This window comes from Dermochelys coriacea, chromosome 23 (genome assembly GCF_009764565.3).
Source record: "Dermochelys coriacea isolate rDerCor1 chromosome 23, rDerCor1.pri.v4, whole genome shotgun sequence".
Taxonomy (NCBI): Eukaryota; Metazoa; Chordata; order Testudines; family Dermochelyidae; genus Dermochelys; species Dermochelys coriacea.
The window spans coordinates 1,578,736-1,715,093 of NC_050090.1; the positions used below are offsets into that span (position 1 = coordinate 1,578,736).

The window sequence follows — 136,358 nt, forward strand, 5'->3', positions numbered from 1 at the left end:
CCAGCTGTAAAGGGTTTAACTCTCCCATTACGGGTGGGTCCCCACCTCCTGTTTCAAGGGCACAGTTGTTTACACTGCTCTGGGATCTGCTCACTAGTCCCAGAAAACTTCAACAAGCCACAGAGCTTCAAACCTGGTAAATTCTTGGATGAGAAAACAGCTATAAGAAGGACGATGTCTTTTGCAATTTTCCTCAGGTACGAGAACCCGTACCTGTGTGGATCAGAAAGCCTCAGGTCCAGTATTGACCCCTTCAGGGCTCAGTGGACAGAGCATCAGCGTTGCTGCATTTAAGAACATAAGAACGGCTGTACTGGGTCAGACCAAAGGTCCATCAAGCCCAGTATCCTGTCTTCTGACAGTGGCCAATGGCAGGTGCCCCAAAGGGAATGAACAGAGAGGTTATCATCAAGTGATCCATGCCCTGTCACCCAATCCCAGCTTCTGGCAAACAGAGGCTAGGGAAACTATTCCTGCCCATCCTGGCTAATAGCCATTGATGGACCTATCCTCCATCAATCTATCTAGCTCCCTTTTGAACCCCATTATAGAACTGGCCTTCACAACACCCTCTGGCAAGGAGTTCCAGAGGTTGACAGTGCATTGCATGAAAAAATACTTTCTTTTGTTTGTTTTAAACCTGCTACTTATTAATTTCATTTGGTGACCCCTTGTTCTTGTATTATGAGTAGGAGTAAATAATACTTCCTCTTTACTTTCTCCACACTGCTCATGATTTTATAGACCTCGATCCTCTCCCCCCTTAGTCGCCTCTTTTCCAAGCTGAAAAGTCCCAGTCTTATTAATCTCTCCTCATACGGAAGCCGTTCCAGACCCCTCATCGTTTTTGTTGACCTTTTCTGAACCTTTTCCAATTCCAATCTATATTTTTTGAGATGGGGCGACCACATCCACACTCAGTATTCAAGCTGTGGGCGTACCATGGATTGATATAGAGGCAACATGATATTTTCTGTCTTATTATCTGTCCCTTTCTTGATGATTCCCAACATTCTGTTCGCTTTTATGACTGCCGCTGTACACTGAGTGGATGATTTCAGACAATTAGCCACAATAACTCCAAGAACAAGGAGTACTTGTGGCACCTTAGAAACTAACAAATATCAACAATCTATCCTGAAAGACAATCCCTCACTTTCACAGCTCTTGGGAGACAGGCCAGTCCTCGCTTACAGACAGCCCCCCAATCTGAAGCAAATACTCACCAGCCACCACACATCACAAACACTAACTCAGGAAGCTATCCTTGCAACAAAGCCCGTTGCCAACTCTGTCCACATATCTATTCCAGGGACACCATCATAGGACCTACGCACATCAGCCACACTATCAGAGGCTCATTCACCTGCACATCTACCAATGTGATATATGCCATCATGTGCCAGCAATGCCCCTCTGCCATGTACATTGGTCAAACTGGACAGTCTCTACACAAAAGATTAAATAGACACAAATCAGACATCAAGAATTATAACATTCAAAAACCAGTCGGAGAACACTTCAGCCTCCCTGGACACTCGATTACGGACCTAAATGTTACAATTATTCAACAAAAAAACTTCAGAAACAGATTCCAACAAGAAACAGCAGAACTGGAATTAATCTGCAAACTGGACACCATTAAATTAGGCTTGAATAAAGACTGGGAGTGGATGAATCATTACACTAACTAAAAACTATTTCTCCATGCTTATTTTTCCCCCTACTGTTACTCACATCTTTTTGTCAACTGTTTGAAATGGGCCATCCTGATTATGACTACAAAAGTTTTTTTTTCCTCCTGCTGATGATAGCCCACCTTAATTGATTGGTCTCGTTAAGAGTCGGTATGGCAACCCCCATTTTTTCATGTTCTCTGTATATATCTTCTGACTGTATTTTCCACTGCATGCATCTGATGAAGTGGGCTTTAGCCCACAAAAGCTTATGCTCAAATACATTTGTTAGTCTCACAAGGTGCCACAAGTACTTCTCATTCTTTCTGCTGATACAGACTAACACGGCTACCACTCTGAAATAACTCCAAGATCTCTTTCTGGAGTGGTAGCAGCTAATTTAGACCCCATCATTTTATATGTATAGTTGGGATTATGTTTTCCAATGTGCATTACTTTGCATTTATCAACATTACATTTCATCTGCCATTTTGTTGCCCAGTCACCCAGTTTTGTGGAATCCCTTTGTAGCTCTTCGCAGTCTGCCTGGGACTTAACTATCTTGAGTAGTTTTGTATCATCTGCAAATGTTGCCACCTCACTGTTTACCCCTTTTTCCAGATTGTTTATGAATGTGTTAAATAAGACTGGGCAGTACAGATCCCTGGGGAACACCAATATTTACCTCTCTCCATTCTGAAAACTGACTATTTATTCCTACCCTTTGTTTCCTATCTTTCAACCAGTTACTAACCCATGAGAGCACCTTCCCTCTTATCCCATGACTGCTTATTTTGCTTAAGAGCCTTTGGTGAGGGACCTTGTCAAAGGCGTTCTGAAAATCTAAATACACTATATCTGATGAAGTGAGCTGTAGCTCACGAAAGCTTATGCTCATATACATATGTTAGTCTCTAAGGTGCCACAAATCCTCCTTTTCTTTTTATATCCACTGGATCTCCTTTGTCTGTATACTTGTTATATCCACTGGATCTCCTTTGTCCGCATGCTTGTCTGCTGCTCAAATTTATCATATTACTAACAGTTTATCTGGGTTTTCACCCACCCTGAGGTCCTTGTCTGCTCCTCTGAAATCCAGATCCTCACCTATAATACCAGACCGAGTGGATCAGAGCAGGCAGTCATCTATCCCGGTAGCTCATCTCCAACAGTGGCCAGTGGTAGATGTTTCAGAGGAAAGTACAAGAGATCCCTTAAGGGACAGTTATGGAATAACCTGCCCATAGGGTAGTTTCTTCCTAACCCCCCCCCCCCGACATTGGTTTATGTCTTCAAGTCGGAGAGGTGTCTAGCCCTTCCAGTTCTTGAGGTGCTTTTTTCCCCCCATCCTTGCCCAGGTAAGTCAGGATGTGGGCTTGTAGTTAGAAGAGGTGGCCTTAGGAGCAAGGATTCCTGGGTTCTAGTCCCATTCTGGGAGTGGAGTGGGATCTACTGGTTAAAGCAGGTTGTGCTAGGATTCCTGGTTTATTTTAATTAACCATATCATGGTTCTTTAGATCTCAGTTGGCTTGGTTAAAGTTCAGACTTGAGACTCTTTTAAATTCATCAGTTTTATTAACTGAGATCTTGTGGTCATTTTAGAAGCTACCGAATGGAAAATAAAAGCTGTCAAGTAACAATGTTTATCGCTTTTCAAAGACAGAACATAAAATCCGACAAAACTTTATCAAGGATCAATAAATTAACATCCTATCACAGTACAATTTGTTACATGCTGGTAATTTATTCTAACCTATTCTAGAAAGTTAAGTTTAATATTAATGAAAACTATGGATATTTAATTCAGATTGTTTATTAACTAAAGTTGTCAGTCAAGCTTGATATGCTAGCAACAAGCTATGGCACTTGGTTTTGAATCTATCAGATAATGTCTGCTTGGAATTGGGTCGTACTGGTTAGAAAATGGAATTTCTGTCCCTTGTGAAATTCTGATATTTTGATATTTGTTTTTGTCCTGAAATGTGATGACATAATGAAATACTGAAAATATTTGCAGAATGAAAAATGTTTCAAAATTGATTTTGAAGCGTTGAAAAAAAAAAACTTTTGCTTTGAAATATCTATTTGAAATGAAAATTTGCATTTGGTTTGACATTTCCCATTTCATTTCTAAGTGAAAATCTTCATTCTGAATCAACACTTGGAAAGGAAAAGTTGGGTTTTGATTTTTCCAAAATTGACATTTTCCCATGGAAAATTTATATTTTGACAAAACTACATTTTCCCTTGTGAAAACTTTTTGGACAAATAATTGCAACCAGCTGTAGGAGTTAGACAGTCACTTCCTGAAAACACCAGCTTAAGTCAAAACTGCTGGGTAATTCAGATTCATAGGCAAGGTTTCTGCTCACACATTAAACCCCAAATATGCAGATAATGACCCCAAACTATCTTTGCTATAAATAAGCAGAGATTCACGTACTTTCTTGGGAGTCTCATTCCCAATATTAATAGTTGTATTTGAATAGCACCATGTTATATAGCAGTGTTGTGACCAATGCTGAAATACTGTGTCCAGTTCTGGTCACACACTACAAAAAGGATGTTGAAAAATTGAAAAGTGTTCAGAGAAAGCTGAAGAAATGATTAGTGGTGGGAAAAACCTGCCTTTAAAGGAGCTCTGGGTAAAATATTCAAATCAAAATTTAAAAATCCTCAGGTCAGACTAGATATTTTCTGACCTTTTAACCTCTGAATCTGTCAGGAGTCTAAGTGACTTTAGGACCTACGTCCCATTGACTTTCAAATCACTTTTAAAAATCTGGGCCTTAAGCACCCTTAAAAATGTTACCCTCAGATGATTTAGTTTATCATGGAGAAGGTTACAAGATGACTTGATCACGGTCTCTGATTACCTACACAAAGAGAAGATAAGCTAATACTAGAGGGTTCTTTAATCTACCAGACCAAGCCAGAACAAGAGACAAAGGCTGGAAGTTGAAGTTGGCCAAGTTTCAGATTGGAAATAAGGTAAAAAAATTTAACGGTGAAGGTAATTAACCATTGAAACCACTTACCAAGGAATGTGTTGGATTCTCGGTCTCTTGGCATCTTGCTATTGAGACTGGACGTCTCTTCTTAGAAGATACCCTCTAGCTCAGTGTTTCTCAACCTTCTTGATACTAGGAACCGGCTTGCTGCCTTCCTAAACTGTATCAGGGAGATCTCAGTGCTGGTCCACGGACCAGTCATTGAGAAACACTAGCTCACCCATAAACGATTGTACTCAATGAAAGAATCCCTGGGTGAAGTTCTCTGGCCAGGGTTAAACAGGAGTCAGACTAGGTGATCTAATGCTCCCTTCTGAACCTCAGCGTCTATCCACCGCTTGTATCATTGGCAGACAGCTTTCAGAAAATAGAATCAAAGGGCATTCTGGGATGAGGTCAGTGTCTCTTGGGTCCACCAGTCGCTGTCCAAAGTAAGGAGAAAGAACAAATTAGCTTTGCTGGCACAGCAGAGAGATGGCAGCTGTAACAATATCTAGCTTCGTGCATCAGGAGCTTTACAAAGGATGGTGTGACGAAACGGGACTGTTCTTAGTGTTTCCTCTGAATATTGTGGGGGTGCCTCAGTTTCCCCTATGCAGTTCTCAGGTATCTAAGTGGTGAGATAAGGGTGTTTGATCACTGCAGAGCCCTAGAGGGCAGGTGTGGGCAGGGGTCTGGACACAGAGAATGGCCGACACCCTGTTTCCTGGCAACTGATGGCCAGGCCCCTTCCCCCCTGCAAGGTGAGAGCTAAAGGGTTGGAGAACAAAGGAATCCCGTGCCCTCCTGGCCCGGGGAAAGGGACAAAGCCCAGAGGAGGAGGGGCTGGAGACAGTTTCAGTTTGGGGCTGGCTGGGGGCCTGGAGTGAAGTGCAGACGTGGTTGTCTGGCTCACTGCCCCCACAAAATGGACCCAGCTGAGGGGTCCTGTTCTCTGCACCTACTAGCTCTGGTTTAGACCATGTTCCTGTCACCTAATAAACCTTCTGTGTTACTGGTTGGCTGAGAGTCACGTCTGACTGCGGAGTTGGGGTGCAGGACCCTCTGGCTTCCCCAGGAGCCCGCCTGGGCGGACTCGCTGTGGGAAGCACATGGAGGGGCAGAGGATGCTGAATGCTCCGAGGTCAGACCCAGGAAGGTGGAAGCCGGGTGAGCTGTGTGTCCTGAAGACAGTCTGCTCACAGAAAGGAGACTTCCCCAGAGTCCTGACTGGCTTTGTAGGGAGCAGTTCCAGAGCATTGCCCGGGGACTCTGTGACAACTGGTGGCAGAGGTGGGATGTACTACACCCCGCGGATGGTGCTTCCTGCAGTAAGTGACAGGGAAGCAGTAAAACGAAGGGGGATTGACGAGGACCAGGTATGCTGAAGGCTCAGAGAGGAGCGGTTTCGGGGGGTGGTTAACCCCTGGGAGTGTGTGACCAGCGAGAAGGACTGTGCAGTAATGGGGTCCCCCTGGGGACTGCGGAGACTTGGTGAGCAGTCTCGGGCGGAGGAGCCTGCGGCTTGGTCCTTGGAGAGAGAAGGACTTTTGCAGTAACGGGGTTCCCCTGGGGATTGCAGCGAGCGGTCCCAGGGGCAGAGGAGTCTGCAGCTCGACCCTGGCAAAGAGGTGGTGACCTCGAGAAGGGTGGCACACTAGAGGTTCTCCCTGGAAACCGTGGGGGGCTGAGAGCACACAGGCCTGTGAGTCCACCACAACTTGGGAAGAGTGGAGAGAGGGCCTGTCACCGTCTCCGTAAGAAGGACTTGTAACCCTGTGCAGAAAGAGAGGGTTGCGCATTGGAAAGTTCCCCAAAGCACAGTTAATCCTGCAGCTGGAGGAGGATGACCACTCTAAGGAGCAGATTCCTGACCCCAAATGGGGCTATAGCAGGATCTGGGAGCAGCTGGAGTGGTAGCCAGGCACCCCCAAGACTCCTGTCCCTGACCAGATGAGGGTCTTCACAATCGGGACAGAGAGAACTGTTGTCAGGCCCTGAGTGGTGCAGCCTCAGATGCTGAGGGGCTGTGTGAGGGTCCCAGGGATGAAGCCCCTCGTCCTACCTATGGCCCAGATCCCTGTGCAGACCCAGGAGGGGTGGGGCTGGCTGGTCGTTGGGGTTCTCCAGGATATCGGCTGCGAGACCCTCTTGGGGAGTGACTGTGTGTCTTTGGGACAGGATCCAGGCCCTGCTCCTGTAACGGCCAAGGGTTTGAATTTGAATCCAGGGAACCAATCGGTGGAGAGGGAAATGGTCAGTGAAAATGCAGATGACCTGGCTGGCAGTGGGAAGGAGCTGCTAGGCTCAGGATACCTGCCTGCCTGTAACCTGCCCCTGGGGCTGGGTGGGACAGAGAGATGCTCCCTGCCCTCCTGCACACCGGAGAGGGGGCTCAGGATGGCTCTGATGCAGTGAGGAAAGCAGCGAGCTCACTGCCTACCCCCACTGGGACAGCAAGGGCAGCGCTGAGCACAGTGGGAGCTGAGACCCCAGCTGAGTGGGGGGAGACACAGGCAGGGCAGGGGATCTGTTGGGAGTGGCAAGGTGCTTGGTAAGGAAAGTCTGGATGAGCCTAGGCAGCCTTGTGAGCTGTGGCTTTGTCTAGTCAGCAGGGTGGGAAGGCGAGGAGAGCGGAAGACGAGTGTCCCTGCACCTTACCTGTTAGCTGGGTGGAGAAGTGTGACAGGGAAGGAAACGTGTCTATGTCTGTCAGGGGTATTGACTTGCCTATGGAGGGAGTTACCCTGATCTCCAAGCAGTTGTCTGTGAACAGCCCTGTGTGCTGGGACAAGGGGAATGATCCCAAGCTGGGTGTCTGGGAAAGAGAAAGTGTCTCCGGCTCTTCTTTGTCTGTGGAGCAGACAGAAGGGGCCTTTCAGCCTGGGATGGTGAGAATAGTGCAGTTGTCTCAGAGTTGGTTCTGGATTCAGCTAAAGCCCAGGAAGGGAATGGCCCTAAGTTTGTGTCTGCGACGGAGAATGGCCCTGTAACTAGGTTGCATCCAGTTAGTGTCTATGTAAAATCCCAGAGCCCAGATAATTCTGGTGCTTGAATTTTGCCTGTTGCTAGTGTGTGGCTGGGAAAGGGTGTAGCAACTCTGTCTAATCAGGGTGAGATCCTAGCCAGGGCACAAGGAGAGCAGAAAGGTGATTTGATTGTGTTATCTACTGAGGGTGTGGAAACCTGTAGCAAGAACGAAAAGATTCCTGAACTTGTGTGGCAAAGGGAAGGAGAAGGCTTCTAACCTTTTCTCTAGGACGTCTGAGTTTGCCTGAAAGGGGATTGTGTAGGAATCCACCTGATGGGCCAGAGGTGATTCTGGATGCAAGCGAGACCCAGAAAGAGTCTGTTGTTGCTCAGGAAAGTGTTCCTCTAGAGCAAGCCCTAGGTGAAGAGGGTAAGGGCAGAATTTCTGTGAAGGGTGAATTGTTGCATAGAAAAGCCCCTCGGGAAAGGAATCCTCATGGCGTCTTTGCAAGCAGTTTACTGCAACTGAAGGGTGTGAAAGTGATTTAATCAAGAAAGTTTCAGTTCCTAACAGCCAGATTTCTGTTGTGAATGAAGCCACTGACTTTCCTGTTGGAAGATCTCAGATGAAGTGAAAGCTGTTAAGAAAGCTGAACAGTCCTATAACCAAGTGGCTGTGTTTGGCCAGCTTGTTGGGGAGACATGGTTGTTGAGAAAGGGATGTCTCCATGCTGGTTCTGTAAGTGAACAGTTTGTGGCCCAGATCAAGATGGGGGCTCTTAACCAAGAAAGCCCGAATTGCAGCCTTCCAGACTGGAGCACTGGGAGAAGACCCGATCCCAGTTTGACCCCCGGAGGTTTTGGGGTGGCAAAAGGGCACGGGCTGCATAAACCTTCCCACATGCAGCATGCAAGTGCTATTGACCACCCCCGACCTAAGTGAGGGCGTGAAACTGGAAGGGCCTGGTGTAACTCCCACCAGGGAACGGGAGAGATGCTGGGGCATCCATGGGACCGTTGGTGGCTTCGAACTTCCCCAAGTCACCGGCTAAAATGACCCCGCTCAGTTCAGTCTCGAAGGGGGGAGAGATGTGACGAAGTGGGAATGTTCTTAATGTTCCCTCTAAATATTGTGGGGGTGCCTCAGTTTCCCCTAGGCAGTTCTTAAGTATCTAGGGGATGGGATAAGGGTGTATGATCATTGCAGAGCCCTAGAGGGCAGGTGTGTGCAGGGGTCTGGACACAGAGAATGGCCAACACTCTGCTTCCTGGCCACTGATGGCCTGGCCCTTCCCCCCTGCAAGGTGAGAGCTAAAGGGCTGGAGAACAAAGGAATCTGGTGCCCTCCTGGCCCGGGAAAGGGACAAAGCCCAGAGGAGGAGGGGCTGGAGAGAGTCAGTTTGGGGCTGGCTGGGGATGAGGAGTGAAGTGCAGATGTAGTTGTCTGGCTCACTGCCCCCAAAAATGAACAGCTGAGGGGTCCTGTTCTCTGCACCTACAAGCTCTGTTTCAGACCATGTTACTGTCATCTAATAAACCTTCTGTTTTACTGGCTGGCTGAGAGTCACGTCTGACTGCGAAGTTGGGGGGCAGGACCCTCTGGCCCCACCAGGACCCCACCTGGGCGGACTGGCTGTGGGAAGCACAGGGGGGGCAGAGGATGCTGGATGCTCCGAGGTCAGACCCAGGAAGGGGGGAGCCGGGTGAGCTGTGTGTCCTGCAGACAGGCTGCTCCCAGAGAGGAGACTTCCCCAGAGTCCTGCCTGGCTTTGTAGGGAGCAGTTCCAGAGCATTGCCCGGGGACTCCGTGACAACTGATGGTAACAAAGATTGTTATTCTCAGGGACACAGTGGGAACTTGCAGGTCAGGTGAGCCATAAGAGATAGACTCCAGGAATCCTGACACCTAGTCCCCTCCCTGAGCCAAGAACAGTAGCCAGGAGTCCTGACTCCCACCCCATGCTGTAGCATTATCCAGATTATCTGGCACTAGCCTGGCAACCTCAGTAATAATAAAACCTAGCTCTTATACAGCATTTTTCCTTGGTAGATCTCAAAGCACATCACAAACAAGATAAGTAGCATTATCCCCATTTTATAGATGGGGAAACTGAGGCGCAGGACAGCGCCATGAATTGCTCCAGGGTCACCCAGCTGACTAGCGGCAGAGAAGGTGTGACCTGAATAGTAATATCGCTCCAGAACTCTCCTTTCCCGCTTCACTCTCCTAGTCTCTCTCTTTACATTGTTGATCTCACTCCAGAAGAAGCGAGGGTGAAACACGCACGTTTTTTTACAACACGCCCTTGCTGCAGTATAATCCTGAGGGATTAGCCCAGGACTACTCACATTAGGGGATTAAAACCTGAAACTCAGTTGACAATGTATGTTCTGACCTAAAACCACCAGAGAATGTTCCCCTGCCTGGTGTCTGTTTAATCTGTCAGCTTTTGAACAAGGGAGCAAGTGATGCAGTGTCCCCTTCACACCAGAGAGAGCTCTGAACAACAAGAAAACCGCTTTATCTGCACACACCTAACCTTGGCAAGAGGCTGCATTCAAATCTGGCGACTCAGTTTGCAGCTCGGCGCTTGACGCTTAAGGCGGATGGGCACGGCCTGTTGGCCTGCACCATGGACATCTTCTGGGACCATGAAGGAATTGTAGGTTGTGAGGCAAGTGGCATTTTTGATAGGCAATGTAGAAGAACCGTAGAGTCGATTGATGGACGTGCACCCGACGACAGTAGGTGGCTTGATGTGCATACATACGGCAATCGAGGCATGCATACACGTACATGACACTAGATAGATGTAGGCACATATTTGGCAACAGACGGACGCATACACTCGTGGCAATAGATACACGTCCCTATGGTGACAGAAAGACAGGTTAGCTAACCATGGGCACAATCCAAACACCCCACTGCCTAGGGCTTTCAGCCTTCTCTGAGGCACTCTGCGTGTTCATATTCTTGGGTGAGCAATGGAGCTAAGCCAAAAGGCAGGGTTAAAGTCTCAGGCATTAGCACAGAGGAGGGTGGTGTCCTCGTTTCCTGGCTCGTCTGGCTCCCATACAAGTGTGATGTCAGCAGCAGCGTGGCTGGTTTGTAAACAGCTTCTTCCTCGGGGGCTACGCATGGTTCCAGACATGGTTCCAGAAAACAGGACACCGACAGCTTCTCACTAGGCCTGCTCCCTCCGGATTGAGATCCTGCCTCTAGCCACTTCTTGTCAGCAAGTTAAGGAAGTATGGGCTGGATGAATGCACTATAAGGTGGGTAGAAAGCTGGCTAGATTGTCGGGCTCAACGGGTAGTGATCAATGGCTCCATGTCTAGTTGGCAGCCGGTGTCAAGTGGAGTGCCCCAGGGGTCGGTCCTGGGGCCCGTTTTGTTCAATATCTTCATAAATGATCTGGAGGATGGTGTGGATTGCACTCTCAGCAAATTTGCGGATGATACTAAACTGGGAGGAGTGGTAGATACGCTGGAGGGGAGGGATAGGATACAGAAGGACCTAGACAAATTGGAGGATTGGGCCAAAAGAAATCTAATGAGGTTCAATAAGGATAAATGCAGGGTCCTGCACTTAGGATGGAAGAATCCAATGCACCGCTACAGACTAGGGACCGAATGGCTCGGCAGCAGTTCTGCGGAAAAGGACCTAGGGGTGACAGTGGACGAGAAGCTGGATATGAGTCAGCAGTGTGCCCTTGTTGCCAAGAAGGCCAATGGCATTTTGGGTTGTATAAGTAGGGGCATAGCGAGCAGATCGAGGGACGTGATCGTTCCCCTCTATTCGACACTGGTGAGGCCTCATCTGGAGTACTGTGTCCAGTTTTGGGCCCCACACTACAGGAAGGATGTGGATAAATTGGAAAGAGTACAACGAAGGGCAACAAAAATGATTAGGGGTCTAGAGCACATGACTTATGAGGAGAGGCTGAGGGAGCTGGGATTGTTTAGTCTGCAGAAGAGAAGAATGAGGGGGGATTTGATAGCTGCTTTCAACTACCTGAAAGGGGGTTTCAAAGAGGATGGCTCTAGACTGTTCTCAATGGTAGCAGATGACAGAACGAGGAGTAATGGTCTCAAGTTGCAATGGGGGAGGTTTAGATTGGATATTAGGAAAAACTTTTTCACTAAGAGGGTGGTGAAACACTGGAATGCGTTACCTAGGGAGGTGGTAGAATCTCCTTCCTTAGAGGTTTTTAAGGTCAGGCTTGACAAAGCCCTGGCTGGGATGATTTAACTGGGACTTGGTCCTGCTTTGAGCAGGGGGTTGGACTAGATGACCTTCTGGGGTCCCTTCCAACCCTGATATTCTATGATTCTATGATTCTATGTACAAGGTCTGGTGTTTCTGGGAGGAAGGCTCAGACAAATGTAACCAGCAAAACTGGTTCCTAAAGCCTAGTAGTCTACATGGGAGAACTTTTAAGGTGTAATGAAGTGGTGGAGTTAAACCGATATGGTTATTCGGTTATAAGAATGCCTGGTTTTGGTTTAGTTTATGTTGCTTGGGAAGGTGTTTAAGCCAACCCATAAAAAAAAGCTACTCTGATACTGGAATAAGAGTGTTCACACAGGCCCTTATACTGGTATAGCTAGACCTGGATAACTGCATTGGTATCTCAAGTAACACTTCCCTGTGTGACACTGTTTGGTCACCTAGTGTGTGCAGTCCCTACATATGAATGCAAGATTAGACAGATGGGTATGAATTTAAATGGCTTCATTAATGGGTATATAGTCTGGCTATATGGGGCAGGGAAGCAGGGATAGATTCTGTCCATCCATTCCTCCGTCCCCAGACACACCCATCTATCCATCCATCCATTCCTCCGTCCCCAGACACACCCATCTCTCGGTCCATCCATTCCTCCATCCCCAGACACACCCATCTATCCATTGTGACAAAGTTCCTCCTCTACCTTGGTGGGTCTTGCACTCATTGGCAGATTTGCTCACCTTGGAGCTTCACGGCAGCCCTCAGTTTGGCCATTTTCGTGAACCCACAGTCCAGGTCAACTCCTCCTGTGTCTGACCAGGAGTTGGGACATTTGGGGGGAACCCAGGCCCACCCTCTGCTCTGGGTTCCAGGCCAGGGCCCTGTGGAATGCAGCTGTCTACAGTGCCTCCTGGAACAGCTGTGCGACAGCTACAACTCCCTGGGCTACTTCCCCATGGCGTCCTCCCAACACCTTCTTTATCCTCACCACAGGACCTTCCTCCTGGTGTCCGATAATGCTTGTACTCCTCAGTCCTCCAACAGTCCACGTTCTTACTCTCAGCTCCTCACACACACACACCACAAACTGAAGTAAGCTCCTTTTTAAACCCAGGTGCCCAGATTAGCCTGCCTTAATTTATTCTAGCAGCTTCTTGATTGGCTGCAGGTGTTCTAATCAGCCTGTCTCTCTTAATTGTCTTCAGAAGGTTCCTGATTGTTCTGGAACCTTCCCTGTTACCTTATCCAGGGAAAGGGGACCTACTTAACCTGGGGCTAATATATCTGCCTTCTATTACTCTCCTGTAGCCATCCGGCCTGACCCTGTCACACCGTCCATCCATTCCTCCGTCCCCAGACGCACCCATCTATCTCTGTCTGAGTCCCCCTGGATTTGTACACATTTGAACAGTAGTGGTCTCTCTGAAAAACCATGTCTTGTCCTGTGCTAGAAGCAGGATCCCAATCCGGATGGAGCCATGTTCCGAACCACTATGGCAGGGCTGGTGAAAAGCGGCAGGTGTAGTGTTTGAAGCCAGCTAGTGCCGACCTGTCATGGATTTCTATTGGTTCATAGCCTGCACTTCACCCGGCTCACAGGAGCTGGGCCCCAGCAGGCTGTATGGGCTAGTTGTTAAGGCCCCGGACTGGCAGCCAGAAAACCTGGCTTCTAGTCCCAGTTCGGCTACTGACCTGCTGTGTGACCTGGTATGGGTCAATCCAGGTACAACTTTCCATGGTGACTTGGGAGTCTAAATAGCACTGAAAGTCAATGAGACCTCGGCTCCTAACTGCCTCTGGCCCATCTGAAATTGGGTCTACACTTGGGCTTACGGGTGAACATTGCACTGGTATAACTGTCTTTTAGGGAAGTGATTTTTACCCAGATACTTACACCAGTAAAAGCCCCAGTGTGGACAGTTATACCATAGAACGGTACCTTATACACCCCATATAGGAACAACTGTCCCTATACAGCCCTGTGATACTGATCCAGCAGCACACCCACTACTAAGGAGCTGTGCAGCTTTCATGACCCTTTCTATTGTGCCAGGGCCTTCGGCTGCTAAATCACTTGGGACTTTCCATGCCACAGTTTCCCTCTCTTTAAAATCAGGGCGTTGACCCACATTAGAGAGCTGAAGATTAATTATCACATGTTTGTAAAGAGCTTCCTCAGTAAGAAGGTTCTGTCAGGGCTGCTGTTTGCATCCCTCCCCCACAGACTGACCAGCCGAGCAGAGACCACGGGGAGACGGGAGGAGATTTCTACAGTTTAATGCAAAAAAATGGCAGAATGAACAGTCCAGGGGGCCTGATCCTGCCATGGGTTACCCCAAGTGGGGGGAGAGGACATAACCAAGGGCAGGAGTCATGCCCGAGTCACCACGGCAGCAGGGGCACACGGGAAACCTGAGTGTTGAGGACAGTCGGACACGGTGGAGGGAGAGATTAAAAAACAACAAATGGACGAACAAACAAACAAACCCCCATCTTGGGAGAAGAGAAAATACCCCTGTTAAAAACCAACCCCACCCCCCTTCCTGCCCTCCCCTGGGACACCAGTGTGAGGCTGTGTAATGCACTGCCACTCTGAGCTGGCAGCTCGGTGTGCGCGGGGACCTTGAGAACTAGCAGCACACCTACTGACAGCTTGAGCGCACCGCCAGCCTCTGCAGGGGGGCCAGGGAAAGACTTACGTCCTCTGTGAGTTGGGCATACACTGACCAGGGGGTTATGGGAGCCTTTCACCCTCACTTTGCTCTCCAAGGGCCTGGTTCTCACTTACCCCAGCTCTGCATTTGGGGTTAAAGAGGCTTTACACCCTCTTTGCACTCCTTGTATTATGAGCCTTGACTAGACCTTGGTGTCAGTTACAGCAGCCTCCGGGCTGCTCTACCTCATGCTCCAACCCCTTACAGGCCCTGGGACATGGAAAATAGCCACAGCACACTGCACTCCAGCCCCAGCCCTGATCTACCCGTCCCCCCAGGTGCAGATCCTTTTGCGTAGAGCCTTGCAAAGCCCGTTTCACACCACCCTCGCGTGGCTGCTCCACATAAAGGATAACAGCCTAAAACTGCTGCTGCTGCTGGCTGAAGGCACTGCCCCTTTAGCTTTGAAGGGTGTGATTCAAACCCTGACCCTTGGCTGGGTAGGGGACAGTGTGAGGAGCAAGGCTGGGGGGAGCCCTGGGAGGTGGCTGGTTTCTGAGGAAAAGAAGCCAGCAGCAAGATCCCCTCCCAGTCTCTGTTTAGCCCTTTAAATCTGGGGGCACGGGGGGAGGATTGTGTGTGTCTAGAAGGCAAACCCCCCGAAATCCAGCGCATCGAAGTCCTGGTCCAGCCCTTCGTAATCCAGCATCTCATACTGAGAGGGCTCAGAATCGCAGGCGGACGGGTGATAGCCCAGTTCTTTGAAGTCAGAGGGGTGCATCTCCCCAGGCCGGCTGGCCGTGGCCGAGGTCACCATGTAGCCCATGGTGGGGCCGGCTGCTGCTCCCCCCATCAGCAGGCAGGCGGCCTTCACCCCCGCGTGCATCTGGGAATCGTGACGCAGGCACCGGGGCGAGCAGTTCTCCTTACACAGGCTGCTCCTGGTGGCTGGGGCAGAAGTGGGGGGAGAAGGAGGGTCAGTTGCCCAGAGCCAAACCCTGGGCCCGGTTCTATGTCAGCTCTAATGCACTGAATGAGGATTCAGGAGACCCTGGGTCAATTCCCAGCTCTGCCAGTGACCCAGTCACTTCCACATCTCTGTGTGCCTCGGTTTCCCCATCTATGTACCCTGGGAAGAATGAGTCTTCCTTTGTCTGATGGGACTGTGAGCTCTTTGGGTGGAGGCTGTCTCTGTTCCTGCGCAGAAGTATTATTGTTAATACTAACAATAGTGCAACAACTCCTGATTTGCACTGGATTGTGTCTACACAGCAGTGAAATTACTCTGGTGCAAAAGGCTCTCACTTTGCACCTTTACTCTAGGCTTAATTTGGTTTACTTTGAATTGATTAGGAACAGGACTAAGCTAAACCAAAATCAGAGCATCTACACTGAGGTCTGAACCAGTTTAACTCAACCAGCACAAGTTTGTGTGTAGACAAGACCTGAGTGGGATCAGAACCAGGCCCCAAAGCTCATGAGGTGGCAAGAACCCACGTCCATTCCTGCTTTTAACTACCCTGGAGTTCAGAGCTTCCTAGATGTCAAGGCCAGAGGGGACCACTGTGATCACCTGGTCTGACCTCCTGCGTAATCCAGCCCAGAGAACCCCACCTTGGCCCGTTAATGAGGGCTAAACCCAGGAGGGAATTTGCCCAGGAAGTCTAGCTTGGCGACGAAGGAGGGAATGAGCACCATCGAGAGGCATTAGCGGGGTATGAACCCCAAGGAGGAGCCAGCAGGGTGAAGCTGAGTGTCAGGGAGCGCGGCCTGGCAGTGAGATCTGCAGGCTGTGGAACCACCACCCTGCGGTGAGGGTGGAAGCCCAGTTCGCTGGCGCATTCAAATGACTTTGGGCAGGCTCTGGGGGGACAGACTGTAGAGGACAGTCATGCATTGGGCCGTCTCTGATCGAGCGTCTCATCTCTTCTGGGCAGTGTCCTGGGGAATAGACTGTAGCAGGAGACCCTGCCTCCAGGACCTGGGGCAGGGTCCTGGTGGGAGTGCCCAAGGTCCAGTTACGGGGACTCTGGGAACAAGCCTATCACGGTAGGTCTCTGGCACCAAGACAAATAGCCAAGAAAGCCAGAGCCCCTCCTAACTGCATCCCAGTACCTTCTCTGCTCTGTGTGCCAGGAGAACCTCCTCCCCCTTCTTTCCAGCAGCATTTCCTAGACGGAGAGTCAATGTGGAGCTCGCATCTCGCTGGGGACCCTTGGGAGAAGCTCTGTGCAGAGGGAGGAAACACCATCACTGTGGGGACAACGGGATGGACCATCCGAAGTGGGGAGATCAACCCAAGGCAGAGGCGGGACCTGTGCGTGACATCCTGGCCCGGCTGATGTCAGGTGCAAAACTTCCATTGACTGCCAGGGTTTCACCCAAGGGCCTGATTACTCAAGAGGTGCTGAGCACCCATGACCCCCCCTGACCCTGGAAATCAGGCCCTGGGTATCTCAAGCTGGCAGCAAGAGCCAGTGGCCACTTGTGAAAATGCAGCTGCCCGAGGCCCTTAGGGCAAAAGGAAACAGTGGGCCCCATTTTCAGCTCCCCTATCCCTGCATGGGGTGGGAGGGGGAGTCACAGGGAACTGGTCCCACCCCAGAGCGGCACAGAAGGACCTGGCTGTGACTGAGAATCGGACCGAGAATAGCCCCAGGTCCAAACCGGAATTGCTCTCGGAGCAGAAGAGGTGGATGGGGCACTGGTGAACGGCAACGACTGAGCGGCTTCCTGGCCCTCCCGCCACTCCTCAGCCAGTTCACTAAGGCACCGAGAAGCTGCCAGGGCCCAAAAGCCCATTGGTGACTTTGCCTCCTTTCCCAACGGCCCCAGCGAGGGCGATGCTGATGCTTCGGGCAGCCTGGCTACGGTGACTGATGGCAGCCGGGGACCCGGCCCTGTATTTCGTACTTGGATTCCACTTACTTCTTTGACTTTGCGGAGGATGTTGAGCCACTGCCTGCAGCGCGGGGGAGGGAGAGAAGGAAAAAGCCTGATTAGCCCCGACAGCCTAACAAGCCGGTCACCCCTCGCCAGCTCCACATCTCCTGCTGTCTGGGGCCCAGGAGAGCAGGGCTCATTTCCCCTGTCTGCTGCCACCTCCTGAGACATGCCACTGCGTCCCTGGGCCATGGGCAGAGCTCTCTCCCAGCGAGCAAGCAGCAAGCTGGTCTAGCCAGGCAGGAGGCAAGCCGATCGGGGAGTCATCCAGCGCCCTCCCACTGGGGCGCCACTCCCAGCAGCTGTGCGGATTTCAGCTCTCCCCATGCCCAGCCCGTGCCCTGGCCCCCTGCACGCCCCCTCCCCTCCCCCCGGAGCAGCTCTGGCTTCACCTGCACTCCTGGCTGTCCGGGGCCAGCAGCAGAAGGAACTTCCCATCACTGAGACTGAGGCCTAAGCAGCTGTCCCGCTGGGCGCCCAGGGGCAGGCGGGGCAGGCCGCAGATCTCGCTGCCCTCCAGGATGGCCCGGCAGCTGGTGCTGAGCGAGATGCCCAGCTCAGCTGGGGACTGGGCATCACGGCAGATCAGGAGGCTCCCGTCCACGGAGAGGAAGAGGAACTTCTCCTTCCATTGCTTAAAGAGAAAGCCCCCTGCAAAGCAGAGAGGAGGGAGGGAGGGAGTCCAAGTCCCAACTGCTCATCATCCTGCCTGGCAGCTGCGAGGGAAGGATTAGCCCCATCTCACAGCTGGGGAAGAACCCAGGAGTTCTAATCCACCAGACCCCACTCCCCTCCCAGAGCCAGGAATAGAACCCAGGAGTCCTGGATATCAGCCCCCCCGCTCTAATCCACCAGACCCCACTCCCCTCCCAGAGCCAGGAATAGAACCCAGGAGTCCTGGATCTCAGCCCTCCCCCCCGCTCTAATCCACCAGACCCCACTCCTCTCCCAGAGCCAGGAATAGAACCCAGGAGTCCTGGATCTCAGCCCCCCCTGCTCTAATCCACCAGACCCCACTCCCCTCCCAGAGCCAGGAATAGAACCCAGGAGTCCTGGATCTCAGCCCCCCCTGCTCTAATCCACCAGACCCCACTCTCTTCCCACGGGGCAGAGATTCAGTGACTTGTCCAAGGTCACGTAGAGAGTCTGTGGCAGAGCCAGGAACCAACCTGTGTCCCCAGCTGGCACCCCACTACTAGACCCTCCACTGCTCTTCCTCTGGCTCCAGCATCTCGCTGCACAACAGTCTCCGGGGGGTGAACCTGGGCCCACCAGCTGCTCAGCCTGGGCGGGAGAACCAGCCCCACCCACAGGGAACTGGGAGAGACTCCCAGGGCCTGACTCTCAGTCATGCTCAGGCCCCTCTGTGCTGCTCCAGCCCCAGACAGTGTGCACGATTGTCCCCCTGAGAGCCCTCTCACCCCACACAGGAGCCTCCCTGGCCAGAGTGGAGCTGGCGTAAGGGCCTGGCACCCATCCTGCTCCCAACCCTGGGCATAGGGGGTGGATCGGGGGCGTGGCTGGGGCGCACTGCACTGCGGTTAGTCTCTGCCCCCCGGGCCCATAGGGGGCGGATCGGGGGCCTGGCTGTGGCTAGTCCCTGCCCCCCCCCGGGCCCATGGGGGGATAGAGCATGAGTTAGAGCAGCCCTGAGGCTGGGACAACATTTTTTAAAAGTCCTACAATAACAAACCAGTGTAAACATCCCCAGTGCTCAGACCAATGACGCATCAGTGTATATGCTCCATGGGGCTCATCAGCAACCCTACAATAACAAACCAGCAGGGGACCCTGCCGAGAGTGACCGTGCAAGCGCTGGTGTAATTAGTGCTGGTGAGCACATTGCTGGTGCATGCACTTCAGCAAGCTTGCTGGGAGATTGGACGGGGTTCAGAGCCGTGCGAGGCTGAGTCAAGGTCTGTGAAACACCCAGAAACCATCTGCTTGGCTTATGGACTCCGTCCCAGCCTGTGGGTACATACACAGGGACGGCGACGCCTACATAACCAGGCAAGAGCCGACGGCTGGGAAAACTCGCTGCAGGAAACGCGGGGGGATTTTGTAGCACGGCTGTTGGAGCAGAAGGGGACACTGAGACCGGCCTGCCCACAAACCACTGCCTAGCCAGCGTCCAGGCTTTTGGTGGAGGAGCAGCGTTTGAAGGAGGCTGATGGATCTTGACAGGAGTCTTTGATCCAGGCCTGGGTCCCACCCTACTAAAGAGCTGCCGTTCCACTGTCTGCTGAAGGGAGGGTTAGGGGTCACCAGGGGGAGACTTAGCGCTGCAGGTGGCATTAGGGGACCCTGCCACAAGTTCTGAAGGCTTTCTGAACACCGGGCCCTTGGTGCCACCTGCCCCCATGACTCTCCTGCGGTGTCTTAACCCACGGGAGCCTGGCGGGGATGGAGTCACAAGCAGCAGCTTCCCAGAGCCGGGCACTGGGCAGATTTAAACCCCTGATTAAATTTGGTTGGCCATTTTGGGATTAGAATTCAATCAAGGGTTGGCGGTTCTAATCCCAGCCCACGGGGGGGATGCACAGACAGGTAGCAAAGGGACAATGCTAAATCCCTGTGGTCAACTCGGCCAAGGGAAGCAGGGATTGCTGAGGCCATCAGAAGAAAATGTAACCCTTTGGGGGCAGGTGAGATTGGTAGAAAAAATGACTCCCCGGTTTGCCAATGGACAGAGCCAGTTGGGAGCGAATGCCTCCGTGTGCTGCTAAAGTATTCATTTGCCCACTCACTGGGCTCCTGATTTCATTAAGAACTGATTTTAATTTCCAAAGGCAAAAGCAATTTACCCTGCAAAGTTTGCCAGAACTGTGATCCCTGCCAGTTAGAGCTGGTCAAAATGTTTTTCATCAAAATATTTTTTGATCAAAAATGGCTTTCTCATGCAGAGGACAACGTGAATTGACATTTCAAAGAAAAATAAAAAATATTCAGTAAAAGTGCTTAGATTTGGGGGAAAAATAGATTTTTGTTTTAAAAAATAAGCTTTTGGTTAAAAAATAGTTTTCAGTTAAAAATTCAGGTTTCAGTTTGTTGCAAAAAAGTCAGTTTTGATATAAACGGTCGAGACTCTGTGAAAATGTTCGTTTTTCCAGTGCAGTTTTCAAGTTCAAAACGTTTAGGGGTTTGGATTTCACAAAGTCACCACTGAGAAAAAGAAAAAACATTTTCCAAGGTCCAGAGAACAAATCCTGAGGGTTCCCCAGCTGGCTCCGCTCCTGAAGGCTTTCGGGCCCGGTCCAAAGCCCCATTGGAACCCACAAGCTTTGGACCAGCGCCTTAGCCCAGCTGCCGGGGGTGTTTGAACGAAGGGAGGATTGGGCTAAAGCTGGGAGCTGAAATCCCTTCTGGGCTGCCTGGGATTAGAATCAGGGTGCAGCTGAGGGGAAGGGGGTAGAACCGGACCTGAAGGTACCTGGCCATTCAAACAAGGGGTGACATTTTGCCAGGATACCCGCTGGCACTAATGGGTTAGGTTGGAGATTCTCCTTCCTGGCAGCGAGATACCCCAGGCCCCCAAATGGTGCCTAATTAATGATTGCCACCAACAACTCCAGAGTCCCTGGGCTCGGACTGCAGAATTGGTGCTGCTCCTGGGGTGCTATTCACACAGCACAGCAACTGCCAGATCCTGATCTACTCCCCCAGGGTAAATCCGGAGTCACCCCCTGACTACAATGGGCTCAGGGCCATATTGTGAGCTCAGCTCCCCCCAGGGGTCTATCCAGAGTCACCCCCCAGAATCCCAGAGCAGTTTCACTGTGGTCTGGATGCTTCTTCTCATTCCAGGCTTTTGATACAGGAAGACAAATGGCAACAGGAATCAAGGCAGCTATCTGGAGTGGGGACAGACCGACCCCCTGGGCCGGCAGTGAGGTGGGTGCTGGAGGCGCGGAAGGGAGGGGGCGCTCACCGTATTTCCTTAGGTAACCCTGATGAATTCCGGAGGAGCTCATGCTGGACCAAACCACCCATCAGACCGGAGAGCCAGGAGAGAGCCCGGGGGGGCCAGCTGCCAAGAGCCTTGATCAGAAGCCAAATCTAATCCCTAAAGCAGCTGGGGGAACTCCAGGGATCTCATCCCTGCTGGCCAATCACAGCTCACGCAGACAGCCGCTCCCCCCTCCCCCCAGCTGGGGGAGTGGGGGCGTGTATCATGGACCAGATCCACAGGGGGTGTAAATAGGTCACAGCACCACTGGAGTCAGTGGGGAACTGGAGCAATGGTGGTTCACACCATCAGGGGATCTGGCCCCGGTGGGCGCATCCTTTTCACCTGGCTCTAGGGCCTTTAGCCCCCCGAGGCTGCAGCCAACCCCTGGGTTGTTAGCGCTGCTACAAACGCTATTTCCCCTGGGGGGAAAAGGGCCCCCAAACCAGCCCTGCCCTGGCTGGGCACCGCTCGCCATGACATCACCAATCAGAGATCCCTGACGGGCAGGCCTGTCAAGCGACGGGGTGTGAGGCCGCAGGGAGAGAAGCCGTCAGGTCCAGACAGACTGTGACCAGCACCGCCCAGAGAGGGACAGTGTCCCCGCCCCTGCACCCAGTGCCCTGGCGCTCCAGAGGGTCCTGCCTTCTGTGGGCTCAGCTCAGGGTGCTCAGTTTCTCTGTGAAAATTACATCACTGCTAAAATTGTTCTTTACTGGAAGGAAATTGCAAAATTCAAGGTGTTTGCTAAAAAAAAGCCAAAGATAAATATTGTTATTTACTGCACAACTGGTGGAGGGAATGCAAAACATCTCCCAGGATTCCCATGAAACCAGGCCATAGTTAACAAATTATAAATGAACCCTAGGAATGAGGGGATCCATCAGAAATCCATTCGCCTCAGGATCTCATCTCTGGCAATGCCCAGTACAGGTCACTTGAGAGGAAGGTGAAAAAACCCTGTAGCAGAGATGAAAAACCTCTGCTTTTTAGGAGCTGTTAATTTCATTGCAAACATATTAGTGCAACTGCAGTGAATCTCTCCGACATCCTCTTTCCCCAGTGCTGCAGCTTAGATAAACCTCCTGGTCTGTGCTTTTCACACCCACTTCCCCAGATCACCCAGTGCAACATGACACAAGTACAAAAAATTTTTTTTATTATTATAGCACTTGGAGGTCCAGACCGAGATTGGGGCCCTGTCGCGCGAGGTGCTGCACAGACCCCGGCCAAGATCAAGGCCCCGTCGCGCTGGGCACTGCACAGACCCCCACCGAGATCAGGGCCCCATGGCACCGGGCGCTGCACAGATGCCGACCAAAATCAGGGCCCTGTCGCGCCAGGTGCTGCCCAGACCCTGACCAAGATCAGGGCCCCGTCCAGCCAAGCACTGCACAGACCCCGACCGAGATCAGGGCCCCATCGCGCCAGGTGCTGCAGAGACACATAGCGAGAGACAATTCCTGCCCCCCAAATTTGATCGTTTAAACAGAGAAGGGAAGGGTTATTATCCGCAGCACAAGGCCTGATGTCATTTGCAGCCCTCAGCTGCTATTCTAATAAGGAGGGGCCAGAGCCACAGCTGCACTCAACTCCATTGACTTCCAGCTGATTGGGCGGCTCTGAACCTGACCTATAGGAGAGAGCAGAGATTCCCCCTCTCTGGCGGGAGGAATGAGTTTGCAGGGTCTCAGCCCAGTTCTTAGGATCCAGCCCACTCCATTGCAGAAACACCCGCATTAACTGGTAGCACCAGAGGCCGAAGACCAAATGAGCCAAACAATGATAAAGCCCCCCTCTGCCCCCCACCCCTTAGAGGGGTCCCTGCAGAGCATGCACACGCGAAAGAGCGAGCGCTCCTCCTGCAGCTGCCCCTCCTCTGGGGAGAGCACTCCTGAGCGCAGCTCCTAGCTGGTGCAAACGGGTGGAGCTGGGCTGATTGAAACGGCCAAGGGTCCGGCCCCAGGGAGGAGAGCCTGATGTATGCAGACATGGAGTGACTCACCCCAAGCCACTAAGGGCCCCTGGCCAGAGCCAGCAGCTGAACTCAGCTCTCTCCTGTCCCAGGGCACCACTGGAACGACCCAGTCATCCTCCTGAAAAACAAAACAACTTGGAAATCCACAGACTGGGGGAAGCAAATAGCGATCGTATTAATAGGACCAAAAAATAAATAACCGAAGTCAAGAGGCAGGAAATTCCTTCCTGCTAAGACAACAGCCTCACGGCTGGGGAATGCAACTGAGCCGTTGGTGGGTTTTTTTCCATCTGACACAAACCAGCAGGTCCGGCCAAGATTTCAGCCCTTCACAGACCCATAGCGAGGCAACAGGGGCTGAGTCTGTTCCGGCTGCACGGGGACGGCAGAGCACAACCACATTTGGGGTGGACAATTCATGAGGTTGGGAGGGGCTGGGGCTAGTGGGTCAGAAGCCAGAAGCCACCCTTGTGGGCAGTTAGGGGGTAATCCACCACTGGGGAGCCCCCAGCTCCTATCACTTAGATGGGAATTGTCACCCCAAAGCCAGTGGCCTCCAGCGCCTCAGGTCTCTCCTTGCAGTGCACACCCGGCCTGAGTCTGCTTAGCACGGAACTAGGGCCAGGAGACCAGCCCCGCTAAGGGGTGGGGAGCCCATCCCAGAGCTGGGGGGGGATGGACAGCAGCCATGGGGAATCATTCACCCTCTGCCTCGCCTGATGAACCTCTCAGGGGTCAGATCCCCGGCCGGTGTGACCTGGCACAGCTCCATCAACTGCACCCACGGGCCCCAGCTGGGAGCTTGGTCTCCCCACCCCATTCAGAGGCTGCCAGCAAGAGAGGTTTTGCAATGAAGAGGGCCATCCCACTAAGAACTGAGTCGAGACCCTGCAAACTCATTACACCCAGAAATGGGAGAAATCTCTGCTCATTGCCACCCGCTCGCTCTGATGGGTCACTTTCAGATCCCCAACTGGCATCTATCATTCCAGCCACCACTGAAATCGGTTCAGCTGTGTTCATCTAAACCAGCTTCATTATAATGGTACCAACTATAGGCTCCAGCTGGGATTGGGGACACACTGGGCAGGGCGCTGCCCAGACCCCAACCAAGATCAGGGCCCCGTTGTGCCAAGCACTGCACAGACCCCAACTGAGATCGGGCCCCCCGTCATGCAGGCACTGCCCAAACCCCAACTGAGATCAGGGCCCTGTCGCACCAGGCGCTGCCCAGACCCCAACCAAGATCAGGGTCCTGTCGTGCCAGGCGCTGCCCAGACCCCAACCAATATCAGGGCCCCCGTCAAGCCAGGCACTGGCCAGACCCGACTGAGATTGGAGCCCCATCGGGGCCGGGCGCTGCCCAGACCCCAACTGAAATCAGAGCCCCGTTGGGCCGGGTGCTGCACACAGAGTGGGAGAGAGTCCCTGCCCTGAAGAGCTTCCAGTCTAAACAGTCAAAGGGTGGGAAGGGAAACTGAGGTACAGATCAGGAAAGGAACTTGCCCAAGGTCAGTGCTGGGCTGAGAACAGAACCTAGGCGTTTTGAGTCCTTGTCTAGGGCCCTGGTCAATAGGCCACGGTACCACCCAGGGCACTTGTAAATGGTGGGTGCTATCGATCCAAAGCCATGAACTCCCCTGTGATCCAGAGCTGGCTGAAACCGGGTCAAAGCAGGAGAGATCCAGGACTGGGGGTAATCAGCAAAGTGCTGCTGCTGCAACCGTGATCCCCCACTGGGCGCGTCCCAGCTCCAGAGGGAATCCTGCCCTGCCTGGGCCCAGGCCCACAGCACCGCACGCAATCCCATCTGGGATGGGCGTCGGCGTGAGGAGCTGCCTGGGGGCTAAGGGTTTGGTGCAAATGCTGTCCAGAGAAACATCTGGTGCTGATGTCATCAGCTGTGCAGAGCCCCCAGGCAGCGGGAAGGCAGTGAGGGGCTTGTCCCTGTCTGGCTTAGCTGGCCCAGCCCCACGGAAGGGAAAAGGCCAAACCCTGGCTGGTGTCAATCAGCCCTAAATCCATTAGAGTCAATGGGGCCAGATCCCCAGCTGGTGTGAATCTGCTGCTGCTCCACTGTAATCTGTTTACACCAGTGGTAGCTCTGGCCCCCCAATGCACTGAGGTAACCCCCCCACCCGCCGATCCTGGCTGTGGGAGGGGGGAGGTTACAGCTCACCGGGGGAGTTTCACATCCCCAAACTGGCCTCATCATCTGCTCAGCTCTGCGCTGTGCTGACTTGAATATTTATGACAGTCAGCAAACGGGGCCAGACCACGGGGAGCCTTAGGTCCAGATCAGCCACTGGAGGAAAGCCAAGGAGCTGCATGGACACCAGTGCAACTGTGCTGATTTACACCTGCCGGGGATCTGGCCCCGCTGACTCCAGGAGCGTGACCCTCTTTACACTGCCGGGGATCTGGTCTTTTCCCTCAATCACTAGTTTACCTTTACCCGCCAGGTGGAGATCAGTGACAGGGAGGGAATTGCCCACAGGTGCCTCCAGGACCCCAGCCAGCGCTCCATCCTCAGTTACACCAAGGCTCTTCAATGCTGCTTCCACTGGGAATGGAACCCAGGCGTCCTGGCTCCCAGCCCCCCCTGCTCTAACCACTAGACCCCACTCCCCTCCCAGAGCTGGGTATAGAACTCAGGAGTCCTGACTCCCAGCCCCCTGCCACAATATTAAATTCCTTTAGCCCCGGGGGCTGGGAGTGGGTATCCTTTGCTTTGTGAAGCCCCCTTCTCCCAGGGCAGCTGAGCAATGTGATTAGCAAGGTTTTCAGTAGATAAGGAAGGGATGGATGGAAAAATCAGGGGAGGAGGCAGGTGTGTGGGGCAGACACCAGGGGGCGCCAGCAGGGGGGGCGTTATCTGTGCTGGCAGGGCTCATGTGGATCCCCACAATGCATCAGTCCAATGGTCCACCTACCCAGAGTCTGGTGGCCCGTCCCCGGGGAGAGACACGACGCCCCACAGTGGACAGTGCTGGGATAACCGGTGTTACGTGCCCAGCACATCGGGGCAGAGCCCAGACCCAGAGGAAATGCTCCTGCTGGCAGACAGCAGCATGAGGCTCCTTTCCCAACACACATTGATCCCAAACCAGGGAGAGACGAAACAGGCTGCTCCCTAGCACAGTGAGCACGGCTCCCCCCATCCTAGACTGGGCTGGCTGGAAACTGAGGAGCTCTCCACAGAGCCCCCTAGCCTGCAGGCAGGATCAGGAACGAGACAACCCCACACACACACACACAGCCCTTGATACCCCACAGCCTGCTCCATGGACAGTCAGACCCCCACCCCACCAGACTGAGTCTTTGCTACGCAGCGGTCCAGCTTCTCCTCCGGCAGCCTGGGGGAGGGAGCAGCCTTGGGCTGGGCTCTTTGAGATCCAGGGTTTGAATCGGCCAAAGAAACAGCCATAAATCAACTCCCTGAGCTCCGCCAAGGCAGCCGGGCCGGGACTGGGAGGGGCTGCAGGTCAGCTGGGATGTGCACAGCAGATTGCGGGGCCGGGATTCGGTGCTCCAGTTAGCATCACTCCAGATTGACCCCGGGGAGCTGAGATCAGGATCCGGCCCTGCCCCCATTGCAGTCAGGGGTGACTGCAGATTGACCCCAGGGGAGCTGAGATCAGGATCTGGCTCTGCCCCCATTGCAGTCAGGGGTGACTGCAGATTGACCCCAGGGGAGCTGAGATCAGGATCCAGCCCCGACCCCACTGCCGTCAGGGGTGACTCCGGATTGACTCCAGGGGGAGCAGAGGTCAGGATCTGTCCCACACCTCTATGAGGCAGCCAAGTTTGGTCCCCTGATGGGGAGAACACCCCACTTCTGGCAGGTCCTTGGGGGAACCCCCCCAAAGTCCCCAAATTGGCAGCCCCTGCATTAACCCTTTCCACACCCTGATCTCCACCTGGGGGCGGGCAGGAGCAAGCGGGGGGGGGATGCTCCTCCTTCCCACCCCCTCCTCCTGTCTATATTGACTCCCTTTGGGAAGCGAGTCTGGCACCTGGATCCTCTCAGCCCAGCCACTCAGCGGGGTCAGTGCCCACAAGGCTGCTTTCCTGCCCCCCTGCCTGGGAGAGGGGCCTGTGGGGCGGGGTTTGCTGGAGCAGCCCCTGCTTTGTGTCCTGCCCCAGGGTGTGGGGTGCAATGTCAGGCTGCCTTAGGGGTCCAGCTGAGCACCCCTCGGAGCTGTGCCAGCCTTCCCAGGCTGAGAGATTAGAGATATGAAAGAGACTGACCCTGGGGGCTGTGGGTCAGGAGTGAGGGGCACTGGCAGAGCTCAGGGGGGGAGCTCAGGGCTGGCACCAGCAGAGCTGGGGGGGCCGTCTCAGGTGCCTGTGTACTGGAGCTACATGGGACATAGCCCCCTCAAGCCCTGGCTGCCCTCAGCACCAGGCACCCCAGAGCCCAATGATCCCAGCTGGCATGGGGCACGGCGGGGGTGGGAGTGGATGGCTCAGGCTGCCTGGCCGGTGGCTTCTCTGTCCCAGCCTGAGGCATGACGCATCCGCCCAGCAGACCCCTGGGGACAAAGCCCCCAGCCTGGCGCTCCATGGCGTGGAAACCTGAGCCTGGCGAGCGCTGCCCTCCGGAGCCGTCTGCTCATCGCTGCTGCTTTAACCCCTGCAGACAGACAGAGCGGACGGATCTGGGACACCCTTGCGACCTGCAGCAGAGAGCAGGGGCTAATGGTTAGAGCAGGAGGGGCTGGGGGCCAGGACTCCTGGCTTCTCTCCCTGGCTCTGAGAGGGGAGTGGGGTCTAGTGGTTAGAGCAGTGGGGCTGGAAGGCAGGATTCCAAGGTCTATTTCTGGGTCACCTTGGGGTCCTTCCCATCTCCATGCCTCAGTTTCCCCATTTATAAAATGGGGACAGTGCCACTGACCCAGCTCTCAGATCTAGGGCCAAAGAGGGTGGAGTCTCCTGATTCATTTAGGGTCCCCCGACCAGCTCTCCTCCCCAGTCCCAGCTATGATCACAAGGGAAACCCACATGCCCCAAGGGTGGAAGTGGGGCGTCTCCCCTCTCCCTTCCAGTGGCAACTGTTCCTCCAGCTTGGCCTGGGGGGTGATCCTCCTGCTGGAAGCAGCCCCCCAGGAACACAGTCCCACCTGGCAGCTCTTCTGGGGGTTAATGTTTAAACCAAAAAGCCCCAGGCTTGTAATAGGCTCCCGACCCCCAGCACAAACATTGCAGCTTTTATTGGGCACTTAATCTGGGCAAATACAGCCCGGGCTTCACTGGAGAGGAGTCCTGGGCTGGGAGTCACCCACCTAGGAGACAGGACACCTGGGTTCCAGCCCCAGCTGCAGGAGGGGGCTGGGAGCCAGGTCTAGTCGTTAGAGCTGAGGGCTAGAGCCAGGACTCCTGGGCTCTATCCCCACTCTGCCAGTGACCTCAGGCAAGTCTTGTCCTCTCTCTATGCCTCAGTTTCCATATTTGTAAAATAGGGATAAGAATCCTCTTTGTGTCTATGGAGACTGAGCTGGTGGGGGCAGGGACTGTCTCTCACTCCGTGTCTGTGCAGCTGCAGCCACCCAGGGTCTCATCTCAGCTCCCGCTGTAGGTGGGACCCTCACACAAACACCAGATAAGATCCTCTGGCCTTTATCAGACGTATTGTCTTTCCCTAGAGTTCTTTTACTCATGGGGAACCCATGTTTGTTTATAGCAGGGTAGCTTGTCAGGACTGGGCCTGTGGATTTATTATTATTCAAATTACTGTGGCACTCAAAAGCCTTGACTGACATCAGGGCCCCCGTTGTGCCAGGCGCTGCCCAGACCCCAACCGAGATCAGGGCCCTCTTCTGCCAGGCGCTGCCCAGACCCCAACCGAGATCAGGGCCCTCTTCTGCCAGGCGCTGCACAGACCCCAACCGAGATCAGGGCCCTGTCGTGCCGGGCGCTGCACAGACCCCAACCGAGATCAGGGCCCTGTCGTGCCGGGCGCTGCACAGACCCCAACCGAGATCAGGGACCTTTTGTGCCAGGTGCTGCCCAGACCCCAACCAAGATCAGGGCCCTCTTCTGCCAGGCGCTGCCCAGACCCAACCGAGATCAGGGCCCTGTCGTGCCGGGTGCTGCCCAGACCCCAACCGAGATCAGGGCTGTTTGTGGTGTTTGTCTTCCATTGACATGAACGAGCCTTGCTTCTCTCTGACACCCCAGTCCCAGCACAGGGAGACACAGAGAAAACAGCCAGTCCTGCTCTAAGACAGGACAAAACCAGGAACTTGGTGGGGCAAAAATAAACCAACAGAAAGTCCCCACGGCAGTGGGTGTAAAGGGAAGCGTGCCGGTCACAGCTGGTGTAAATCAGGAATAGCTGCAGGGAAGGCAGTGGGGATAGCCTGGGGTAAAGCTGCCGTAAATGAGTGAGGAGCCGGCTCCCAATTGCCCCTTCCTGTTTCAATATTAGTTCTGTGCCAGCCACGGGCCAAGGCAGCATGATCTGGTGGTTGGGGGCTGGGCTGCAGTCAGGACACCTGGGTCTGCACAGTGCCCGGCCCGACGGGGCCCTGATCTCGGCTGGGGTCTGGGCAGCGCCCGACGCGACGGGGCCCTGATCTCCATTGCTCACTATTATCATGTTAATAAGAATAGAAAAGGTTGAATTTTTACTCGCCCCTGGTGTGCTCTGGACGTGGGCAGCAGCATCCCGCCCCCCCCTCAGCCCCCCAGCCCCACACCCGCCTGCCCCGGGCCTCGCCTGCTCCTTTCCCAGCGCCTGTAACTTTAACAGACAGAAAACTTTCTTTCAGGCTTTCTTCTGCTCTCCTCCCATTAACCCCTCGGCTGCCGGCTGGAATTTCCCAGCCATTCACCCCAGCGCTGGGGACAGCAGCTCCCTGCCCCCTTCTCCATTCGGGCCCAGCCAAGTTTCAGCCCAGGCAGTGTGGGTGGGTGGGGAGCCAGGCGGGGAGGGAAGCGTCAGCAGCACTGGCTCTGGCCCTGGCCCTGGCTCTGGCTCTGCAAGGAGAGAAGCCAGAGGGCTGGGAAGGGGCCAGACACTCGCTGGGGTTGGACTGTGTGTTTCAATCTTGCTTTGGGAACTTTTCTGACACCCAGGTGCCGGCGGCTGAGAGAAGCGGGGAGTCAGGTGCGGACACCACGAAGGGGACGCAGCTGGGAGTGAAACCCTCTGGTCGGCCGAGGAAGGAGAACTGGAGCCAGCTCTGTTTCGGGGGGCTTGCGCTGTTCTTGCCCTTCGCAGGAGGGACTCGGCCGGGAGGAATTTCTTTCCCCCAAGCCCCAGCAAACCAGCCTTCGAGGCACGGATCCGCCGTGTGGAGCCAGCGCTGCTTCGGGACCCGCCTGGACCAATTCCGGCTGTGGGACAGTTCCCAACCCCTGGGTGTTTCTTTCCGGGCAGGGCTCCTGGCTCTGGCCCCCCCACCACCCCAGCCCCCCAACTCAATTCCGGGAGCTGGCGATTTGGGGGGAAATCGGAGCCGACAGCTTGTTTTGGTTTGGAGAACATGGGCAAGGCCCGCAGCTCCCTCCTGTGCATGCTGGTGGCCTGCTGGATGGGCTCGGGCGCCCCGGCGGGTGAGTACGGCGAGGCTGCAGAGTGACCCACCCTGAGCCCCTCCGCAGAGGCCTGGTTCCCAGGCTGGGCCAGGCGCTGTGGAAATCCGGCCCTTTTAAGGCAGTCGGGCCCCCCAGGCAAGTCACACTGGCAAGTGTGACCCTCCCTCACAGGGCTGCTTGGCGGGAGCAGGGCCGGACTGATTGGTGGTGAAAGCCTTTGCAATCCTTCTGGAAGGGCCTGGGCTGGAGGTCAGGACACCTGGGTCCAACCCCTGGCTCTTCCACTGCCTCCCTGGGCCTCCCGCAGCAAGTAGGGCAGAGCCAATGCACAGGATCGGGGCCATCTTCTCCTGTGCCCCACTGCATGCAGAGGCAGCTGGGTCCTAGAGGGTAGGGCAAAGGACTGGGCCTATGGGAGACCTGGGTTCAAATCCTGCCTCTGCCACAGACTCCTCATGTGACCTTGGCCAAGTCCCTTTGCCCCCACTGTGCCTCAGTTTCCCCATTTGGGATCAGGAACTTGACCAATCTCGGGGGCGCGGGAAGGGTAAATCTCCGTTGGGTTTAGGGGTGGGCTGGGATAGAGGGAAGGTCAGACTCCCTGCGCTGTTGGGGAGGCGCCCAGAGCCCACAGTGAGGAGGGTTGTAGAGGTTCCTGAATAGGTGGATGCTAAAAATGGCTTCACCACAAAGTATGCTGCAGGCAAGGGGCCTGGTCAGAGCCCAGCGGGGCTGGTGGACTCAGGTCCCAGGGCTGGGCTAGCAGGGGGCTGCGAGTCGGGAGTGAAGGGCACCGGCAGAGCTGGGGGGCAGGGCTGGGACCCAGGGGCTGCGGATCAGGGCTGAGGGGCACCGGCAGAGCTGGGGGGGCAGGGCTGGGACCCAGGGGTCTGCGGGTTGGGGCTGAGGGGCACTGGCAGAGCTGGGGGGGCAGGGCTGGGACCCAGGGGGCTGCGGGTTGGGGCTGAGGGGCACTGGCAGAGCTGGGGGGGCAGGGCTGGGACCCAGGGGGCTGCAGGTCGGGGCTCCAGAAGAGCTGGGGGGCAGGGCTGTGCATGTTACACATGAGGCCTCCTGGCTGGGAGAGTTTTGCACCTGCAGCTCCCCTCAGCCAGCGGCTCGGGGACCAGCACGCCCAGGGCCGGGCTGGTGGGTCGCTGCTCAGACCAGCCCCCCCACCCCCGAAGGGATCCAGAGCAGCTGAGGAGCCCGCCCTACTGATCGGGGCCAGACATCTGGGACTGGTTACAGCAAGGCTGGCCTGTACAGCCCCTGCCCTGAAGCCAGGCGTCCAGGGGTCCTTCCAACTGGCCCGAGAGCCCCGTAGTGCCAGGCACAGCCCAGACCCCGACCCCAACCGAGATCAGGCCCCTCCGTGCTGGGTGCTGCCCAGACCCCGACCGAGATCAGGCCCCGTCGTGCCGGGTGCTGCCCAGACCCCAACCGAGATCAGGCCCCCCCATGCTGGGTGCTGCCCAGACCCCGACTGAGATCAGGCCCCGTCGTGCCGGGCGCTGCCCAGACGCGAGCAGAGATTAGGCCCTGTTGCGCTGGGCGCTGCCCAGGGACACAGGCCCTGCCCCAATGAGCTCCCAGTTGACCAGCCCAGAGGAGGACGATTCTCCTCATTTCCCAGAGCGATGCAGGGACTGACCCCAGGCCCCCAGGGCAGCAGTGGCAGAGCTGAGATTTGAATGCAGGTTTCCACAGCCCTTTCACCACTAACTCAGCCCTCCCTGGGAGCCTCTGCCCAGCCCCGCATCTCTGAGCCCAGCTGGGCTCTCGGGGTGAGTCCCAGGTCCTGAGATCTCTGCAGCGGGCCAGGACATGCTGGGAACAGCCGCCCGGGGGGCTCTGGCCCCAGCCCCTCCGCCGGAAGCTCGGAGGGGAGAAATGAAAGAGGAAATAAATAGTTTTGAACCACAACAGGAGGAGGGGGAAGGGGGGGTGTCATGCTCCAGGCTGGGTGCCTGTGGCTGATAACACAGCTGGGGGGGGTGTTGGGGTCAGGAGCTGTGCAGAGCTCTCAGGCTGCTGCTGTGACCCACAAGCTCCCAGAGTGAGAAGCGGGGCCCTTGCCAAGTTGCTTCTGCTTCCCACGCCGAAGAGTGGCAGGGGGATGGGGGGAATCTGGGAAGGTCCCTGCTCAAGGGGGCTGCAGAATAATCATCTGTCAGTTGGCCGCTGGGGAAACCGAGGCATGGAGGGGCGGTCAGGGACTGTCCAAGGTAATGCAGAGAGTCAGTGGCCAAGCCAGGGATGGAACCCAGGTGTCCTGATTCCCAGCCCTCTGCTATGCGCAGGCATTCAGGTGATTTGATACCAGCATGGGGGCGGCCGTGCCCACCCCAGGCACCGCTGGCTGCCAGCTCGCCTTGCACAAGGCAGGCCGCTCCCACGTAATGCCAGCTCATGCATTCCCTCGGCATTGTGCCAGCCGAGCGCCTCCCGGGGGGAGGGACAACAAGTGGCCTCTGTCCTGGGGGTCCCCCTGCCCCTCGCCCAGGCCGCAGGGCATCACTGTGCAGGGGGGTCTGTCAACTCGGGATGGGCTCCAAACTCTGCCCCACCTTACCCAACACACCAGAGAGCCGGGCCCTCGGGATGAGCCCCCCTGGGCCCGCTCCCAGCAAGTGCAGCAAGTCGCATGCTTCAGGCCCCGACCCTCAGGGGTCAGGAGGGACGTCTCCTCAAACCCCAGCCCATGGGCCGGCTCTGGGTGAAAACCAGCCTCTGTCTGTCTCTAGGACTGCGGGACTGAGGCTGTCCCAGGGGCTCATGATGGTTTATGTCCCTGGGATGTAGGCATACACAGGGATCCCTTGCCCAGCAGAGATGCGTCTGCTTCTGAGGCGGGGCGCGGGGGCTGTTTATCCAGGGATCCCACGCCCGGAGCTCAGATGCAGCCACCTCTGGGGTGGGGCGTGAGGGCTGTTTATTCAGGGATCCCGTGCCTGGCTCTGAGGTGCAGCTGCTTCCATACCCAGGGGATTCTGGGGGGCAGCCTCTGGTGCTGGACCCTTCATCTCGTGCCTCTCCCCACTGCAGACCTGCACTTCCTGGAGAGCCCCTCGAGCCAGACCTCGTCCCTGGGCAAGGACGTGCAGCTGCGCTGTGCTGTGCAGCTGAGCCAGGAGCTGCCCGAGATCAGCTGGCGGCGGGATGGGCAGGCGCTGGAGCTGGCCGACAGCAACCAGATGCAGATGCCCATAAACGACACGGTCTGGCTGGCCATCAGCGAGCTCAGGTGTGCGGGGGCCTGGGGGGAGAGGCCTGGGGGGCACAACAGCTCCTGGGGACCAGGCAGGGTCCCCCCTGCCGCCTCCCGGTGTTGGCACACGGGGCGACTGCATGGTCCGGTAGGGGAGGAGCCAGGATCCTGGGCCAGATGGACCCATTGGTCTCACCTGGGGTGGGAAGGATGGGGACACAGGGCTGGTGGCCCGTTGCTCTGATCTGGGTAGCCAGGGGGAACGAGGATGGTGGCCCGTTGCTCTGATCTGGCTGCTCGCGGAGGCATTGATGAGAGGCGGGGGGTCTGGGAGAGGGGCAGAGGAAGGGTTGAGGAGAGGTGGTATTGGGGGACCACCGTTGCCTTGGAGCCCATTATATCCCCTTATTAATAATGATTTGCCTTGGGTGGGCAGCCCCCAAATGACCCATCTCTCCCCCACCCCTGCCCATGGCCATGTCCCTGTCTGGGGGTGAGCGGTGAGACCTCGTTGTGCCGGGGGGTGCCCGCCCTGCTCACGCTCCCTCTCCACCCTGCAGCATCCCATCTGTGCAGCTCTCAGACGCAGGCAGCTACCAGTGCGTCATGTGGGTGAACGGGGAGGAGGTGCTGTCCGACACAGCCCACCTGGGGCTGGAAGGTGAGTGTCCCTGTGCCAGCTCAGGGCGGGGCATGCACAGCCCTGATCCTGCCATGGGCACCGTGCCAGGGGGCCTGGCATAGACGCTCATGGGGTCAGGGCGGTGTCTGAATAAAGGGAATTGCAGCGACACTGCCTGGGTCTGCTGAGAGCCTGCACCCGGCACGGGGGAGCTGCCCTGCTGTCTTGATGGGGTACTAACACCCAACCCCGCTGCTCTGGGGATGCTGTGTAGGGCAGTGTGGGGAGAGGGCAGCTAGATATGCCCCAGCTCCTGGGGGCCCTCCAGTGCCTGTCCAAGTGGGGGCAAAGCTATGCATGGGTGGAGCTCTGGAGGATGAACTAGCCTGAATGCAACTCTGCCCTCCCCCAGGTCTGCCCTTCTTCTCCGAGGAGCCCCAGGACCTGGAGGTGGCAGCTGACACCCCCTTCAACCTGAGCTGCAGTGCCCAGGGCCCCCCCGAGCCGGTGTGGGTCATCTGGCTGCAAGACGGGGCCCCCCTCAACTCCCTGGTGGACCCCATGGCACAGGCGCCCTCCATGCTGGCCGTGAGCGGTGAGTGCGGGGGAGGTGTCCCCTTGGGGGCCGGGGTTGGGGGGCCAGAGCCCCCCCATCTGTGGGCTCTGTAGAGCGGAGGAGTCCTTGGGAGTGGGGGGTGGGGAAAGAGGCAGAGGCAGGAGTGGGGGAAGCAGCCAGCAGAGGCGTGCACTGGTCTCCATCGCCATTCAGTGGGGGGCCCTCACTGCCCCCCGCACCAGCCCCGCTCTCAATAGGCCGCTTGTCTCCAGCCCGCGGCCCCTTTTGTCACCTGTCTGGAAGGTGGCATCGGTCACTGGCGGGGGCTGGTTCTCCGGGGCTGAGGCTGGGGCGGGGGGCCGCTCTCCGGCGTGGGAACGGCTTCTGCCTGCCCCCGGGGCAGGAGGCTCAGCCCGGGGCTCTGCAACCCCGCAGACGCTGCTCTGTTATTGTAGGGTTGCTGCTGGGCAGGGGGTTTATTGCAGTCGGTCGCTCATGCCTGCTGGGTCAGCAGGACTTGTCCCTCCCGCCTTAGCTCGCCCGGCGCTTGATACAGGGTGAAAACACCGCGGATCCTTAGAGACTAACACACTGATTCGGGCGTCAGCTTTCGCGGGCTAGATCCCACTTCATCAGCTGCATGGAGGGAAAATACAGAGGCAGGTAGAAATACACAGCGCCTGAAAAGGTGGGAGTTGCCTTACCAAGTGGGGGGCAGTGGGGGTCACTACAAAACCTACTCACACCTTCTTGTCAACTGTTTGAAATGGGCCACCTTGATTGCCATGGCCTCATTAGCACTACAAAAGTGATTTCCCCTCCTTTGGTATTCACCCCTTCTTGTCAACTGTTGAGAATAGCCCACATCCACCTTAACTGAATTGGCTCCTTAGCCCTGCCCCCACCTGGGGCAACTCCCATCTTTTCAGGCGCTGTGTATTTCCGCCTGCCTCTGTATTTTCCACTCCATGCATCTGATGAAGTGGGTTGTAGCCACGAAAGCTTAGGCCCAAATCAATGTGTTAGTCTCTAAGGTGCCACAAGGACTCCTCGTTGTTTTTGCTGATACAGACTAACACGGCTGCCCCTCTGAAATCTTTATACAGGGTGTTGCTCATTACAGGGGAAACTGAGGCACAGAGCACTCAAGCAGCATCCCCAATGGTCACATAGGGAGTCCATGATAGACCCAGGAGTCCTGCTTCCCAGTTCCCCCTCCCTCAGCCAGGGAGAGAACCCAGCAGTCCTGGCTCCCAGCCTCCCCCACCCTGCTCTAACCACTAGGCAGAGGTGGAACCCAGTCTAATTAGCTGAATGTTGAAACAAAAGGCATTTTGACCCGAAAACAGGAATTTTTCCTTGTGAACCATTTGGCTGGTTCTGGTGTCCATGGGATTGCGGGGAGCTTGGAGATGTCAGGGGTTGCCCCATCCGCGCTGGTCGATCTGTATGGGGCAGGTCTCATCTTGCCTGTGGGGGAGGATCCGTCCCCCCCGGATCAGGACCAGGGAGGGTGCCCCATTGGCCCTGTGCACCGTGTCCAGGGCCCCGAAGCCAGAAGGAGCAGGGCCCCTACCCATGTACCTGGCAGTCCCGGGCTGTGACAGCGCCCGACCTCCCTCCTCCCCGCCCCAGCCCCCGCGGAAGTGGCCAGCCCGGCTGTGCTGACTCAGGCTGGGGGGATGCACGGCAGATGCAGGAGGTGACCAGGGTGTGAGTCAAGCGCCCATCCCAGCCAGGCTGGGGGGAGGAGGGACTGGAGAAGGGCTGAGATGGGTGATGGGGGGCTCTGGAGCAGCAGCGTTGTGAGCTGGGAATGGAGAGGCAGCGGTGGGAGGGGCAGGGGAACAGGGGTGTGGGCAGGGGATGCAGGGCAAGGGGTGCTGGGGGCAGTGGGACTGTGGTGAACAGGGAAGGTGGGGGCAGGGGGTGCAGAGCAAGGGGTACATGCAGGACATGGGGGGCTATGGCACGGTTGGCACAGGGGGTGCAAATCCCTGGAAATTGCTTTGCCCCACTGCCCCTGGGCAGTGGTTCTGGGGCTGCTGCCCAGATCCCCACAGCCCCCCACCCCTCCACCCCTGCCAGCCCCAGCCCGGCCGCTAGTTCTGGGCTGGGATCCAGGCAGCAGCAGGAGTGCTGGGGTGGGGGGGGTCAGCACAGCCCCTCACCCAGGTGTCAGGCCTCATGGTGCTTGACCAACACCTCAGGCCTTCCATTGGCTGTGTCTCTCCTGATCTGTACCCCCTTATCAGCCAGGAGAGAACCCAGGAGTCCTGGCTCCCAGCCCCCCTGCTCTAACCAGTAGACTCCGCTCCCCTCCCAAAGCTGGGGGTGGAACCCAGGAGTCCTGGCTCCCGACGCTCCCAGTCCAGTCCCCAGCCCCGTTTGCGGTCTCTGCGCTGAGCAGCGAGACTGGCTGCAGCCGGGGAGCCAGCCCCGGAAATGCCGACCACACAGCGGGAGCTGGGGACTGGCCTGGCGGCTGGGAGGGAGCCTGGGCCCCAGATGTGCAGGGGGAGGGGGGCACTGCCAGGCTGGGGCCAGTGGGTCTGACTCCCCGGGCAGACGCCGGATGGGTTCATGGAGCACAGTGTGGACAAACACGCGCCTTGCTGCCCTGCCCCCCGCCCCGCCCAGGCCGGGGCATCCTGGCTGGGCCTGCCCTGCCTGGTGCCCTGGGCTGCGGGAGGCTGGGGACCCCCTCCCATCACTGCAGTCGGGGGTGCCCCAGGCTAGGCAGAGGGGCAGGGAGTGGGGAGGTGCCAGGGATTGTGGGGCACTGGGGGGGGGACTGGGAATTTGCACCACAGCCACTCCCTGCCAGTCACCCATCCCAGCCTCCTGAGCAATCTGGCCTTGGGCCGAAGAGCCAGCACCCCACCCCCCCGCGCCCAGTGCCCCTTCTCCCAGTCCCTGCGGGGGACGCCCCGATAAGCTGGAGGCGCCATGACCTTGGGGGACGGGAGGCTGCAGGAGCTGGTGCTGGGAATAGGGAGGGATGGGAACGCTTGGCACTGACGCCCTCTCGCCCGGACAGACCCGGCCAGGGAAGGGGCAGGGCCCAGGAAGCGGGGGGTGGGGTCAGCAGGGGGGCGCTGCTGGGCAGGAGTGAGGGGCACTGGGGGGGCAGGGCTGGGATGGCAGGGGGCTGTCAATCGGGAGTGAGGGGCACCGGGGGGGGGTAGGGCTAGCTGTGGGTTGGGAGTGAGGGGCACCGGGGGGGCAGCCTGGTCCCCTTGCCCCATGCTCTCATCCCCCCCCCCAACTTTACCCCTTCCAGGCCTGAACAGAAGCACCTCCTTCTCCTGTGAAGCCCACAATGCCAAGGGCGTGGCCACCTCCCGGACCGCGGCCGTGACAGGTGAGGGGGCCGGGCCCTGCCCCGCGCTGTGGATCGGGCCCCAGGAGCCCAGGCTCAGGCCCAGTGGCTGATTGGCAGCTGCTGGGCTCCCCACTGCACCGGGGCGGGGAGGAGGGCGTGCCCCAGGTTGCTTGCAGGGGGCAGGCCCCTGCCCCAACTCCCCCATGAGCCCACAGAGGGTCCCTCAGGATAGCACCTCCCTGCCCAGCCCCCCATGACCTGGAGCACAGATGTGGGGTGATGTGGGGCACAGGCTGGGGCAGCCCCTGAGCCCTCCCCCATTTGCCGCCGGCAGTGGTCCCCCAGCGGCCCAGGAGTCTGGTGCTGGTGACACGCAGCGAGAACGCCCTGGAGGTGGGCTGGGAGCCGGGGGCCAGCGGGGCATCGCCTCTCAGCGTCTGCACTGTCCAGGTACGCTCAGCCAGGGGCTGGTCCAGGGGGATCGGGGCCCTGGGGGTCTGAGCACACGGGGGGCTGGTCTGCGGGGATTGGAGCCCTGGGAGGCTGAGCACATGGGGGGGCTGGTCTGCGGGGATCAGGGCCCTGGGGGGGCTGAGTACATGGGACAGCTCCGGGGTTGGAGGGATGTTATGGGGGTGAACATCCCTGGTTGGGAGGGGGGTGGTCACACAGGGGGTTAAGCAGGTGGGGGGGAAGGTGACACGGGGGGGCAGCGGCCCCCCATTTCCTGTGACCCCCAGCTGAGAAAGGGGAAGTGCAAGTTGCTGAGCGCCCGGATTTGGGGTTTATGAAATAAGTCGGCCTCCCACTTCTGCTTTCCCCAGAGCCCGGACGTCCCGTTCCCCCCCCACCTCCCATGGCAGGCTGTGACCGCTGCCCCCCCAGCTGTGACCACTGCCCCCCCACACTGTGTCTGCTGCCCAGCCCGGCACCCTGGGAAAATGAAACTCAGGAGGGGAAGGGAGTTTCCATGGGGGGGACCGTTGCCCCAGCCTGCTGCCCTTCGGCCCACGTGCGATGGGGATGGAGCTGAGAAACCTTCCCCCCTCCCCCTGCCCTGGGGCTGGGGGGGTCAGGACTGGCCCAGCAGCGAATGCAGATAGGGGCCCAGTTCTGGAGGGGGTGGGGGGGCTCTTGGCCGCCCCACTGGTGCGAGAGTCTCCTCCTCTGCACCCTGGAGCTGCCAAGCTCTGCTGCCGCAAGAATGGGGGTCAGGGGCCGGGGGGCGCCCCGTAGCTTGCAAGGGGGATTGAAGAGGGATCCGGACTCCTGCAGGCAGGGGAGGGGGCACCCCAGACGGGGCCCCGCCCCCACTAATGCCCCTGCTGTCTCCCCCAGGCAGTGCGCACAGACCAGGACCTCAGCACCGTCCCCGCCGAGGCCATGTACAACCAGAACCTCAACGTGCCGCCCTTCCGCCACCTCATCCAGGGGCTGGCGCCCTTCGCCTCCTACCACATCCGCGTGGCCTGCCGCAGCAGGGCTGGCGCCTCCCGCTGGACCCACTGGGTGCCCATGGAGACCCTGGAAGGGGGTGAGGGGTGTCAACAGGCCCGGGTGGGGGGGCTGAGCGGGGAGGGGAGTGGGGTCTAGTGGGGTTAGAGCAGGGGGCTGGGAGCTGGGACTCCTGGGTTCTGTCCCCGGCTCTGGGAGGGGAGTGGGGTCTAGTGGTTAGTACATTTTGAACCACCCTGCCCAGTGCCCACTCCCTGGTGCCAGCTGGGCATTTGCTGACTCATTACATGGCATCACCATGACTAAGTGCCCGGTTTCATGGTGGCCTGGATTCCTGGGTTCCCGCTGGGGCAGGATGGAGCGGGGGGGCTCTCCTGGCCCCCCAAGGCCGCTCCACGTGTCGGGGCGGAGGCAGGCTGCGCTGAGGAATGTTTTGCTCCGATACGGGGCTTTGCGCGGTGCCAAGACAGACACGGGGGCAGGTCCGGGGGGGCTCTGTTCCCACGGGGGGGAGTGGAATCGGCATGTGCCCAGTGCTCCATGGGGGAGTTCTGCTCCAGGGCAGGGCCCTGCTCCCGCCAGGGGACAGGCCTGGAGAGGGGCAGCCCCTGAGTGACGAGTCTGTGCCCCCCGGCAGCGCCCCACACCCCACCGGAGAACGTCACGGCCTTCCAGAACGGCACCCGCGCCACAGTGCAGTGGCTGGAGCCCCGCGGGCCGCTGGGCGGGATCCTGCGTGGGTACAAGCTGGCCTATCAGAGCCCCGATTCACCCGAGGTGAGCTCGCCCCTGCTCCGGGACCCCAGCTGTGGGGCACAGGGGGCTTCCCCAGCCCTCGGCCTGCCTGCTGGGGCCACTCAGCACTGGAGAATCCACCAGCTTGCCACCGCCCCCTAAGCTAGGCCCCTACCACAATCCCAGCCCCCTCGCCACAGCCAGCACCCCACGCTGGGGCCAGATTGGGGCTGGAGCCCCCTAGAGCGGACAGGCCCCCTGCCCCATGCCCTGCCCTCCTTAGCCAGCCAGTCCCTGCCCTGGGGCCCGATTGGGGCTCGAGCCCCCTAGAGGGGACAGGCCCCTGCCTTGTCCCCTGAGTCAGCCAATCCCTGCCCTGGGGCCAAATTGGGGCTGGAGCCCCCTAGACGGGACAGGCCCCATGCCCTGTCCCCCTGAGCCAGCCAGTTCCTGCCCTGGGGCCAGATGGGAGCCGGCGCCTCCTAGAGGGGACAGGCCCCTGCCCCATTCCCTGCCTCCCTGAGTCGGCCGATCCCTGGGGAAAGCCCGGTGTCCCAGCCCTGACTAATCCCGCTCCCTGGCAGGTGGTGGTGGATGTGGGGCTGACCACCGAGAAGACCCTGGAGCTGGTCTCGGAGGTGCAGAACCTGACGGTGCGGGTGGCGTCATACACCAGCGCCGGGGATGGGCCCTGGAGCGACTCCGTCGTGGTCTCCCCGTCCTGTAAGTGCGGGGGGGCTGGGCCGGCCGGGGGACCGGCCCATGGGGTGGGGCTCTCCAACGGGGTAACCTGGGGGTGGTGCTGACACTTGGGAGCCCAGGGATGGCTCTGGTCCAGATCCTGCTCTCAGCCCATTTCCAGGGACAGCTCCAATCCGGGTTCTGTGGTTCTGAACTGGGTCCCCCGGCGCCGATCCGGGTCCCGTGGTTCTGAACTGGATCCCCTGGCGCCGATCCGGGTACTGTAATTCTGAACTCAGTCCCCAGGCACTGATCCAGGTCCCATGGTAATGAGCTGGGTCCCCCACGCCGATCTGGGGCCCGTGGTTCTGTGTTGGCGCAGTTTCTTGCTACCAGCAGTGGCTTTGATTTCTCGCAAACCCAGAACCAAGGCCAGTTCCGATCCAGGTCCCATTTCTGGCTCAAAAACCCCTGAACCTGCTGGTTGGACGACTTATTGCACCGGCCCCTAAACTTGTCCCCCCCAACCTGCCCCCCACGGCTAAGAGCGCCTCTCTTCTCTCTCCCCTCTGCAGATCTGCTCGCCCTACAGACCCAGCAAGGTGAGGAGCCCCCCATCCCTCTGCCCGCCCCCACCCCCTCACTCTGCCCTGCCCCTAAGCCCCCTCCCCTCTGCCCCTCTCCCCCCGCCCTGCCCCCTCTGCCCCCTTTACAGCACTGCCCCCCCAGTCCTGCAGGACATTGGGGTCAGATCTCACAGGGATCTGTGGGGATCCAGCGCTGGGGGAGGCACCTGACGGGCCAATTCTCCCCACCTGGGGTGCAGCCCCTCAAGTGACTTGGTGCCGCCCCCTGCAGGGAGGGGGTGTTTAGTCTGGTGGAGCTGGGGGGTGGGGAGCCCAGGGAGAGCCTGGTTCCCGGGCGGGTCTGTGGCCAGGGCTGGGAGGGGCTGAAGCAGATCCACAGAGCACCCTGCTGCCGCCCCCCACCCAGCTAACCCTCCCCCTTGGCCCTGCAGTGAGGGAGAACACGACCCCCGCCTTCTCGTGGCACTGGTGGGCCGTAATCCTGGCCGTGGGTCTGGCCGTGGCCTTCGCTGTCTTCTTTGTCCTTGTCCTGGCCCGGCTGCGCAAGAAGGAGACACGGTTCGGGTGAGCGGGGGACGGAACGGAGGCAGGGAGTGGGTGGGTGGGGAAGGGGGCAGGGGGCCTTTCCCCTCTATGAGGTTGTCACGGAGTCCCTGGGCGATGCTCTGGACCTGCTCCCCACGAAGCCAGGCAGGACTCTGGGGAAGTCTCCTCTCTGGGAGCAGCCTGTCTGCAGGACACACAGCTCACCCGGCTCCCCCCTTCCTGGGTCTGACCTCGGAGCATCCAGCATCCTCTGCCCCCCCTGCGCTTCCCACAGCAAGTCCATCCAGGCGGGTCCTGGGGCAGCCAGAGGGTCCTGCCCCCCAACTCCGCAGTCAGACGAAACTCTCAGCCAGCCAGTAAAACAGAAGGTTTATTAGACGACAGGAACATGGTCTAACACAGAGCTTGTAAGGGCAGAGAACAGGACCCTTCAGCTGGGTCCGTTTTGGGGGGCAGTGAGCCAGACAACCCCGTTTGCACTTCACTGCATGTCCCCAGCCAGCCCCAAACTAACTCCCCCTCCAGCCCCTCCTCCTCTGGGCTTTGTCCCTTTCCCGGGCCAGGAGGTCACCTGATTCCTTTGTTCTCCAGCCCGTTAGCTCTCACCTTGCAGGGGGGAAGGGCCAGGCCATCAGCGGCCAGGAAACAGGGTGTCGGCCATTCTCTGTGTCCAGACCCCTGCCCACACCTGCCCTCTGGGGCTCTGCAATGATCATACCCCCTTATCCCACCACCTAGAGACTTAAGAACTGCCTAGGGGAAACTGAGGCACCCCCACAATATTCAGAGGAAACATTAAGAACAGTCCCGCTTCATCACATCTCTCCCCGGTTTGAGACCGAACTGAGCGGGTGACATGGGGAAGTTCAAAGCCACCAGCGTTCCCATGGATGCCCCAGCATCTCTCCCATTCCTTGGTGGGAGTTACATCAGGCCCTTCCAGTTTCACACCCTCCCTTAGGTCGGGATGGTCGATAGCACTCGCATGCCACATGTGGGAAGGTTTATGCGACCCATGCCCTTTTGCCACCCCAAAACCCACGGGGGTCAAACTGGGATCGGGTCTTCTCCCAGCGCTCCAGTCTGGAGGGCTGCAATTCGGGCTTTCTTGGTTAAGAGCCCCCATCTTGACCTGGGCCACAGACTGTTCACTTACAGAACTAGCATGGAGACATCCCTTTCTCAACAACCTTGTCTCCCCAACAAGCTGGCCAAACACAGCCACTTGGTTAGAGGACTGTAACTTTCTTAACAGCTTTCACTCCATCTTCTCAAAGCTATCCACACTGGATCCTTCAACAGGAAAGTCAGTGGCTTCATTCACAACAGAAACTTTCTGGCTGTTAGGAACTGAAACTTTCTTGATTAAATCACTTTCACACCCTTCAGTTGCAGTAAACTGCTTGCAAAGACGCCATGAGGATTCCTTTCCCGAGGGGCTTTTCTATGCAACAATTCACCCTTCACAGAAATTCTGCCCTTACCCTCTTCACCTAGGGCTTGCTCTAGAGGAACACTTTCCTGAGCAACAACAGACTCTTTCTGGGTCTCACTTACATCCAGAATTACCTCTGGCCCATCAGGTGGATTCCTACACAATCCCCTTTCAGGCAAACTCAGACGTCCTAGAGAAAAGGTTAGAAGCCTTCTCCTTCCCTTTGCCACACACAAGTTCAGGAATCTTTTCCTTCTTGCTAGAGGTTTCCACATCCTCAGTAGGTAACACAATCAAATCACCTCTCTGCTCTCCTTGTGCCCTGGCTAGGATCTCACTCTGATTAGACAGAGTTGCTACACCCTTTCCCAGCCACACACTAGCAACAGGCAAAATTCAAGCACCAGAATTGTCTTGGCTCTGGGATTTTACATAGACACTAATTGGATGCAACCTAGTTACAGGGCCATTCTCCGTCGCAGACACAAACTTAGGACCATTCCCTTCCTGGGCTTTAGCTGAATCCAGAACCAACTCTGAGACAACTGCACTATTCTCACCATCCCAGGCTGAAAGGCCCCTTCTGTCTGCTCCACAGACAAAGAAGAGCCGGAGACACTTTCTCCTTTCCAGACACCCAGCTCGGGATCATTCCCCTTGTCCCAGCACACAGGGCTGTTCACAGACAACTGCTTGGAGATCAGGGTAACTCCCTCCATAGGCAAGTCAATACCCCTGACAGACACAGGCACGTTTCCTTCCCTATATAAATCTCCCCTCTGTTTTTTCCACCAAATGCATCCGATGAAGTGAGCTGTAGCTCACGAAAGCTTATGCTCTAATAAATTTGTTAGTCTCTAAGGTGCCACAAGTCCTCCTTTTCTTTTTGCGAATACAGACTAACACGGCTGCTACTCTGAAACGTTTCCTTCCCTGTCACATTTCTCCACCCAGCTAACAGGTAAGGTGCAGGGACACTCGTCTTCCGCTCTCCTCGCCTTCCCACCCTGCTGACTAGACAAAGCCACAGCTCACAAGGCTGCCTAGGCTCATCCAGACTTTCCTTACCAAGCACCTTGCCACTCCCCACAGATCCCCTGCCCTGCCTGTGTCTCCCCCCACTCAGCTGGGGTCTCAGCTCCCACTGTGCTCAGCGCTGCCCTTGCTGTCCCAGTGGGGGTAGGCAGCGAGCTCGCTGCTTTCCTCACTGCATCAGAGCCATCCTGAGCCCCCTCTCCGGTGTGCAGGAGGGCAGGGAGCATCTCTCTGTCCCACCCAGCCCCAGGGGCTGGTTACAGGCAGGCAGGTATCCTGAGGCTAGCAGCTCCTCCCTGCTGCCAGCCAGGTCAGCTGCATTTTCACTGACCATTTCCCTCTCCACCGATTGGTTCCCTGGATTCAAATTCAAACCCTTGGCCGTTACAGGAGCAGGGCCTGGATCCTGTCCCAAAGACACACAGTCACTCCCCAAGAGGGTCTCGCAGCCGATATCCTGGAGAACCCCAACGACCAGCCAGCCCCACCCCTCCTGGGTCTGCACAGGGATCTGGGCCATAGGCAGGACGAGGGGCTTCATCCCTGGGACCCAAACCCAGCTCACACAGCCCCTCAGCATCTGAGGCTGCACCACCCAGGGCCTGACAACAGCTCTCTCTGTCCCAGGGTTTCGCCACCCCAGGAATGTCTCCCCATTGACCATCACCTTCCGCTCCCACTGGGGGTCCGAGGGGCCTGACCCCAGGAGACTTCACACAGACACATAGGTTGGGGTCAGGAGTAGGAGCCTGTCCACCTCCCCACCCATCTGGCTGACGGAGTCCATGGCCTTAGGACCCAGCAAGGGAGCTAGACACCGGGGTTTTTCTGCAGGGTCCCCCCGGTCAAATCGCCAGCCTGCTCAAGGGCAGTGAGGGGGCATCCACATCCCCCCCTCCTTAACCAGGGCAGCTATTTAGTCTCGAGGTTCCCTGCAGAACTGGCACCCTGGGGTCTACCCCCGCTCATCCCTGGGAGGTCCCCTCTGCCTCTCCGCTCCACCATCGCCAGTTCATGCTGCTGCTGCTTCTGCAGCTCTTTCTTGGACCCTCGCTGTCTCTCACAGTCCTCTTGCTCTCTCGGACCCAGCTCCAATCCCCCGATGGGGAACCCGATCGTGAAGACCCTCATCTGGTCAGGGACAGGAGTCTTGGGGGTGCCTGGCTACCACTCCAGCTGCTCCCAGATCCTGCTATAGCCCCATTTGGGGTCAGGAATCTGCTCCTTAGAGTGATCATCCTCCTCCAGCTGCAGGATTAACTGTGCTTTGGGGAACTTTCCAATGCGCAACCCTCTCTTTCTGCACAGGGTTACAATGTCCTTCGTAAGGAGACGGTGACAGGCCCTCACTCTGCTGTTCCCAAGTTGTGGTGGACTCACAGGCCTGTGGGCTCTCAGCTCCCCACGGTTTCCAGGGAGACCCCCTAGTGTGCCAGCCCTTCTCGAGGTCACCACCTCTTTGCCAGGGTCGAGCTGCAGACTCCTCTGCCCCTGGGACCGCTCGCTGCAATCCCCAGGGGAACCCCGTTACTGCAAAAGTCCTTCTCTCTCCAAGGACCAAGCCGCAGGCTCCTCCGCCCGAGACTGCTCACCAAGTCTCCGCAGTCCCCAGGGGGACCCCATTACTGCACAGTCCTTCTCGCTGGTCACACACTCCCAGGGGTTAACCGCCCCCCGAAACCGCTCCTCTCTGAGCCTTCAGCATACCTGGTCCTCGTCAATCCCCCTTCGTTTTACTGCTTCCCTGTCACTTACTGCAGGAAGCGCCATCCGCGGGGTGTAGTACATCCCACCTCTGCCACCAGTTGTCACAGAGTCCCCGGACGATGTTCTGGAACTGCTCCCTACAAAGCCAGGCAGGACTCTGGGGAGTCTCCTCTCTGGGAGCAGCCTGTCTGCAGGACACACAGCTCACCTGGCTCCCCCCTTCCTGGGTCCAACCTCGGAGCATCCAGCATCCTCTGCCCCCCCTGCGCTTCCCACAGCCAGTCCACCCAGGCGGGGTCCTGGGGAAGCCAGAGTGTCCTGCCCCCCAACTCTGCAGTCAGACGGGACTCTCAGCCAGCCAGTAAAACAGCAGGTTTATTAGACAACAGGAACATGGTCTAAACCAGAGCTTGTAGGTGCAGAGAACAGGACCCCTCAGCCGGGTCCATTTTGGGGGGCAGTGAGCCAGACAACCCCGTCTGCACTTCACTGCATGTCCCCAGCCAGCCCCAAACTAACTCCCCCTCCAGCCCCACCTCCTCTGGGCTTTGTCCCTTTCCCGGGCCAGGAGGTCACCGGATTCCTTTGTTCTCCAGCCCGTTAGCTCTCACCTTGCAGGGGGGAAGGGCCAGGCCATCAGCTGCCAGGAAACAGGGTATCAGCCCTTCTCTGTGTCCAGACCCCTGCCCACACCTGCCCTCTAGGGCTCTGCAATGATCAAACACCCTTATCCCACCACCTAGAGACTTAAGAACTGCCTAGGGGAAACTGAGGCACCCCCACAATATTAGGAGGAAACATTAAGAATAGTCCCGCTTCGTCACGGGGTGCTGGTCCTGATCCAGACCTAGGGTGGGGACTGACTGGCGCAGGCTGGCGGGGAATAGGGCACGGGGCCTTTCCTCTCTAGGGGGCACTGGACCCCATCTGGCCCCAGCGCAGGGACTGTCTGCCTTGGGGATCCAGATGTTGAGGACTGGGGGGGTCTCTCTCACCGGCTGTTGCCCCCCATGCAGGGAGGCCTTTGAGCCCCACGTGGAGCGGGGTGAACTGGTGGTACATTACCGTGTCCGCAAGTCGTACAGCCGCAGGACCACCGAGGCCACGCGTGAGTACCCTGCCCGCCATGCCCCGCCACACCCACGGCTCCCCCCATATTCCAGGACCTCACAGTCAACCTGTGGCCGGCCCCCCGGCTAGGCTGGTCCCAGCTGCCCCCATCCTCCTCCGGGCATCTCTCAAGAGAGCATGGGCCAGAGACTGGGCGCCACGCGGTTCCCAACACCTGGGTTCCCATCCTGGTTTTGCTGCTGGCTGGCACACTGCCCCTAAGCCAGTCCCTGGCACCCTCCAGGCCTCCTTCCCCTCCTGGACCTGGTATCAGGCTGAGAGCCTGATCTCAGTCGGGGTCGGGGCAGCGCCCGGTGCGACGGGGCCCTGATGTTGGCCGGGGTCTGTGCAGCGCCTGGCGCGACAGGGCCCTGATCTCGGCCGGGGTCTGCGCAGCGCCCGGCCCGAAGGGGCCCTGATCTTGGCCAGGGTCTGGGCACTGTCCGGCACGATGGGGCCCTGATCTCGGCCGGGGTCTGGGCAGCGCCCGGCCCCATGGGGCCCTGATCTCGGCCGGGGTCTGGGCAATGCCCGGCGTGACGGGGCCCTGATCTCAGCTGGGGTCTGGGCAGCGCCCGGCGTGACGGGGCCCTGATCTCGGCTGGGGTCTGTGCCCCGCTCTTACTGCCCCGGAGTCTGACCCCTTGTCCCCGCCCTTGTGCCGCAGTGAACAGCCTGGGGATCAGTGAGGACCTGAAGGAGAAGCTGCGGGACGTGATGGTGGATCGGCACAAAGTGGCTCTGGGGAAGACCCTGGGTGAAGGTAGGTGGGCTGCACCCAATGCTGGAGGGCAGCAATGCATTGTGGGATCTGCTACCTCCGATGGGATTGGTGGGTTCCTCCCCACGCGCCCCAGGGAGCCAGGCTGGCGGGGAGCTGCGGGGCCGTGGCCAGGCCAGGTTCCCCACGCGCCGCCAACATGGCCAGGGAGCTCCGGCTTTGGAAAGTCGAGGGTCTGGCTGGAAAAGCCCCTGGCTCGCGGCCCCAGCGCTCCCGGTGTCTCCAGTCCCCGCCCCGGCCCGATTCCACAGCCCCGTCCAGGCTTGGCAGGGAGCTTTTCCCCAAGCTGCTCCCTCCCCACGGAGCGGATTTTACCCTTTCTGGGCACATTTCCCTCCTGCTGTTGGCACTGAGATGTGGGGGGCAGCTGGGGCTGGTGGAAGTGGGGGTCTGCCTGTCAATTTCCCCCCTGAGGTGCAGGTCCCCCCCAAGGCAGGGCCCCTGCTCCCCCCAGGTGGGCATGTAGCTGGTCCCTGTCCCGCCACGTTCAGGGGTTCCCGCCGCCCCGCCCGGCGCAGCCAGGATCAGCCACGGGAAGGCTGCGTCCATGTGTGCAGGGGCCGTGCCAGGCTGACGGCGTCTTGCCAGGCAGCTGGGAAAGCCATTCCCATCCCGCCCCCCCAGCTTCCTGTCCCCTTGGGAGCCTGCCACCCGCCATCCCCAGCCAAGCCGACGCCCACGCACCTCGAGTTCTGTCCTGCCCCCCCAGGGCTGGCTCCCAGCTTCTGCATCCAGCCCCGCACTGGGGGTCGAGGGGCTCTGAGCCCGCAGGACACCCCCATGTGCTGGGCCTCCGGTGTCACTTACAGCAGCCTCTGGGCTCCTCTGACTCGCACTCCACCCCCTGGGCCCTGGGGTGCGGAGAATAGCCCCAGCACAGTGCGCTCTGGCTACGCCCCTATTTGCCCCTGGCTTGGAGTGGGGCCCTTATTTCCAGCTCTGCACCAGCCAGGTGGCCTCTACTCGGGGCGGGGGGGGATTCTCAGGAGGGGCCCGCGCATCACAGAGTCAGCAGCATGCAGGGTGGTGGGATTTTAGTCCCTGCTGCTGAGCCAGCAGGGGGCGCTGCGAGCAATGGGAGCTCAACAGCCCGCGGGGTAACAACCCCCTATTGTGCTGAATGGGGGGTGCACTGCTGGGGGGCGTGGGTGTGGGTGTGGGCGTGTGCACTGCTGCGTGTGCACTGCTGGGTCCATCTCTGTGCACAAGCTGCTGCCCCCTGCTGGCTGCCCGGGGAATGGCCGAGCTGTGTGTCCCAGCCCCCTCACTGCCGGGGATCTCACAGCCCGTCTGCCTCCGGCTTCCCCAGGCGAGTTCGGCTCCGTCATGGAAGGGCAGCTCAACCAGGACGACAGCGTCCTCAAGGTGGCCGTCAAGACCATGAAGAGTAAGTGTCCGGCAGGCGCCTGGGGGTCTGGCGAGTCCCTGGGACCCTTCCCCCCAGAACCCCCCTCTTGTTGCACCCGTAATGGGCCCCTCCTGCCCCTGCCACCTGCCCAGGGTCCCCTCCTCTCCCCTGCGGCTCTGCCCTGGTGCCCGCGGCTCTGGCGTCACCCCCCATCCCGTGTCCCCCACAGTCGCCATCTGCACCCGCAGTGAGATGGAGGATTTCCTGAGCGAGGCCGTCTGCATGAAGGAGTTCGACCACCCCAACGTCATGAAGCTCCTGGGTGAGAGCCCCCCGCCTGGGCGTGGCACCCACAGGGTTAAGGGGCAGGGCTTCCCAGGGGGGGCATAGCAGGGCCCATGGCACTGGCAGCCCCCAGCCCATCACGGGGGTGCCCCATATGCCAGGCCGGGGTGGTGAGTGGCTGCAGCCTGGCCCTGGCGGGACGGATGGCCTGGGAAAGCAGAGAGGAAGTCGGGGGGCTGGGGCCCCGGGGCGCAGGCTGCACTGGGGGCAGGAGGTTTCCCTGGGAAAGCAGCTGTGGGAGGGAGAGACGGGAACTCGGGGCAGCCGCCCAGGGAATTGGGCCCTGGACTCCCTCCCTCGCCGCGGCTGCACAGGGCCCGGGTTCATGCCCTGCCTCCACCGCTGCCCCCCGGGCAACCCAGGCCGGTCCCCCATCTCTCTGGGCCGCCATGCCCGGCCCCAGAGCAGAGCCTGCCCCTCGGCCCGCGGGGCCCGTGCAGTGCCCGTGCGGTGCCCAGCTCGGCCGGGGCAGCAGACCACCGAACCGGGGGAGGGACTCACCCACCACCCAGGAGTCCGCTCTAACCGCTACACCCCACTCCCCTCCCCTCCTCGAGCTGGGGACGGAACCCAGGAGTCCTGTCTCCTAGCCCCCTCCCCCGCTGTAACCACTAGACCCCACTCCTTCCTTTTGGCTTGGTATCTAACCCTGTCTTGGTGGCCCTCTCCCATCTCGGGGGCTGGGATGCAGGGGGAGTCTGGGGGTGGATATCCAGGGGGTCTGAGATCCGGGGGAGCTGGGACCCGGGGGGCGGGTATTTGAGGGGGCTGGGATCTAGGGGGGCTGGGACCCCCAGGGGGCGGGTATCACGGCCGCTCCGCTCCCTCTCGGCAGGGGTGTGTCTGCAGACCACGGAGAGCGAAGGCTACCCCTCGCCCGTGGTCATCCTGCCCTTCATGAAACACGGCGACCTGCACAGCTTCCTGCTCTACTCCCGGCTCGGGGAGAGCCCCATGGTGAGTGTGCGTCTCCTCGCCCCACACGCCGCTTCCCTGCCCCACGCGCCGCTTCCCTGCCCCACACGCCGCCTACCTGCCCCACGCGCTGCCTCCCACGGCGACTTGCACAGCTTCCTGCTCTACTCCCGGCTCGGGGAGAGCCCCATGGTGATTGTGCGTCTCCCCGCCCCACACGCCGCCTCCCCGCCCCACACGCCACTTCCCCGCCCCACACGCCGCTTTCCTGCCCCACACGCTGCCTCCCCGCCCCACGTGCTGCCTCCCACGGCGACCTGCACAGCTTCCTGCTCTACTCCCGACTCGGGGAGAGCCCCATGGTGAGTGTGCGTCTCCTCGCCCCACACGCTGCTTCCCTGCCCCACGCGCCACTTCCCTGCCCCACATGCCGCCTACCCACCCCACGCGCTGCCTCCCACGGCGACCTGCACAGCTTCCTGCTCTACTCCCAGCTCGGGGAGAGCCCCATGGTGAGTGTGCGTCTCCCCGCCCCACATGCCGCCTCCCTGCCCCACACGCCACTTCCCTGCCCCACACGCCGCCTACCCGCCCCACATGCTGCCTCCCACGGCGACCTGCACAGCTTCCTGCTCTACTCCCGCCTCGGGGAGAGCCCCGTGGTGAGTGTGCGTCTCCTCGCCCCACGCGCCGCGGGCCATGTGGGGGGTGCGGCGGGGGCCCAGCTCGGGGAGAGCCCCCGGCCCGGGCACTGACCGGCTTGTCTCCCCCAGTACCTGCCCACGCAGACGCTGGTGCGGTTCATGGCCGACATCGCCAGCGGGATGGATTATCTCAGCAGCCGGAACTTCATCCACCGGGACCTGGCCGCCCGCAACTGCATGTGAGAGACCCGGGGGGGTCGCCCCTGCCCCCCCAGGGACGGCTCTGCATTCGAGGCACCCCATGGGGAGCCTGGCCTGCCCCCACCCCCCAGCGCTGCTCACTTCTCCTCCCCGGCCCCCCCAGGGTCCCATGTCCCCCTCCTGCCCCCCAGGCCTGCCCCTCCAACCCTGACCCCTCCAGGGTCCCATGTCCCGCTCCTTTCCCCCCAGGCCTGAACTTCCTTCCCTGGCCCCCCCAGGGTCCCATGTCCCCCTCCTGCCCCCCAGGCCTGCCCCTCCTCCCTCGGCACCCCCAGGGTACCATTCCCCGTCCCACCCACGCCCGGCCTGCCCCTTCTACCCCAGCCCCCAAGGACCCCTCTCACCGGGCCCCATCCTCCCCACAGGCTGAACGAGAACATGAACGTCTGCGTGGCCGACTTCGGCCTGTCCAAGAAGATCTACAGCGGGGACTATTACCGCCAGGGCCGCATCGCCAAGATGCCCGTCAAGTGGATCGCCATCGAGAGCCTGGCCGACCGCGTCTACACCACCAGGAGCGACGTGGTGAGCCGGGGCGGCGCGGCCACAGACCCCTCCTGCCCAGCCACGGACCCCTCCTGGCGCGACCACGGACCCCTCCTGCCCAGCCACGGACCCCTCCTGGCGCAGCCATGGACCCCTCCTGGCGCGGCCACCGACCCCTCCTGGCGTGGCCACGGACGCCTCCTGGCGCGGCCACCGACCCCTCCTGGCGCGGCCACGGACCCCTCCTGGCGCGGCCACCGACCCCGCCGACCCGGCCACGGACCCCTCCTGGCGCGGCCACCGAACCCGCCGGCCCGGCCACGGACCCCTCCTGGCGTGGACACGGACCCCTCCTACCCGGCCACGGACCCCTCCTGGCGCGACCACGGACCCCTCCTGCCCCGGCCACGGACCCCTCCTGGCGCGGCCACGGACCCCTCCTGCCCGGCCACCGACCACTCCTGGCGCGGCCACCGACCCCTCCTGCCCCGGCCACCGACCCCTCCTGGCGTGGCCACGGACCCCTCCTGGCGTGGCCACGGACCCCTCCTGGCGCGGCCACCGACCCCTACTGCCCGGCCACCGACCACTCCTGGCGCGGCCACTGACCCCTCCTGGCGCAACCACGGACCCCTCCTGCCCGGCCATCGACCTCTCCTGCCCGGCCACCGACCACTCCTGGCGTGGCCACTGACCCCGCCTGCCCGGCCACGGACCCCTCCTGCCCGGCCACCGACCCCTCCTGGCGCGGCCACCGACCCCTCCTGCCCGGCCACCGACGCCTCCTGCCCGGCACCGACCCCTCCTGGCGCGGCCACCGACCCCTCCTGCCCGGCCACGGACCCCTCCTGGCGCGACCACGGACCCCTCCTGGCGCGGCCACCGACCCCTCCTGCCCGGCCACCAACGCCTCCTGCCCAGCACCGACCCCTCCTGGCGCGGCCACCGACCCCTCCTGCCCGGCCACGGACCCCTCCTGGCGCGACCACGGACCCCTCCTGGCGCGGCCACCGACCCCTCCTGCCCGGCCACGGAAACCCTCCTGGCGTGGCCACGGACGCCTCCTGGCGCGAACACGGACCCCTCCTGGCGCGGCCACCGACCCCTCCTGCCCCGGCCTCGGATCCCTCCTGTCCGGCCACCGACCCCTCCTGGCGCGGCCACGGACCCCTCCTGGCGCGGCCACCGACCCCTCCTGCCCGGCCACCGACCACTCCTGGCGCGGCCACCGACCCCTCCTGCCCGGCCACCGACCCCTCCTGGCACGGCCACAGACCCCTCCTGGCGCGGCCACCGACCCCTCCTGGCGCGGCCACCGACCCCTCCTGCCCGGCCACTGACCCCTCCTGGCGCGGCCACGGACCCCTCCTGGCACGGCCACGGACCCCTCCTGCCCGGCCACCGACCCCTCCTGGCCGGCCACCGACCCCTCCTGGTGCGGCCACCGACCCCTCCTGCCCGGCCACCGACCCCTCCTGGCACGGCCACGGACCCCTCCTGGCGCGGCCACCGACCCCTCCTGGCGCGGCCACCGAGCCCTCCTGCCCGGCCACTGACCCCTCCTGGCGCAGCCACGGACCCCTCCTGGCACGGCCACGGACCCCTCCTGCCCGGCCACCGACCCCTCCTGGCGCGGCCACGGACGCCTCCTGGTGAGGCCACCGACCCCTCCTGGTGAGGCCACCGACCCCTCCTGCCCAGCCACCGACCCATCCTGGCGAGGCCACGGACCCCTCCTGGCGCGGCCACCGACCCCTCCTGCCTGGCCACCGACCCCTCCTGCCCGGCCACCGACCACTCCTGGCGCGGCCACCGACCCCTCCTGCCCCGGCCACCGACCCCTCCTGGCGTGGCCACGGACCCCTCCTGGCGCGGCCACCGACCCCTCCTGCCCGGCCACCGACCACTCCTGGCGCGGCCACTGACCCCTCCTGCCCGGCCACCGACCACTCCTGGCGTGGCCACTGACCCCGCCTGCCCGGCCACGGACCCCTCCTGGCGCGGACACGGACCCCTCCTGCCCCGGCCACGGACCCCTCCTGGCGCGGCCACGGACCCTTCCTGCCCGGCCACCGACCCCTCCTGGCGCGGCCACCGACCCCTCCTGCCGGGCCACCGACGCCTCCTGCCCGGCACCGACCCCTCCTGGCGCGGCCACCAACCCCTCCTGCCCAGCCACGGACCCCTCCTGGCGCGGCCACTGACCCCTCCTGCCCGGCCACCGACCACTCCTGGCGTGGCCACTGACCCCGCCTGCCCGGCCACGGACCCCTCCTGGCGCGGACACGGACCCCTCCTGCCCCGGCCACGGACCCCTCCTGGCGCGGCCACGGACCCTTCCTGCCCGGCCACCGACCCCTCCTGGCGCGGCCACCGACCCCTCCTGCCGGGCCACCGACGCCTCCTGCCCGGCACCGACCCCTCCTGGCGCGGCCACCGACCCCTCCTGCCCGGCCACCGACCCCTCCTGGCGCGGCCACTGACCCCTCCTGCCCGGCCTCCGACCCCTCCTAGTGCGGCCACCGACCCAACCTGGCGTGGCCACGGACCCCTCCTGGCGCGGCCACCGACTCCTCCTGCCCGGCCACCGACCCCTCCTGGCGCAGCCACGGACCCTCCTGGCGTGGTCACCGACCCCTTTTGCCCGGCCACCGACCCCTCCTGGCGCAGCCACCGACCCCTCCTGCCCGGCCACGGACCCCTCCTGGCGCGGCCACGGACCCCTCCTACCCGGCCACCGACCCCTCCTGCCCAGCCACCGACCCCTCCTGGCGCAGCTACGGACCCCTCCTGGCCGGCCACGGACCCCTCCTGGCGCGGCCACGGACCCCTCCTGGCGCGGCTAAGGACCCCTCCTCCCCAGCCACCGACCCCTCCTACCCGGCCACCGACCCCTCCTGGCGCGGCCACAGACCCCTCCTGGCGCGGCCACGGACCCCTCCTACCCGGCCACCGACCCCTCCTGCCCGGCCACCGACCCCTCCTGCCGCAGCCCATGCCAGCGCTCTCGCTCTCCCCCTGCAGTGGTCGTTCGGGGTCACCATGTGGGAGATCGCCACGCGGGGGCAGACGCCGTACCCGGGCGTGGAGAACAGCGAGATCTACGACTACCTGCGCCAGGGGCATCGCCTCAAGCAGCCCCTCGACTGCCTGGACGGGCTGTAAGGGCACCCGCCCCCCAGGACCCTCTGGCTCCCCCTAGGACCTCCCAGCATGCAATGGAGCCACCCACTGAGGCCCCCCCGGGACCCTCCCAGTCCCCCAGGACCTCCCAGCATCCACAGGGCCAGCCCTGCGGTCCCCCGGGACCCTCCCAGTCCCCCAGGACCTCCCAGCATGCCACGGGGCCACCCCCCAACCCAGGGTCCTGCCTCCAGGCATTCCCAGCATGCTGCATCTCAGCCCCCGCCGAGTGATCGCTGTATAACCCCCTCCCGCACCCCACCTCAGGGGTGGCTGCGTCTCTGTGTCAGTCGAGGGGATCCCCGTATAGCCAGCCCCCCCGTGCCCCACCCCACATGTGGCTGCGTCTCTGTGCCGGTCGAGGGGATCCCCGTATAGCCAGCCCCCCCGTGCCCCACCCCACATGTGGCTGCGTCTCTGTGCCGGTCTAGGGGATCCCCATATAGCCAGCCCCCCCGTGCCCCACCCCAGAGGTGGCTGCGTCTCTGTGCTGGTCGAGGGGATCCCCGTATAGCCAGCCCCCCTGTGCCCCACCCCACAGGTGGCTCCGTCTCTGTGCCAGTCGAGGGGATCCCCGTATAGCCAGCCCCCCCGTGCCCCACCCCACAGGTGGCTTCGTCTCTGTGCCGGTCTAGGGGATCCCCGTATAGCCAGACCCCCTGTGCCCCACCCCACAGGTGGCTGCGTCTCTGTGCCAGTCGAGGGGATCCCCGTATAGCCAGCCCTCCCCGTGCCCCGCCCCAGAAGGGCCACATCCCCATAGCCCGTGGGGTGAAGGCAGCCCCCTGTTCATCTCTGCCCCTCTCCCCAGGTACCAGCTGATGACCAGCTGCTGGGCCCTGCACCCCAAGGAGCGCCCCAGCTTCAAGGAGCTGTACAGGGAGCTGGAGAAGACCCTGCTGAGTCTCCCACCCACTCAGGGCCCTGAGGAGATCCTCTACGTCAACATGGAGGACGGGGGGGCAGAGCGGGGTGCCGTGGGGGGGCTGGGCCCCCAGCAGCCGGCCAAGGAGCAGCTGCTTCCAAAGGGGGCCGTGGCAGCCCAGGTGCACCGGGCTGAGGGGGTGGGACGCTATGTGCTGTGCCCTGCCCCCCCCGAGAGCAGCCGGCGGCCGGGCGACCCCCCCGCCTCCCCCGCGCCCTGCGCTGCCTCCGAGGAGGGGGCCTGATCCCCAGGGGGCCCCGATCCCCGTCTCACTGGCAGGGCTGGGCAGCCTAGGGTGGTGGGCAGGAGACCCTCCCTCTACCAGCTGCCCCCGTCTCCTGTCTGACCCCTGCACTGACCCTGGGCCCCCACCCTCATCTCCTGTCTGACTTGCCCCCAATCTTGGGCCCATGCCCCCCGCAACTCCATTCCCCAACAGTTCCTCCCTGCACATTGCCTGTTCCCACTGCCCCTTCCACCCCCAGCAGGGGAACCCGGCCCCCCAAACCATCTTCCCGAATCCCTCCCACCCTTCCCCACCTGCACCCAGCCCCCCACTCCCCAACTCCAGTCCCCCAGCTCCCCCACCCACAGTGAGACCTTCCCTCCCAGCCCCCTTTGCCATGCGGTGGGGCTAGAGCGTGGCCGGTCTCCCTGCCGAGCCCAGGCCTGGCTGCCCCCCTGCTGGGACAGAGACACTTGGGGTGAGCAGGGGGGCTGCCAGGCCTGGGCAGGGCAGGAAAAGGGACTGGCTGGGCCGCTCCCCCCCCGGCCCAGCCCCCCCATTTCCCCTCCAGCTGTTTCACTGCCATAGGGCGGGGCGGGGCCCCTGCCCCTCGCCAGGACGGGACGATCAGGAAGAGGGCGACGCCGGGACAGGACCAGGCCCTCGGGGCCGGAGCGAGGTCGCCCCGCGCCGGGGAATGGAGCAGGGGGTGACCCATGGTGCCGGCCGCACCAGCGGGAGCTCGCAGGAGCCACCGGGAACCTGGCCACCGACTCCCCTGGGCTGGTCCGACGGAGCCGGCGCCGTGCGCAGAGCGTTACGGGAAGAGAGTCACGGCATGGGGCCGGCTCCCAGCGCCCTGGGGCCGAGCCCCCCCGGATGCTGCCGGCGTCTGGAGCCGGCTCCCCTCCGGGGGGGCCTCGCGTGGGGTCCGGGTCAGGTCCTGCGTCGCTCCGGAGCTTCGAACCCAGCTGGCAGCTCTGCAGACGCGGCCCCCCCGGCCGGCGCCCAGGGTCACAACGAAACCTGCCGGCGAACTCAGCAAAGGGCCGCGGGGCCGGGGGCGGTTTGCCGTGGCCAAAGCCCTGGGCGAGGCCGGGCCACCCCCCCGCGGGGCCAGGGACACGGGGCTGATTCAGGAGAATTAGCTGCCCCCGGCCCGGGCTAGAGACAAAGCCACTTTTGCACTATTGTCCGTGTTGGGCCGGGCACGCTCCAGACTGGGCCGCTGCCGACCGGCTCCGGGTTCGAATCCCTCGTGCCGTGGAGCCGCCCGGACCTGATGCAGCCGGTGGCTCCAGCTGGCCCAGGGCGGCCTGTGAGCTCTGTCCAGCTGGGGGCCTCCAGGGGCTCACGTCGGTGCTGCCGTCGGGCTCCCCACGGAAAGGGGGCACAGTGTGGACATGGCAGATACTGGGCCCCGGCAGGCTGGTGTGAAACCCACCGAGGCCAAGAGCTTCCCGGGGCCGCGCCTGCCGTCAGCTCCCACAGGGCGCCCGGCTCCGGCTTGGGGGCTGCAGGGAATTCGGCCTTCGTTAGCCCCCCCGGATGCAAACGCCGCGTGTGCCGGCCCATCCGGCCTGCGCGCCCCTGGCACCGTCGGCCCCAGCGCTGCCCCCAAGCGCCCGGCAGCAAACCCGGCCCGACCGGGGTCCGGGGCCAGGGACGCGGCCCGTCCGCCCAGCGGAGCCGTTTCCTGGGACGTTTACGGAAATGTACATACGTTGTTTACACGCTGTATACGGAACGGCCGCGCCGGTGTAACGCGCCCGCTGCCCTGTCAGGGCGCGAGCCGGGCGAGAGCGTTCGGCCACCGCCCGGCTTATAAATAAACCCTTCCCCGACTGAGCGGCTTTCATTTCCGCTTCCGAGCATTCGCAGGGCAGCGGGGGCTAGTGGTGAGAGCAGGGGCCGGGAGCCAGGACGGGGGGGCTGGTCCCCCAGGGCCAACGGCCCAGGACAGGGGGGGACCAGAGCAGACTCCAGTGTGTCCGTCCATCTGCCTCTGTGGGGGGGGGCCTGACTGTGAGTATCCTCTTCGCAAAGCATGCTGGGAGAGGGAGGAGCTTCTGGGGCTATAAAACACAGGCTGCTCCGACCCCTCCCTAGAGTCAGTGTGAGGGGGGCACCTGGGGCCTTGGGGGCTCTGGTCCCAGCAGCCCCACCCTGCCATGGGCCCTGCGCTGCCCCAGCCCCATGGGAGCAGGGGGGAGGGGTTCAGCACAGCTGCTTCAGTTCTGCCGCGTGGGTCGGGCCCACAGCTAGTGCAAAGTGGGGTGGTTCTGGTGTCAGTTGTGTGATGCTCCGCACTCCCGACCCGCAGCCCCCCAGGGCGTTCCTCCCCCCAGCCCTGCCGGTGCCCCCCCCACTCCCGACCGCAGCCCCCCAGGGCGTTCCTCCCCCCAGCCCTGCCGGTGCCCCCAACTCCTGACCGCAGCCCCCCAAGGCGTTCCTCCCCCCAGCCCTGCCGGTGCCCCCAACTCCCGACCGCAGCCCCCCAGGGGCGTTCCTCCCCCCAGCCCTGCCGGTGCCCCCCCACTCCCGACCGCAGCCCCCCAGGGCGTTCCTCCCCCCAGCCCTGCCGGTGCCCCCAACTCCTGACCGCAGCCCCCCAAGGCGTTCCTCCCCCCAGCCCTGCCGGTGCCCCCCCACTCCCGACCGCAGCCCCCCAGGGGCGTTCCTCCCCCCAGCCCTGCCGGTGCCCCCAACTCCCGACCGCAGCCCCCCAGGGGCGTTCCTCCCCCCAGCCCTGCCGGTGCCCCCAACTCCCGACCGCAGCCCCCCAGGGGCGTTCCTCCCCCCAGCCCTGCCGGTGCCCCCCCCACTCCCGACCGCAGCCCCCCAGGGCGTTCCTCCCCCCAGCCCTGCCGGTGCCCCCAACTCCTGACCGCAGCCCCCCAAGGCGTTCCTCCCCCCAGCCCTGCCGGTGCCCCCCCACTCCCGACCGCAGCCCCCCAGGGGCGTTCCTCCCCCCAGCCCTGCCGGTGCCCCCAACTCCCGACCGCAGCCCCCCAGGGGCGTTCCTCCCCCCAGCCCTGCCGATGCCCCTCACTCCCAACCGCAGCCCCCCAGGGCGTTCCTCCCCCCAGCCCTGCCGGTGCCCCCCACTCCTGACCGCAGCCCCCCAGGGCGTTCCTCCCCCCAGCCCTGCTGGTGCCCCCCCACTCCCGACCGCAGCCCCCCAAGGCGTTCCTCCCCCCAGCCCTGCCGGTGCCCCCCACTCCTGACCGCAGCCCCCCAGGGCGTTCCTCCCCCCAGCCCTGCCGGTGCCCCCCACTCCTGACCGCAGCCCCCCAGGGCGTTCCTCCCCCCAGCCCTGCTGGTGCCCCCCCACTCCCGACCGCAGCCCCCCAAGGCGTTCCTCCCCCCCAGCCCTGCCGGTGCCCCCCACTCCTGACCGCAGCCCCCCAGGGGCGTTCCTCCCCCCAGCCCTGCCGGTGCCCCCCACTCCCGACTGCAGCCCCCCCAGGGCGTTCCTCCCCCCAGCCCTGCCGGTGCCCCCCCACTCCCGACCGCAGCCCCCCAGGGCGTTCCTCCCCCCAGCCCTGCCGGTGCCCCCAACTCCCAACCGCAGCCCCCCAGGGGCGTTCCTCCCCCCAGCCCTGCCGATGCCCCTCACTCCCAACCGCAGCCCCCCAGGGCGTTCCTCCCCCCAGCCCTGCCGGTGCCCCCCACTCCTGACCGCAGCCCCCCAGGGGCGTTCCTCCCCCCAGCCCTGCCGGTGCCCCCCCACTCCCGACCGCAGCCCCCCAGGGGCGTTCCTCCCCCCAGCCCTGCCGGTGCCCCCAACTCCTGACCGCAGCCCCCCAAGGCGTTCCTCCCCCCAGCCCTGCCGGTGCCCCCCCACTCCTGACCGCAGCCCCCCAGGGGCGTTCCTCCCCCCAGCCCTGCCGGTGCCCCCCACTCCCGACTGCAGCCCCCCAGGGCGTTCCTCCCCCCAGCCCTGCCGGTGCCCCCAACTCCTGACCGCAGCCCCCCAAGGCGTTCCTCCCCCCAGCCCTGCCGGTGCCCCCCCACTCCCGACCGCAGCCCCCCCAAGGCGTTCCTCCCCCCAGCCCTGCCGGTGCCCCCAACTCCTGACCGCAGCCCCCCAGGGGCGTTCCTCCCCCCAGCCCTGCCGGTGCCCCCCCACTCCCGACCCGCAGCCCCCCAAGGCGTTCCTCCCCCCAGCCCTGCCGGTGCCCCCAACTCCTGACCGCAGCCCCCCAAGGCGTTCCTCCCCCCAGCCCTGCTGGTGCCCCCAACTCCTGACCGCAGCCCCCCAGGGGCGTTCCTCCCCCCAGCCCTGCCGGTGCCCCCAACTCCCGACCGCAGCCCCCCAGGGGCGTTCCTCCCCCCAGCCCTGCCGTTGCCCCTCACTCCCAACCGCAGCCCCCCAGGGCGTTCCTCCCCCCAGCCCTGCCGGTGCCCCCCACTCCCGACCGCAGCCCCCCAGGGGCGTTCCTCCCCCCAGCCCTGCCGGTGCCCCCCACTCCCGACCGCAGCCCCCCAAGGCGTTCCTCCCCCCAGCCCTGCCGGTGCCCCCCACTCCTGACCGCAGCCCCCCAGGGGCGTTCCTCCCCCCAGCCCTGCCGGTGCCCCCCACTCCCGACTGCAGCCCCCCAGGGTGTTCCTTCCCCCAGCCCTGCCGATGCCCCTCACTCCCGACCGCAGCCCCCCAGGGGCGTTCCTCCCCCCCAGCCCTGCCGATGCCCCTCACTCCCAACCGCAGCCCCCCAGGGCGTTCCTCCCCCCAGCCCTGCCGGTGCCCCCACCCTCCCGACCGCAGCCCCCCCAGGGGCGTTCCTCCCCCCAGCCCTGCCGGTGCCCCCACTCCCGACCGCAGCCCCCCAGGGCGTTCCTCCCCCCAGCCCTGCCGGTGCCCCCCACTCCCGACCGCAGCCCCCCAGGGCGTTCCTCCCCCCAGCCCTGCCGGTGCCCCTCACTCCCGACCGCAGCCCCCCAGGGCGTTCCTCCCCCCAGCCCTGCCGGTGCCCCCAACTCCCGACCGCAGCCCCCCAGGGCGTTCCTCCCCCCAGCCCTGCCGGTGCCCCCCCCACTCCCGACCGCAGCCCCCCAGGGCGTTCCTCCCCCCAGCCCTGCCGGTGCCCCCCCACTCCCGACCGCAGCCCCCCAGGGCGTTCCTCCCCCCAGCCCTGCCGGTGCCCCCCCACTCCCGACCCGCAGCCCCCCAGGGCGTTCCTCCCCCCAGCCCTGCCGGTGCCCCCCCACTCCCGACCGCAGCCCCCCAGGGCGTTCCTCCCCCCAGCCCTGCCGGTGCCCCCCACTCCCGACCCGCAGCCCCCCAGGGCGTTCCTCCCCCCAGCCCTGCCGGTGCCCCCCAACTCCTGACCGCAGCCCCCCAAGGCGTTCCTCCCCCCAGCCCTGCCGGTGCCCCCCCCACTCCCGACCGCAGCCCCCCCCCGGCGTTCCTCCCCCCAGCCCTGCCGGTGCCCCCAACTCCTGACCGCAGCCCCCCCAGGGGCGTTCCTCCCCCCAGCCCTGCCGGTGCCCCCCCACTCCCGACCCGCAGCCCCCCAAGGCGTTCCTCCCCCCAGCCCTGCCGGTGCCCCCAACTCCTGACCGCAGCCCCCCAGGGGCGTTCCTCCCCCCAGCCCTGCCGGTGCCCCCCCACTCCCGACCCGCAGCCCCCCAAGGCGTTCCTCCCCCCAGCCCTGCCGGTGCCCCCAACTCCTGACCGCAGCCCCCCAAGGCGTTCCTCCCCCCAGCCCTGCCGGTGCCCCCAACTCCTGACCGCAGCCCCCCAGGGGCGTTCCTCCCCCCAGCCCTGCCGGTGCCCCCAACTCCCGACCGCAGCCCCCCAGGGGCGTTCCTCCCCCCAGCCCTGCCGGTGCCCCCAACTCCCGACCGCAGCCCCCCAGGGCGTTCCTCCCCCCAGCCCTGCCGGTGCCCCCAACTCCTGACCGCAGCCCCCCAAGGTGTTCCTCCCCCCAGCCCTGCCGGTGCCCCCCACTCCTGACCGCAGCCCCCCAGGGGCGTTCCTCCCCCCAGCCCTGCCGGTGCCCCCCCACTCCCGACCCGCAGCCCCCCAGGGCGTTCCTCCCCCCAGCCCTGCCGGTGCCCCCCACTCCCGACCGCAGCCCCCCAGGGGCGTTCCTCCCCCCAGCCCTGCCGGTGCCCCCCCACTCCTGACCGCAGCCCCCCAGGGCGTTCCTCCCCCCAGCCCTGCCGGTGCCCCCAACTCCTGACCGCAGCCCCCCAGGGGCGTTCCTCCCCCCAGCCCTGCCGGTGCCCCCCACTCCCGACCGCAGCCCCCCAGGGGCGTTCCTCCCCCCAGCCCTGCCGGTGCCCCCAACTCCTGACCGCAGCCCCCCAAGGCGTTCCTCCCCCCAGCCCTGCCGGTGCCCCCCACTCCCGACCGCAGCCCCCCAGGGGCGTTCCTCCCCCCAGCCCTGCCGGTGCCCCCCACTCCCGACTGCAGCCCCCCAGGGTGTTCCTTCCCCCAGCCCTGCCGATGCCCCTCACTCCCAACCGCAGCCCCCCAGGGCGTTCCTCCCCCCAGCCCTGCCGGTGCCCCCCACTCCTGACCGCAGCCCCCCAGGGGTGTTCCTCCCCCCAGCCCTGCCGGTGCCCCCCACTCCTGACCGCAGCCCCCCAGGGTGTTCCTCCCCCCAGCCCTGCCGGTGCCCCTCACTCCTGACCGCAGCCCCCCAGGGCGTTCCTCCCCCAGCCCTGCCGGTGCCCCCAACTCCCGACCGCAGCCCCCCAGGGGCGTTCCTCCCCCCAGCCCTGCCGGTGCCCCCCCACTCCCGACCGCAGCCCCCCAGGGGCGTTCCTCCCCCCAGCCCTGCCGGTGCCCCCAACTCCTGACCGCAGCCCCCCACGGCGTTCCTCCCCCCAGCCCTGCCGGTGCCCCCCACTCCTGACCGCAGCCCCCCAGGGCGTTCCTCCCCCCAGCCCTGCCGGTGCCCCCCACTCCTGACCGCAGCCCCCCAGGGGTGTTCCTCCCCCCAGCCCTGCCGGTGCCCCCCACTCCTGACCGCAGCCCCCCAGGGTGTTCCTCCCCCCAGCCCTGCCGGTGCCCCTCACTCCTGACCGCAGCCCCCCAGGGCGTTCCTCCCCCCAGCCCTGCCGGTGCCCCCAACTCCCGACCGCAGCCCCCCAGGGGCGTTCCTCCCCCCAGCCCTGCCGGTGCCCCCCCACTCCCGACCGCAGCCCCCCAGGGGCGTTCCTCCCCCCAGCCCTGCCGGTGCCCCCAACTCCTGACCGCAGCCCCCCAAGGCGTTCCTCCCCCCAGCCCTGCCGGTGCCCCCCACTCCTGACCGCAGCCCCCCAGGGGCGTTCCTCCCCCCAGCCCTGCCGGTGCCCCCCACTCCTGACCGCAGCCCCCCAGGGTGTTCCTCCCCCCAGCCCTGCCGGTGCCCCTCACTCCCGACCGCAGCCCCCCAGGGCGTTCCTCCCCCCAGCCCTGCCGGTGCCCCCCACTCCCGACCCGCAGCCCACTGCTAAGCTGGTGCCTCCAAGCGCCAGGTCTCTCAGAGCCGGGGCGTCGTGGCCTGTCTTGCCCCAGGGAGCTGAGCCCCCGGCTCTGGAGCCCTGATCTGACGGGGGCTGGTTTCCGTTTGCCACGGAGCAGGGCCCAGCCGAGAACAAAGGCTCCCCAGTGCCACGCTCAGCGTTCCCCTTATCGGGGGGGATTAAGCTATTTTGCAATTGGGAGGGTGGGGGCCCATCAGAGAAGGACAAACACCCCCCCCCTTGCTCCAGGGGCTGTTCCGCAAACTGATATGGGAGCTGGGGGGGGGGTGTGACGGGAACCTGCCAAGTTCCTGCTGGGTTTCCGGCACTGGGCCCCTAACTGGGCCCCTAACTGGGGCCCGGTTACACAACGGGATTTACAGCAGTTCCCCCCATAACCCCCCGCATCATCAGCACTGGGTTCTGTGCCCCGCACTCCCGACACTCAGCCCCTGCTAGCCCAGCCCTGGGCTCCCCCCCACCAGATCTGCTCCCCCCCGCCAGATCTGCAGTGCCCCTCACTCCCTACCCACAGCCCCTGCTAGCCCAGCATGGGGCTCCCCATACCCCCAGCTCCACTGGTGCCCCTCAATCCTGACCCACAGCTCCTGCTAGCCGCTCCAGCCTTGGCTCCTTACCACCCCCTGCAGCGCCCCCCCCGGTTCCCATCAGGTCACACCCAGGGCTCAGGCCTCTCTTACTTTGGCACAAGACCCCCCCCCCCCGTTAATCCCCCTGCCCCGTTATCTCGCTGGCACAGGCAGCCCGTCAATCACCGAGCTGAATGAGCAAACCTGAAACCAACCAATTTAGGGATCAGTGTCACGTCACCTGGCTAGTGAGCGGCTATTATCAGACCGTCCCTCCATCATGCGCCGGCCCGCGGCACCTTCCGCTGCCTATATAAAGTGCCTGGCGGCGCCGGGGGCTGACACAGCCGGGCCATGGCCACCATCGTGCTAGCCCTGTTCCTGGCGGGCTGCCCGCTCCTGCGCTGGACGGCTGCCTCCGTGAGTACCTCGGCCCATGTGCCACTTTGCCAGGGCCAGGGTGGCCCGGAGGGGAACAGCCGCAGGGTTGAAATCACCTGCTCGCCCTGGATACGGGTAAAATCCTGCCGGGACGACTGGCGATTCCATCCCTGTCTGTGCTGCGTGGCCATGAAATGTCCCCTGGGTTTCCCCTCCGTCTGCCCCGATCCCCTCTGCCCTGGCCACTGCCCTCTGACGCGCTCCTCCCCAGAGGTGGCTGCATTCCCGTGGCGCTTTGGGGGGGACATGAGATGTGACGCTCCCATGACGGGTCCCGCCTGCTCCCCCCTCGCCCCCCTTCCAGGCCGTCCAGAATCTGAGCAGCGTGATGGACGCCAGCGGTCACTGCGTCTGCACTGTCATCCTGCCCGACGACACCTTCCCCCTGCAGCGGATCGAGCTGCTGGAGATGTCGGCCCGCAACCTGACCTTCCGCGTGCACTGGGAGATGAAGAAGGTGAGGCCGGGGAGGGGACGGGGCGGGACGAGGGGTGCTGGGGGGATCAAGGGACTGTGAATTCCTTCCCCACCCTGGGTGAGGGTAGTGCCGGCCCTGGGGCTGGTTCCCACTGGCCCTGGTCAGGGCAGGCTACGCAATGGGGGTTGGCAGGCTGGGGCCCGACAGAGCCGCCCTGGAGCCCGGGAGCGGCTGGTCAGCCTCTGGGAGCTGCTGGCCACTCGGCCCTGGGCTGGGCTCCCCTGGGCCAGGCTGGGGCCCGCAGGCTGCGTGTGGTGCAGCTGCCCTCTGCTGGCCTGGCTCTCGGCACCATCGGGGGGGGAGTCCCCGGCCCTGGCCACCCCGAGGGCCAATTTTAGCCCACTTTTTGCCACTAGCTAATCACTCGCAAAACGAGGCCAATGTTCCTTGAGCGACCCCTGTCCCCACTCCCCGGGGCCCTCCGCTCCCTACACCAAGGCCTGAGCCCAAGGGAACCATGAACGACTTTGTCCCGGGGCCCAGACTCAGCCGCCCCCGTCAGTCTGAGGCCTCCACCTCCCACAGCTCCAGGAGTTGGGGGGAGGCAGCTGGATGGTTTTCGTCAATGTCGCTGATGAAACTGACCCAGGCGTGGGAATGGACCCTTTCCCCCGAACTCCCTCCCCGGGGAATCTCGCCTCTGATTCTGTCCCAGCTCAAGAGGAATTTGGGGTTTGTTTCTTTGTTCCCCAAACTGTGAAATTTTCAGGGGAAGGGATTTCTGCTGCCCAGCTGCTGGGTGTGACTGAGATGGGTGGGGAGCTCCCCCCACATCCAGCCTCAGGAGACAGGGCCTGCACATATGGGGCTGGCTTCTGGGCTGAGTAACACGGGTGTGAATCCAGAGTCACCCCCAACTGCAGTGGGGTCAGGGCCAGGTTCTGATCTCAGCTGCTCCAGTGTTAATCCGGAGTCACCCCTGACTGCAATGGGGTCAGGGCTGGTTCTGACCCAGGGGAGCAACACGGGTTTACACCAGATGAGGTCTGACACCCTCTCCCCACTTCGGGGTCTTTGCTTCCTCCCCCCGGCAGCTCCAGGAATACGGGCAGCGCCTGGCATGGTACGAGGCCAAGCTGCAGAATGCCAGCCGCCGGCTGCAGCTGCTGGAGGTGGGCAACCTGACCCCCACCGAGCTGGCCTTCCAGGAGCTGCGGAAAGAGATCGGTGAGATGGAGTCCTTCGTGGGCCACCTCCGCTCCTCCCTTAATGGGAGCGACACCACGGTGGAGGTGGTGCACCGGGAGGTGAGCATCTTGCGGTGCCGGGGTCTGACCCCTGGGGCCTGGTGGGAAGGGCCAGGGCCCCCCAGCGGGGTGGGGCTCAGTTCCCGTGTGGATCAGACACAGACTATGGGGGTGTTCGGGGGGACCCCCAATTCCCACCTGCACTCAGACCCCTGGCTGGCTGTTGGCGGGGGAATTCCCTGCAGCATGGAGTGGCCAAAAGAACCAGCCAATTGCAAGCTGGGAAAGCCGCTTGTCACTTGGCACCGATTAACTGGGCTTCAGCTGGGTTCGGGTCCAGCCTGCAGGAGGGAGGACTCAGCCCCTGCCTGTCCCTCCATGCGTGGGGCCCCCACAGAGCCATGAGGTCCCCTGCACACACACGGGTCAACACCTGCTCCCAGCGCCAGGCGCAGGCTCTCAGCAGAACCAGGCAGCGTCGCTGCGTCACTCACACTCGGGGCAGCCCCCCCCAGCGACGGGCGCAGGCTCTCGGCAGACCCAGGAAGCGTTGCTACATTGGTTCTGCTCAAGTCACATTTTCAAGCTTTTCCTCGCAAGCGCAAGGGCTAGAAATGTAATTTCCTCCCCCTCCACCTCCACATTGTAGTCAGGCAAAGTTACAATAAAGGGTTAACCTCCCGCGTACCTGATTCATTCCTCACCCGGGCTCAGCTCCATGCCCAGTGAACCTGGCTGACGATTGGGGCTTGCCAGCTGGGGAGCCCCCCTCCATGGAGGACACCAGACAGGGCGAGCCCGTTTCCAAACACCTGTCCGCTTTGTGGCGAGTCTCTCGTGTTCGTGTGCGGTGGGGAACCTTTGCCGGTATCAGGACAGGCCATAGTTCGCTCCACGGCACTTGGAAGGAGAAGTCCTGTTTCTTCGGCAACGGGCCACACAAAGGCTTGAGGCTAACGATAACGAGAAATGGATTTGTGGTGCTGTTTGCCGGAGCATTGCGTCCCTAAGACAGGGGACCCCGGGAGCTGGCGGGATTCTCATAAACAATTCCTGCCCTTTCGACAGCCTCCCCGGCTCCGGTTCTTGGCCACAGACTTCTCCGTGGTCCGATGGGGCCTGCACTGCTTTGACAGCTCTGCCCCCTACCCGCAGATGTCTCTCGTACTCGCAGCCCAGCCAGATGCCGGTGAATCCCACGCCCTGCAGCCCCCTCGCCAGGAGGCTTCGGGGCCCCGGGCACCTTGACTCCTGCCCCATATCTTGGTCTTTCAGCTGTTTGTGACTTTCTGCCGCCCGACCAACTACATCCTGCCCTTCGTCAACATCCGGGGCAAGTCCCTCATCGACCGGCGCTGGCACTGCCCTTTCATCTACCTCCTGCGCAGGACCCAGAAGGCCCGGATGTGCGAGCTCCTGGACGCCCTGCAGTGGCGAGGTGAGCCCAAGGAGGACTACGTCATCCTGGCACCCCGGCGCTGGGACAGGAGGTCTCACAGAAGGTCCTTTGCCTGCTGGAAGCCGTAGTGAGCCGCCAGCCGGCCAGTTCCCGGGGCAAAACGGTGAGGATGGGAAAGGGGGACTGGGATCCTCGCTCACCCAGAGGCTGCCCACTGCTCACCTGGAGGCCACTGGCCACCCGCACAAGGGCTCGGACACCCCAGGAACGCTTCATCGTCACCTGCTCGCCCAGTCTGGTTCTGTGACACCCACTCCGGAAGTCAATGAAGGGTTAATCGGTGCCAGTGATTGACAGTTGCCTCTCCCTTTGCCCCACCCCCTGGTGGGCGTGGCCTAGCTTTTGGCCACGCCCCAAGGCTTGGCAGGCTCTGGTGACTCCCAGGCAGTCGCAAAGTCGTTCTGGGGCCCGGCTAGACGTGCAATTGTTCCCTTGCACGTCCAGTGTGACTGCAGCAATCGTGCACACAAGTTGGGCGCAGAGCGGGGAAACGTGCCCGAAATCCTAAACTCACCCAGGAGGTCCCACGCGCTGGATGATCCGGCCCCAAGTTCTTGCCTCTCGTGGGCTACACCCAGCCGGGGCCTGGCCTCCTTCCACCAAGGATAAATGCAGCCCCAAGCCGTCCTTCCCAGTGAAACAGCCCCTGCTCCCTTGTATTTCCCTGCATGCTCTGCCCCACCTCACCCCCCGCCCTGCCTGCATTTCCCCTGGCGCCGTCCCAGTGTCCCGTTATTTGCTGCTAAAAATCCAAACTGCAATAAAAACGTTTCTATTTAACCCTCCCCCGTGGTCTTGCTGGACGAGTTCATTTCCGAGGCTCCGGCGGGAAATATTTCAGCTGCCGGGGCAGCGACACCAAAACCCATGTGGAATCCCGGCAAGGTCAGGTACGCAAAACAGGGACTACCCAGAGCCCGCCACACCGGCCAGCGTGGGCTGAGCACCCGGACAGATTTCCTGGGACAGCTACCTCCGAAAAGGGACGGTCCTGGGAACACCTGGCCAGATGGGAACGCCGGCCAACACAGCACCAGGGACAGCACCAGGCGGCTGAGCTGTGCAAATCATGGATATTTTGGTTCGCTGAAGAACAATTGTTTTGCGTCGAACCGAAAACGAATGGTTTTGTGCTGTTTGGTGCATTGAAAAGTTGGTGTGGGGGGGATTTGGGGCCGAACAAAACATTTTGTTTGAAAACCTTTCGTTTTGATTTGGAGCTTTTTTAAACCTCTGCCATGGGGCGTGGGGTACGTGAGGTCCAAGGATGTTTCTAAACAAAGAGCCCCATTGAAACCCCCAAACTAGCACTAATCCGGTTTGCTCGGAATTGTTTCAGGATGGGGGGGGGGGGTTCCGACCGAAACAATTTGGTGAAACTGATGCAAATTCATGAAACATTTTGGTGTTTTGCCAAATCTGCATTTTTTCCCTAGAAAAAACCTTTGGGACACAATTTCCCTCCCCCTTCCCCCCAGGTCTAGGGGATTTGGGCCATGGGCTGAGGCTTACGTCACTGGGGGGCTTGGCCCATGGGCTGGGGCTTACCCCGGCTGGGGATCTTGGCCCAATGATGCCTTGCCATCTATTCTCCAGGCTGGGTTCCCTCTGTTTCAGAGGTGGGGGAGGAGACCAAGGCACCTGAGAGCAAATATCTAGAGAGTGACCTGAAGTTATTGGCTAATGGACGGTGCTCGGGACGTGACATTTTTGGTGACATTTGGCTGTGTGGAAAACATGCCCCGAGCTCGGCCGCTGTCAGAGGACGTTGCTCTTGAGCAGGGGTGTCCGCCGGAGCTGGATGATAAGGGTGCAGACTCCCTACCTCAGCAGCGGGCAGGGCTGGAGTTTGGGCACTCGGGGGATCCAGCGAGGGGGTGCAGGGAGTCCCGCTTCTGCCGGAAAGGGGCACCCAGACTCCGTGGGGAAGGACTGACGCTTGCCCTGTTCCTTGCAGCTCCAGAACATGTCGGTCACCGTGAGCGCCCTGGAGTCCTACGACAAGAACCAGGTGGTGGCCATGAGGCGGGAGCTGACCATGCTCAAGCAGCGCTTGGAGGACTGTCAGAAGGGCAAGCCCCTGGTGGGACGGCAGCCGCCAATCGGTGAGTCCCTCCCGGGGGCTCTCGCTGGGCTGGTGTTGGAGCGGGTTCCAGGGCCCTCGAGGGGAAGCATGGCCCTGTGGTTAGGGCTCTAAAGGGAGACTTTGCTCCGGTCCCAGCGCTGCCCCAGAGCCCCCCCGTGTGACCTACAAGTCATCGCGTCGCTCCCTGCCTCAGATTCCCATCTGTGAAGTGGGGCTAGCAGCCCTAGCCAGCCTGCCGGGGGGGATGGGAGGCTAGGTCCAGGGAAGGCTGGGAGGGGCTCAGATGCTGTGGGGCTGGGGCCAGATGGAAACAGGCGGCCAAAGATAAAGGGAGGCAGGGGAAAAAGTCAGTGAATCCACATAGAATCATAGAATCATAGAATATCAGGGTTGGAAGGGACCCCAGAAGGTCATCTAGTCCAACCCCCTGCTCAAAGCAGGACCAAGTCCCAGTTAAATCATCCCAGCTAGGGCTTTGTCAAGCCTGACCTTAAAAACCTCTAAGGAAGGAGATTCTACCACCTCCCTAGGTAACGCATTCCAGTGTTTCACCACCCTCTTAGTGAAAAAGTTTTTCCTAATATCCAATCTAAACCTCCCCCATTGCAACTTGAGACCATTACTCCTCGTTCTGTCATCTGCTACCATTGAGAACAGTCTAGAGCCATCCTCTTTGAAACCCCCTTTCAGGTAGTTGAAAGCAGCTATCAAATCCCCCCTCATTCTTCTCTTCTGCAGACTAAACAATCCCAGCTCCCTCAGCCTCTCCTCATAAGTCATGTGCTCTAGACCCCTAATCATTTTCGTTGCCCTTCGTTGTACTCTTTCCAATTTATCCACATCCTTCCTGTAGTGTGGGGCCCAAAACTGGACACAGTACTCCAGATGAGGCCTCACCAGTGTCGAATAGAGGGGAACGATCACGTCCCTCGATCTGCTCGCTATGCCCCTACTTATACAACCCAAAATGCCATTGGCCTTCTTGGCAACAAGGGCACACTGCTGACTCATATCCAGCTTCTCGTCCACTGTCACCCCTAGGTCCTTTTCCGCAGAACTGCTGCCGAGCCATTCGGTCCCTAGTCTGTAGCGGTGCATTGGATTCTTCCATCCTAAGTGCAGGACCCTGCATTTATCCTTATTGAACCTCATTAGATTTCTTTTGGCCCAATCCTCCAATTTGTCTAGGTCCTTCTGTATCCTATCCCTCCCCTCCAGCGTATCTACCACTCCTCCCAGTTTAGTATCATCCGCAAATTTGCTGAGAGTGCAATCCACACCATCCTCCAGATCATTTATGAAGATATTGAACAAAACGGGCCCCAGGACCGACCCCTGGGGCACTCCACTTGACACCGGCTGCCAACTAGACATGGAGCCATTGATCACTACCCGTTGAGCCCGACAATCTAGCCAGCTTTCTACCCACCTTATAGTGCATTCATCCAGCCCATACTTCCTTAACTTGCTGACAAGAATGCTGTGGGAGACCGTGTCAAAAGCTTTGCTAAAGTCAAGAAACAATACATCCACTGCTTTCCCTTCATCCACAGAACCAGTAATCTCATCATAAAAGGCGATTAGATTAGTCAGGCATGACCTTCCCTTGGTGAATCCATGCTGACTGTTCCTGATCACTTTCCTCTCCTCTAAGTGCTTCAGGATTGATTCTTTGAGGACCTGCTCCATGATTTTTCCAGGGACTGAGGTGAGGCTGACTGGCCTGTAGTTCCCAGGATCCTCCTTCTTCCCTTTTTTAAAGATGGGCACTACATTAGCCTTTTTCCAGTCATCCGGGACTTCCCCCGTTCGCCACGAGTTTTCAAAGATAATGGCCAAGGGCTCTGCAATCACAGCCGCCAATTCCCTCAGCACTCTCGGATGCAATTCGTCCGGCCCCATGGACTTGTGCACGTCCAGCTTTTCTAAATAGTCCCTAACCACCTCTATCTCTACAGAGGGCTGGCCATCTCTTCCCCATTTTGTGTTGCCCAGCACAGCAGTCTGGGAGCTGACCTTGTTAGTGAAAACAGAGGCAAAAAAAGCATTGAGTACATTAGCTTTTTCCACATCCTCTGTCACTAGCTTGCCTCCCTCATTCAGTAAGGGGCCCACACTTTCCTTGGCTTTCTTCTTGTTGCCAACATACCTGAAGAAACCCTTCTTGTTACTCTTGACATCTCTTGCTAGCTGCAGCTCCAGGTGCGATTTGGCCCTCCTGATATCTTTCCTACATGCCCGAGCAATATTTTTATACTCTTCCCTGGTCATATGTCCAACCTTCCACTTCTTGTAAGCTTCTTTTTTATGTTTAAGATCCGCTAGGATTTCACCATTAAGCCAAGCTGGTCGCCTGCCATATTTACTATTCTTTCGACTCATCGGGATGGTTTGTCCCTGTAACCTCAACAGGGATTCCTTGAAATACAGCCAGCTCTCCTGGACTCCCTTCCCTTTCATGTTAGTCCCCCAGGGGATCCTGGCCATCTGTTCCCTGAGGGAGTCAAAGTCTGCTTTCCTGAAGTCCAGGGTCCGTATCCTGCTGCTTACCTTTCTTCCCTGCGTCAGGATCCTGAACTCAACCAACTCATGGTCACTGCCTCCCAGATTCCCATCCACTTTTGCTTCCCCCACTAATTCTACCCGGTTTGTGAGCAGCAGGTCAAGAAAAGCGCTCCCCCTAGTTGGCTCCCCTAGCACTTGCACCAGGAAATTGTCCCCTACGCTTTCCAAAAACTTCCTGGATTGTCTATGCACCGCTGTATTGCTCTCCCAGCAGATATCAGGAAAATTAAAGTCACCCATGAGAATCAGGGCATGCGATCTAGTAGCTTCCGTGAGTTGCCGGAAGAAAGCCTCATCCACCTCATCCCCCTGGTCCGGTGGTCTATAGCAGACTCCCACCATGACATCACTCTTGTTGCACACACTTCTAAACTTAATCCAGAGACACTCAGGTTTTTCCACAGTTTCATACCGGAGCTCTGAGCAGTCATACTGCTCCCTTACATACAGTGCTACTCCCCCACCTTTTCTGCCCTGCCTGTCCTTCCTGAACAGTTTATAACCATCCATGACTGTACTCCAGTCATGTGAGTTATCCCACCAAGTCTCTGTTATTCCAATCACGTCATAATTCCTTGACATCACCAGGACCTCCAGTTCTCCCTGCTTGTTTCCAAGGCTTTGTGCATTTGTATATAAGCACTTGAGATAACCTGTTGATCGCCCCTCATTCCCAGTATGAGTATGAGGCAGGAGCCCTCCCCTCACAGACATTCCTGCCTGTGCTTCCTCCCGGTATCCCGCTTTCCCACTTACCTCAGGGCTTTGGTCTCCTTCCCCCGGTGAACCTAGTTTAAAGCCCTCCTCACTAGGTTAGCCAGCCTGCTGGCAAAGATGTTCTTCCCTCTCTTCGTAAGATGGAGCCCGTCTCTGCCCAGCACGCCACATGGCTCGGGGCAGCGGGGGAGGCTGGTTTCCTCTGAATCTTTTAATCCACTGGTTGGCTTGAATCCCACTCCTGTCAGAGCTGGGGAGAGAACCCAGGAGTCCTGGCTCCCAGCCCCACTCTTGCCACAAGATCTCACTGCCCTCCCAGAGCCAAGTACGGAACCCAGGAGTCCTGGTTCCCAGCCCCCCCTGCTCTAACCACTGGACCCCCCCATCTAACCCTTGTGACTCCCCATCCCCCCAGGCACGTGCAACCACCAGGGGATCTGGCGCATCAGCAAGCCCTCAGTGGTGCAGCTCAACTGGAGGGGCGTGAGCTACAAGGATGGGGCCTGGGGCAAGGAGTCATCCCTACGCGCCTGGCAGAAGAAGCGCTACTGGGTGGCCCCCCTGAACCTGGACGGCCGGCGGCTGGACTCGGTGCGTCTCTACCGCTCCTACCAGGACCTGCTGCTGTCCCGGAACCCCACGGATCAGCTGATCCCGGGCTTCGGGCAGGGGGCCGGGCTGGTGCTGTACAATGGCTCCTTCTACTACAACTGCTACAACGCGCGGGACCTGTGCCACCTGAACCTGGAGAGCGGGGCCGTGGACCGCAAGGCGGTACCCAACGCCACCTTCAACAACCGCTTCTCCTACGCGGGCACCAGCTGGCAGGGCCTCGACCTGGCCGCGGACGAGAGTGGGCTTTGGTTGCTGTACACCACCGAGCGCAGTGAAGGCAACATCGTCATCGGCCGCCTCGGCCCCAGCTCGCTGGCCCTGGAGAAGACCTGGCAGACCTCCCAGTACAAGCCGGCGGCCACCAACACCTTCATGGTGTGTGGGGTAATGTATGCCACCCGGGCGGTCAGCACCCGGCGCGAGGAGATCTTCTACGCCTACGACACCCACACGGGCCAGGAGAGACGCCTCAGCCTGCCACTGGAGAAGGTGACGGACGTGGTGCGGTCGCTGAGCTACAACCCTGGTGATCACAAGCTCTACATGTACAGCGATGGCTACCTGCTTAGGTACAACGTCCTCTTCCGGCCCTAGCACCCGGCTGTAGGGCCAGCGCCCAGCGCAGGGGGGCCTCCTGCCGTCTCCATTCCCTCCGTCCCTCCTCCGTCCTCTCTCCACCTCCTTCCCCCCGTTCCATTCTCCCGCAAGCTCCCCCTCCACCCCTTCCCTTTCCCCCCTACCTTCTTCCCCCCCTTCCCTGCCCCTTACTCCCCGGATCCTTTCACTCCTTCCTGCCCTCTTCCCCAGCCGCCGCCCCGCTTCCTCCTCTCCCACCTCCCGCTGCGTCACTAAACAAAACCAACGTGATTTTTGTCTCTTTAACCTCCTGGCTATAACTAAGTTTGCTCAAGGGCCGAGAGGGAGATTCCCCCTCCCAGCTCCCGGGCTCTGCCTCCTTCCCCGATCGGGTTTCTGCCACCCCATGCAATGCAAGCATGGGTGGGGTTGCGATCTCGGCTCCCAGTTCCCCTTTACCCTAAATCCCCGGCCCGCGGCTGGATTGGGGTAAAGGGACCAGAACGGACAATCAGACCTTTGGGGTTTCCGGGTCATTTGTTCTCTTGGCTTTACATTCATCCCATTGCCTCACTGGCATTATAGCCAGGATCAGTTCAGCTCCGGGATTTGGGGATTAGTGATTCCACTTCTCTTGAGTTTTCTGAGGCCCCATGGGAGCCTGATTTTGCCTAGAACCTCCCGGTAGTGAATAAATGTGATCATCTGACTGCAGCCCCCATGTCTGTCGCCGCGTGTGTTGCTGTCACTCAGACCATTAACCGATCGACCCGCCCGGGGCCGGGGAGGGGGTAGAAACAGGGGGATGGTCCCTGCCCTTCGCCTGCCCAGCGTTAAAGCCACCGGCCGCCCTGCCACTGCGAGTGGCGCATTGATTCATGCAGGGCTGCATTGCCTGAGCAAATGCAAACACACCCTTGATCGGCCAATGGGAAACGCACTAACAATAAATCCCCCTGGGCTCGGCCAATGGGAAACGCACTAACAATAAATCCCCCTGGGCTCAGCCAATGGGAAATGCACCAACAACCAATCCCCTAGGGCTCGGCCAATGGGAAATGCACTAACAATAAATCCCCTAGGGCTCGGCCAATGGGAAACGCACTAACAATAAATCCCCTAGGGCTCGGCCAATGGGAAATACACTAAGAATAAATCCCCCAGGGCTCAGCCAATGGGAAATGCACTAACAATAAATCCCCGAGGGCTCGGCCAATGGGAAACGCACTAACAATAAATCCCCGAGGGCTCGGCCAATGGGAAACGCACTAACAATAAATCCCCTAGGGCTCGGCCAATGGGAAATACACTAAGAATAAATCCCCCAGGGCTCGGCCAATGGGAAATGCACTAACAATAAATCCCCTAGGGCTCGGCCAATGGGAAATGCACTAACAATAAATCCCCTAGGGCTCGGCCAATGGGAAACGCACTAACAATAAATCCCCTAGGGCTCGGCCAATGGGAAATACACTAAGAATAAATCCCCCAGGGCTCAGCCAATGGGAAATGCACTAACAATAAATCCCCGAGGGCTCGGCCAATGGGAAACGCACTAACAATAAATCCCCGAGGGCTCGGCCAATGGGAAACGCACTAACAATAAATCCCCTAGGGCTCGGCCAATGGGAAATACACTAAGAATAAATCCCCCAGGGCTCAGCCAATGGGAAATGCACTAACAATAAATCCCCTAGGGCTCGGCCAATGGGAAATACACTAAGAATAAATCCCCCAGGGCTCAGCCAATGGGAAACGCACTAACAATAAATCCCCGAGGGCTCGGCCAATGGGAAACGCACTAACAATAAATCCCCCAGGGCTCAGCCAATGGGAAACGCACTAACAATAAATCCCCGAGGGCTCGGCCAATGGGAAACGCATTAACAAAATAATCCCTTGCACAAGCAAACAAAATATCCTCCAGGCTCAGCCAATAGCAGACAAGCTCACGCCCTCTTTCTCAGGCTCAGCCAATGGGAAATGCACAGAAAACAAACAAACCCAGGGCTTAGCCCGTGAGAGACTCAACCGGAAATTATGGGGGGCCACTGATTGGTCCATAGGCGGTCTGTCTCCCACCTCCGTCAGCTGTCCATCAGGCCCATCCTTCACGCCCTGGAGGCTCGGTTTGACTGACTCACAAGGGAAGCGGCCTCCCGCCAACGGCAAGGCCCGTTACGCCGCCGCCTCTACCTCTGGCCAATGGGAGCTCCCCTCGCAAACTAAGCGGGCGCGGGAGACGGGCGACGGGGGCGGTGAGGGGCGCGGGGAGGCTGCTGCCCAATCAGTAGCGGCCTTGCATCCCGGCGCGGGGCGCTCGGCCAATCGGCGCCCCCGTGGCACGGCGGCGCGGCGCGGGGCCGGGAGGCGGGCGATGGCGGCCATTTTGAGCGGGGCGAGCCGCTGGCCGGGCAGCCGCGGCCCAGCGCGGGGATCTGAGCGGGGCCGGGGCCTGGGCCCGGGCGGCGCCATGGACGTGCGGCGGCTGCGGGTGAACGAGCTGAAGGAGGAGCTGGGCCGCCGGGGCCTGGACACGCGCGGGCTGAAGGCCGAGCTGGCCGAGCGGCTGCAGGCGGCGCTGGAGGCCGAGGAGGCCCGGCGGGGGCCCGGGGCCGGCGGCGGCGGGGAGCCGGCGCCCGACGGACACTGTGAGGGGCGGGGCTCCGCGGGGGGAGGGGCCCCCTGGCTCGGCCCGGCCCGGCTCGGCTCGGCTCGGCTCGCGGGCCCCGCCCCTTCCCCCCCACATCGCTGCCCGAGCGTCCCCGCCCCCCCCCGGCCCGGTTGTGGGGGGCGCCGCTCCCTGGGGGCCGGGGGGGGAACGCGGGGGGTCGGGGGTAATGAGGGAGCCCTGTGGGGGATCGCGGGGGGTAACAGGCACCCCGAGTCTGGGCCCTGCCCTGCCCTGCCCTGCCCTGCTGGTGTCGCTCTGTCGGGTGCGGGCGGCCGGTTACCGAAGTCCCCAGGGGACCGTCCCGAGGCCCGTGGTGGGACGTCGTCTGAGGTCACAGCCTGGAGAGCTGCCCGGGGCCATCGCTTGGGCTCTGCAATGGGCCAGGGAACTCCACCGCGGCTGTTGGGGACACCCCGGGCTCCCTTTGTCCTGAGGGGGGCAGGTGTGATGTGCGAACCTAGCCCCAGGGCATGTGGGGCTAATGGTTAGAGCAAGGGCCCAACTCTGATGCAACTAAGACATCCCCCCCCATCTTGTACTGAGGTGGAGGCATAGAAAGTGTATGTAGATATACACCCAATAGACCTCCATGCCCCTAATGAGGAAATATTGCATCCTTCTGCCAGTTGCGGATACTTATTTGTTGCAGCACGTGGCTTTGGTCCACAGCTGGGTCAGCTCCTTGCCAGAGTAGTTCCTCGTTTTGTTTTCTTGTTGATGGATTTTGGCAGATGGGAATCCTGCCCGCCCTGAGGACACATCTCTAGACTTCCGTCAGCGTCCCCCCATTCACCAGGTGGTCAGGGTCTGCTTCGGTCGTAGAATTGGTGTTGGCAGGTGCTGTAGAACAATGTCTAGTCCGTTCTCCGTTTTTGCTGGCCTAATATTCCTACATGGTGCGAATGTACGGCTGGAGGAGCTGTGGAGATGTCTGGGTAATATACAGACTGAGTTTAAAAGACAAACTGAACTGCCCCTCAGGGATTCTGCATTGGGAGAATATATGGGTCTGGACTTGCTAGTCATCTTACCGTTTTACTATATGACACTTCAAATCATGTGCAGGAATGCTCCCTAAATCTCTGGTATTTGGAAGCATGTGTCCCTGGGCAGCTTGTTTGCTTGATAATGTCCCTTTGAGGCATATCTTTATCCTTAGTAATGGTGCATCTTGTACAGGTCGCTGGCATGTGGTATTTCCATGTAACTTGCTAAGATACCTCATCATGTTGTGAAAGGGAATGAGCCACCAGGAACTATTTCACTAGAAGACACTGATTTGCTTAGGTTCTGCACCGAGATGCCCTTGCTATATCATTGCTTAATTTGTTTGATGGCCTCTGAGCAGATCACCAAAATGGACTGATTTGCATTTCCCCTGGAAGTGGGTGTTCCCTCCCTTGCCACTTTCACTTTCGCGTTTTGTGGCTCTTGGAAAGTAAATAGCAAGTTATCAGTCCTGCTCCTTACATCGCTAGTCATGAGGGTCGCTAGTCAATACTGCACATATGGGAAGTGTTGTGTCTGTCATCGTTTGCTGGAGTGTTGGTTCGGAGACTCGCCTTACTCTGGGATTTCAGGGTTTTGTTGTTTTTAGTGCAAACTGGGTTGTTTCTACTGGAAAAGTTTTGTGACTGAAACACACGACTTTTTTGCAGTGAACAAGTGATTGGCTTCTTTGCCTTCATGATAGCTTTCTGAGAGTGCTGGTTGCCAGACCTGTTAGTCTTCTGTGCATGGGTCCCAAAAGTTGCAGGGACGAATTCCCTGTTGATAAAATGCTGAAGCTCACTTTTCCTCTGCACATGCTAGTTACAGTCTGTTGTAAGTACCGGCCTTAATGCATGCCTGTTTCTATTTGAAGATGCTGTCGACAACAGTACTCATCAGAGTGACCCCCAGGGTTATCAGTCCTTCGAGCACTGCAATATTAAACAGGAGAATGAATCCAAGTACGAGAGGAGATCTCTAGACCATGAGCGTTCGGTCTTACACTCAGGTAACATTTGTTTTAAAGTTGGCCTTATCAGCAAAACTCTTTGAAAAGTAAGATTATAACGAATGGGCATGTAATTACTGTCTTAAGTCACTGTGGTGCCCGCAGCTCTCCTTTGCTGGTGGATCGGTCCCTACCAGAAGAAAGAAGCTTTCTTTGGTCCTCTTCCCCTCCCCTCCCTTCCCCATGCTATGTAAGGCTTTGATACAGGTTTGCAGTTGTATTGCCCCATTGTGTGGTGTGACTAAAGAACTGGTTTCAGTCTGACAAGCACTAAAAAGGCAGCATCAAGGGACGGAAGCTACACTGATCTGATGTATGAGACTTGAAATAGCCTGTTCTTAGACAGCTCTCCAAAACCCTCAGCTATAGATCAGTGGTGCATTTATGGTCCAGCGTTTTGTGGTTGTTCAAGGTTAGAAACAATTTCTGCATCCCCTGGGGAAGCTGTGATTTTGATTCCCACTGGGGTACAACAGCTGAATGTATTGCTGTCAAAAAGATCACAAAACATCAGACCTTAAAATGACATCTCTCTGATCCCAAGGTTGCAGTATTTTGCAGCCTAATAGGGCTAGAAATAATTTGGGACCACTATGCTGCCAAGGACTGGTCCTGACCATGCGATTAGGAATAGGGGAAAAAATGGAGCCCTGTAAACTAATCCCTTTTAATCACACTGGGGGAAAGGGATGAATGATCATAGCAAAACTAGCCTGGGGAGTGGTGGCGGGGGGTTGTTAACATGGAGCTGCTCTCAATAAAGGCAGAAGAGTCCCTGTCTTGTCATGGGTGACTGGAATATTTTAATCTCACTCCCTGTATTGAATGCAGAGATGAAGACAGAAGTGAAGCAAGAAGAACCAGCTCCTGGCTATAACATGCCAGCTCCTGGCTATAACATGCCGGCTTCTGGCTATAGCGCCCCTAGCTACAATGCATCCTCCTCTGGCTACAACACCTCCAGTTACGGTGCCCCCAGCTCTGGCTACAACGCCCCCACTCCTGGCTACAGTGCGCCTCCCTCTGGCTACAATGCACCTGATCCATCTCAGCCCAGACAACAGCAGCAGCCACAGGGCCGCAAGAGACCTTATGAAGAGCAGCGAGGGCGAGGGTATTATGAACACCGGGAAGATAAGAGGTGAGCTCGCGAAGGGAAACCTGGATGAGTCTCTGGCTTATTGCTGTTAAAGACGTTTATTGCTGGGCCAGGGGATAAGGAGGGTCCTAGAAGCTGAGTTTAGAAAGAGCTGGGACTGTAGCTTGTTGGGTCTGTCGAGGATTTTGCCAGAGGTCTTTCACACTTGACCTAGTGGGTAGAGCACTGGACTGGGACTCAGGGGACCTGGGTTCTATTCCCAGCTCTGCCTGTGGGTGTCCTTGGGTGAGTCATGCCTCCCTGTGCCTCAGTTTCCTCATTTGTAGAATGGGATAGTGACGTCCTTTGTAAGGCGCTTTGAGGCCTAGGGATGAAAAGTACTCTAGTGAGATCTAAGGATTGCTGCAGTGGGGTTTGGGCTTTATTGCTTATGAATACTCCAGCACAGTGAGTGACCTAGCATGGCCGTTATCACAAAGATTGTGGGTCTCATGGTGTCTAATGTCTCACATTAAGCAGGGTGTTAATGGCAGAAGGTAATCTGGCTCCGGGACCTCACTCCAATTGACTTTTTTTAAATGTTGCTTTTAATCTTGCGCAGTAGCAGAGAGGAAGAATTGTCTCATGTTTAAATCTCAGAACTGGGAGTCAGGAGATGGGGCGTTTAGAGAGGACCCTTCCACTGACTTCCTGTATAACCAAGGGCAAGTCACTTAACTTTGTTTCCCATGCATAAAACTGGAATCCGGCATAGCTTCATGCGGGTGTTATGGAACTTCATTAATGCTTAACAGGGAGAACTTTCAAAAGTGCCAGAGACTTAGGCACCCAGCTCCCCAGGCCTTTCAGTGGGGCTTGTTCCTAAATCCCTTAGGAACTTTTCAGAAATCTCCTCCCTAAAGAGCTTTGAGATCATCCTCAAAGGAAGTGCTAGAGAGGGGGAAAATAACACATGCTGCATGTGAGTGAGTGTTCACCTAACTTGAAATAAGAATTATAAAATGGTATCTCCTATTAGAACTTTTGGTTCTTCCTGTTTGTGGAAGGTTCTCCCTTGTATTTAGGCGTGGACGGATTAGGTTTTTATCAGTAAAAGTTGGTAAAGATTGATTTCATCGAACATACAAATGAGCAAAAAAAGTCCATTGATAATCAAGATGGGCAAAGTGAGAAAAACGCTGTTTGAGAACTTATTCGTTTGATTTCAGGTTGTTTGTTTGGTATATTTTGACAATAAAGGTATAACTTTATAAAGCTTTAATTTTTTGCATCTCAGAATCTGCTGTTATTAAATAATCATTGTCTGCTGCCCCTGTTGTCTAACCCTCCAGAATTTTGCTCAACTGTGAACATTTAAATACATAAAAAAGTTAAAAGCAACTATATTATCCGTCAAAATGATAAACAATACAAATCCAGTTCTGCCACGCCTGCTTGTATTTAAGAAAGTGATTGTCTGTGACATTTTTTCCATCTAGTCTTAGTCAGAGTTCATGTTTGTTTTAAGAACAAGTCTGGTTCTGTGTTCCCCACACCTTGTGCGGTTATTGACAATGGTGTGTCAGTTTCACCATTCTGATCTGGTGGTGTGTTACAAGCAGTTTGTACAGGGTCAATATCTCTACCAGATGCAGGGCCTACTGTAACATCCCGTGATGAAACCCTGGAAGCTTTCAGTGGTGGGGAAAAGGGTCACTGTCAAACATTCCTGGAGAGCCTCTTCACCTTTGCTTTTCTAGTAGGAGTCTCGGGTTGCAAATTCATACATAATCTGTCCCAGAGAAAGCCTGATGGTTCTTAAATCCCTCCAGGCTTTCTTCCCACCTTACTTGCTGCTCTTTGTCCCCAAAGCTCTGCCCTGCTGGTTGACAGGAGTCACGTTTGTGCCTTGGTGTTTTTGCTCTAGGGGCCGATCGCCTCAACCTCCTGCAGAAGACGACGAAGAAGAGTTTGATGAGACACTAGTAGCCATTGATACATGTGAGTGCGGGGGGCAGAGAATGGTGGCATCCTGCACCTCAAATACCTTTACATGATGGTCTCCTTCCTGCCTCTTCTCAACTTGAAAATTATCCAGGATAGCAAGACTAGATTTCTCTGGTTTGACTGGAGGACTCTTAGGGGGTCCCAGAGATATACTGGCAGCTTTCTCTTCCCATCACTGGGGGGCAGGGCTATTGTGCCTTTAACGCAAACTGCCTTTCTCTCTAGTGCTTACGTATTGGAATTCAGAGTCCAAGGCCAGAAGGGACAGCTGTGATCATGTAGTCTGAGGACTTCCCTGAATTCTTTCCTGTTTTAATTAAAAAGTGTTAATGAACACAGGTTTTAAGTCTGACTAAAGATCTTTCCTGTTCCCTTGTTTATTTTTCGGACCCTTGAGATGTCGTCATCTCTCATGTCCTTATCTGGCCCCTATCACGGTAGTACCTGAGCATCTCACTTTCTGCAGTGTGTTTATCCCCCCACCACTCCAGTGAGGCAGGGGGTGCAACGTAGGGATAGTCCCTTCCGTTATCCCTGTCTTACGGACAGGATCTGAGGTGGAGAGACAATTTATAACCCAAGTTCCTCCTTGTGCTAAGACAACATGTAACAGGTGGATGAGATAGACAAGCATGTCAGGGTGGGGGAGCACCAAGAAGAGGGCTTTCACTGTATTATGGTAACGCCTAAATCCTCATTGTGCGAGAGGCTGTAGCCATAGAAGGTGGTGTGCGGTTCTTAGCCAGTCCAGTGCACTGATCACCTCTGTATGGTTCCAGTTAACAACCAGACCTCCTTGTCCTCTAGATAATTGCGACCTGCATTTCAAAGTAGCCAGGGACCGATATAGCGGCTACCCGCTGACCATAGAAGGCTTTGCTTATTTGTGGTCAGGCGCTCGAGCTACCTACGGAGTGAGGCAAGGGCGAGTCTGCTACGAGATGAAGGTAAGAGCAGCATGCTGCCACTAGCAACATGTAAGTCACCATGAATGGTAACTTCAAATTTCATGTGCTAGAGATCTTCCAGTGGGGAAAGAGAGCTGGATGTGGGAGCATTTCCAGCAGGAAAGAGGGCTTAGCCATGAATAGGACTAACAGCAAATAGGTTCCTAACAACTCGTCTGAATATCCAGCTTCACCAAGGGGAAGGAGTAAGATGAAATCATAATCTCCACGTGTACACTTCATGCCTGTTTTCATTGCAGCCTACGTAATAGACATGGAACGCAGCTTCCCTCTGAGCAGAGAGCAGGACTGTAGAGTAACAGCACAGATTTCATTCATCTCCTTCCAGCTAGAGAGGAATGTCTCAGGCCTCCCTTTCCCATGGAGGTGCCCAATTAACTGATGGTGATCGTTAAATCCTTTTTTTTTTCTCATCTGAAGCAGCAAGCCCTCTTTTTCCCTTACAAGTGGCATAATCAGCAAAGTTGGCTTCCTTTTTAAGATGGTCAGACTGAAATCCCTCCACTCCTGTTGTGGGGGCTAGTAACTTCAGTCTAGCCTTATCCCTCAGGCAGAGGTCAATTGGGTCAGCTTGCAATGGCCTGGTGACCTGGGATTCTTTCCCTGGTGGTTGTATCTTGTCTTCCTGAATTTATAGCTTCATTTTTCTGAAGTTTCAAAAAAAAATTTAAAGTGTAAGTTGCTTAGCACTTAACATGACTGAAATGTAAATCGGTGCAGGGCAGTCTTCAGGCATGGGCAGAGAGCCTGAAACAGTAGCTTTAAAGAGATGACTGTCTTCATTCATTTCGGTTTGGTGTTAACTCTGATGCCTAGTGATGATGCATTGAATGTCAGTGCTGACTGTTTCACTGCATATGATAGCATGTGTGCATGGGGAGGGGTTGCTGGCTGAAGACCTGTCCGGTCTGGCCTCTTGTTTTGAGTCACAAGTGGACAGCCTTTGGATTGTGGTTGTAACATGGGAAAGCTTTGGTGCTCTTTCCAGTCTGACCCCTGGTTGATCGGGCTACCAGGCCACTTCTGTAGCAGAGCTCTCTGTTCACTTCCGGGCACTGCGTAGTTCCACTCCACACAGCTGGAAGCAAAAACCTTTAAAACTGGTTGGAGCAGGAAACAGGAATCTTCCCCAGAAGAGCTGTGAGTGCACTAGTACCTCCCCACACTCACTTGGGACTGTCGTAGGATCTGTCAGGCCAGACCATCTGCATTGGGATTCGTGAATTGAAACAGTAGGAAAACACCTCGCCCAATTACCTACAGGGAGGTCTCATTTCCTGTCACCCTCGGTAGCTGATTTCATGAGCTTTAGCAGTAACACACAGCACAGCCCCCCCCCCCGCCCCATTTGTCACACAGTCTGGAGCTGGGCAGAAAACTTCCAATTAGTAAACTGGAAACTTACAAACGTCGGCTTAACTCAAGTCATGCCTTTAGCCAGTTCCTTAGTGCTGCTTCATGTAACACAGAGAATTATTCCAATAATCCAGGCTGCCGGCCTCTCTCAGCTGTGATCTGTTAAAGCTTCTGAACAGAAATCTGGGGAAGAGATCATGAGTACAAGGAGCTAGGACACCTGGGTTCTAATCTCAGCCCTGCCACTGACAGCACTGAGTGTTGCTTCACCTGTTTGTGTGTCCCTTTCCTCGTCTTACAGACAAGGCGAATAGGAACCTATCTCCCAGTGCTGAGAAGGTTATAAAGCTTTTTTTAAAAGTACGGTCCTGTATAATTGCAAAATGTTACTTACTGCGTCACTACGGTGGGTTCAGATTGTCTCGCCAATGTTATGTAACAAACCCATGGTTTTTAAAAAGCTTTCAGCATTTCATCTTGTGCTTTTCTCAGCTCGGGCTGTGAAAATAGCCTTGTCAGCTTCTCGTTCATTTCCGTTTTACTGTTCAGCTCTGATGTACTAGTACCTTTGTTTTTCAGCCTTTTCACATCCACAGCCCTTTTTTCTAAGTCAGTTTTCGCACACAGCACCCCTTACGTTTACCATAAGAGTAATGGTCTGTGACCATGATTCTAGTTATACTGGCGTGGGTCTGAACTAGATGTCCTCTTGAGGTCCCTTCCAGCCCCATGTTTTAGTGTGTTTCAAGGGGTGACCCAGAACACATTGACTTGAAAAGTCAGAGTGTGGGGCTTGGGTGAGATTTTCTTTGCTTTGGATTGTAATAAAACATTCAGTGCCTTGGGGGTCGCAACCCACGGGTGGAGAAACAGCGTTACTAGCACAATGGTTCAGTGACCCCATTGCTTAAAAGTTGTTACCCTGAGAAGTCTTTAAACCTTTGTGGAAACACTGAATTTTACAGACCCTGAATTTGGGACCATGTTTTACTGCGTGTCCCTTTGCTTTCATGGCTCTAGATGAGACAGGGTTGTTAGGCTGGTAATTTACTTCTCTGAAGTGTCTGTCCCTGATTCTTGAATAGACCACTCCAGGCGTTGACTTTAAAATGCAAAAGGTTTTTTGTGAATCCTCTCATTGTCCTGGGCGTGAAGGTCATTTCAACCTTGTTTTCTGTCCCCAGATCAATGAAGAAATCTCTGTAAAACACCTTCCTTCCACAGAACCCGATCCTCACGTCGTGCGCATTGGCTGGTCCCTGGATTCTTGCAGCACGCAGTTAGGTAAGAGCTGTCGCGGCTTTTCGTGTGCGATGCCACATAGACACATCATGTCACTTCTGTGATGCACTGAAATGTGTGTAAAGTCTTTGATGTCACTAATCACCATGGCACCCAGGTATTCGTGTCCCTGTATGGTGTGGGAGGTGTACTCTGCCAACACCTCACTAACTGCTTATGAGGCTATTTTCTTCAGCTTTTGGTTTGCTCCAGACGTAACCGGGTCATTCAGCCACTGCCACTGTTAGGGGGTGGCTTGCTCAGCCCTTTATCAAGAGGGCCGTCCACTGAAAATGCCCTAGCCCCAGAGACTCTTCTCTCTCCTCTGAAACAGGGCTGTGAAGCTGGGAACGTTGTAGCCATGTGCAGCTAGCCAGGGCTGGCAGTAACCCTGAGAGGGCAGGGCAGGGCCTGTAGCCTTTCTGTTAGCCCTCAGTTAAGGAAGTGGCGTGTGCAACCCTATGTTTGAATTGGCCATGACCAAGTGAGCCCCTTGGACTCTCTCTCCAGGGGAAGAGCCCTTCTCCTACGGTTATGGAGGCACCGGGAAGAAATCCAGCAGTTGCAAATTCGAGAACTACGGTGAAACATTCTCGGAGAATGACGTCATTGCTTGCCTTGTTGTGAGTATCTGCTTTCGCTGCCTCGAGGGGATGCCCCCTTGTGCTGCCAGTGCCCCCCCACATCCACGCCTGTAGGCACCACTTCCAGCACGTCCTGGCGTGAAAACTGACCTGGCCGAACATTCCACCAGCCGCAGCCCTGGGTGACCTGTCGGAGCTGCGGAGTTATCGGTGCCACTCTTTAAAGTGTGTTCAGTCACTTCATTTCCATAAAGAAAAGGAGTACTTGTGGCACCTTAGAGACTAACAAATTTATTAGAGCATAAGCTTTCGTGAGCTACAGCTCACTTCATCGGACAGATTTCCACTCTATACGGCTAAATTCACGAAAGCTTATGCTCTAATAAATGTTAGTTTCTAAGGTGCCACAAGTACTCCTTTTCTTTTTGCGAATACAGACTAACATGGCTGCTACTCTGAAACCTGTCATTTCCGTAGTCTCTGTTAAATCTTTTGGAGCAGCTGCAGCAACCCCACCCCCTTCCCTCCTCTACAGTTGTATTATTAAATATAATGTACTCTGCTGTACTCTGCCAGCACCTCACTGACTGCTCACACAGGTATTTTCTTCAGCTCTTGGTTTGCTCCCGACATAGGCGGGTCATTCAGCCGCTGCCACTCTTAGGGGGTGGCTCCCTGACGGTGTCTGTATAACCATGGCTGTGGCTGGGTTGAATCCAGACCCTCGGGAGCTAAAAGCAGTGAAGGACTGGGTCTCTAGGAGTTTGCTACTGCACGTCTGCCCGTGAGCCAGACACTAGAGGGAGCTAGAGTCACGCTGTCAATGTGGGTTACATCTACACAAGGAGCCTGTCCTCTCAAGGCCGTGCCGTTTTCTGGTACCCCCCACTGTGCTGGTTTGTTCTGTGGGCTCAAAGGGGCACCCGCAACTTAAACCATCGCTTCTGTCTGCCGCGTTTTGCCCACTCCTCTTACCTGTGACGCCGGAGGCTGCAGCTGAGCACTGAGGGAGGAGCTTCGCATTTCGCTTCCAGGCTGTTTGCTTTGTGCGTTTGACTGCGCTCTGTGTCTAGTCATTTTCACTGAGAAGTCAGCCCACTTCCTTGGCCCGCTCTGCAAGAGCCCCATGGGAAGAGAAGCAGCTTAAAACCCCGAGACACTGACAGATATGACACTGAGCCAGGTGCTGCTTTCGCCCTCAGGGATGTTAGCGTAGGTGGTGATAGGGGAGAGCCCCCTGCTATAGGTTGGGTTTCCTTGCAAAGTAGTGCTGGGAATCCGCAACTCCGCACGCCCATCTTCCTCCCCTCCTGGGTGTCCAGTCACAGACTAGTTCAGTTTGGGGCAGAATCAGAAAGCACCTGACAGTTACTCAGACCATGGTGTGGTAACGACCTCCCCCAGGGCCACTGGGCTTCCACACTGGAGCTGTCAGTTGCTCACTCTGTGCTGGCTGACCTCGGAGTGGAGCCTCCAGAGAATTACCTTGCCAGAGCTGTGCTTGCAAATGGCTCGGAGCCAGGGGAAGGGGCTGCTTTGGTGGAGCCATCAGCGGCAGGGTCTTCCCTGTGATGCTGGGGTTGCTATCTCAATGGGTGACTGTGATGTTAACACATTTGGGTAGTGCCCCTAGTGTGGTGTTCAGACAGTAACTAGCTCTGTTTGCCACCTCCCTGGTCCTGCATTTACACTGACTCTCTTCCTCTGTAACTAGGACTTCGAGTGTGGGGAGGAGGTGGAAATGTCCTTCATGAAGAACGGGAAGTGGCTGGGCGTGGCCTATCGGGCACGAAAGGAAGCTCTGGGCGGCCAGGCGCTCTTCCCCCACGTTCTGGTGAAGAACTGTGCTATCGAGTTCAACTTTGGGCAGCGGGATGACACCTACTTCCCCGTCCCCCCGGGCTTCACCTTCATTCAGCACGTTCCGCTGGCCGAGCGCATCCGTGGAACCATAGGACCAAAGAGTAAAGCAGAGTGTGAGGTGGGTGTTTTGCGTTGCGCTTGGTGCTGTGTAGCTATATAATCCACACGCTTCCTGCCAAGAGGCGCTTACAGTCAGAGTGTAAGGCTAGAGGCGCCTGGGGCTAACTATGAAACCGTTCCCATCAGCATGAAAGCAGCACCAAACAGCATGCCGGCTGCCTAACCATTGAGTGACTCGTAGGCATCCGGGCAGAGGGGAAGATTAGAGGGTGTTTGAAGGAGGACACCATGCGGTGGCTTTTTACTGCCGGCACTTCCTGTGACAAAAGATCTGAGCGGGGGTCCATCACCCCCAATATCCTGCCTCCAGTGGCCAGGATCTGCTAGGTCAGAACTTGGGGCAGGAAACTCTGCCATTATGGAATAATTTGCCACTAGCAGGGGGCTGGCTCATGCTGTGAAGCAGGAGGCTTTAGATTCCTTCCACCAGTCTGGTTTAAATTGCTGTTCTCGTTCTTCATATAAATCTCCACTCCTGCTCTCAATTCTGCTAAGCCCTTGGACTCAGTGGCCCCTTGTGGCAGTGAGTTCCTCAGGCTAACGTGCGTCTCGTCCAGGAGTAACTCTATGGCATCACTAGAAGGGAGAGAAGCAGGTATATTGGTTTTTAGTAAACATTGCTGTGTTTTAAAGGCACCGCAGCTCTGGTCAGCTGGAAGAATGACGATTCTCTAGCGTGGTGTAGGTATCTGAGCACGCAGGGTTCTGATCCAGACTCAGACCAGCTCTCTTGGTGCGTGGTGGCTGTGGCACCTCTGTGTGGGTTTTCCTAGCTGTGAAGTGGGGATGAGCTCAGATACCATGGTGATGGGCACACACTAAATAATTGGATGGACAGATAGGAGGAGGGTAAAGTTGTGTAGGCTTGTGGTTATGGTGCCAGACTGGGAATCAGAAGTCATTGGTTCGGCTCCCTGCATGACCTTGAGTAAAGTCACTCCCCTGCCTCTGTTTGCCCTATGTAAGAGGGAGTGTCTGTCTATGTCAGAGGAAGTCTTGAAATTAGTGCTTGGAAAGGATGAAGCGCTCGGTGTTGTTGCAATAGCTGATGGTGTGTGTGTGTGTGTGTGTGTTTCAGATCCTCATGATGGTGGGGTTACCTGCTGCTGGCAAAACCACGTGGGCCATAAAACATGCGGCTGCCAATCCAGCGAAGAAATACAACATTCTGGGAACAAACGCCATCATGGATAAGATGAGAGTAAGAGATGAGCTCTCTTCAGTAGCTAAAAGTCTCCCACTTCTGCGCATTGCTCCTCCTTCAATGATCAGAGGGGTCGCTGAGTTGAAAAGCAGTCACTCCTGTATTAGACATGACGGGAGCTCTACACCTTTCTTACTCCTGGTCCCGACTCAGTCTTTTCTTAGAGCAAATCATTTGCTCCTTTCATTCAAAAACCTTTAAGTGGTTCATACACATGAATTGACCTCGTACGCCCTGCACAGTGAAATGGTTATTGTCCACATTATGTAAATGAGGGAAATGATATACTGAACGTAATTGGCTTTCCCTGGCGTCGTTGCCACAACTCAGAAAATAATTCCCAGAAATCCTGACTCCCAGCCCCCTGCTTCAACTGCTAGACCCTATTCCCCTTCTGGAGCTGGGGATGGAACCCCGGAGTCCTGACGACAGCCCCCTGCTCTAACCACTAAATCCTACTCCCCTCCCAGAGCAGAGAATGGAACCCAGGAGTCCTGACTTCCAGTCCAGTTCTGTAACCTCTAGCCCCCACTCCCAGTACTACCACATGAGGTGCTGAGGATCCTATACCTGCTGCAGCACGCAGACCCCGCACTGTAATCTGTACCGTCTTTTCCTTCAAGGTGATGGGACTTCGCCGCCAGCGCAACTATGCGGGCCGCTGGGACGTCCTCATCCAGCAAGCGACACAGTGCCTGAACCGCCTGATTCAGATCGCCGCCCGGAAGAAACGCAACTACATCCTGGATCAGGTACAGAGTTCTTCGCCCAGCCGCCTCCCTGGCGTCCGCCTGTGTGCGTGACCCGTCGGAGCCAGCCCTTGTAAACGGGTGGTGCTGCGCACTCAGGCGTACCCGGTGCACTGCAGAAGTGTTATCCGTGTGCACATACATATACACCTGTTCTATGTCTGGGACTGAAGGAAAACTCCCACTCTAAAGAGCATAGCAGAAAAATGAGGTTTAAAACATTCCGTGGTGAGTAATAGGAAGCGCCCCCTTAGCTTAACCACACACAGTTCAAAATATTGAGAGTGCTTTTGGAACTAAATTGTTCTATTTAAAGTGTATCCAGGTAAGTGGCCATGCAACTAAATAGTGGCTTTTCAGGTCCAGGAAGATAGGCTAAGGTAAGTGCTGGTCTCTGGACGTTTCCTAGAGTGCCCAGGGGATCTGTAAGTACCACCGGTGAGTAGTTTGTTGTCTTTTGTTGGGATCAGTGTCCTGAGAAGAACAGGTAAGCCCAAGTGAGTAGCAGCTAGGCTGGCATCGCTCAGGGTTATAGGAAACCAGACTTCCCTCCCGTTACACATGCAGACTTAAACCTCATGGCTACATTTTCAAAGCCCATTAACTTTAATGGGAATGGAGCATCTCATTCTCCTAGGAGGCTTTGAAAAAACTCACAAAAGAACCCTGTTCTGAAGAGCCCAGCAGCTCTGGATCTTTATCACCTAGCTGGTAGCTTTCCCAGCGATCCGTAAAGTTCATTATGTGCCCATCTGGGGTTCCCTGTCAGCACACTTAACGCAAACCCTTGCTTTGGGTTAAGGCTTAAAGGCAGGTCTTCCTACGGTTGCCACTGTTCTCTAATCGTACCACTGATGCGGTTGTCTCAGAGATGTGGACAGCATTTAGCATCTTCCCTTTATTAAGACACATTATTAAGACGGCGCTAGCCGTATTTGATGGCAGCACTCGGTTTAGTCTATCCCTATTAACTAGGGCATACGTGTAACTGACCCGCACTCATCGGTCAATTCTGTATATTGAAACCTGAACCTGAACCGTAACCCTGAAATGTAGAGTAAGTGTCTGAGGATTTTAAAAAACTAATGAAACCCAATTTGGCCTAAAGGTGCACAAATGAGATCTTTCTTTGCTTCATCCGTCTAAAATTCTGAATCCTGGTAAACTTTCCTTGTACAATATTGATTAAATTTGCCTTGAGCCTGCAAGTGAGATCTGGATGCCAAGCAAACTATAGATCGTATGTGGCGTGAGGAAGGTTTGGACTCTTGGGGCTGGAGAGTTGTGAGCGTGTGGGTGTCTGGAAGGTTTGGATTTAGCTCCTGCTGGTTTTAGTATGAGATTTCAGTTTACATGATAGAGAGATGAATGCATCGAGAGGTTGATGTCGTGTTAGAGGTTTAAGCATGTTTCCAATACAGCTGGCTGCTTTCTTGATGAAGAGAGAAAATATTTTTCCACAGCTGCTATTGATTCTAAAACGTTTAGGCAGCTCAGCATGGAGTTTAGACTAAAGCAATGTAGTCTGTGAACTCTGATGTGGACTGAGATCTTTTACTCTTTAGGCAACACTGCATTTCACATATGCTTCTCAGGCCTTGTCCGTCTGTTTTCTTACGGGTTTTCTTGAGTTGTAGCTTTTTGCAAGGTTTAAATAAGATGAAGTGTTAGTGACTGTTCTGTTTTAACTGTAAAACTGAAAAGTGTTTTCTGACCACCTTGTTTCTGAAGAAGAAAGCCAAAAAGATTGTCCATGTAAACGTCTTTCAGTACGCTGCTATGCGTTTGTGCGCAGATGCTGTGGTTTTTTGTATGCTGCTGTGCTTTAAGGCAAATTCCTTTGCAGAAGTGCGTTTACAAACAGACTGTGTATCTGTCATGTAGATGAGTTTAATATTTTTTTAAAACCTTTATTGACAGAGGATTCAGGAAAGCTATCCTGATCTCTCTTTACTATGTGTTCTCTCTGTAAAACTTCCGTGATGTCAGCAGTAGTTGAGAAGTCTTGGCTGTTAACTTTTGAAGGTGCCATACTTGTTAAATGGCTGTGAGCTGCATCAGTTTGCCATATACAACAACCACAATGACCTGAAACTGATAAAGGTCCCCCCACAAAATTGCAATGTTGTTTTGGGACATTTTGTGCTTTTCGGTCCCAAAGGCTGTTATGTATTTTGCTGAAAGTGTCGTGGGCTCCTCACTGCGTATATATGGGTTGTCTCCTTGCCTTGCTTAGCACAGTGCCCCATTGCACCGTGGCTCTAGACTGGCTCTGAGAAAATAACGTGGCCCGTTGAATTGTCATGCTTCTTGTGGAAGTTAGGGGAAACGTCCAGCTATGTGCTGACGTAGGAGAGCCGGTGGAAGCACAGTACAAGCTGCAGCCAGCCAAAAGATTGCCAGAAATCTGGCTGGCCAAGCCGACAGGGTGGCTTATGCAAGCCTCGTTTTTGCTTTGAGTTTGAGCTAGCCCTCCTTTGGGCCATGCTGGCGTAGTGCATCCGCTGCTGGAGGGGAGTGGTAAAGCTAAGGGAAGGGAGCGTTAGCGCTCTGAGGACGAATGCATTGCTGATGTTTATTTCATTGGAATTCCAGTGAGCAGTGCAGTAGCCATGTAAAAGCTTCAGGGGCAGGTCCTCGGCTGCTGTAAACCAGACGCTGATGGAGCTATGCTGATTTACACCAAGTGAGGATCTGGCCCAAATCATTGAAACCCAAGTTCCCTGGCTAGATCTGGTGCATTGTGGGAAGAATAGGATCCCCAGACCATTTGAGATCCCTGCTTTTGGAGCAGGGTTTTCCAAACTCAAATCACCACGAGGGCCACATGAGGACTAGTGCATTGGCCCAAGGGCCGCATCACTGACACCCCTCCCCCCTGGCCCTTCCCTGCCCCCATTGCAACCCCTTCCCCAAAGTCCCCCCCCAACTCCACCCCTTCCCTGCCCTTATTCCAACTCCTTCCCCAAATCCCTGCCTCTTCTCCGCCGCCTCCCCCTGGGCCTGCGGGTCCCCGCTCCTCCCCACTCCCTCCTGGAAAGCGCTAAGCGCCGCCAAACAGCTGTTTGGCGGTGGGAAGCGCCTGGAGGTAGGCAGAGGAGTGGGAACGCGGCACGCTGGAGGGGAGGGGAGCTTGGCAGCCGCAGGAAATAACTTGTGGGGGAAGGGTGTGGGGAGCTTGGCAGAACGCAGCAAATAACTGCGGGCCGCGTGTTTGAGACCCCTGTCCAAAAGCATGAGTGAGACCCGAAGCCCTGGGCCCTGAACGGTAACCAGTTAATGGACAGAGCTGAGTCCTCAGAGAACTGAGATTCTTGGCTGCATTGCTCGTATTTAAGGGCATATAGGTCTCTGTGATTGGCTTAAAAACGGTGTGCTTGTGACTGGCCACGGGCCATTCCCAGCTGTCACCTTCCCACCTGCAAGGTAATCGGCAGAGCATGGGGCAGCGGGGGGCAAATCCCCAGGTAGGAAGTGAAGCCAGGTATCTGGGTTCTCAGGTGTTCACACTGAGCAGCAGCAAAAGTAGCTTAATAAGGACACGCCCCTTCTCCCTTTCCGGTGTTCTCCAGGCTGCGTCGGGGCTCAGTATCGTAGCAGCCCGTGTTGTGTTCGAGGGAAGTGCTGCTTGCCGCGCTGTTGGCATCGGCCTGTTTCCTGGGGACTGGGGAGAACAGCAGTGAAGCTTTGTGCTGTGTCAGTCTCTCACACCTTGCTGAGCCGGGGGCTCAGGATCCCCTTTGGAACCTCGGACCTCACTCCTTTGTTGATCCCCAGTTCTGTGACCCATCCCTCGATCGAGGGGGCGGGCTTTGCCCCTTCTGCTGGACCATCAAGTAGGCCCAAAGCTCTTGCTGGAATGAAACTCCTCTAGTGTGCTGAGTAGTAACCTAGCTGCCTGTAATTGACAGCAGGGGGTGAGAGCTTAGCTTTAGGTGCCACTCTGCCTTGAAAGGATGCCAAGAACTTGGTCCTTGTTTAATACATGCAGCCTAGGCTGCTCTGTACCCAGTTCTGTTAGTCTGCCGAGGGCGGGAGGCAGCCGTGCTGGGCGAAGCCTGAGCAGCCAGCGGTTGTGCACTGGTTTGCTGGATGCTCAGCTTTGGCAGTGGTTACTGTGGAGTGCCTGGTGACAGCATGCTGGTCTGGCAGTGAGCTAATGCCTTTTTGCAGCAGTGTACTGTGTCCTTACCTTGTCTCTCTGCTGTAGCAGTAGCTGCAGTGGTTTTTCCAGCTGTGAATATTCTCTCCTGCTTTGGGAGCAGTTTGGCCCGGTCTGGGACTGGCGCTTGCGTGAAATTTTATTTCCAGCTCATCACCACCGTTGAGCATGTACAATAGATGCTGAAGGAAACGGAAGCATCAGTGTTTCAGCAACGCACATATCTGGGTTTAACTGGCCTGTCGTGAAGATCTTAATCACCTGAGAAGTTTTAGCTGAATAGATACTTGCATTACAGCAACCACAACCGGCATCTGTCTGTTGAAAACCATTGCATACCTCAACCAGAGTGTTAATGTAGCGTGTGAAATCCCCAAGGAGGAGGTAGTTAATCTCATTTTATATTAGAACTAAAACTGAAGCTCAAAGCAAATCCAGATATGGTGGGAAATGTGCTTTGTGACAGACATTTAAGGAATAGTCTCATTAAACCAATGAGAGTGACATGATTTTGGCTTAACAAACCCATAGGTTGAAGTCCACCTAAATGTCAGTTTTTAATAGGAATAAAGTTAAAACATGCGGCTTCAGTTTCCCTGTTTATTATTAGATCCCATCTTTGAATTCAAGATGCCTGTATACCTAGTAGTACCCCCACTGTCATGGTCGTCCTCCCAGTGAAGAGAGCATCGGTTAGGAGCCTTCCTTAAAATAACATATGTAAGAGACGGTATTTGATGAATCTCCTCCACTGCCACACGAGACAGTGGTAACATCCGAGCTCATTCGGGAGACCCTCATGCAGTTGGAAGAACGCTAGCAGCTGGGCAGTCTAGCCGTGTGACTGCTGGTTTAGATGGCTCAAAGCTCCCTACATCACCAGCCTCTGATTCCTGTGTATCGCGCCTACTTCTGTTCTCCCCTTCGCTTTCTCTGTCATTCTTAAAACAGCCAGCCTGCAGGAGCATGAATTTTTACCACTCCTCATCAGTCATTGCAGAGAATACAGTTGGTGAAAATAAGCCGGGGGAAGGGGTGTCTCTAGCATCTCATCTGCACTGTTACAGGTTAGAATAAAAAAAACACTGGGCTGGAAAGGACCTCAGGGGTCCATTTCCTCCTCCCGGCCCTCCTGGGCTGATGTAGGATTAAGCAAACCTAGACCATCCTTGACAGATGTTTGTCTAATCACTTCTTTAAAACACCTCCAGTGATGGAGATTCCACAACCTCCCTTCAGCTGTTCCAAGACTAAACCATCCATCAAGTTAGAAAGTTTTCCCTAATATCTAACCTGAATCTGCCTTTCTACAAATTAAGCCAATTACACTTCTTGTCCCATCCTCGATGGGCATTGGGAATGAATGATCGCTGATGTCGTCTTTATAACAACCTGTGACCTATTTGAAGACTGTCATGTCCCATACCCCCTTTGCCCCCTCCACCCCGCCTTCTCTTTAGACAAAACATGCCCAATTCTTTCAGCCTTTCCTCCTAAGTTTCTAAACCTCTTATTTTTGTTCTCCTCTGGACTTTCTCCAGATCGTCCACGTCTGTCTTAAAGCTGCGCAAAAGTACTGGACGGTCCCCCAGCTGAGGCCTTGCCAGCTCCTCCTGCCCTAAAATAAAATTTTTAATCTCTAAAAAGATGTAAAATCAGTTGAATACTCCTAGCCAGCCTTGTGATACAGGGGTTAACCCCAATTTAGATGGAGAAACTGAGGCACACAAGGGCCACGACTTGCTTAATGGCTTGATGTCAAAGTCACACCTAGATCTCAGACGCAGCTTTCAATCCTGTGTTAGCAACCATGCCTCTCAAGTGCTTAAACATTAACATTGAATTCCCATTAGTCACACACAAACATTCCTTTCAGTGCGCAGGTCTGCATTTAACCTGTCCAGCTTCCCACTTAATCACTCGCTTATTTGTAAAGAAAGCAAAAACATACCCTCATCTTCATCAGTCTCTCTTGGGGGGAGAAAGCAATGAAAGATCTCATTTGAATTGCAAAAAGTACCAAATATGGGCGTTATAGGTCCGTCTCCCCCCTCCCCCCGGCTTCTGCGCTTTAAAAGGTAGGTTAGCTGTCCAGGGTTCTTCACAACCATCTAAACACACGGGGTGGGTCTTCTTTCATGTCTTCTTTCACCATTGCAGGCCACAATGCTCTGTTGAAAAAGAGAACGCCAAATAATGAACGGTTTTTGCCTCTTCTTTGTCACCATTGCTAGACAAATGTTTATGGATCTGCCCAGAGACGAAAAATGCGTCCTTTTGAAGGTTTTCAACGCAAGGCTATTGTAATTTGTCCCACGGATGAGGATTTAAAAGATCGAACAATAAAGCGCACTGATGAGGAGGGGAAGGATGTGCCAGATCATGCAGTGTTAGAAATGAAAGGTAGGATCCTAGAAACAAACCAAACTGATCCACAAACCACACGCGGCCAAAAACCCTGTTGTGTTGTTTAAGAGCTGGAAAGAGATTTTTTTTTTTTTTTTTTGGTTTCAAATGCTGACCCTGAGATTGATCTTTTGTCCTCCCTTCCTTTCGTCTCACTTGTGGTCATCTTCCATCTGTTCTTCCCCCATGCTTCTCCTCTGTCCTCAACAAGAGATGCTATAAACCCAAGCTGACTTTTTTCCAGTGGGGAAAATGTTATGCATCTTTCACGTTATCCTCCCGGAAACCAATAATCAGAGCAGGGCTGAGGGGTTGTTTCTTTCCTCTTCCCCCCCAACAACAGGAAACCCTTCCCCTCTGCATTGTTGGCTGCTTTTTCACAGCGAGTTCATGATTCTGTCCAGATGAAAGTGACCGTCTGGTTCCTCTGTGGCTGCATTTCTCACAGCTGGACACCAGGGGGCAGGAGAGGTGACTGGTACTTGGATGCAGTGGAGACTGGAGTGTGTGGTTCCCCGTCCCCCCCCATTGGCTGGGGAGGGGATGACATCATGCCTACATCATTCTTTGTGGTTTATGGTGTCTTTCCTTCCTGTTCACTTTTGCCTTCTGATCTCTTGCCTCCTTTGTGGTGGTCCGACGCTGTGGCGCAAGGCTGGGCTCCCCCTGCCAGGCTGCTGCCGGCTTGCTCACGTCTCTTGTTTTCTCCCCTTTTGCCCTCTCGCCGGGCCCGCAATCCAGCCAACTTCACGCTGCCGGAGGCTGGCGACTTCCTGGATGCGGTGATCTACATCGAGCTGCAGAGGGGGGAGGCGGAGACGCTGGTGAAGCAGTACAACGAGGAGGGCAAGAAAGCCGGGCCCCCGCCGGAGAAACGCTTCGACAACCGGGGCGGCGGGGGCGGCTTCCGGGGCCGCGGCGGCTTCCAGCGCTTCGACGGCCGCGGGGGCGGCCCGCAGGGAGGCAGTCGCGGCGGCTTCCAGAACCGAGGGGGCAGCGGAGGCAGCTTCCGGGGCGGCGGGGGAGGGGGCAGTGGAGGAGGAGGTAGAGTCTCGGCTTTTTCAGAGCCCAGGGTCAGAGCTGAGCCGGGGGAGAGGGGGTCTGAGGCTGGTCCTGTGCTATCAGCACCGGCCTGGAGAGCTGAGTTTGGTTCCTATCTCTGCCGCAGAGCCCCTGTGTGCCCCCAGGCTGCGCTCGGAGGGCGGGGTCTCCCAGATGCCTGCGGGGCTCACATCCCATTTGTGCAGTGAGGGGTGCTGATCCTTCCACCCACCCCTTGTCTAGTGAGACTGTAAACTCTTTGGCGCAGGGAGTATCTGTCTGTGCAGCCCCTGGCCCCATGGAGAGGGAGGCAGGCTCAGTCAGGATCTTTGCAGCCCCCAGTACAATACAGGGGGGACAGTCTCAGTGCGTGTCTGTGCACACCCCAGCCCAATGGCAGGGGTCCTTATCAAAGCCTGTAGGTGCGAGGGGGGCTAATGCTCACTTCTCAGGGAGAGTGGGCTGCACTGTCTTTGAAGAGCTGCTGTGCGGGGTGGTTTTCAGGTGCTGGGCCCAGTCGCATAAACAGCCACAAGGGTTTATCAATGAGATTTGTTCCTTTTGGGTGTAGGGGTGACGCCTGATGACAGCCCCTGCTTTTTCTGCTAGGCTTCAACCGGGGCAGCTACACCCAGAATCGCTGGACAAGCGGCACCAGAGACAACAACTCCAGCCCCCGGGGAAGTTACAGCCGGAACACCCAGCCACAGAGCAGCTACAGCCCCGCTCGCAACCAAAGTAGCTACAAGCCTCCCAGCAGCACGCCCCCGACCACCAGCAGCACCCCCAGCAGCTACAGTCAACAGCAGCAGGTCAGAGAACCCGTCAAGGTCTGTCTGACCCCTCTCTGGAGGGAATGTTTCATGCCTGTTCACCCCAGGGCAGCGCAGCTGTTGACCCATTCCCTGTAGGGTGCTGCTGTTGGGCCACCTGGAGAGCACCTGGGGAGCACCTGGGAATAGTTGTCAGTGAACCATGCAGCACGGTAACAGTCCTGTCCCTTTCATTTACAGCCAAGTTACCCCCAGCCCTACACCCAGGCAAGCTACACCCAAGGAGGAGGGTACACCCCCAATTACAGCTATGGAAGCTACAGTGGTTATAGCCAAAGCTACACCCAGCCTCCACCGCCAACAGCACAGACCTACAATCAGCAGAACTACAACCAATATCAACAGGTAGGCGGGAGACAGGCTCTCGGGCAAGCGGTCACCTGGCTGGAGGGTAAGCTAAGGGTGTATCTGACCGCAGGATGAATTGATGCTTGTAGGGATGAAGGAGTGGCTCATGCATAGGACTGGGGGAAGGAAGTTTCCATGCTTCACCCTGGCTCTGGCTGATTTGCTGTGAGCTTGGGCCTGTCGCAGAACTCCCCTTTGCCTCCTTGCTGTTAGCAGAGGAGTTGAGGGTTAGTGAAATGTTTGCGGTGTCCCTGAGTGAGATCAGGCAGGTGACTCCCAGCTGTAGTTGTCTAGGCTTGAATTCAGTCTCTGATGCTGATTATAGAAATCAGTTTGAATACTGATCTGCTGGCTTCCCAAACTCCTTCCTGGTGCCTGAGGATCCATGCGAGATGCCCTGATGCTCTGGCTAGTCATTTAGAAAGCGTGCGTAGTGGTACTTTACAGAAGATAATCCAAACCCAAGGGTCTCTGCCCCAGAGGGCTTAGTCCTGAGGCCTTGTCTTCACTTGTATTGTGGCCAATGCTCGTTTTTTAGGCTCAATGGAATTTACCCCACTCCTAGGCAGGGTTGAGCAGCACCCCTACAAACCCCACCTTACAGCAGTATGGCCAGTCTGCACGAAGTGTTAATTGCTGTGAAATTGAGTACTGCAGCGGCTCCTGAAGGCCAGGGCCATCTGGGCCCCATTGTGCTAGGTACTTAGAGCGATATGCGTGCCCCAAGGGAGTGCCAGTCCAAAAGGCCAGTGGTCCGATGCTGCGGGTGCCAGATGTGCAGCAGCACCTCTCCTGGGCACAGGGCATCTCAGAGCCTGAAGCTCCAGGATGAAGAGGTCGGTCAGCGGTGCCCCCTCCTCGGGCGCAGTGCGGGGCTCTGCCATCAGGGTGAGCCCTTCGGTGCAGAAGACAGAGCATTCTTAGTGCATTCCCAGAGTGGGGAACAAACTCCTCCAGGACCAAGGATCAAACCTTCCCCTCCCAGTGCCAGTACGCTTCTCCGACCTGCCTCTCCCATATAAAGACAGCAACTCAGATATGTAAAGTCCGTGTCAAAACGCTCCAATACCCACTTGCCCCTGGGGAGTCAGTCATGTTGCGTAGTGCGTGCAGCAGGAGAATAAGAACAGCTCTTCTCCAGCACATAGCAGATCTCAGAGTACTGGCCGAAGGAAGTCAGTCTGGCTAGCATGGCTGTCCCCATGGCTAGCAGAGGTAAGAAGTTGCCGACGGTCACCCAACAGGCCAGTGGCAAGTCTCCTGACCACTGGGCCACGCCCTGACTAGGTAGAGTCGTGAAAACTCTGGTCTTGCGGGTTTGCCCGGGTGTCTGAAATGGGTAAATCCCCAGAACAAACGCGGCCTGATTCCTGGCGTTAAACGGGTCTGGTGATGCTGGGGGCTGCCTGCCTTGCCAGCACGCTGCCCAGGGCTAATTCTGTCATCTCCCCCAGTACGCCCAGCAGTGGAACCAGTACTATCAGAACCAGAGCCAATGGCCTCCGTATTACGGCAGCTATGACTACGGGAGCTATTCGGGCAGCTCCCAGGGAGGCTCCAGTGCTCAGTGAAGGCCAGCAGGAGCTAAGGAGAGCACACCCCTGCGTCTTTCTCTGGGAGCGGCCTGCAACCACTCGGGAAACCGCCGCGGCTCCATCAGAGTGGTTCCTGATCAGCTTTGGAAACAGGCAAGGGAAGTGGAACCCCCGCCCCTTGTTTTCTCTCTGTAGTTTTGATGATGAATGCGTTTCCTTGTACACTCTCGACAGACAATGGCATGCTACCTTCTTCCTACCCTCTAAGAAAGTTGCATTATTTCTCTCCATGTGTTTAATACCATCTCCTTTCTATTTTTTGACTCTGAAAATGGTAGGATCTTAACCAGCTCCCCTGTTCTAGGTACTGTACTCCCAGGCCAGGACTCTCCTTGTCTAAAATCTCCAGTAGCGAAGGGCCAGCTGTGGCCCCTGATAGCCTTCTCCCTTCTCCCCTACGCTACACAATTGTACTAGTGAGAACTTCCAAGCTTTCAAGACTTTACTGCAGTTCAATGTCAGTCTTTCCTGGAGGTGTTTTATTCATCTATTCTGCAAAACATTTTTAAAATAAAAAAGGGAGGGGAGATGGCTGTTTTATGGTAATTATGCTTTTTTTTTAGATTTTATGTAACTTTTTACCGTGGGTCAGCAGCTGTTAATATTTCATCAAGATAACAATTTCTTTGCTCAATCCGGGTGAGAAATAAAGAAACCATCTTAAATGTGTAACTTTTTATACAACGTCTAAGTTTCTGTAACTTTGCACATGCTTTGTTTTGAGTTGAATTGTAACAGCTTTTTGTATTTGGAGAAAGAGTGAATATTGAACTTTAATGTCTTGGTGTTTTTCTTTTCCCCCCTTTCATAAATCCCCTGGGGTTTAAAAAAAAAAAAAATGATTGTTAACAAGTCCCATCCAAAGCCTCTACTTCATGGAAAATAGCAGGCAGTATATTAGTAATGGATCCCATTATCTGTCTGCCACAGTTCATTGAATATCAGGTTGGAAGGGACCTCAGGAGGTATCTAGTCCAACCCCCTGCTCAAAGCAGGACCAATCCCCAACTAAATCATCCCAGTCAGGGCTTTGTCAAGCCTGACCTTAAAAACTTCTAAGGAAGGAGATTCAACCACCTCCCTAGGTGCTCGTCCAGCTTTTCTAAATAGTCGCGAACCACTTCTTTCTCCACAGAGGGCTGGTCACCTCCTCCCCATGCTGTGCTGCCTAGTGCAGTAGTCTGGGAGCATTCCAGTGTCTCACCACCCTCCCAGTGAAAAAGTTCCTAATATCCAACCTAAACCTCCCCCACTGCAACTTGAGACCATTACTCCTTGTTCTGTCATCTGCTACCAGCGAGAACAGTCTAGATCCGTCCTCTTTGGAACCCCCTTTCAGGTAGTTGAAAGCAGCTATCAAATCCCCCCTCATTCTTCTCTTCCACAGACTAAACAATCCCAGTTCCCTCAGCCTCTCCTCATAAGTCGTGTTCCAGTCTCCGAATCATTTTTGTTGCCCTCCACTGGACTCTTTCCAATTTTTCCACATCCTTCTTGTAGTGTGGGACCCAAAATGGACACTACTCCAGATGAGGCCTCACCAGTGTCTAATAGAGGGGAAGGATCACGTCCCACGATCTGCTGGCAATGCCCCTACTTATACAGCCCAAAATGCCATTGGCCTTCTTGGCAACAAGGGTACACTGTTGACTCATATCCAGCTTCTCGTCCACTGTAACCCCTAGGTCCTTTTCTGCAGAACTGCTGCCGAGCCACTCGATCCCTAGTCTGTAGCAGTGCATGGGATTCTTCCATCCTAAGTGCAGGACTCTGCACTTGTCCATGTTGAACCTCATCAGATTTCTTTTGGCCCAATCCTCTAATTTGTCTAGGGCCCTCTGTATCCTATCCCTACCCTCCAGTGTATCTACGTCTCCTCCCAGTTTAGTGTCATCTGCAAACTTGCTGAGGGTTCAATCCACACCATCCTCCAGATCATTTATGAAGATATTGAACAAAAGCAGCCCGAGGACCGACCCTTGGGGCACTCCACTTGATACCGGCTGCCAACTAGACATGGAGCCATTGATCACTACCCGTTGAGCCCAACAATCTAGCCACCTTTCTATCCACCTTATAGTCCATTCATCCAGCCCATACTACTTTAACTTGCTGGCAAGAATACTGTGGGAGACGGTGTCAAAAGCTTTGCTAAAGTCAAGGAACAACACGTCCACTGCTTTCCCCTCATCCACAGTGCCAGTTATCTCGTCATAGAAGGCAATTAGATTAGTCAAGCATGACTTGCCCTTGGTGAATCCATGCTGACTGTTCCTGATCACTTTCCTCTAAGTGCTTCAGAATTGATTCCTTGAGGACCTGCTCCATGATTTTTCCAGGGACTGAGGTGAGGCTGGCTGGCCTGTAGTTCCCAGGATCCTCCTTCTTCCCTTTTTTAAAGATGGGCACTACATTAGCCTTTTTCCAGTCGTCCGGGACTTCCCCTGATCACCATGAGTTTTCAAAGATGATGGCCAATGGCTCTGCAATCACATCCGCCAACTCCTTTAGCACTCTCGGATGCAGCGCATCCAGCCCCATGGACTTGTGCTCGTCCAGCTTTTCTAAATAGTCCCAAACCACTTCTTTCTCCACAGAGGGCTGGTCACCTCCTCCCCATGCTGTGCTGCGCAGTGCAGTAGTCTGGGAGCTGACCTTGTTTGTGAAGTCAGAGGCAAAAAATGCATTGAGTACATTTGCTTTTTCCACATCCTCTGTCACTATGTTGTCTCCCTCATTCAGTAAGAAGTCTACACTTTTCTTGACTTTCTTCTTGTTGCTAACGTACCTGAAGAAACCCTTCTTGTTACTCTTAACATCTCTTGCTAGCTGCAACTCCAGGTGTGATTTGGCCTTCCTGATTTCACTCCTGCATGCCCGAGCAATATTTTTATACTCTTCTCTGGTCATTTGTCCAATCTTCCACTTCTTGTAAGCTGCTTTTTTGTGTTTTAAGATCAGCAAGGATTTCACTGTTAAGCCAAGCTGGTCGCCTGCCATATTTGCTATTCTTTCTACACATTGGGATGGTTTGTCCCTGTAACCTCAATAAGGATTCTTTAAAATACAGCCAACTCTCCTGGACTCCTTTCCCCTTCATGTTATTCTCACAGGGGATCCTGCCCATCAGTTCCGTGAGGGAGTCAAAGTCTGCTTTTCTGAAGTTCTTGCATACTAGCTGTTGCTTAAACCATCTAAACTTCAATCAGAGGAACACTTCAGCTGATTTATGCATGAGAAAAGTGTCTTTTAAAAACAGCTTTTCACAAAACCTTAATGTCACTCAGAGGTATACGCAGAGAGAGTTTCGGAAAAAAGCTTCTTCAAAGAAAGTTTTTGTTTTTCAAGAAGGCACATTCTCTGGCTGTTTCTCCCAAAGAGCGAGAAATTGATTAGCTCCATCTCCTTGGCTTTTTTTATAAACTAATGTGAAATTGACGCATCTGTTTTCATTACCCAGGCTTAGTGAAATGCAAACTAAGTGGCATAAACAATGGAAAATAAACTAGATTTTTAAAATATGGGGCCAGATCCCCAGTTGATGTGGCCCATGAATTTTAAATTGACTTACATCCCTTTTAAAATCCTTCAGTAAAAGCCACCTAGTGCTTTTGGACACCAGAGGCTCAATTCACCACCACCCTTCTTGTTTCAGAGTAGCAGCCGTGTTTAGTCTGTATTCGCAAAAAGGAGTACTTGTGGCACCTTAGAGAGACTAACAAATTTATTTGAGCATAAGCTTTTGTGAGCTACAGCTCACTTCATCGGATGCATTTGCTATTTTGCAAATGCATCCGATGAAGTGAGCTGTAGCTCATGAAAGCTTATGCTCAAATAAACTTGTTAGTCTCTCTAAGGTGCCACAAGTACTCCTTTCCTTCTTGTTTCATCACTTACCAGTGCAGTGTCCCCTTTTTCCCTTGGCCAAATGACCACCCAAGCTGTGCAGCTCAGCAATGAAGTGAGGCCTGGATTTGTTGCACAGCTGCTCTGCCAAGAGCTTGTGAGCAGCCCCAACACCATCAGACAGATTCAGACCTCGAGCTTGGTATCTTGTGTAAAACCACTACCGGCTTGTAACTGTGCTGGAGTCTGGGATGGGGCACTGTGCAGAATCACACTCTTAGAATGGAGAAAAAGCCTTATTACTTCCTTAAATGTACCATGATAGTCCAAGACAAGGCAGAGATCGCAGACTGGACAAGAGCTGCATGGAAGTACCTTAAGGCACATAGCGTATATATAACCTTGGCAGAATTGGATTTTTTTTTATAATTTCAACAGATGTCTATTTATTTTGAAGCATTTTTTCTGTTTTTAGTGATGTAGATTTTCACTGTTTAGGGAAATTATATGGGGAGGGTCAGACTGTTATTGAATGAGAGCTGTAGAGCTTCAAAAGGTTAGCGCTTTATAACCATTAAATTCCTTGAATCAGATTTTAAGAAGTTCTCAAGCAGCATTTTAGTTTCTTTGCCTAGCTGTAAATTTTTATTGATGGAAATACTTTTTGGTAGTTGGTGTGTGTGCAGTGAAATTGACTTTTTCAGGGATCTACTCCTTCCAAGCCTACACCAATAGGCAGCAATTATCGACCCTCTCTTCTTTATAGCTCACTTGCTCTCCTGTTTTTAAAACAGCTCCCTTCTTTGGGGGGGAGGTGAGGGAGGCAGACCAAGCTGCATCAAGCCCCACCCTTGCTAAATGAGTTAAGTTTATAAATGTGTGGAGGACAAAGTCTTCTGGGAAGGTTCCTTGTGTGCACAGCTGGAACTGAGCCCCTGGGATCATTTCAACCAGCGTAATATGATGTGATGGAGGCACGAGCCAGAGCTGAGCTGAATACAACGGCCGGGATGTGAAAATCTCCCCTTCCCCTCTCGCAATGCACTCTGCCCTCGTCTCAGAATGGTGGGGCATTTTGACACTTACCTCCCTGGTAAAGCACAGAGAGAGCTACTGATGTGAAAAGAAAAGCATGGTGTAAGAGCTCAGAGGTAGCTTATGTAATCTTTAAGGGGAATAAAACATGCATCTCCAGGGAAGCCTTTTGTGGGTAGCTTGTCCACCAAAAAGTATAGGTCCCCCTGCTCTCTTCCCTCCGACAACCCGAGAGACCACCAGCTCGCTTCCCTGTGCAGCAGTATCTTCCAACTGAACGTAACGGCCAGCCTGGGTCAGACCCATGGTCCATTTATCCCAAGGTCCTGTCTTCTGACAGTGGCTGGTGCCAGATGCTCCAGAGGGAATGAACAGAGCAGGGCAACTGCATGATCCATCCCCTGTTGTCCACTCCTAGCTTCTGGCAGTCAGAGGTTTAGAAACAGCCAGGGCATGGGGGTTGAGTCCTTGACCATCTTGGCAAATAGACACTCCAAGTCTACTCTAGATGGATTTTCAGTTGGTTTGTCCTGTAGTCTGTACTGCTGCCTCCTCCCCCCAGCTGTATTTTCCCTGGGATTTCATGGATTATAAAGCCCTGAACCCGCTGTGATGGTCTCGCTCCTCTACAATAAGCCAGAGAACTTCCTGGCATTCACTCCCGTTTGAACGTGAGCAGATCTTTGCAAGGGGACCAATCCCAGCTTGATGTAAAAGCCACAACCCCTTGGTAAGTTGTTCCAGTGGTTAATTTACCCCTTGTTTGCCAGGCTTTCAGCCAGCAGCAAGTGTTAGGCCGGGGGGGGGGGGGGCTGCGAGCTGGGGGAGCCCCCCCAATATCTAATCCTTGCAGCACCTGGGGTCAAATCCCCCTGCAGTGGGATTTGCCTCTGTATCTGTGGGGAGTACCCTGGCTGCCCGAGCGGCCCCTGGACGGATGATGTGGGGGGGTCTGCCCCCCAATCTCCCCCCCCTTCGAATGAGGGTCGAGCACAAACAATGACCCTTCCCCACCCCCCAGCGGAACGGACCTGTCCCGGAACTAACGTGCCCGGGCCGCGTTTCTCCCTCCCGTGGGGAACCCTTTGGCCGTGGACGGGGGGGGACCCGGAATTTCCGGCCTGGCCTGGCGCGGCGCTCGCGGGATGGAGGCGGAAGCGGAGATCCGCGCGCGGCCGCCGCCGCCGGGTGAGCGGCGGGGCGGGGGGTGTCGCACCCAAAGGGGTCCCCCGGGGCCTTGCCCAGGCATTGGGGCGGGGGGTCGCTGTCTCCCCCTGGAGGAGATTTGGGGGATGGGGGGGTCCCCCGAGATCTGCCCTGACCCCCCCCCCACGGGGACCCCTGTTACTCTGGGGGTAGGGCTGGCTGGGGGCTCCCCAATTCCCCCGCCCCTGACTGAGTGACCCCTGGGGCTGGCTGGGGGCTCCCCAATTCCCCCTCCCGACTGAGTGACCCCTGGGGCTGGCTGGGGGCTCCCCAATTCCCCCGCCCCTGACTGAGTGACCCCTGGGGCTGGCTGGGGGCTCCCCAATTCCCCCTCCCGACTGAGTGACCCCTGGGGCTGGCTGGGGGCTCCCCAATTCCCCCGCCCCTGACTGAGTGACCCCTGGGGCTGGCTGGGGGCTCCCCAATTCCCCCTCCCGACTGAGTGACCCCTGGGGCTGGCTGGGGGCTCCCCAATTCCCCCCCCGACTGAGTGACCCCTGGGGCTGGCTGGGGGCTCCCCAATTCTCCCGCCCCCGCCTGAGTGACCCCTGGGGCTGGCTGGGGGCTCCCCAATTCCCCCCCGACTGAGTGACCCCTGGGGCTGGCTGGGGGCTCCCCAATTCCCCCCCACATCTGAGAAATCTGCTCTGAGCCCCCCCATGGGATGTCCCCTAGTTACTCCAAGGGGCAGAGCTGGGCGTGGGGCCCACTTGCCCCCTAGCAGCCCCCCCCATATGGACCCCCCCACACACACACTTACCCTTAGAGGGCCGGGCTGGCTGGAGGGTCCCTGTTCTGCCCCTTCCTCTTCCCCACCCCTAGGTCAGCACTGACCCCGCCCCCCGGGGAGCCAGGCTGGTCCAGTGTTAATTCCGTGTCTCATCAGCAGGTAGCGCTGGTGCCTGGAAGAGCGGGGAGCAGCAGGAGCTGGAGGCTGCACCTTCTCCGTCATTGGCAGAGAGCCTAGCCCCAGGGGACAGTCCCCCCAATACCAGCGGGGTCACCGAACCGCCTCAGTGCACATCGCGCTGCAGGGAAGGGATGCTGGAAAGGCCAATCCTGGGGAACTGTCCCCCCAATACCAGCGGGGTCACCAAACCGCCTCAGTGCACGTCACGCTGGGGGGAAGGGATGCTGGAAAGACCAGCCCTGGGGGACCGTCCCCCCAATACCAACGGGGTCACTGAACCCCCTCGGCAGACATGGCACTGGGGGGAGGAGATGCTGGAAAGACCAGCCCTGGGGGACCGTCCCCCCAAGAGCAACAGGATCACTGAATCCCCTCGGCAGACGTGGCACTGGGGGGAGGAGATGCTGGAGAGCCCAGCCCCACAGGACCAACCCCCAAAGAACACTGGGGTCACCACCCCGCCCCGGCACCCATCGCATTGGGGGGAAGCGATGCTGGCAACGTCAGCCCTAGGTGACCATTCACCTGACAGCAGTAGGCTCTGTGAACAGCTGCAGCGCCCGTCCCAGTGGAGGGGAGGGATGCCGGAGCCCACCCCTGCTGTGGGCTTGGCTCACAAGGAGCCCGGGGCCCAGGAGCTGGCAGGCCCCCCCGAGGCTGGCGAGCGGGCCCTGCTGGCCATGCTGACGGCCGTCGCCAGCAGCCCGCTGCCGGTGCGCAGCCAGCAGAAGGACGAGCCGGACCTGACGGCGGAGGAGAAGCTGGCCATCCTGCGGGCGCTGTACCGGGACAAGCCCGTGGTCTTCCTGGAGCGCTTCCGGCGGGCCCTGCGCGTCGAGCACCTGGGCTGCTTCGCCCACCTGGCCGCCCGCTACGAAGTGCGCTTCTACTGCGACGAGGTGCGCCGGGCCGCGCGCGGCAAGGCTGGCCACACCCGAGTGCGCAACAAGAGGTACGCCGCTCTGCAGCAGCTCATCAAAGGTACGGGGCTGCCGGCCCGCCAGGCCCTGACCTTCCCCGCACTGCCCTCTGTTATTGCACCCTCCAGCTCCACAGATGTGGGTCACAAGAGGTGAGGTCCAGGGAGGGCTCTGCCTTCACAGTCTGGCACCCCGGTCCTGGTGCTACGGGGCACGGACCAGCAGCGGTCTCCTGGCGGTCAGTGCTGACTTGGATGCCCCAGGGCAGCACTAGGGGGCACTGTGCTACAGGGAGGGTAGATTGGTGCCTGCTGGGTGCCCTGGCTGGAGGCTGCTCTAGCAGGATGTGACCAGTCAGCCCAGCTGGTGCCAGGTGCCCCCCACACAGGCTGCCATGGCAGAGGCTAAGGACGGCATGGGTCAGAGACAGGAGCCCTGCCCATGGGGGATCTCTGCAGGCTGAACAGTGTGGGCTAATGGTTAGAGCAGGGCAGCCTGGGAGCCAGGACTCCTGGGTTCTCCCCCAGCTCTGGGAGGGGAGTGGGGTCTAGTGGTTACAGCAGGGGGGCTGGGAACCAGAACTACTGGGTTCCATCCCAGCTCTGGAAGTGGAGTGGGAGCTGTGTCTGCCCTGGAGAGCCCCAGAAGCCACCTGCCTCCAGGGGCCCCAGCCCTGGTGCCCCGGCCCCATGTCTCCGGCCCCTCCACACTCTCTCTGCCTTGCAGGGGGGGAGTATTTCAGTGACGAGCAGATGCGGGCGCGGGAGCCCCTGCTCTACGAGCAGTACATCGGGCAGTACCTGAGCGACGAGGAGCTGCTGGCTCTGGGCAGCCAGGCGCTAGCCGGCCCCTGCTCCCTCTCCGGAGTCCTGCTCGATTCCTACCAGGAGCAGGTGCTCCAACTGCGGCTGCATATCCAGCAGGAGCAGGAGGACGCCTGCATGGAGGAGGAGGAGGAGGATGACGAAGGTCAGTATGTAGTCCAGCTTGGGGAGGGGAGTGGGGGCTAGTGGTTAGAGCTGGGGGGGCTGGGAGCCAGGACTCCTGGGTTCTATCCCAGCTTGGGGAGGGGAGTGGGGTCTGACAGGCAGTTACTGGCTTTGCGGCTGGTATCCGTCCCCTCCTTGCTGATCATGCCCTTCCCCTCTCTCCTTGCTAGGCGAGGAGTCCAGCTCGGCCTCGGATGCCTGGGTCCCTGACACGGAGGAGAAGGCCTTCCTGCGTGAGGAGTTCACCAGCCGCATGCACCAGCGCTTCCTGGATGGCAAAGATGGTGACTTCGATTACAGGTGAGGGGGTGGGCACCGCTCATCACTCGCTAGGCCACTGCCCGGGGGGGGACACAGCAGAAGTGGGTCTGGCGGGGGTGGGGCAATCTGCGTCTGTCCCAGCTCTGGGAGGGAGAGAGGTCTAGTGGTTAGGGTGGGGCGCTGGGAGCCAGGACACCTGGGTTCTGTCCCCAGCTCTGGGAGGGGAGTGGGGTGTATGGGTTGCGGGGGCTGGGAGCCCGGTCTCCTGGGTTCTCCCCCGGCTCTGGGAGGGGTGTGTGGTGTAGGAGTTAGAGCAGTGGGCCAGGACACCTGGGTTCTTTCCCTGGCTCTAGGAGGGGAGTAGGGTGTAGGGGTTAGAAGAGGGGGGCTAGAAGCCAGGACACCTGGGTTCTGTCCCCGAGGTCACAGCTCTGGGCTCATTCTCTCCCAGTGAGGTGGACGAGAACCCGGAGTTTGACAACCTGGACATTGTGTCGCGGGACGAGGAGGAACGTTACTTCGACGGCGAGGAGTCTGAGGAGATGGAGGCAGAGTAGGGGGCCCCCTGTGCCCCCACCAAGCCCTAGCACCCTGATGGGGTGGGGGGGAACCAGGACCCAACTTGTGTACTGTAACCCGGACTCCTAGTCTGTGACCTGGAATCCTTCCCCCTGCCAGCTGGGGGCATGTCCCTGCAAGGTGCTGCCCCCGGACACTCTCCCCTGGTCGCTCCCGGCCTCTGATCTAGTCCAGACAGGTACCTTTGTGTAATGGGATCCCTGCCCCCCTTCTCTCCAAGGCTGGGGCACCCCCCCCCATGGCTTCGTTAGCCCCACATTCCTGGCTCTCATGGGCAGGCCAGAGCCAGGAGAGGCACCGGGGAACAGCTGGACTGGGGGAGGGGCTGCCCAGACTCAGCCCCGCCCCGTCTTGCGGGCAGAGGAACCGCTGGATCTCTGGCCTCGGCTCTGGGCCCCCGAGGGTGGGAAGCACCCCAGTGGCATGGCAAGGCCCAGGGCTGGGAGCCGCTGGCCTCTCAACACTGCACCGGGAAGCAGCCGCTCAGGGGAATGGCCCCCCCCATGCTGGAGCTGGCCAGGTGCGTGGGGCGGGGGGACGCTGTCACAATTAAAGCTCTTCAGTAATGGATTTTGCAACAGCTGCAGTTTGGTCCTTTCAGCCTGAAAACCCAGGGGCTGGTGTCTGCAACTTGAGCTGGGGCAACAGGGAGCGAGTGGCTGGGAGCCAAGGCTCCTGGGTTCTCTCACTGGCTCTAGGAGGGGAGTGGGGCCTAGTGGTTAGAGCAGGAGGGGCTGGGAGCCAGGATGCCTGGGTCCTAGTGCCAGCTGAGGCAGGGCAGTGGGGTCTAGTGGGTAGAGAAGGGGGCGGTTCTGTTCCTGGCTGTGCCAGGGGAGCACTCTCTAAGCGTCACAGCTGGGTTTGCTGGAACTGGGGTGTGCTCCCAGCCCCTCTCTCTGTAACGAGTTACTTTGCCTCTCCGTGCCTCAGTTTACCTTCCCCCCAGGAGTTAGTGTCTGTTGGGTGCTCAGGAAGCTCCTTCCTGCTGGCCAGTCGTCCTTACCAGCCCTGGGCCCTGCTTGATTCCAGCCCCTACTGTTTTGGGGGAAGGGTGGCTGGGGCCCACAAAGGGACCTTCCGCCAGGGGGTGTTGCTGGGAGGGGAGAGCTGAGGATCCTGATCCCTGCAGGTGACTCACTTTCCCTCAGCAGTTTCGGTTCCTTTCCCTGTCCCTCCTGGGGTTTTCGATCCCTTCCCAGCTTCCCTGTGGGAAATTCCGCCAGCAGGTGGGGGTGCTGCCGCTCAGCTGACTGCCCGGGGTCATCACCGAGGGGTGCTGGGAGCGGGCAGGAAATACCTGGTCCCAGCCAGGTTCCTCTTCGGTGGGTGAAGCCAGTTCCCCTTGGGCAGTCCCAGCTAGGCCCCTGTCCGGGCTTCCTTGTCTAGGGCTTGGGTCACAGGCCTGGCCCCTGGTGTCGGTTACAGCAGCCTCAGGGCTTCTCTCGCTCCTACTTACACCCCTGCGGGGCAGAGAATAGCCACTGTGCAGGGCACCCCAGCCACTGAAATCCACCCCCTGGGGGGCAGAGAATAGCCATAGCGCTATGCTCTCCGGCCACGCCCCGATCCGTCCCCTAGCCGGGGTGACCCCTGTGTGAGGAGATTCCCAGGGGCCTGACTCCTCACCCCAAGGGGTCTGGGTGTGACTGAGAATTCCCAGTTGTCCCGTGGAACTCGCCGCCACTAGATCAGCCCCGGCGCTGGCAGCGGGGAGAGGTGTGGTCCCCTGGGCAGCTGCCTGTGGAAGACGCGAGCTGGGCTTGCCGGTGCTAGCGACCCCGCAGTGGGCGAAGGAAAGTGGCGGGCGATTCTCACCGCCCATCGCCGCGGGCACACTCGGGGTCAGGGGCGGAGAATCAGCCTCAGCTGCCGGCTGCAGGGTCAGTTCTGGCGCCTCCGGCAGCTTGGAGTGAGCACCAGCCAGACGCTTGGGGACATGGGCCGGGGGGGCGCGCGCACACGCACACGTCTGGCCTCGTGTTTCAGGTGCCCGGGGCTGGCTCTGGCCCCACATGGCTCCAGGGGGCAACCCCAGGGTCAAAGCAGAGGCCGTGGGAGAACGGGGTTCATGAGTGGTGCGGGGGGATGCAGCAGATCACTGGGGTTGCTCAGCCCCTGGGCCCCCTCCACCGAGGCTACTGATGGGTTTCTAGGGCTGAGCCCTGGGGAATGGCTGGGACCTTTTCGCCCTGGGGCCAGACCGGGCCAGCACCCCTGAGAGGGGACAGGCCCCATGTCCTAGTCCCCACCCAGCCAGTCCCCACCCTGGGGCGGGAGCAGGGCTGGCGCCCCCCCAGAGGGGACAGGCCGTGTCCCCATCCCCTGTGGAAACGTGAGGACCCTGCTGGCCTGGATCCTGCCCCGGGGTCTGCGTTGGCCCAGCCCAAGGCCCGTGTTCGGGTCGTGCCCGGTTGCTAGGAGCCCCAAGGTCCGCGCTCGGCAGGGGCCCCCCCGCCCAGACCCCACTGCAGGGGACTCTGGGGGGCTCAGCCACGGGCGGCCTCAGGCCTGCAACCAGTTTGTCAGGGCTCAGTACTGCTGGGCCTGGAGCTGCAGGCAGCACATGGCAGGAGTGGGGGGGCCAGGGTTCGCACAGGAGGGCCCGGGGAGAGGGGCTTGTCCCACCGGTCCCTCCCCAGCTCACTTTTCCTGTGCTCTAGCGCTGCCCCACTCAGCTGTGGGGATCCTGCCCCTGGCCCGGCCCAGCCCAGCAATGGTGCTGGCTCCTGCCAGGATTGGGCCCTGCCTTTCGGCAGCTGCCTCCTGGTCCCACCGCAGCTGCCCCCCCCCACACACACGTCTCGACTCCAGCCGCCCACACGCCACCACTGCAACCACTCCCACTAACCGCTTGGAGGGGCGTGGAGTCTAGTGGTTAGAGCCGGGGCGGGGGCCAGGAGCAGAGTCAGGGCTGGTGAAGCACCGATCCCCGAAGGGCTGGGAGCCAGGACTCCTGGGTTCTCTCTCAGGCTCTGGGAGGGGAGGGGTCTAGTGGTTGGAGCAGGGGGGCTGGGAGCCAGGACTCCTGGGTTCTATCCCGGTTTGTCAGTGATGTGCTGGGGACCTGGTGAAGCCCCCTGCCTCTGTGCAGCGCCCGGTGTGCCAGGGCCCTGATCTCCCCCAGCCGGGGGGCAGAGGCATTGGGAGAGCCCCAGGTAGGGAGAGCCCGAGCTCTCGGGGTGGGGGCTGGCAGCCACAGCGGGGCTGTTCTGAGGGGAATCACGAGGGGCGGGAGCATAGGGGGGTCCCTGGGGCTCCCGTCAGGGCCTGCTCGGGGGCAGCTGGGATATTCCTGTCCCTGGCGCTGGGTAATTCGGGTGTTGCCACTGAAGGTTTGTCATCAGCTGCTCACCACTAACACGCGAGGGCACCGCAGAGTGGGGGGAGCCGAGCCTGGGCTAGCAGGGGCTGCGGGTCGGGAGTGGGGGGCACCTGGAGAGCTGGGGGGGCAGAGCTGGACCAGCAGGGGGCTGTGGGTCAGAAGTGGGGGGCACCAGGAGAGCTGCTGTGGGGGGGAACTAGCCCAGTTTATATCAGTCTCCTCCCAGGGCTGCCAGCCCCACATTCCCTCTGCCCCAGACCACGCTGCACTGGGGGGGGGGATTGGCAGCAGGGCCCTGGCAGTGACTCAGCCCCTGACATCCCCCTCGGGGGGGGGCTTTCCATGGAAATTCTGGCTCCTCTCGCTGGGGGCTATTTTTGGAAACTTTTCTAAACATCCCGGGCCCTGACCCCGCCTTTGCTTCACCCCCAGCTCTTGCGGGGGGCCCCCGGCCTGGGGACTGAGGGGGGCTGGGCTGGGCAGGGGGGTCCCCCATGGGGCTGGTGCCCCCAGACAGACCCTGTAGCCCAGGGGTTCTCAAACGGGGGGTCAGGACCCCTCAGGGGGTCACGAGGTTATTATATGGGGGGTCGCAAGCTGTCAGCCTCCACCCCAAAACCCCGTTTTGCCTCCAGCATTGATAATGGTGTTAAATAGATAAAAAAGTGTTTTGAATGTATGGGGGGGGTCGCACGCAGAGCCTGGCTGTGGGAAGGGGGGCACCAGGACAAAGGTCTGAGAACCCCTGCTGTCGACCCCAGCAGGGCTCTACTCACCCCACACCCTACAGCCCAGTGCCCCCCGGGGCCAGCCCCACCTGCCAGGGGAGAGCATCCCCTGCTGAGCCCACCGCCCTGCTCCCTGCCCCACAGCACCCCCTAGCTCCCCATGGGACCCCAAGTCCCCTTGCTCTGGCCGTTCACTCCAGCGGCAGCTGCTGCTATTGGTGCCCCGAGGGGGACGTGGCTGGTGGTTGGCCCCGTCGGCGGCGCGGACTCCGGGGAAGCCCCCTGGGCCTGTGGCCACGAGCACAGCTGCTTTCTCCGTGCCCTCTTGACCTCCCACAGCCGCTCTGCTGAGACGGGGCTGTCCCACCCCAGAGGTGGCTGCATCTCGGCGCCAGGCGAGGGGTCCCTGGATAAACAGCCCCTGCGCCCTGCCCCAGAGGTGGCTGCATCTCGGAGGCGGTGGCAGCCAATTTCACACGTTTTGTTTCGGGGGGTGGAGAAGGAAACTGGGAAATGCCCGGCTCCCCGTTCTCGTCTCTGCCGCTAGGGGGAGCGGAGCGGCTGGGATGTGACATGAGCTCTGCAGGGCTGCTTCATTCCACGCGGTGCCCCTGTGCCAGTCCTAGGGGGCTTGTCCCTTGCCCCCCTGCCAGGGGGTTCGCCGTGGCCCCCCACCCCCACAGGCAGCAAATGCTCCTTGTCTCGCCAGCAGCTAGGCTGAAACCCAGATCCACCCCTGACCCGGGTCCACGGCCACCGTCACCCCCAGATCCAGCCCCAACCGGGCCCGTGGCCCCCGTCACCCCCAGATCCACCCCCAACCAGGTCCACAGCCACTGTCACCCCCAGATCTACCCCCTGACCCGGGCCCATAGCCCCTGTCACCACCAACAAGGGCCCATGGCTCCCATCACCCCCAGATTCACCCCCACCTGGAGCCACGGCTTCTCTCACCCCTGCCCCCCACCCCCAGATCCCCCCTCAATCCAGGGCCACAGCCCCATCACCCCCAGATATACCCCCGACTGGGCCCACGGCTCCCATCACCCCCAGATCCACCCCCCCACACCTGGAGCCACAGCCTCTCTCACCCCCCCCAGATCCCCCCTCAATCCAGGGCTACTGCCCCCAGCGCACAACCCACACCCCCCACACACAACCCCCGGCCCGCTGCACTTCCAGGCCTGCGTGCGCTTGGCCTAGTGTTGGGGGGGGGAGATTCTACCGACGTGTCACCGACCCACAGCCACTTGGACCCAACAGCGCGGATTGAACTTGGATCACACACACCCCGGCTCCCTGAGCTAATGGGGACTCCCCATTAGTGACGTGCAGCGTGGGGCCTAAGACACATGGGAGCAGTTCTGATTCCAGCCAGCAGAGGGTGGTAGCACCCCCCAACACACACACACACACACAGAGCTCACGTGCAGGCCCTCGCCTGTCCTGGGTGGGGGTGCCCGGGCTGCACGGTGACATTGTAGGGGCGGCCAGCCAAGGCAGCATGTGGGGTGTGGGGGGGTTCCATGTTTGTTCTGGTGTCACTGGCAGCTGCTTCGCAGGAACCCGTGGGAGGGGGCTTGGCTCTGTGGGTGTGGGTGTGTGGGGGGTGTGCATGTGTGTGGGTGTGTGCAGGTGGTGTGTGCATGTAGGGGGGGTGTGCGGGTGGTTGGGGGGGTGCATGTGTGTGTGTGGGGGTGTTTGTGTGTGCATGTGTTTATGAGTGTGTGCGTGCAAGCACACATGCGTGTATGTGCGGCTGAGTGTGTGCATTTGTGTGTGTGAGTGTGTGTGTGTGAGTGTATGTGCATCTGTGTGGAGGTGTGCATGTGGAGGGGGTGTACATGTGTGTGCATGTCAGGTGTGTGTATGTGCGCATGTGGGGAGGTTTTGGGGGGTGCAGGTGTGCATGAGGAGTGTGTGCGTGCTTGCACATGTGTGTGTGCACGTGTGTGGTGTGCGCATGTGTGCATGAGGGGGTGTGTGCATGAGGGGTGGGTGTGCACATGTATGTGTGTGTGCTCATGTGTGCACACATGTGTGCACGAGGGGGGGTGTGGGTGTGTGCACAGAGCCCCCTGGTGCTGACCCAGCCGGGGGGATTCGGATGCCGGTGGATCTGGACCCACCATCGCCCAGCCCTCTGTCGGCCCTGCTGGGATGCCCCGGCTGCCTTCAGCAGCCCCCTTGCTGCCCCCAGAGAGCATTTCAAAAACCGATCATGGGGCAGGTGGGAGGTGGGTTTTCCTGATCCACTGGGGGGATCCCGCATCCAAGGGCTTTTTCCCATTTTCTTGCTGCACCCCCCAGCCCAGCCCCTCCGATGCCCCAGGCAGCTTGTGGGGCTCACGCCAGCCTGGCTGATCCCTCCCCAAGAGGGGCTGGGTTCTGGGGCCCTGTTTGCAGCGTGATCTAGGGCCCAGCCCCTTCCTGATGCCTCTGTGGGGCAAGAGGCAGAAGGGCAGTGGTGGCCCAGCAAGAGAGGTGGCTCTGGCCCCACACTGAGCCCCCAGCAGGGTTTGGCAGGGCCCCCAGAGCCATGGGGCTGGGGGTTAACCCCCCCATGAGGTGCCTGGGCAAAGGGCTCAGACTCTCTGCACACTCAGGCAGCCTTGCTGCATCTGACACACTTGGGGCAGCTGCCCCTGCTCCCAGCGCCAGGTGAGGCTTCCTGCAGGCGCCTGGTGTCACATTTTTGAGCTTTTCCGCCCCAGCCCCGGGAGCTGGAAGCTTCGACCAGAGCCCCGGGCTGCCAGAGCCGAGACCCGGGGCACAGGAAGGCCCCTGAGGCGAGCGCTCACGACCGAACCTGAGCGCGCTGCTCCACAGGACCCGTCTCCCGCTGAGCTGAAGGGCCGGCCCCGGCTTCCCCAGGGAACTGTCTCTTCGGCATGCCAGGAATCCCAGCTATTTTAAACAGAGCTGGCGCGGCGCGTCCTCCCTCCCAGCAATGCCCGGCAAGACCCCAGTTAACGCCCGCAGCCCTCGCTGGTTCTCGCCCTTCTAGGCTGGCTCTGGGCATGTGGCGGGGGGAGAAATTAGCATCCAGGGACATCTCGGCGCGTCGGTTACTCTCCTGGCGCAGGGGCATACAACTGGGCAGCAGCCTCAGGGGTACGACCCAGGGACCCCTGCTCCAACAGCCTAGCCCTCTGCGTGAAAGGAGAATCACCCCCCAGGTGAGCAGTGTCGGAGATATGACACACAACGTGCAGTGCCGTATCCATGCTCTAGAGGGCAGTGAGTGGTGTGCAAAGCTAGCTATAGATACACATATACGTCATAGACACAGACGTGCGAGTGTGCACAAACACACACGGAAACACACACACACACGCTCCTTGCACACCTGTGTCTCATGTCCTCCGCTCACTCGCCCCGGGGGCTCCCAGCCAGATGTCGGGCCCCAATGCTCCCAGTGCTGCACAGACAGACCTGGTCCCTGCCCCAACAAGTTCAAAGTCTAACAATGACTCAGGACTCCTGGGTTCTCTCCCCAGCTCCGGGAGGGGAGTGCAGTCTCATGGTTAGAGGAGGGGGGGGCTGGGAGCCAGGACTCCTGGGTTCTATCCCCAGCTCCGGGAGGGGAGTGGGGTCTCGTGGTTAGAGCAGGGGGGCTGAAAGCCAGGACTCCTGGGTTCTATCCCCAGCTCCGGGAGGGGAGTGGGGTCTCGTGGTTAGAGCAGGGGGGCTGGGAGCCAGGACTCCTGGGTTCTATCCCCAGCTCCAGGAGGGGAGTGGGGTCTTGTGGTTAGAGGGGGGGGGCTGGGAGCCAGGACTCCTGGGTCCTATCCCCAGCTCCAGGAGGGGAGTGGGGTCTCGTGGTTAGAGCAGGGGGGGCTGGGAGCCAGGACTCCTGGGTTCTATCCCCAGCTCCAGGAGGGGAGTGGGGTCTCCTGGTTAGAGCAGGGGGGCTGGAAGCCAGGACTCCTGGGTTCTCTCCCCGGCTTTGGGTGGGGAGTGGGGTCTCCTGGTTAGAGCAGGGGTTCTGGGAGCCAGGACTCCTGGGTTCTCTCCCTGGCTTTGCCCTGACTTGCTGTGTGACCTTGGGTCAGCTGAGGGTGGACGGAGGGGGTGCGGTGGAGGAGGAAGGGAATTCATCTGGGGGGCAGCACGGGCGGGGGGGGCGGAAGGGAGAGGCAGCCTGGGGCAGGAGGGGGGCAAGAGGAGAGGAGGGGCTGAGGAGCGCAGCCGCCCCCCCGCCTGGCACATTCTTTCCCACTTGGTCAGTGTCTGAGGCTCCTGCTGCCTCCACTTTCCCCGGCCACAGCCTGATGGAAACCAGGCCATTGCCAGGCCCCGGCCCCCACACACGCGGCCTGACGCTGCCTGGGGGGGTCTCCCCTGGGGCCCCTCGCTGCGGATGGGGGCAGGGCCTTTCTCACCACAGGCTGCTCAGGGGGAGGGGAACATAATGCCCCGCTCTGCACCCCATGCACTGGGGGTGATGGGCTGGCTGGGGGAAAGGGGCCTTTCCCCTCTGGGGGGTGTTGGGCCTGATCCGGCCCCATGGCAGGGACTGGCTGGCTTGGGGTAGGGGGCAGCGAATGGGGCATGGGGCTGTTCCGCTCGGGGGGGGGGCAGCCCTGATCCGTCTGTAAAAATTGAACCCTGTCCTGCCCCCTAGTGGTTGGTGCACAGGGAGGATAACGACCTGCTACTGCTACCAGCGTGTAGAGAGACTCCCCTAGCTCAGCTGGGCTGCGATGCTGAAGGGCCTGGTTCAAGCCCAATTAGCCTGGCCCATGCGAGCCCAACACTCCCCCATGGGCAGCCCGTTCCAGCCAGCCCCCCTGTGGCTCTCTTTGCCTTCCAGCCACGGGCCTCCCTGGGTGGGTCCCAGGAGCTCCCCCAAGGTGCCGCCCATGCCCCCGTTCGAGTCCTGCAGCTTCTTCAAAGGTGGGTGAAAAGGGGAGTAATGCAGGAATTGCCAGTGACAGGGGAGGGGGCTGGGAGGCAGGACTCCTGGGTTCTCTCCCTGGCTCTGGAAGGGGAGTAGGGTCTACTGGTTACAGCAAGGGAGTTGGGAGCCAGGACTCCTGGGTTCTATCCCAGCTCTGGAAGAGGAGTGGGGTCTAGGGATTGGAGGAGGGGCGTCTGGGAGCCCGGATTCCTGGGTTCTATCCCAGCTCTGGGAGGGGAGTGGAGTCTATTGGCAGGGGTGGGCTGGGAGCCAGGACTCCTGGATCCTCTCCCAGCTCTGGGAGGGGAGTGGAGTCTAGTGGGGGCTGGGAGCCAGGACTCCTGGGTTCTCTTCCAGCTCTGGGTGGGGAGTGGGGTCTAGTGAGGGCGGGCTGGGAGCCAGGACTCCTGGGTCCTCTCCCAGCTCTGGGAGGGGAGTGGGGTCTAGTGGGGGAGGGCTGGGAGCCCGGACTCCTGGGTTCTCTCCCAACTCTGAGAGGGGAGTGGGGTCTAGTGGGGGATGGCTGGGAGCCCGGACTCCTGGGTTCTCTCCCAGCTCTGGGAGGGCAGTTCCAACCTCACAGCTGGGCCATGTTGAGGGGACAGCTCCTGAGCAGTGAAATCCTGGACTGTGACAGGTCCTGGGACAACCCCCCAGCCCACCCCCGAGGAACCGTTCCCAGGCCCTCCTCTGCGGCTCCCGCCCACCCCAGGCGGGTCTGTCTGGCCCGTTGGGCTGCAGTGCCCTGGGGGAACGCCCGCCCGCCTGGCACAGAGGCCTGCCCAGGGGAGGGGGGACTGTGGACTCCACAAATACCGAAACATCTGGAGCAGCTGGTCTGGCGTCACTGCGATTCCCACAGGCCCTCCACCCCGTGTCTGCACCCCCAGGGCAGACTCCTGGCCATCCTGCTCAGGCACCCGGCCCTGTCCCTCGCCCCCGGTGCTCTGGGTACATCTCACAGCTCAGGGCGGGGGGCCTGGGGCTGGCCACACACGTCCCGGCTGGGTCCTGCCACCCCCGGGAGATGAGCAGCATCCAGCCCAGTCACTTGCCGCTGGGGGGACGAGTCAGGCCCTGGTGAGGTTCCTCCCCACGGCCCGACGCTCAACCTGCCTAGCAAGCAGGACTGAGCCTGAGTCACTGCGGGGAGATTGAAGTGAGACCCCCACACTTGCTCCAGAGCTGGGAGAGAACCCAGGAGTCCTGGCTCCCAGCCCCCCCACTCTAACCACGGGATCCCAGCCCCCCATCCTGCCCTGCCAGAGCCACCCCAGCATGGTTTGAAGGCGCTCCCCGGCCAGCAGCCACCCAAGAAGCATGCAGCACGGGACAGGGCTCCTGGCCAGGCTCCCGGGAGGAGGTCGGGAGCCCGTAGCTACACACCAGGGCTGACCACAGGCATCCGCGGGACCCGCACGCAGCCCCGGGGGCAGGTACGGTTCAGCCACTGACACCTTGCCAGGCCATGGGACTTCACCTTGGGGAGTCTCATCCCCCAAGCATTCGTGGGGTGAGAGGCAGTCAGAGCTAGTGGTTAGAGCAAGGGGACTGGGAGTCAGGACTCCTGGGTTCTCTCCCAGCTCTGGGAAGAGAGTGGGGTCTAGTGGTTAGAGCAGGGGGGGCTGGGAGCCAGGACTCCTGGGTTCTATTTGCCAACCTTGAAGGACTCCCAGCCCCCTGAATTTGGCTTTGCATTTAGCCCCAGAGCCTGGGGGGCAGCAGGGTCCTGCCCTGGGGGCCCCTCTCTGCTGCCCCTCCCCCCCATGTTGCGGGACCCTGCTGCTAGGACTGGAGCTGGCTCGTCCACAGCTGGGCGGGCTCCCCGGCCTCCCTCGGCCCTGGGAAAGCTGCCTTGCGGTTGGGGCCGGCTTTGAACTTCTCCTGCCTTCACCCCCCCCCCGGCCTCCCATGGCGAGAGCCGGCAGGAAATGCCTGCAGCATGGGTCAGCAGCCTGGGAGCGCAGGACGGGGCAGCAGGAGAGACCTGGGCTTCGCAGGGGGCTCCCCGATCCAGGGACCCTGACGGCTTCTGTGCCCCCCCACCCCAGCCAGCCTCAGCCCTAGTGCTCTGGCTCTGACTGGGGCCTAGTGGGTAGAGCAGGGGAGCTGGGAGCCAGGACTCCTGGGTTCTATCCCTAGCTCCACCACAGACCGTGTGTGACCATGAGCAAGTCACTTAGTCTCTCTGTGCCTCAGTTTCCCCATCTGGCAGAGGGTAGCACTGCCCCCCCCCACCAGCCCGAGGGGCTCAGATACCCCGGTGATGGACATGGGGCTAATTGGGATCTGGCCTGGGTCAGGAGCAGCGAAAAGGGATTAAAAGGGTCCATGGCTGAGCCCACCCGCCATGACAGAGGGAACGATCACAGGCTCATCTGTATTCACCTGTTAGGTGTGTGACGGTTGCAGCTACAGGCCCCAACCCAGGTCACGGCCCCATCAGGCTGGGCACTGCCCAGGCTGAGTGTGGGACGCTCCCTGTCCCTAAACCCTCCCAGTCTAAACGGACAAGTGTTGCAGTGTGAGTATCCCCATTTACAAATGGGGAAACTGAGGCACGGGGCCAGGCAGTGACTTGACTGGGGTCACGTGGGAAGCCCCTTCCTCTGAAGCTGCTGGTACGGATCACTGCCAGGGACAGGAGACGGGGGAGAAGGACCCGTGATTAGAGCTGCCAGCCCCATGAGTCCCCCCACCCCCATAGTGCCAGCGCTGCCCGCCTCTCCCCAGAGGCGGCATGTAGGGCAGGCTGGTGAGGGTGGTGTGGGATAATTACAGGCTTGGAGACGCGCTGGCCGGGAGGGATGGATGGAGCCAGCTTGGCAGGGAGTCAACCCGTCGGAGCCCTGCAGCCAGGCATGGGGCGGTTGTGTGCCAACGTGGCAGCGGGTCCCAGGGCTGGGACACAGAGTGGGGAGCGAGGGGCAAAGGGGGCACCCAGGGTCACAGGGCATCCCAAAGGGCCCACCCCAGGGTGCCCCCTCAGGGACGGGCAGGTGGGGGGGGCCTCAGTTTCTGTGGCCCATTGTGAGCCTTGATCGCACCCCCAGTAAAGTTGAACAGCCTTTGGATTGGGGCCCTCGGACTGTAGCACAACAGGGGACTGGGGGGGGGGGCTCATTCAGGGCGATGCCAGAAGAGTGGGGGTCTCAGGACCGAAGCTGGGGCGGGAGGGGAGTGAAGTCTAGTGGTTAGAGAAGGGGGGTCTGGGAGCCAGGACTCCTGGGTTCTCTCCACAGCTCTGGGAGGGGGGTGGGTGCTAGTGATTAGAGCAAGGGGAGGCTGGGAGCCAGGACTGTGGGAGGGGGTTGGGGGCTAGTGGTTAGAGCAGGGGGGGTGTCAGGGTCCCCCCCACACACACATCCTGCATGGCCCTCTGCCCTCCAGGGCCAGTGGCTGAGCCCTCTGGTGCCAGCCATCCTCACGGTTCCCAGGACCGGGGCTGCTGGGCCAGAGGGTTCGGTGGCTGCCTGGTGCAGCCATTTGCACCCTGGCCTGGGTACAGACTGTCCCTGGAGCAGGGGGCCACGGGCCGGGCTCCAAACTTCCCACTCCAGCCCCAGGAACCTGCTCCCAGCTCAGCCTGCCCCACAGACAGTGACCTACAAAGCCCCTGGCACACAGGGCAGCCCTATGGGCACGGTGCTGTGGGGTGGGGGGCACCCTTCCCTGGTGGACTGCGCTGCCCCCAATGACCCAGCGCAGCGCTAGGGGGCACTGTGCTCCGTTTTCCATCGTACACGCTCTGGTCATTGAAAGCTCCTGGCCAGTTCCCCAGGAGTTGGGGGTGAACCCTGGCATCCTGCCCAGTCATGTGACTCCATCCTGCAACCCTCAGTCACATGCAGGATTCGAGGCTCCTGGTTTGACCTCGTGGTGTTATCAGCAGCCGTGCTACCCCCCAGAGCTGGCTGCATTTCAGCACCAGGTGCTTTGTGGTGAAAAGCGCCATTGAGGTGGCTAGTGGCTGCTGTTCCCCTGGTGTGTACCGGGGGCGCAGTGCAAGCCGTACCAGCCTGCCTCGTGCCATCTACCCACCCCCTAGCGCTGGGCGAGGAAAGCCAGCTCCCTGGCTCTCCCGCTCCCAGCCACGGCCCCGCAGCCACCGTCCCCAGGGCTGGAGAAGCAGCTCTGACCCTGCGGCCCTTGGAATCGGTCATCATGGGGCCCAGCTCCCGCCCCCCAGCCAGGGCCTGGCTCGCATCGATGGCCCCCACCCCCTCTTGGGGCTGGCAGCTCCATGGCTCACTAGGAACACACTGGTCCCGGGCCATGAGCCCAGTGCCAGATCCTGCAACCCCACACGGCCAGCTGCTATGCTGTGATTCAGGGAGGAGTGGGAATAGGACCCAGCAATCCTGGCTCCCAGCCCCCACTGCTCTAACCATTGGGCCCCACTCCCCTCTGAGAGCTGGGGAGAGAACCCAGGAGTCCTGGCTCCCAGCCCCCCGCCCCCTCCGGCTCTAACCACTGGACCCCACTTCTGCTACCCGCCATGATCTCACATCTCTCTCTCCACCCTGCCCCCTCTTCCTCTCTGCAGCGGGGGATGCTCTGGGGCTCTCCCGCAGCCCCACTTCTGCTCAGCCGGGCCCCTGGGGCCGGGTATCCCTGGGGCACAGGCCAGGCTGGAGCAGAGCTGAGAGCCCCGGGGCCAGGGGCTGCCGACCAGCCCCGTGGCTCGGCTCAGCCCCACCCCGGTGCCTTTTCCACCCTGTGGGGGGCAGATTCCAGAGCCGTAGCCTCAGGGCTCCAGCCTGTGGCCCCCCGGGCAACAGTGACCCCGACGGGCTGGCCAGCCACCCCCGCCCCCCAGCCCACCCGGGGTCTGTCTGGTCACTGGTGCGCCCCCCCCTCCCCCCGCCACCCTGACCCTGGGCTCAGACAAGGAACCAGGCCAATCAGACCGGCAGGGCAGGTGGTTTCCCACCCTCGGCTTCCCCCCCACCCTCCGGCTGCCTTTCATTTGGGCCGGCCTTGCCCCAGCCTTGCGGGGTAGACGTGAATCGTCCTTGGCGGGGAGTGGGGCACAGGGCCTTTTCCCTCTAGGGCATGCCAGCAACAGGGCAGGGACTGGCTGGCTCAGGGGGCAGGGAATGGGGCAGGGGTCAGTCCCCTCTTGGGGGCGCCAGCTCGGATGGAGACCTGGGTATTTCTGTACTGATCCGTCTGTCCGGCGTGGGCCCTGCACTCACCAGGTTATTGCCAAGCCACTTGTGCAGACACCCCAGTGCAATGGGTCGGGCTCCTGCTCAGCCCGGGGTTGGGTCAGCCCCTTGGAAGGAGGGCAAAGCTCATTAGGGCTTGGAAGACCCTGGTGCATTTGGCCTCTTAATTACTGGGGAGTCGTTAGTCGGTGGCAATACTGGGCGGCCGAGGAACTGAGCAGAAATTGATTCCTCCCCCGTCATCCCAGCCCCCCAGGGTCTGTGAGTCTGCAAGGCCTGACCCAAGCAGGGTCCAGACAGGCCTTCATCCCTCTTCTTCTGTGTGGGCCTTTAAAAACCACTGCCTGTAAAATCAGCCCCCGCACCCTTCCCCAGAGGTAGCTGCATCTCAGTGCTAGGCAAGGGGTCCCTGGATAAACAGCCCCTGTGCCCCACCCCCGAGGCTCCAGCTCCAGATGAGGACTTAGGGGGTGTTTATACAGGGATCTCATACCCGGCACTGAGATATGGCTGTCTCTGGGGCAGGGCAGGGGCCCCTCACACAGCGCTGAAGGGCGAGTGTGTCAGTCCCTTGTCCTGGGTTCAAATCCCGGCTCCAGAAGCCACCTGCACGGCTTGGCTCAGGCCAGCTGGGTGCTTTGCTCACTTGCCATGTGGGCGAAGGGTGCCGGGAGCCCCTGGGGGTGGGGGAGGTTCCCAGAGCCCATCTCCACCCTGCTGGCACCAGCCCCAGCAGCAGGGACCCCGCCCGCCCGCCTGGCACGGGCCCCGCCAGGCCACCCAGCAGCTGCTCACCCCGAACAGGCCCGTCACTGTCGCTGCCGGGGGAGGGGAGTAAGGGAGTCGCCCCAGAGACGGGGCCGGGCGGATGAGTCAGGGAAAGAATAACAGGCGGGCGGCACCCGCCACTCAGCCCGGCTGATTGACAGCGGGGGGAACCGCGCCACTGACGCAGAGCCCAGGCTGAGTCAGAGCTTTGGACCCAGGTGTCCGGGGACCACAGGCAGGCCTCAGCTGTCTGTCTGTCCTGCCCCTTCCACCCTCTGCCATCCGAGTGTCTGTACATCTGTCCCCAGTCACCACCTTATCCGTCCCCCAGTCACCTCCTTATCCGTCCATCCGTCCCCAGACTCCTTCTGTTCATCCATCCGTCCCCTGTCACCCCCTTATCCGTCCCCAGACGCCTTCTGTCCGTCCATCTGCCCCCAGATACCCCTTTATCCAGGGCCCAATCCTGGGCTGTGTTGGCTCAGCTCTGGTTGCCCCCCCCGAGGCCAAATTCCCCGGCATGACGCAGGTGTGGGGGTGGGCGCAGGATGGTCCCTGTCTGTGACTCACGGGATGTGCGCCAGCCTGTCCGACCTTGACATGCCTGGGCAGGGCGAAGGGACCCTACTGGGAATCCCTCGGGAGGGGGGGCTGGCACCAGGGCCCAGAAGTGTGGGTCCCCCTGAATAGGGATGTCCCCCATGGGTGTGACTCAGCCCCCACCCCCCAAGGTGAGAGGGGAGCCCGCTTTCCAACCCCCATCCAGCCTGGATTTGATCAGCCAGTGCCCCACATGCTGGGGCCTGTCTCTCCCCATAGAGACTCCAGCTAGCTCGCTATGTTTCCATCCCCATACGCAACTGTCTGTCTGTCTGTCTCTCTCTCTCTCTATCCCCATCCACCCCCTCTATCTATCTATCCAACCAACCCCATGCACCCCCTCTATCTATCTATCTAATCAGGTGACTAAGGAGTCCCACAAACTGTCAAGTTCATGGTCCAGCTTTCCCAAAGTGAAATTGACTAGAAACGAAGGTGAAACTGACAAGCTCATTTGCTTCATTGCAGCTGAGAGAAATGCAGGAAAGAAACAAAATAGGGGTGTGTGTCCATCGGGGTATGCGCACACACGTGTATGCGTGTCCATGGGGGGGGTGTGTGCGTGTGCGCGAGTCTGTCCCTGGATGTGTGTTCACGTGTGTGTGTGTGTGTCTGTCTGTGTGTGCACGTCTGTCCATGGGTGTGCGTGTGTGTTTGCAGCGGTGTGTGCACATGCGGGTGTGTGTGACGTGGGAGTTGTTCGTGAGGGTGACTGGCCTGTGAAACCAGCAGGCAAGAATTCCCCAACCCACATGCCAGCCCTTTGTCAGTGTCACTTCCTGCCCTGGTTGGGGTTGACAGGCCGGGGCAGGCGGGCTGCGGTGGGGGGCAGAGGAAGCGTCATTTCCTCTCCCCGTGATGCAGCGACTTCTCCTTTTTGACTCTTGCCGGAAATATATTTTTATCTGGCACCAGGTTGCCCCCCTCCTCCTTCCGCCCCAGCTCCCAGCTCTGCAGCTGCGGTTTGACCTCCCCCGGTCATGTCAGAGCTGCGCCAGCAAAACCCCCCCACCGGGCCGCTGGCTCCTCTCCTGGGGCTGGGCGGCTGGAAAACTGGGGGCAAACTCGGGCCCAATGCTCCAGCTCCTCACCACAGCAGCCCCCTCGGGCCTGCCCTGGTAGCTTTTTTCACTCCCATTTTGCTCCAAGCCAGCAGCAGGACAGGGGGGAGCTGAGCCCGGACGCCACCAAAATTCCCCCAGGCCAAGATTTTCCCAAGCGGCCCGATCTGCAGGGAGCGAAGACTCAGGGCTGTCCGGAGAGCTGGCTCGGGCTGTGCACGGCAAAGCTTCGCTCAGCTGGCCCTGCTGCATCGGGCGCTTTCAGGCCCAGTCTCAGCTCCAAGAGCCGGCCCTGACCGGGAACCTCCTCGCAAACCCCTGCGGGCATCATGGCACCATCACGAAGTTTTTGCCTTGGAATTTCCTTAGTTTTTACTGAGATCAGCACCTCGCTCTTGGGGGGGCCTTTTCGCCGGCCGATCTCCAAGCGCTTCATGCCACATGATTTAAACTACCCAGAGCCCGAGCCGCAAGGTGGGTGGGGAGGGAGACAGCCCCCGAGCCTGGGTCCAGCCCACTTGGGGCAGGGGCTGTGGGGCTGCCGAGTGCAGGGCTGTTTGTGTCTGGCTGGTGAGGCTGAAGAGGGGCTGAGGGCCAGTAGCCGCCTGGCCGCAGCGGAAGCATGAGGAAGGCCTATTTTGAGCTGTGGAATAATTGTGGCTGCTGTTTATTTTCCTAGGGCGATTTTAGCTTCCCCGCCGCGCACGGCACCACACGCCGCCCACCCGCGGTTGCTGCTCACACACTCGGTGACCGTCTGGAACGCAGCCCGGCCCCCAGCTGTCCCAGGGAGCGGAGCCGGCTGGCTCCCGGCGCAGGACAGGACTGGGAAAGGCCATCACGGGCAGCAGAAAAGCGCCGTTATTATTTTTAATTTCAATACCTTTTGGCGGGGGGAGGACTTGGGGGGGTGCGTTGTGTTTAGAGCTCGTTAGCCAAAGGCTCGTTCACCTCCCGGTCGGCGGTGCAACTCCGGGCCGTGTCCAGCGAGACCAGGCGCCTGTCCCAGCTGTCGGCGGGCCGAGTTTGTGGGGGTCTCAGGCTGGGTCTGAGCAGTGCAGGCCGCCAGACTGTGCGCTCAGTGGGGTGACGCCGGCATGACCCCCCCATGTGAAGGAGCCTGTCTGCTCTTCACCCCAGCCCCCGCCCCCGGAGGCCCCTGGGGAGCCGAACCCTCCCAGCCGAGCTGCTGTTTACACAGGAGCCAGGCTCCAGGCCCCCCCCGCCCCTTGTTTGTGTGTTTATGGGCCCTGGAGGCCTTTCCCACGGTGGGAGGGAGATCCCCGGCTTTTCCCCCACTGGGTCAGCGACTCCCCAACACACCACCACCCACCCAGCCTCGACCGCCTGACCCCGGGGCAGGGGCAGCCCAGCACAGAGGGCACATGGGGGCTTTGGGAAAGGGGAGGTGTCATCCGGGAGTTCCCCTCCCCGCACATTCATGTGTCTGCCCCTCCCATACACCCCCCAACCCCTGGGGCAAGCGATCGCCTTCCCCAGTCTCCATGTTCTACACCTGGCTCCAGGAGGGGAGTGGGGCAGGAGTCAGGACTCCTGGGTTCTGGGGATAGACTGTAGTGGTGACATCAGGGGAGGGCGTAGGCCGCATCACATCCCTTGTTTGGGGTGGGGGTGCTGCTATGGTTCCCCCCCCCCCTTTCGCCAGACCCTGCTCAGCCCCCCCTGCAGTCCGGGATGCCAGCGGGGGGGGGGGGGCACCTGGGGCGGGGATGGGGCAAGAAGTCCGGCCCCATCCCCTGCCTGCCCCAGTGCCCAGCTGGTGCCATGTGCGAGGTGAATTTGGCAGGTCTCAGCCCAGCTCCACGGAAGAATGAGACCCACAGGTCACCTGAGCAGAGAGCCCAAGGCCTGATATTTGGGGGACTCTGGGGTGCACGGGCGGGAGATCCAGTCCCCCCCGCATGGGATGGTGACTGTGGGGGGGGCGCAGTCCTGACTGATGCGATTCCCCCCCCATCCCCCCTCCGATCAGGGGAGCTGCTGAGCTTGTCAGTTTCACTTCCCTCCCCCACACTTGACATGGAAAAGGGGAAATTGCCTGTGACCTTTTCAGCCGGGCCGGGGGTCGAGAGTGAGGGGCACCGGCGGGGGGGGCAGGGCCGGGGTAGCAGGGGCCGTGGGTCGGGAGCGAGGGGCACCGGCGGGGGGGGGCAGGGCCGCGGTAGCAGGGGCCGCGGGTCGGGAGTGAGGGGCACCGGCGGGGGGGGCAGGGCCGGGGTAGCAGGGGCCGCGGGTCGGGAGCGAGGGGCACCGGCAGAGCTGGGGGGGGGCCAGGGCCGGGGTAGCAGAGGCCGCGGGTCGGGAGCGAGGGGCACCGGCGGGGGGGGCAGGGCCGGGGTAGCAGGGGCCGCGGGTCGGGAGTGAGGGGTACCGGCAGAGCGGGGGGGGCACACTCCCATGCCCCCTCCTCGGTCCCGATGCCCAGGCCAGGACCCTTCTTCCCGTTACCAGGCTCCTGTGGCGGGCGCGGGGGCACGGGGGGGCTGGGCCGAGCCTAGCAGCCACCCGCAGCCGCAGGAGAATCAAGCCCTTGTGTGTCTCTGGCACGTCCCGCCAGCGCCAGGCCCGCAGGCGTTTCCAATCCTCGAACCCCAGCATTGGGCCCCGAGAGACGTGGCCCAAGCGAGGCCCAGACACCCCCAGGCTACAGCCAGGCCCCCCCAGCCACTGGTCAGTCATGGATCCCTCACCCCTCCAGTACCCATCTGTCCCCCAATCCCCCTACACACCCTGTATGGGGCTAGGGGGTGCCCCAGCAGGGGGGTGTGGACACAGCCTGTGGGGTGCTGTGCTGGGTACACTGCCCTCCCGGCTTTGCCAGTGCCCCTCACGCCTGAACCCCAGCCCCTGCTAGCCCAGCCCTGAGCCCCCCCCCACCCCTAAGCTCAGCTGATGTCCCAAGGCCTCCCCAGTGCCAACCTTAGCCCTGGACTGGGGGGAGGTCGGGGGGGCAGCCCTGAGCCAACCCCTTTGTGCCTGGAAAGCTGCAAGGGGGTCCCTGGATAACCAGGCCCCCTCCCCGGCCGCCAGAGGTGGCTGCATCTCAACGGCGGGCGAGTGCACCAGGATTAACAAACAGGACGCTCCGAGGGGCCCCCCCCGCGTCACCAGCAGCTGCGAGGCAGCCACAGGCCTGGCTGGGACCGGGACCATTTCCTGGGCAAGTCGTAAACATTTCCCCGTCGCATCAGGCTCCCGGCTGGGGGGCGCGGCTCAGCCTGGGTGGACGCTGGGGACGTGAGGGGCGCGGCTGCTCTGGCCACTGGGACGCCCCCCAGGGGCTGCGCATGCAGGACTCCCTCGCCCAGGCCTCCAGATGCAGCCACCTCTGGGGTGGGGCTCAGCAGCCCTGAGCAGAGCCCAGCAATGGGGGGGGCAGAATCCAGCTCTGAGGGGCAGCCGGGGAGGAGATGTCTGGAGGCGGAGTCACACCCAGTGGGCGGAGCTATGCAGTCTGCAATGAGCAGAGCCACCTGGCACGCGCCCCCGCCCGGCCAAGGTGGTGGAGCCCAAGGCAGGCTCCCCTCTTGAGGAAGCGGGGTTTGGGGTCAGGAGGCGGAGCCATGTGGTGGGTGGGAGGAGTCAGAGCAAATGGGCGGAGTCAGCGTACAAACAGGGTCCGCCCCCTGGGGCTGCCAAGCCAATGCCCAATCAATGGTGGGACAGAAAGCAGGACCTGCTAGTGAGGAGGTGGAGCCATGTTGCATGAGGGGGCGGAGCCACACTCTAGCCACGCCCATTCCCACGGTACTCAGTCCACACAGTCCATGTCCGTTGACGTGTCCTCCAATGGCCTTCGACTCAGGCTGCCATGGCGCTCCCTGGCCCCGCCCCTCGGTTTTGCATTAAAGCGATGGCACGACCCGTTAATCCAGCCAGGGGGGGAAATCTCCTCGTTTTTAACTCAATGCTCCCCCCCAAAAGACCCCCCCCGAGGCTTTTCGATCGAACGGACAACAAAAGGAAACCTCATTAAATAATTCTCTTTTTCTTTTTTAAATTAAAAAAATTAAAGATTTTCACCCAAAAACACTGAGGAAATTTACAAAAAAAAAATTATTTATAATAATAATAATAATAGAAACTCCAAGTCCAAAAACCCCTAGTTCCCCCCCTGCATGATCCCCCTGCCCCGTTCTTTGCGGTGGGGGGGGCAATGAGTCCATGTCTCTGGGCGATCAGCTGCACTTGCAGGAGCTGACGATCATGTTGGAGAGCTGCTCCACCTTGGGCTTGCGCCCCACGTAGTAGACGATGGGCAGGGGCACCAGAGCCTGGGGGACACAGCAGGGCGCGGCTGAGGCTCCCGGGTTGTGCTGGTTGTACAACGCCAGGACCTGCGGAGAAACAGCCCCGGTTCTGTATCTGTCCGGGGACAAGCTGGCACCGGGGGTGGGGAGCGGGAGACGGGGCCTGTCCCCCTGAGGGAGGGGGGCCTGGCAGTTGGTGCTGGGCTCATGCCAGCCTGGAGGGGCTGGAGGGTGCCGGGGCGCCTGGATCCTGGGGAGGCCGATCCCACGCTGGGCTGGGGGGACGGGGCAGCAATAGGTTGGGGGCAGCCGGCAGCTTGAGGTGAGCTGGGAGAGGCTGTCTGGCCCCAGAACCTCCACCAGGTCCACACTGGGCCAATCAGCTCCGGACCGGGCTTCCCTGTCTGCCAACCCAGGCACCCTGGCTCCCAACCCCCGCCCTGCTCTAACCACTAGACCCCACTCCCCTCCCAGAGCCAGGGATAGAACCCAGGCGTCCTGGCTCCCAGCCCCCCTGCTCTAATCACTAGCCCCCCCTCCCCTCCCAGAGCCAGGGATAGAACCCAGGCGTCCTGGCTCCCAGCCCCCCTGCTCTAACCACTGGCCCCCATCCCAGAACTGGGGACAGAACCCAGGCATCTGGGCTCCCAGCCCCTCCCCCGGCACCCCCACCTTGCTGTACTGGGTGTCGGAGCTCCAGATGTAGGGGCAGGGGCCCATGCAGAAGTTGGCCATGTAGCCCTTGGGCTCGTGGATCCACTTCCACTGCAGGTCCTTGCGGAAGTCGATGTAGAGGGGCCGCACGCAGCAATTCTTCTCCTCCGTCCTGCTGGGGGCAGAGCCGTCAGGGCACCGCTAACGCTCAGCTAACCCAGGGGAGGCAGCCAGAGCCCGGAGAGAACCCAGGAGTCCTGGCTCCCAGCCCCCCTGCTCTCATCCCTAGACCCCACTGCCCTCCCAGAGCTGGGAGAGAACCCAGGAGTCCTGGCTCCCAGCCCCCCTGCTCTCACCCCTAGACCCCACTCCCTTCCCAGAGCCGCGCTCCTCCCCACAACAATACCCCCCGGCAGCATCCCCTCCCCGAAAGCCCGGGTGGCCCCCCATCCAGGCCGCAGCTCACCCGAAGCAGTAGTCAGTGTCCAGCGCCCGGCGGTGGCGCGAGTTCTGCAGGTGGCTGGCGCGCTCCAGGGGCGTGGACATCACCAACACGTAGGGCAGCTTCTGGGCCGTGGAGGAGACGGTGCCCAGATCCCCCCGCTTCTTGTCAAAGCCTTCAGGGAGCAGACACCCCGTTAGCGGCGTGCATATGGGGGTTCCCCAAGCTCTGCCCCAGGGTGAGGGCAAACTGGCTGGGGGAGGAGGGCTGGGGCACACACCTGGGGGGACTGGAGAACGGACCTGTCGGCCCAGCCAGGGAGCCTGGCAGCTGGCAGGCGAGTCCTGGCCTGAGACTGGAACACGCCAGCCCAGGGCCTCAGGCTGATACCCAGGGACCAAGAGCAGCAGGGGCAGGGGAGGGGGTGTCTCCCTGTGCAGGAGGAAACTGAGGCACACAGGAAATTGCCTGGCTACCACCCCCTGCTTTATCCACTAGATCCCACTCCCCTCCCAGAGCCGGGACAGAACCCAGGCGTCCTACCGTCTATGATCACTTTCAGTTCCTCACAGGTGTCCTCGCAGGAGCAGTGAACGCTGAGTTTAAAGATCTCCAGCGGCTCTGAAACAGGCGAATGGAGTGAGATTCCCGGCAGCACAACCAGTCCTCAATGCTTCGCCGTGCACAAACCAGGAAATCCCCACCCCCTCCCAAGGCAGGGGAGAGAACCCAGGAGTCCTGGCTCCCAGACCCCCCTGCTCTAACCACTAGACCCCCACTCCCCTCCCAGAGCTGGGATAGAACCCAGGAGTCCTGGCTCCCAGCCCCCCCTGCTCTAACCACTAGACCCCTACTCCCCTCCCAGAGCTGGGATAGAACCCAGGAGTCCTGGCTCCCCCTGCTTTAACCACTAGACCCCCACTCCCCTCCCAGAGCTGGGATAGAACCCAGGAGTCCTAGCTCCCTGACTCCCCAGCTCTAACCCACCAGACCCCCTGCGCTGTGGCTGTTCTCTGCCCCCAGAGCCCACAGGAGGCACAGCACAAGTTAGAGCAGCCTGGCGGCAGCTCTAAGTGACACTGGGACACAGCAGGGGCAGGGTAACCCCCCAGTGCAGGGAGGGGGGGCCTCGAGGGGATGGGGAAGGACAGGACACTGTGCCGGATGCACGCTGCAGGGGCCCTGGGGGGAAGCAGCAGGAGACATGGTTTGCCCCAGATCGGGGGCCCCCGCACCTTGGCCACTCAGCCACTGGCGGACCACCTCGGTGACGTCAAAGGCCAGCCACTCCTCCTCGGGCGCCCGCCCCACGGCGCGACTGTCCAGGTAGCGCCAGGACCCGTTCCCGTAGTGCTGGGGGGAGATGGGTGTGAGCCAGCGCACCAAGGGAGAGACGCCCTCCCTGGCCAGAGTCTGCCCCATGGAGCCCCGCCTACCCCCAGCCTGCCCCACAGGCCCCGCCCACCTATTCTCCACCCTCCACCCACTTCACCTTCTGTAGCCCCGCCCCCTCTGGTTTAACCCCACCCCCATCCACACTGCCCCACCTCATTCTATTAACCCCGCCCTCTCTGGTCTAGCCCCGCCCATATCATGTAGTCCCGCCCCCTCTGGTCTAGCCCCGCCAACAACCCACACTGCCTCCCCCGCCCCGGGGGCCCCGCGCACCTGGTACAGCTCCACCCGCTGCTCCGTGCCCGGCTTCTGCAGCATGCGCAGCTCAGCCCGGTGCAGCAGGGCCTCGCTGCTGATCTGCGCCCGCACCTGCGAGGCGTTGAACAGGAAGAAGGTGCTGTGGCTGGTCTTCTCCCAGGGCGCGTAGCTGGCTGCGGGGAGACAGGGCGTGAGCACGCAGCGCAGTGCCCCTCACCCCCGACCCGCAGCCCCGCGCCCCTCCCGACGCTGCCGGTGCCCCTGACCCCCAACCCGCAGCCCCGGGCCCCTCCCGACGCTGCCGGTGCCCTGACCCCCGACCCGCGCCCCTACCGACGCTGCCGGTGCCCCTGACCCCCGACCCGCAGCCCCGGGCCCCTCCCGACACTGCCGGTGCCCCTCACCCCCAACCCGCAGCCCCGGGCCCCTCCCGACGCTGCCGGTGCCCTGACCCACGACCCGCGCCCCTCCCGACACTGCCGGTGCCCCTGACCCCCGACCCGCAGCCCCGGGCCCCTCCCGGCGCTGCCGGTGCCCCTCACCCCCGACCCGCAGCCCCGCACCCCTCCCGACGCTGCCGGTGCCCCTGACCCCCGACCCGCAGCCCCGGGCCCCTCCCGACGCTGCCGGTGCCCCTCACCCCCGACCCGCAGCCCCGCGCCCCTCCCGACGCTGCCGGTGCCCCTCACCCCCGACCCGCAGCCCCGCGCCCCTCCCGACGCTGCCGGTGCCCCTCACCCCCGACCCGCAGCCCCGCGCCCCTCCCGACGCTGCCGGTGCCCCGACCCCCGACCCGCAGCCCCGCGCCCCTCCCGACGCTGCCGGTGCCCCGACCCCCGACCCGCAGCCCCGGGCCCCTCCCGACGCTGCCGGTGCCCCTGACCCCCGACCCGCAGCCCCGGGCCCCTCCCGACGCTGCCGGTGCCCCTCACCCCCGACCCGCAGCCCCGCGCCCCTCCCGACGCTGCCGGTGCCCCTGACCCCCGACCCGCAGCCCCGGGCCCCTCCCGGCGCTGCCGGTGCCCCTCACCCCCGACCCGCAGCCCCGCGCCCCTCCCGACGCTGCCGGTGCCCCTGACCCCCGACCCGCAGCCCCGGGCCCCTCCCGACGCTGCCGGTGCCCCTGACCCCCGACCCGCAGCCCCGGGCCCCTCCCGACGCTGCCGGTGCCCCTCACCCCCGACCCGCAGCCCCGCGCCCCTCCCGACGCTGCCGGTGCCCCGACCCCCGACCCGCAGCCCCGGGCCCCTCCCGACGCTGCCGGTGCCCCTGACCCCCGACCCGCAGCCCCGGGCCCCTCCCGACGCTGCCGGTGTCCCTGACCCCCGACCCGCAGCCCCGGGCCCCTCCCGGCGCTGCCGGTGCCCCTCACCCCCGACCCGCAGCCCCGCGCCCCTCCCAACGCTGCCGGTGCCCCGACCCCCGACCCGCAGCCCCGCGCCCCTCCCGACGCTGCCGGTGCCCCGACCCCCGACCCGCAGCCCCGGGCCCCTCCCGACGCTGCCGGTGCCCCTGACCCCCGACCCGCAGCCCCGCGCCCCTCCCGACGC

General features: G+C 59.6%; 6 protein-coding genes and 1 long non-coding RNA gene across 12 annotated transcripts in view; 5 read left to right on the forward strand and 2 right to left on the reverse strand.

Annotated features, from left to right (window-relative positions):
• Nucleotides 1-14,128: 14,128 nt before the first annotated feature.
• LOC119847491 lies at nucleotides 14,129-21,529 on the reverse strand. Its single transcript, XM_038382325.2, has 5 exons — nucleotides 21,393-21,529; nucleotides 17,857-18,115; nucleotides 17,450-17,483; nucleotides 16,637-16,748; nucleotides 14,129-15,469 (listed from the first exon to the last, which is right to left on the reverse strand). The coding sequence occupies exons 1-5, from the start codon at nucleotides 21,433-21,435 to the stop codon at nucleotides 15,165-15,167; spliced, it is 753 nt and encodes a 250-aa protein (XP_038238253.1). The 5' UTR covers nucleotides 21,436-21,529; the 3' UTR covers nucleotides 14,129-15,164.
• Nucleotides 21,530-30,141: 8,612 nt separating this feature from the next.
• On the forward strand, nucleotides 30,142-57,067 carry AXL (AXL receptor tyrosine kinase). The gene is made up of 20 exons (XM_038382322.2): nucleotides 30,142-30,948; nucleotides 33,979-34,177; nucleotides 34,702-34,802; nucleotides 35,176-35,358; nucleotides 38,603-38,683; nucleotides 38,979-39,094; nucleotides 39,983-40,178; nucleotides 40,737-40,876; nucleotides 41,419-41,557; nucleotides 42,091-42,117; nucleotides 42,534-42,666; nucleotides 47,842-47,933; nucleotides 48,603-48,698; nucleotides 50,026-50,103; nucleotides 50,294-50,386; nucleotides 51,245-51,366; nucleotides 52,098-52,207; nucleotides 52,595-52,754; nucleotides 55,740-55,876; nucleotides 56,710-57,067. The coding sequence occupies exons 1-20, from the start codon at nucleotides 30,879-30,881 to the stop codon at nucleotides 57,065-57,067; spliced, it is 2,631 nt and encodes an 876-aa protein (XP_038238250.1). The 5' UTR covers nucleotides 30,142-30,878.
• An 8,781-nt stretch (nucleotides 57,068-65,848) lies between these two features.
• LOC119847378 (olfactomedin-like) lies at nucleotides 65,849-75,321 on the forward strand. Its single transcript, XM_038382159.2, has 4 exons — nucleotides 65,849-65,995; nucleotides 67,051-67,263; nucleotides 70,620-70,767; nucleotides 74,446-75,321. Exons 1-4 carry the CDS (start codon nucleotides 65,867-65,869, stop codon nucleotides 75,237-75,239), a joined length of 1,284 nt encoding a protein of 427 aa, XP_038238087.2. The 5' UTR covers nucleotides 65,849-65,866; the 3' UTR covers nucleotides 75,240-75,321.
• A 2,279-nt stretch (nucleotides 75,322-77,600) lies between these two features.
• Nucleotides 77,601-102,257, forward strand: HNRNPUL1 (heterogeneous nuclear ribonucleoprotein U like 1). 4 transcript variants are annotated; one of them, XM_038381474.2, is made up of 15 exons: nucleotides 77,602-77,872; nucleotides 79,760-79,894; nucleotides 80,726-81,035; nucleotides 82,900-82,973; nucleotides 83,787-83,926; nucleotides 86,488-86,587; nucleotides 87,095-87,207; nucleotides 88,883-89,149; nucleotides 90,230-90,352; nucleotides 90,979-91,107; nucleotides 97,501-97,669; nucleotides 98,414-98,716; nucleotides 99,323-99,543; nucleotides 99,727-99,891; nucleotides 101,349-102,257. In XM_038381474.2, the coding sequence occupies exons 1-15, from the start codon at nucleotides 77,695-77,697 to the stop codon at nucleotides 101,463-101,465; spliced, it is 2,544 nt and encodes an 847-aa protein (XP_038237402.2). In that variant the 5' UTR covers nucleotides 77,602-77,694; the 3' UTR covers nucleotides 101,466-102,257. The 4 variants fall into 4 exon arrangements, with proteins under 4 accessions (XP_038237408.2, XP_038237402.2, XP_038237403.2 ...); XM_038381475.2 differs by having other exon boundaries at nucleotides 99,323-99,525; XM_043501095.1 differs by lacking the exon at nucleotides 77,602-77,872 and adding an exon at nucleotides 78,507-78,830 and having other exon boundaries at nucleotides 98,414-98,717; nucleotides 99,321-99,543.
• A 5,120-nt stretch (nucleotides 102,258-107,377) lies between these two features.
• Nucleotides 107,378-111,805, forward strand: CCDC97 (coiled-coil domain containing 97). Of its 3 annotated transcripts, XM_043501096.1 has the most exons (6): nucleotides 107,425-107,558; nucleotides 108,463-108,608; nucleotides 108,699-109,467; nucleotides 110,133-110,375; nucleotides 110,566-110,695; nucleotides 111,108-111,805. In XM_043501096.1, the coding sequence occupies exons 1-6, from the start codon at nucleotides 107,516-107,518 to the stop codon at nucleotides 111,211-111,213; spliced, it is 1,437 nt and encodes a 478-aa protein (XP_043357031.1). In that variant the 5' UTR covers nucleotides 107,425-107,515; the 3' UTR covers nucleotides 111,214-111,805. The 3 variants fall into 3 exon arrangements, with proteins under 3 accessions (XP_038237543.1, XP_038237544.1, XP_043357031.1); XM_038381615.2 differs by having other exon boundaries at nucleotides 107,378-107,558; nucleotides 108,463-109,467; XM_038381616.2 differs by having other exon boundaries at nucleotides 107,404-107,558; nucleotides 108,466-109,467.
• A 3,829-nt stretch (nucleotides 111,806-115,634) lies between these two features.
• LOC122457327 lies at nucleotides 115,635-130,819 on the forward strand. The gene is made up of 3 exons (XR_006276813.1): nucleotides 115,635-115,744; nucleotides 125,913-125,917; nucleotides 130,801-130,819. It is a non-coding gene; the product is annotated as an uncharacterized LOC122457327 (long non-coding RNA).
• Nucleotides 130,820-131,850: 1,031 nt separating this feature from the next.
• TGFB1 (transforming growth factor beta 1) overlaps nucleotides 131,851-136,358 on the reverse strand; it is a 13,208-nt gene continuing 8,700 nt past the window's right edge. Inside the window, 6 exon segments of the mRNA XM_038381661.2 lie at nucleotides 131,851-132,146; nucleotides 132,732-132,885; nucleotides 133,180-133,330; nucleotides 133,699-133,776; nucleotides 134,391-134,508; nucleotides 134,824-134,981. Coding sequence (XP_038237589.2) covers nucleotides 131,988-132,146; nucleotides 132,732-132,885; nucleotides 133,180-133,330; nucleotides 133,699-133,776; nucleotides 134,391-134,508; nucleotides 134,824-134,981 — 818 coding nt within the window. The 3' untranslated portion in view covers nucleotides 131,851-131,987.

What these genes read in the sequence shown, in the direction of transcription:
- LOC119847378 (XM_038382159.2), top strand. Translation starts at nt 65,867, where the DNA reads ATGGACGCCAGCGGTCACTGCGTCTGCACTGTCATCCTGCCCGACGAC. An exon ending in TGCACTGGGAGATGAAGAAG is followed by an intron (nt 65,996 to 67,050) that starts GTGAGGCCGGGG and finishes TCCCCCCGGCAG; the next exon opens with CTCCAGGAATACGGGCAGCG. An exon ending in TGGAGGTGGTGCACCGGGAG is followed by an intron (nt 67,264 to 70,619) that starts GTGAGCATCTTG and finishes TGTTCCTTGCAG; the next exon opens with CTCCAGAACATGTCGGTCAC.
- LOC119847491 (XM_038382325.2), bottom strand. Translation starts at nt 21,435, where the DNA reads ATGAGCTCCTCCGGAATTCATCAGGGTTACCTAAGGAAATACG. An exon ending in CCGGACAGCCAGGAGTGCAG is followed by an intron (nt 17,484 to 17,856) that starts GTGAAGCCAGAG and finishes CCCGCGCTGCAG; the next exon opens with GCAGTGGCTCAACATCCTCC. An exon ending in TGGCACACAGAGCAGAGAAG is followed by an intron (nt 15,470 to 16,636) that starts GTACTGGGATGC and finishes CTTCTGCCCCAG; the next exon opens with CCACCAGGAGCAGCCTGTGT.
- CCDC97 (XM_038381615.2), top strand. Translation starts at nt 107,516, where the DNA reads ATGGAGGCGGAAGCGGAGATCCGCGCGCGGCCGCCGCCGCCGG. An exon ending in CGCGCGGCCGCCGCCGCCGG is followed by an intron (nt 107,559 to 108,462) that starts GTGAGCGGCGGG and finishes GTGTCTCATCAG; the next exon opens with CAGGTAGCGCTGGTGCCTGG. An exon ending in GGAGGAGGAGGATGACGAAG is followed by an intron (nt 110,376 to 110,565) that starts GTCAGTATGTAG and finishes TCTCCTTGCTAG; the next exon opens with GCGAGGAGTCCAGCTCGGCC.
- AXL (XM_038382322.2), top strand. Translation starts at nt 30,879, where the DNA reads ATGGGCAAGGCCCGCAGCTCCCTCCTGTGCATGCTGGTGGCCTGCTGG. An exon ending in CTCCATGCTGGCCGTGAGCG is followed by an intron (nt 35,359 to 38,602) that starts GTGAGTGCGGGG and finishes TACCCCTTCCAG; the next exon opens with GCCTGAACAGAAGCACCTCC. An exon ending in CTCGACTGCCTGGACGGGCT is followed by an intron (nt 55,877 to 56,709) that starts GTAAGGGCACCC and finishes CCCTCTCCCCAG; the next exon opens with GTACCAGCTGATGACCAGCT.
- HNRNPUL1 (XM_038381474.2), top strand. Translation starts at nt 77,695, where the DNA reads ATGGACGTGCGGCGGCTGCGGGTGAACGAGCTGAAGGAGGAGCTGGGC. An exon ending in ACTAGTAGCCATTGATACAT is followed by an intron (nt 82,974 to 83,786) that starts GTGAGTGCGGGG and finishes CTTGTCCTCTAG; the next exon opens with ATAATTGCGACCTGCATTTC. An exon ending in GAGTCTGCTACGAGATGAAG is followed by an intron (nt 83,927 to 86,487) that starts GTAAGAGCAGCA and finishes TTCTGTCCCCAG; the next exon opens with ATCAATGAAGAAATCTCTGT.